The sequence below is a fragment of the Chiloscyllium plagiosum genome, unplaced genomic scaffold (genome assembly GCF_037043375.1).
Source record: "Chiloscyllium plagiosum isolate Xiang-an unplaced genomic scaffold, Cpla_swu_hap1 HiC_scaffold_10, whole genome shotgun sequence".
NCBI lineage: Eukaryota > Metazoa > Chordata > Chondrichthyes > Orectolobiformes > Hemiscylliidae > Chiloscyllium > Chiloscyllium plagiosum.
In genome coordinates, this window is record NW_028270148.1 from 872,418 (window position 1) to 978,750 (window position 106,333).

At 46.1% G+C, this 106,333-nt stretch overlaps 2 protein-coding genes across 2 annotated transcripts; one reads left to right on the forward strand and one right to left on the reverse strand.

Annotated features, from left to right (window-relative positions):
- Nucleotides 1–29,787: 29,787 nt before the first annotated feature.
- Nucleotides 29,788–78,133, reverse strand: gpn1 (GPN-loop GTPase 1). The gene is made up of 14 exons (XM_043695201.2): nucleotides 77,979–78,133; nucleotides 75,359–75,452; nucleotides 75,124–75,163; nucleotides 69,027–69,093; nucleotides 68,759–68,796; nucleotides 61,248–61,326; nucleotides 56,314–56,408; nucleotides 51,500–51,545; nucleotides 45,075–45,221; nucleotides 40,956–41,038; nucleotides 40,549–40,588; nucleotides 40,355–40,451; nucleotides 30,443–30,556; nucleotides 29,788–30,237 (listed from the first exon to the last, which is right to left on the reverse strand). Exons 1-14 carry the CDS (start codon nucleotides 78,108–78,110, stop codon nucleotides 30,143–30,145), a joined length of 1,167 nt encoding a protein of 388 aa, XP_043551136.2. The 5' UTR covers nucleotides 78,111–78,133; the 3' UTR covers nucleotides 29,788–30,142.
- Nucleotides 78,134–80,270: 2,137 nt separating this feature from the next.
- LOC122553188 (endonuclease 8-like 2) lies at nucleotides 80,271–92,726 on the forward strand. The gene is made up of 4 exons (XM_043696784.2): nucleotides 80,271–80,579; nucleotides 85,486–85,835; nucleotides 87,397–87,593; nucleotides 92,315–92,726. The coding sequence occupies exons 1-4, from the start codon at nucleotides 80,442–80,444 to the stop codon at nucleotides 92,596–92,598; spliced, it is 969 nt and encodes a 322-aa protein (XP_043552719.1). The 5' UTR covers nucleotides 80,271–80,441; the 3' UTR covers nucleotides 92,599–92,726.
- Nucleotides 92,727–106,333: the final 13,607 nt, after the last annotated feature.

Here is a 106,333-nt window from a genome sequence, read left to right on the forward strand (position 1 = left end):
ACCTCGTGCTCCCGCGAGGAGGTTGAGCAATTCATCAACTTCACCAACACATTGCACCCTGACCTTAAATTTACCTGGACCATCTCTGACACCTCCCTCCACTTCCTGGACCTCTCCATCTCCATCAGTGACGACCGACTTGACACTGACATCTTCTACAAACCCACCGACTCCCACAGCTACCTGGATTACACCTCTTCCCACCCTACCTCTTGCAAAAATGCCATCCCGTATTCCCAATTCCTCCACCTCCGCCGTATCTGCTCCCAGGAGGAGCGGTTCCACCATAGAACACACCAGATGGCCTCCTTCTTTAGAGACCGCAATTTCCCTTCCCACGTGGTTAAAGATGCCCTCCAACGCATCTCATCCATATCCCGCACCTCCGCCCTCAGACCCCACCCCTCCAACCGCAACAAGGACAGAACGCCCTTGGTGCTCACCTTCCACCCTACCAACCTTCGCATAAACCAAATCATCCGACGACATTTCCGCCACCTCCAAACAGACCCCACCACCAGGGATATATTTCCCTCCCCACCCCTTTCCGCCTTCCGCAAAGACCGTTCCCTCCGTGACTACCTGGTCAGGTCCACGCCCCCCCTACAACCCACCCTCCCATCCTGGCACTTTCCCCTGCCACCGCAGGAACTGTAAAACCTGCGCCCACACCTCCTCCCTCACCCCTATCCAAGGCCCTAAAGGAGCCTTCCACATCCATCAAAGTTTTACCTGCACATCCACTAATATCATTTATTGTATCCGTTGCTCCCGATGCGGTCTCCTCTACATTGGGGAGACTGGGCGCCTCCTAGCAGAGCGCTTTAGGGAACATCTCCGAGACACCCGCACCAATCAATCAAATCGCCCAGTGGCTCAACATTTCAACTCCCCCTCCCACTCTGCCGAGGATATGGAGGTGCTGGGCCTCCTCCACCGCCGCTCCCTCACCACCAGACGCCTGGAGGAAGAATGCCTCATCTTCCGCCTCGGAACACTTCAACCCCAGGGCATCAATGTGGATTTCAACAGTTTCCTCATTTCCCCTTCCCCCACCTCATCCTAGCTTCTAACCTCCAGTAACTCGATCCCCTGACCTGTCCGGACTTGTCTGACCTGCCCAGCTCCTTTTCCACCTATCCACTCCACCCTCTCCTCCCTGACCTATCACCTTCATCTCCTCCCCCACTCACCCATTGTACTCTATGCTACTTTCTCCCCACCCCCACCCTCCTCTAGCTTATCTCTCCACGCTTCAGGCTCTCTGCCTTTATTCCTGATGAAGGGCTTTTGCCCGAAACGTCGATTTTGCCTGTCCTCGGATGCTGCCTGAATTGTTGTGCTCTTCCAGCACCACTAATCCAGATTCTGGTTTCCAGCATCTGCAGTCATTGTTTTTACCTGGGTAAACCATGGTGTCAGTTGCACTTTGACATTCATGGGCCCAATGTTCTTAGTCATTGTAGCTGCCCATTCAAAATGGTTGGATGTGCATAGGCTCCATTTGTCAAACTGAGATGATGATACAAAACCTGCACACTTTTATTTATCAAAACATGGGGTCCCGTAAATGTTGGTCACAGATAATGGGCCATTATTCACCTGCAGGGAGTTTGGGCATTTCTTAGAGTAGAAAGGGATTTGACATGTAAGGACAGCTCTGTACCACCTACCATCCAACGGCCTGGCAGAAGGGGCAACGCACATCTCGAAGACTGGCTCAAAGAAACACCCAAAGCCTCATGAGATACCAAGCTGTCACAGTTCCTGTTTGATTATAGGTTGAAACTTTATTGCTGGAACAGCACAGCAGGTCAGGCAGCATCTAGGGAACAGAAGATTCGACGTTTCGGGCACATGCCCTTCTTCAGGAATCATAGGACCACCCCACATGCAACTACATGGATAACACCAGCAGAGTTGCTAAAGGGGGGAAGTTATATCTGCTTTTCCTGAACCTGGGGATGGGTGGGGGAGCAGGGTTGGAGGAGTGAGGGATAGCATGGGGGAGGGTTGGTGGGGGGATGGTGGTGATGCTGTGGCAGACACAAGACTCCATCAAGAGAAGGATACAATTTGATACAAGAGATGACATTGGTGTAAGAATCATAGAAATGGCCCCACATGGGTAAGAGGCATGGTCGATGTGAGGTCAGGACAGTGACATATAAAGTTTGGGTCGGTGCAACAGACCTTTACCACTATGGGGACCATATGCAAGTCACAAACTCACACTTGGCATCAGGTTAAAGCATGTCTTACCCGTTGGAACATTCAGAAATGCTGCTGGAATCTACGATTTTCTAAACTAGATGCTATTTAAATGATTAATTTCTCTGGCTATTACCCAACTCAAAATCAGGAGAACGCGAGGTGATCTCATTGAGACATATAGGATTCCTAAGGGGTTTTGACACGGTAAATGCTCAGTAGATGTTCCCCCTCATGGGACAGTCCATGACTAGAGAGCACTGTCTCAGAGTAAAGGCCTATCAATTTAAGACTAAGATGAGAAGAAAGAATTTCTTCTGTCAGAGGGTTCTGAGTCTTTGGAACATCTTGCCACAGAGAGCTGTTGGAATAGAGTCCTTGTGTATATTTACAGTTGAGACAGATTCTTGATCAGTCAGGGAATCAAGGGTTATAGGTAAAACACAGGAACGTGTACGTGAGGAATGTTGGATCAGCAATGATCCTGTTGAATGGTGGACAAGGTTTGCGGGGCTGAATGGCCTATTTCTGTTTCCCTTTCTTGTAGTCTAACCTTGCACTCCAGCCTGAAGAAAACACAAGTTGTATCCTCCACCTCTTCAAGAAAACCCACCACTGATGCCCAAAAACAGATCTCTCCTTGCACAGTCAAGCAGAAAAGGAGGAACTGGGTAATGTGGCCCAGTTTAATGGGGCATCGATTGGTGTTTTCAGTCTCCTAAGTAGCTGATGTGCAGCATCAGGCCCAAGCAGAACAAACCTTCCATTCAATGTACATGAGAAATGAAGTAACACACTGAGGAACAGCAAGTCAAAAAATAATTTAAGTGACAGAAATTCATAATAGGAAATTTTGCATCTTTGGTCCCATGCCCAGAGCACATTCCCAAGCTAATAATTCCATCCCTCTGAAATTAATCCAATCTGTCCGCAACATTAATATCACTTTTAATGCTGAGACAAGCTCCAGACATCAAATACATACAACCACCAAGATTCCTCTTTCATTCATCCATTTATGAGATGTAGGTGTCATTCACTGGGTCAGCATTTACTGACCACCATTAAGTTGCCTTCGAGAAGTTAGTGAGCTTCCTTCTTGAACCATTACAGTTCATGGGCTGTAAGTATACACACAATGCTGTTAGAAAGTTTCAGGATTTTAGAACATAGAGTATAGGACTCTACAGCGCAGGAACGGACCCTATGGCCCAGGATGTTGTGCTGAACTTGACACCAAATGAAATTTTTTCCTGCCATTGGTCCGTATCCCTCCATTCCTTGCATATTCATATGCTTATCTAAAAGTCCCTTAAATGCCCCTATTGTATCTGCCTCCAGTACTACCCTGGCAGTGCATTTCAGACTCCTACCACACTCTGTGTATAAACCTTGCCCCTGACGTCACCTTTGAACTTTCCCACTCTAACCCTCAATGCATGCTCCCTAGTATTAGACATTTCAAATCTGGGAGGAAGATTCTGACCACCTACCAATGCTATAGACTTCTATCAAGTCTCCTCTTAGTCTCTGCCACTCCAGAGAAAACATCCTGCATTTTTCTAGCCTCTCCTTATCGCTCATTCTCTCTAGTCCAAGCAGCATCCTGGTAAACCTCTTCTGCACCCTCTCCAATGCCTCCAAATTCTTCCTGTAATGTGGCGATCAGAACTGAACACAATATTCTAATTGTGGCCTAACCAAAGTCTTTTGAAGGTGAAACATGACATTCTGACTCTTATAGTCAGTTCCCAGACCAATGAAGGCAAGCCTGCCATTCGCCTTCTTTACCACCCTATCTACTCGTGTGGATACTTTCGGGGAACTATGGACTTGAACCCAAAATCTTTCTGTACATCAGTGCTGTTCAGAGTCCTGCCATTAACTGACACTAATTTTAATCCAGCAACTGAAAAGGAAAAGCGATATATTTGCAAACCAAGATGGTGACCATCTTCCAAAATTCTATCTAGATTCTGGAACTATTCCTGCAGATTGGAAGCTAGCAAATGTCACCCCAGTATTTACAAAAGAAGCAACAAGTAGAACATCAGCAGTAAGAAAATGCTGGAATATTTTAGAAAAGACGCAATAAATGGGCACTTGGCTAATAATGAATTGATTAACTTGGGAGTTTTTTGAAGATGTTACAAAATTAATAAAGGGGAGCTGACAAACGTAGTATGTTTGTATTTTCAGTAGGCTTTTGTTAAAGGAGGGAATTGATTAATGATAAACTAACAAACTAAATAAAAAGGAGCAGAAATAAATGGGCCATTCTCATGTTGGTAACCTGAGACCAGTGAGGTCGCACAAGAATAGAATAGTGTTTATTGTCATTTGCACTTGAATGAGCGCTGTGAAAATTTTGTAATGTTGCCTCTGGGTCCATAAAGTACTCAAGGTGTAGTCCTTCTCCAACATGGGTCTGCACCCGCTGGGCTTCAGGATACAAGGCCGTACGGTCTCCATGCATTGGCCTCTGTCTAGGACTCCCACTAAAACTCATCTCCCTTCATCTCACCTCCATTCTCCAGGTAGGGTGGGGCAGTTTAAGAAATTGGGAGTGAAGAGAAAAGAAAGGAAATGGAAAAGGAACTGTCAAACAGAGAACCTCCGGCTGAAGAGCTTACTTGGCCACCATCTTGATGTGGACACTAACATTTCTAAACTTACCGATTATACAAAGCTAAGTGGGAAGATGGCAGATGGAATAATTATGGAAAAACGCGATGTTATCCAGTTTGGCATCTCAACAGTCAGAGGAAGATAGAGGTGCGGATATGTCGGCAAATCATAGAAAGGTATGAGAGAAACAGAGTTAGGGTTGTAGCTGCTGAGAACTTCAACTTTGCTAACATTAACTGGGATTGCTCAGTGTGAAAGATCAGAGATGTGGAATTTTTAAACCCAGCCCTACCACATTCAGGAGAGCTTTTAGTGGCAGTACATAGTTAGTCCTACTAAAGATGGGGCAGTGTTAGACCTAATCCTAGGGAGCGGATTATGTCAAGTGGTTGAAGTGTCAGCGGGCGAATATTTTAGGTTGAGTGATTATAACTCTAAGTTTCCGTGTCATTATGGAAAGGGATAAGGATAGTGCAGAAGTTAAGTATCTAAATTAGAGCAATGTCAATTTCACTGTTTAGACAGGATCGGGCTAACATAGACTGGGTTGGGAAGCAGCTCAAGCAGTATCGGAGGAGCAAGAGAGTCAATGTTTTGGGCTGGACCATGTCAGATGCTGCCTGACTTGCTGTGCTTTCTCCAACTTTGACTTCTCCAGCATCTGCAGTCCTCACTATCTCCTAACACAGATTTGGAGCAATTATTTGCAAATCAGTTTACATTTGGAAACTGGGAGTCTTTTCGAAGCAGTATAGTGAGAATTTAGGGCCAGTGAGCTTCTCAAAGACTGAAGGGCAAGAACAACTAGTCCCGAGAACCCTTGATGACAAGAAATATCAAGAGTTTCACAAAGAGAAAGGAGGAAACAGATATCAGGTACAGTGCAATTAAAAACAAGACAGGCTCTTCAAAAGTAAAGCACGTAAGAAGTTGCTTAAAAAGGAAATCAGAAGAGCAAAGAGGGCCCTAAGTGTCTTTGGCAGATCAAATCAAGGAAAACTGCAAAGCTTTTTAAATACATGGGGAGTATTGCCAAGGAAAGAGTGGGCCCTAATAGAGACCAAAGCAGTAACCTTTGAGTGAAGCCAGTGGATATGGATGAGGTCTTAGAGTCATAGAGATGCACAGCGTGGAAACAGACCCTTCGGTCCAACCCGTCCATGCCGACCAGATATCCCAACCCAATCTAGTCCCACCTGCCAGCACCCGGCCCATATCCCTCCAAACCCTTCCTATTCATATATCCATCCAGATGCCTCTTAAATGTTATAATTGTACCAGCCTCCACCACATCCTCTGGTAGCTCATTCCATACACGTGCCACCCTCTGTGTGAAAAAGTTGCCCCGTAGGTCTCTTTTATGTCTTTCCCCTCTCACCCTAAACCTATGCCCTCTAGTTCTGGACTTCGCAACCCCAGGGAAAAGACTTTGCCTATTTACCCTATCCATGCACCTCATAATTTTGTAAACCTCTATAAGGTCACCCTCAGCCTCCGACACTACAGGGAAAACAGCCCCAGCCTGTTCAGCCTCTCCCTATAGCTCAAATCCTCCAACCCTGGCAACATCCTTGGAAATCTTTTCTGAACCCTTTCAGGTTTCACAACATCTTTCCAATAGGAAGGAGACCAGAATTGCACGCAGTATTCCAACAGTGGCCTAACCTGCACAGCCGCAACATGACCTCCCAACTCCTGTACTCAATATTCTGACCAATAAAGGAAAGCATACCAAACGCCTTCTTCACTATCCTATCTACCTGCGACTCCACTTTCAAGGAGCTATGAACCTGCACTCCAAGCTCTCTTTGTTCAGCAACACTCCCTAGGACCTACCATTAAGTGTGTAAGTCCTGCTAAGATTTGCTTTCCCAAAATGCAGCACCTCACATTTATCTGAATTAAACTCCATCTGCCACTTCTCAGCCCATTGGCCCATCTGGTCCAGAGCCTGTTGTAATCTGAGGTCACTCTTTTCGCTGTCCACTACATCTCCAATTTTGGTGTCATCTGCAAACTTACTAACTGTACCTCTTATGCTCACATCCATATCTTTTATGTAAATGACAAAAAGTAGAGGACCCAGCACCGATCCTTGTGGCACTCCACTGGTCACAGGCCTCCAGTCTGAAAAACAACCCTCCACCACCACCCTCTGTCTTCTACCTTTGAGCCAGTTCTGTACCCAAATGGCTAGTTCTCCCTGTATTCCATGAGATCTAACCTTGCTAATCAGTCTCCCAATACTTTTTTTTTTAGATTAGATTAGATTACAGTGTGGAAACAGGCCCTTCGGCCCAACAAGTCCACACCGACCCGCCGAAGCGAAACCCACCCATACCCCTACATTTACCCCTTACCTAACACTACGGACAATTTAGTATGGCCAATTCACCTGACCCTGCACATCTTTGGATGGTGGGAGGAAACCGGAGCACCCGGAGGAAACCCACGCAGACACGGGGAGAACGTGCAAACTCCACACAGTCAGTCGCCTGAGGCGGGAATTGAACCCGGGTCTCTGGCGCTGTGAGGCAGCAGTGCTAACCACTGGGCCACCGTGCCGCCCACTTCTCATCTGTATTTACAGAGGAGAGAGACACTGTCGCTGGAGACTTCAGTTAGAAACAGCAAGGTTCCAGAACATGTTAAGATTAGGAAGGAGGAAGGATTAGATGTTTTCACAGGTATACAGTTGCATAAATCCTCAGAGCATGATGAGATGTATCCCAGGCTGCTAGAGGAGCTGAGAGACGAGATATTTAATAACTCCCTGGCCACAGGTGAAGTGCCAGATGTCTGGAGAATAGCTAAAATGGTTTATTCAATAAGGCCAGGTAATTCCAAACCAGTCAGTCATCAGTGGCAGGAAAATTATTGGAAAGAAATCTGAAGGACTGGATTAATCAACTTTGGAAAGGCAGTGTTTTGCTAAAGAGAGATCCTGTTTGACAATTCAATTGAGTTTTTGGAAAGGAGACTAAACATATTGATGAGGGTAGTACAGTTGATGTGGTTTACACGGAGTTCAATAAAGCTTTTGACAAAGTCCCAAATGGAAAATTGGTCCAAAAGGCAAGAGCCTGGAAAAGTGGATCCAAAATTGGTTTACAAATGAAAGACAAGGTTGAAGGTGGAGGGATGGTTTTGTGATTGGAAACCTGTGATATTCGGTGCTAGGATCCTTGCCGTTTGTCATGTACATTAATGACATGGATATGAATGGAGAAGGTACAATGAGTAAGTTTGCAGACGACACGAAAATTGGTGGTAATGCTGATGGTGAGGAGGATGGTCTCAGGCTCCAGTCTGATATTGAACAGCTGGCAAGTTGAGAAGAGCAATGACAGATGGAATTTAATCCTGATAGCTGTGAGGTCATGCATTTTAGGAGGTTTAGTAAGGAAAGGAATAGAGGGACTTTGTGTAAAAGTCTATAGATCCCTGAAGGTATCAGCTCAGGTAGGCAGGGTGGGGAAGAAAGCATACAGGATACTTGTCTTCTTTAGCTGGATCATAGGATGGAAGAGCAAGGAAGTCGAGTTATAACTTTGTAAAATATTAGTTAGGATACAGATGGAACACAGTGTGCAGTTCTGGTCACCACATCTTCAGGAGAGTGCAGAGATATATATAAAAAAACAAGAGAACATTGCAGCACAGGAACAGGCCCTTCGGCCCTCCAAGCCTGCACCGATCCAGATCCTCTATCTACACCTGTCTCCTATTTTCTAAGGATCTGTGCCCCTCTGCTCCCTGCTCATTCATGTACCTATCTGGATACATCTTAAATGATACTCTCGCTACCACCTCCACTGGCAATGTGTTCCAGGCCCCCACCACCCTCTGTGTAAAGAACTTTCCACACACAGAACACAGAACATTACAGCGCAGTACATTACCTTTTGACCCTCAATGTTACACCGACCTGTGGAAACAATCTGAAGCTCATCTAACCGACACTATTTCCTTCCTGCCCTTTTATCTATCCAATGGCCATTTAAATCTGATAAAGTTGGCTAATCTATTGCTGTTGCAGGCAGGCTGTTCCATGCCCCTACTACTGTCTGAGTACAGAATATTTGCCTTAAACGTCTCCCCTCTCACCTTGAACTCGTGACCCCTAGTAACTGAGGCCCACACTCTGGGGAAAAAGCTTCTTGCTATCCACCCTGTCTATACCTCTCATGATTTTGTAGACCTCACCCCAATGTTGTCTGGGATAAAATGTCTCAGTTACGTGTAGAGGTTGGATTGGCAAGGCTTGTTTTCCTTGGGACAGAGGCGACTGAGGGGGATCTAATTGAGGTGACAAAATTATGAGAAAGGACAATGGATCGTGAGAATCTCTTCCCCCATGGCAGATGTGTCAAACATCAAAAGAGTTCAGTTTAAGGTGAGGAGGAAGTGGCTTAGAGGAGATCTGAGAAATGTTCACCCAGAGGATGGTAGAAATATGGAACGTGCTGCCTGAGTGGGTGGTGGAAGCTGGTTCTCTTGCGACATTGTAATAGTATCTGGATGAGCACTTAAAACATCAGGGTATTGCAGGCTACAGACTAACTGCAGACCAATGGGATGGGTGTAGTTTGGTGTCTGTGTGTTGGCATTGACACAGTGTGCCAAAGGGCCTGTTTCTATGCTGTATAACTAAATGGTCAGAGTTTATAAAGTGTAAATGTGCAAAAGGTGACGTAGGTATCCTTGCCTATAAGTCACTGAAGGCCAACACACAGTTGCAGCAAGCTACTCAGATTAATCATAGAATTTAGCTGTTATTGCAAATAAAATAATCATAGAATCTCTACAGTGTAGATAAAGGCCATTTGGCCCATTGAGTCAGCACTGACCTTTCAAAGAGCATCGTACCCTATCACTGCAACCCCACATTTACCATGGTTAATCCACCCAGCTTGCACACCTTTGGGTCATGGGAGGAAGCCTGAGCACCCAGCCGAAATGCAGGCAGACACAGATCTAGATTTTGATTTTATTGTCACACATACTGGAGTACAAGAATATAGTACTACAGTGAAAAGTCATTCTCCAGCACCATCTCAGGATACAAAAGACAGGATTAAAAACTGAAGCAGAAATAAAAGAAACAGCCAAAACCCACACAGAAATGGGGAAAATGTGAAAACTCCACACAGCCGTCACTCAAGACTGGAATCAAACCCAGGTCCCTGGGGCTGAGAGGTAACAGTGCTAACCACTGCACACCATGAAGAGGGAGCAGGATATTGGTTCCATTGGATAGGAGCTTGGTTAGACCACAACTTGAGTATTGACATCCTTATCTCAGGAAAGATATCATCACAGAGGGAATAAAACAAAGGCTCATCGGATTGTTACTGGGAGGGCAGGACGGTCCGCTAGAGAGAGATTGTGGAAACTGGCTGTGTATTCTCCAGAGTTTCAAATCATAAGAGGCTATCTCATTGAAACCAGAAAACACTCAAAGGGATATATAAGGTTAGATGGTCTAGAACAAGGGGGCATAATTTAAAAGTGAGGGATGCCATTTAGGACTGAGATGAGCAGCAATGTTTATTACTCAGAATGGAATGATTCATTGCAACTCAAGCAGACTTAATATCATAGCCAAACATAGATCAGACAAAAAAGCTGCCTGCCTTGCTGTGTCCCTCTCCCTCCTGATACTGCCTGCCTTGCTGTGTCCCTCTCCCTCCTGATACTGCCTGCCTTGCTGTGTCCCTCTCCCTCCTGATACTGCCTGCCTTGCTGTGTCCCCTCTCCCTCCTGATGCTGCCTGCCTTGCTGTGTTCCCTCTCCCTCCTGATGCTGCCTGCCTTGCTGTGTTCCTCTCCCTCCTGATGCCACCTGCCTTGCTGTGTTCCCCCCTCCCTCCTGATGCTGCCTCCCTTGCTGTGTCCCCCTCCCTCCTGATGCTGCCTGCCTTGCTGTGTCCCCCTCCCTCCTGATACTGCCTGCCTTGCTGTGTTCCCCCTCCCTCCTGATGCTGCCTGCCTTGCTGTGTCCCTCTCTCTCCTGATGCTGCCTGCCTTGCTGTGTCCCTCTCTCTCCTGATGCTGCCTGCCTTGCTGTGTCCCTCTCCCTCCTGATACTGCCTGCCTTGCTGTGTCCCTCTCTCTCCTGATGCTGCCTGCCTTGCTGTGTCCCCCTCCCTCCTGATGCTGCCTGCCTTGCTGTGTCCCTCTCCCTCCTGATACTGCCTGCCTTGCTGTGTTCCCCCTCCCTCCTGATGCTTCCTCCCTTGCTGTGTCCCTCTCTCTCCTGATGCTGCCTGCCTTGCTGTGTTCCCCTCCCTCCTGATGCTGCCTGCCTTGCTGTGTCCCTCTCTCCTGATACTGCCTGCCTTGCTGTGTCCCTCTCCCTCCTGATGCTGCCTGCCTTGCTGTGTTCCCCTCCCTCCTGATGCTGCCTGCCTTGCTGTGTCCCTCTCTCCTGATACTGCCTGCCTTGCTGTGTCCCTCTCCCTCCTGATGCTGCCTGCCTTGCTGTGTTCCCCCTCCCTCCTGATGCTGCCTGCCTTGCTGTGTCCCTGTCCCTCCTGATGCTGCCTGCCTTGCTGTGTTCCCTCTCCCTCCTGATGCTGCCTGCCTTGCTGTGTCCCTCTCTCCTGATACTGCCTGCCTTGCTGTGTTCCCCTCCCTCCTGATGCTGCCTGCCTTGCTGTGTCCCTCTCTCCTGATACTGCCTGCCTTGCTGTGTCCCTCTCCCTCCTGATGCTGCCTGCCTTGCTGTGTTCCCCCTCCCTCCTGATGCTGCCTGCCTTGCTGTGTCCCTGTCCCTCCTGATGCTGCCTGCCTTGCTGTGTCCCTCTCTCCTGATACTGCCTGCCTTGCTGTGTTCCCTCTCCCTCCTGATGCTGCCTGCCTTGCTGTGTTCCCCTCCATCCTGATGCTGCCTGCCTTGCTGTGTTCCCTCTCCCTCCTGATACTGCCTGCCTTGCTGTGTTCCCTCTCCCTCCTGATGCTGCCTGCCTTGCTGTGTCCCTCTCCCTGCTGATGCTGCCTGCCTTGCTGTGTCCCTCTCCCTCCTGATGCTGCCTGCCTTGCTGTGTCCCTCTCCCTGCTGATGCTGCCTGCCTTGCTGTGTCCCTCTCTCTCCTGATGCTGCCTGCCTTGCTGTGTCCCTCTCCCTGCTGATGCTGCCTGCCTTGCTGTGTCCCTCTCTCTCCTGATGCTGCCTGCCTTGCTGTGTCCCCCTCCCTCCTGATACTGCCTGCCTTGCTGTGTCCCTCTCCCTCCTCATGCTGCCTGCCTTGCTGTGTTCCTCTCCCTCCTGATGCTGCCTGCCTTGCTGTGTTCCTCTCCCTCCTGATACTACCTGCCTTGCTGTGTTCCTCCATGCTCCTGCTTGTCAAATGTATGCGATAAGCAGAAGTAGACCATGCAGCCCACAGTGTGCTGCCATTCAATGAGATCATAGTTGCCTGTTCTGATGCATCGGGTGTAATTTTATAGATTTGAACAGTGCAGAGTGAATAGATCTGTTAATTTATAATTAGTTAGTGCAATGAGACTGGACTCTATCCGGAACAAAATAAGAGGTAAAGTTGCCGTTGTCTTATCAGACGACAGGGCTGCTTTCTCATTAGGGAGACAACTGGTGGTGGTTTCACCTGAGGGTCACCACGTTGAGGGGACAGTTTGAGAAAGAGAATCCTCTCTGGTAACCTCAGCCCGTGTAGGAATTGAACCCATGCTTTTGGTGCTATTCTGCATTGGAAACCAGCTGTCCAGCCAACTGAGCTAACTAACCCCCAGATAGAACAGAATGACTGAGCATTAGGCAAGCATTCTGTCAAAAACGTGATTAATTGCATTGACAGCTAATTCTCAACCCTCTTTTACGCTGGCGATCTCTCCTGGTGAGGTAAGGTCATTAGCGAGGTAAGGTCATGAGGGCACCGTGAGTGTTGATAACAGCTTGATGAGGACTCCTCCACAGGTCTGGGGTAAGGCAGGGAAGCAGCCCATCATGAAGGGCCACAGCTGATCCAGGGATCAAGCTCTACTGTCATTATTGTTCTGCAACATTCTCTCGCCACTGAACCAGCTGGGCTAACTTACACACATTATTCCCTCAAAGTACACAGTATAGGAGGATTAATTCTGCAAATCCCTGATTCCAAACGGTTAATCCCTAGAGTGACCATTGCTGCAATAGAGTTAGGCCAGGCTACTGCTATCAGACACTGAGTCAGACATTGTTGTGTGGAGCAGAGGTGACATTGTTTTTGGCTGCAATTCATCGTGGATTGAGACACTGTGATGGGGAAGGGGAAAGTATGAAAAATAAATTGCTTTCTTTCTTCGCATTGCTTTGAGACAGCAAGAGGAAGGGAAAGGTTCAAGCAGGACCCGTTCGCAGCTTCAAAATAAGAATTACTAATGCACAAAGTATTGGAAATGTAGTCACCCAGTACTGGCCAGAAGCCAGATGGTCAAAGATTGCATGATCCTATCTCAATTATTAACAACAAAACCAGAAATTATTGGAAAGGCTCAGCATCTGCAGAGAGAAACCAGAGTTAACGTTTTGAGTTTGATGTCCCCTCCTCAGAACTCCAATGCAAATCACACCTGTGACCTGATTAATTTCTCAAAGGGATTATTCCACCAAGCCCAGAGAAGTTATTTCCTTCAACCTAGAATACCCTCTCTGGGGGGTAATTCCCAGAGTAAAGGAGGGGTAATCTCACAGACCACAAAATACAAGGGGATTTTGTTTTTCTTGGGTGAGGGGGCAATAAAGCCTTCTCTCGATTTTCAGCTTTCCAGTTCCAGAGCCTCCATCGAGCAGGGATTACAGCAACACCTAGTGCTCTCAGACCGTCATCACAATACCCAGACTGCTCCTGCTCAACAAGTCACGAGTGAAACATTCATCCCAATCTCCTCCTGAGATCCCCTGACGTGCCCAACCAATACATTTCACTCATGTGACATAAAGAAACAGGTGAGTGCAACAGATAGCAACATCCAACTGCAGGATAAAGGCATGCTCCAGAACTCCTAGTAAGCCATTCCAGGACAGCTACAGCACTGTCACCTACTTGACATCAATGTCCCAGTGCTGTGCTGTCCATAAAAAGCAAGAAAAATCCAACCTGGCCAGTATATTCTCAATCAGAGTAATGGAAGGGGTCATCAACAGTGAAGTGCTGCCAACTCCAGAGAATGAGCAAGGTTAATTACCCTGGCAATCACGGCAGCTACAGGAAATATTGAGCAGCTCTGGCTGCAATCATGGAGAAAGAGGAACAGTTAATATTCCGACAGAGAAAAAATTAAATTAAACTTTGAATGGGACTGGGGAAGGTGGCAGAAGGTAGGAAGCAAAAAAAGAGGAACATTGTCATAATGTGGAAGGCAGGAGATGAAATGACAAGATTCCTGATGAAGGGCTTTTGCCCGAAATGTCGATTTTCCTGCTCCTCGGATGCTGCCTGACCTGCTGTGCTTTTCCAGCAACACTCTAATCAAAACTCTGGTTTCCAACATCTGCATACTCACTTTTGCCTAAAAGATTTTAAGGTGCAAGGTCAATGGGATGTTAACAGCACAATAAGCAAAAGGTTGGACAAAATAAATTGGAGAAACTCAACAGATCTGGCAGCATCTGTGGAGAGAAAGCAGAATTAATGTTGCGAGTCCAGTGACCTACCAGTGTTCTAAAGAGGGGTCGCTGGATTTGAAATGTCAACTCTGCTTTCTTCCTACAGACGCTGCTAGACTTGCTGAGTTTCTCCAGCAAATTCTGATTTTTGTTCCAGATTTCCAGCACCTGTAGTTGTTTGTGTTAACTTGAGGAAATGATGAGCCTAAATGATGTGTAGACGCAACAATCAGTTGAACTCAAACACAGAAAATTAAGAAAGGAAGGAAAAAACATTTGTAACTAACTGGACGCAGCGGTTGTCTGAAATTGTTGAACTCAGGATCAAGTGCAGAAGGCTGCAATGTGCCAGATTTAAAGATGAGGTGGTGTCCATCATGCTCACAATACGTTTCAGTGGAGTACAGAACTGGGTTAAGGGTAATATTACAAACAATTCAAAGCTCAGGGTCATGCTGACAGATGAATTCAGCATTCCACAAAGTCGTCATTGTGTTGGATTTCCCACCCACCCCAAACATAGATCAGTCACGTTGTGACGAGTAAACATATACTAAATTGAAAGTAATAAACATAGAGAGGCGATTGCTGGGCCTCTTGCTGAGATATTTGTATCATCGATGGTCACAGGTGAGGTGCCGGACGACTGGAGTTTGGCAAACGTGGTGCCACTGTTTAAGAAGGGTGGTAAAGACAAGCCTGGGAACTATAGACCGGTGAACCTGACCTCGGTGGTGGGCAAGTTGTTGGAGGGAATCCTCAGGGACAGGATGTACATGTATTTGGAAAGGCAAGGACTGATTAGGGAAAGTCAACATGGCTTTGTGCATGGGAAATCATGTCTCACAAACTTGATTGAGCTTTTTGAAGTAACAGAGGATTGATGAGGGCAGAGCTGTAGATGTGATCTACATGGACTTCAGTAAGGCGTTCAACAAGGTTCCCCATGGGAGACTGATTAGCAAGGTTAGATCTCACGGAATACAGGGAGAACTAGCCATTTGGATACAGAACTGGCTCAAAGGTAGAAGACAGAGGGTAGTGGTGGAGGGTTGTTTTTCAGACTGGAGGCCTGTGACCAATGGAGTGCCACAAGGATCGGTGCTGGGTCCTCTACTTTTTGTCATTTACATAAATGATTTGGATGCGAGCATAAGAGGTACAGTTAGTAAGTTAGCCGATGACACCAAAATTGGAGGTGTAGTGGAGAGCGTGGAGGGTTACCTCAGATTACAACAGGATCGTGACCAGATGGGCCAATGGGCTGAGAAGTGGCAAATGGAGTTTAATTCAGATAAATGCGAGGTGCTGCATTTTGGGAAAGCAAATCTTAGCAGGACTTATACACTTAATGCTAAGATCCTAGGGAGTGTTGCTGAACAAAGAGAGCTTGGAATGCAGGTTCAAAGCTCCTTGAAAGTGGAGGTAGATAGGATAGTGAAGAAGGTGTTTGGTATGCTTTCCTTTATTGGTCAGAGAATTGAGTACAGGAGTTGGGAGGTCATGTTGCGGCTGTACAGGACATTGGTTAGGCCACTGTTGGAATACTGCGTGCAATTCTGGTCTCCTTCCTATCGGAAAGATATTGTGAAACTTGAAAGGGTTCAGAAAGGATTTACAAGGATGTTGCCAGGGTTGGAGGATTTGAGCTATAGGGAGAGGCTGAACAGGCTGGGGCTGTTTTCCCTGGAGCGTCGGAGGCTGAGGGGTTACTCAGAAGGGAAGGGTGAAGAAGAGCAGAGCAGTAGTAATTGGGGACTCGATAGTTCGTGGCACAGATAGGCGGTTTTGTGGGAACGAGAGAGACTCACGTTTGGTATGTTGCCTCCCAGGTGCAAGGGTACGTGATGTCTCTGATCGTGTTTTCCGGGTCCTGGAGGGGGAGGGGGAGCAACCCGAAGTCGTGGTCCACATTGGCACCAACGACATAGGTAGGAGGAGTGCTGAGGATGTTAGACAGGCTTTCAGGGAGCTAGGTTGGAAGCTTGGAGTTAGAACAAACAGAGTTGTTGTCTCTGGTTTGTTACCCGTGCCACGTGATAGAGATTCGAGGAATAGGGAGAGAGAACAATTAAATGCGTGGCTTCAGGGATGGTGCAGGAGGGAGGGGTTCCAGTTTTTGGATAACTGGGGTTCTTTCTGGGGACGGTGGGACCTCTATAAACAGGATGGTCTACACCTGAACCTGAGGGGAACCAGTATCCTTGGGGGGAGGTTTGCTAGTGCTCTTGGGGGGGGTTTAAACTAACTCGGCAGGGGCATGGGAACCCAGATTGTAGCTTCAGGGTGCAGGGCCTGGAGTGTAGGGAGGTGAGGAACATGGCATCAATTTCCAAGGAGGGTGCCTGTAAACAGGGAAGTGGCTTGAAGTGTGTATACTTCAATGCAAGAAGTATACGAAATAAGGTAGGTGAACTTGCAGCGTTGGTTGGTACCTGGGACTTCGATGTTGTGGCTATTACGGAGACATGGCTAGAACAGGGACAGGATTGGCTGTTGCAGGTTCCGGGATTTAAATGTTTTAGTAGGTTTAGAGGTGGGGGTAAAAGAGGGGGAGGTGTGGCATTGCTTGTCAAAGATAGTATTACAGCGGTGGAAAGGACGATGGATGAGGACTTGCCATCTGAGGTAGTTTGGGCTGAGGTTAGGAATAGGAAAGGTGAGGTCACCCTGTTAGGAGTCTTTTACAGGCCTCCTAATAGTCCTAGAATCATTGAAGAAAGGATTGGGAAGGTGATTCAGGAGATGAGTGACAGTAATAGGGTGGTTGTTATGGGGGACTTTAACTTTCCTGATATTGATTGGGAAAGCTATAGCTCAAGTTCGTTAGATGGGTCAGTGTTTGTTCAATGTGTGCAGGAGAGTTTCCTGACACAATATGTAGACAGGCCAACAAGAGGTGAGGCCATACTGGATTTGGTTCTGGGTAACGAACCAGGCCAGGTGTTAGAATTAGAGGTAGGTGAGCACTTTGGGGATAGTGACCATAATTCGGTGATTTTTACACTTGTGATGGAGAGGGATAAGTGTGTACTACAGGGCAAGAATTATAGCTGGGGTAAGGGAAATTATGATGCGGTGAGGCATGACTTAGGATGTGTGGCTTGGAAAAGTAGACTCCAAGGCAAGAGTGTAAATGATATGTGGAACTTGTTCAAGGGGCAACTATTGAGTGTCCTTGATAATTATGTACCTGTCAGGCAGGTAGGAAAGGGTCGTGCGAGGGAGCCGTGGTTTAATAAGGAATTGGAATCCCTTGTTAAATGGAAGAGGGCGGCCTATCTCAAGATGAGACGTGAAGGTTCAATTGGGGCGATTGAGAGTTATAGGGTAGCCAGGAAGGACCTGAAGAGAGAGCTAAAAGCAGCAAGGAGGGGACATGAAAGGTCCTTAGTAGATAGGATTAGGGAAAACCCTAAGGCTTTCTATAGGTATGTTAGGAATAAAAGAATGACTAGGGTAGGAATAGGTCCAGTCAAGGATAGTAGGGGGAAGTTGCGTGTGGAGGCGGAAGAGATTGGGGAGACACTGAATGAATACTTTTCTTCAGTATTCACTCAGGAACAGGGCATTGTTGTCGATGAGAATACTGAGGCACAAATAAGTAGAATGGATGGCTTTGAGGTATGTAGAGAAGAGGTGTTGGAAATCCTGGAAAAGGTGAAAATAGATAAGTCCCCTGGGCCTGATGGCATTTATCCTAGGATTCTCTGGGAAGCAAGGGAGGAGATTGCAGAGCCATTGGCCTTGATTTTTATGTCCTCTTTGTCTACAGGAGTAGTCCCAGAAGACTGGAGGATAGCAAATGTGGTTCCCTTGTTCAAAAAGGGGAGTAGGGATAGCCCTAGTAACTATAGGCCGGTGAGTCTCACTTCTGTTGTGGGCAAAGTCTTAGAGAGAATTGTAAGGGATAGGATTTATGCACATCTAGATAGGAATAATGTGATCAAGGATAGTCAGCATGGTTTTGTGAAGGGCAAGTCGTGCCTCACAAACCTTATTGAATTCTTTGAAAAGGTGACGAAGGAGGTTGATGAGGGGAAAGCGGTAGATGTGGTATATATGGATTTTAGTAAGGCGTTTGATAAGGTTCCCCATGGTAGGCTACTGCAGAAAATACGGAGATATGGCATTGAGGGTGAGTTGGAGATTTGGATTAGGAATTGGCTGGATGGAAGAAGACAGAGGGTAGTAGTTGATGGCAAAGTTTCTTCATGGAGTGCCGTCACTAGCGGTGTTCCGCAAGGATCTGTTTTGGGACCATTGCTGTTTGTCATTTTTATAAATGACCTGGAAGAGGGGTTAGAAGGTTGGGTGAGCAAGTTTGCGGATGACACGAAAGTCGGAGGAGTTGTTGACAGTGAGGAAGGATGTGGCAGGTTACAGCAGGATATAGAGAAGCTGCAGAGCTGGGCAGAAAGGTGGCAGATGGAATTCAATGTAGCTAAGTGCGAGGTGATTCACTTTGGGAAGAATAACAAAAAGATGGGGTACTGGGCTAATGGTCGGATACTTGGTAGTGTGGATGAGCAGAGGGATCTTGGTGTCCATGTACACAGATCTCTGAAAGTTGCCACCCAGGTAAATAGTGCGGTGAGGAAGGCATATGGCGTACTGGCTTTTATTGGTAGAGGAATTGAGTTCCGGAGTCCTGAGGTCATGATGCAGTTGTATAAGACTCTGGTACGGCCGCATCTGGAATATTGTGTGCAGTTTTGGTCGCCATACTATAGGAAGGATGTGGAGGCATTGGAACGTGTGCAGAGGAGGTTTACCAGGATGTTGCCTGGTATGGAAGGAAAATCGTATGAGGAAAGACTGAGGCACTTGGGGCTGTTTTCACTAGAGAAAAGAAGGTTTAGGGGTGACTTGATTGAGGTGTACAAGATGATTAGGGGGTTAGATAGGGTCGACAGTATGAACCTTTTCCCGCGTATTGAGTCGGGTATTACAAGGGGGCATAGCTTTAAATTAAGGGGGGGTAGATATAGGACTGATGTTAGGGGTAGGTTCTTCACTCAGCGAGTCGTTAGTTCATGGAATGCCCTGCCAGTAACAGTGGTGGACTCTCCCTCTTTATGGGCATTTAAGAGGGCATTGGATAGGTATATGGAGGATAGTGGGTTAGTGTAGTTTAGGTGGGCTTGGATCGGCGCAACATCGAGGGCCCAAGGGCCTGTACTGCGCTGTATTCTTCTATGTTCTATGTTCTATGTTCTTATAGAGGTTTACAAAATTATGAGGGGCATGGATAGGATAAATAGACAAAGTCTTTTCCCTGGGTTGGGGAGTTCAGAACTAGAGGGCATGGGTTTAAGATGAGAGGGGAAAGATATAAAAGAGACCTAAGGGGCAACTTTTTCACGCAGAGGGTGGTACGTGTATGGAATGAGCTGCCAGAGGATGTGGTGGAGGCTGGTACAATTGCAACATTTAAGAGGCATTTGGATGGGTATATGAATAGGAAGGGATTGGAGGGATATGGGCCGGGTGCTGGCAGGTGGGACTAGATTGAGTTGGCATATCTGGTTGGCGTGAACGGGTTGGATCGAAGGGTCTGTTTCCATGCTGCACATCTCTATGACTCTATAAATCACAGCTTCATTTCTGAGGAGTGTTTGGAAACTTAAATTGAGGAGAAAAAAAAGGAAATAAAAGGGTTCAGCCATCAGGCGTCAGATCCATTCAGTATTGCGAGATTACTAATATCTCCCAGACATTCCTTAAGCTGGTGTTCTTGAGGTCACGTACAGGTTACATGTCACCACATGAACCCTCTCGAATTCCACCATTAAGCAGCATCAACTCCACCTCAAAACTACCCCAGTCTGCAGGTATACACACACTGCCTCCAGTTCCCAGGTATACATACTGCCTCCAGTCTGCAGGTATACACACTGCCTCCAGTCTGCAGGTATACACACTGCACCCAGTCTGCAGGGACACTCATTGCCCCCAGTCTGCAGGGACACACACCGCCCCAGTTCGCAGGTATACACACTGCCCCCAGTTCCCAGGTATACACACTGCCTCCTGTCTGCAGGTATACACACTGCCTCCAGTCTGCAGGTATACACACTGCCTCCAGTCTGCAGGTATACACACTGCACCCAGTCTGCAGGGACACTCATTGCCCCCAGTCTGCAGGGACACACACCGCCCCAGTTCGCAGGTATACACACTGCCCCAGTTCGCAGGTATACACACTGCCCCCAGTTCGCAGGTATACACACTGCCCCAGTTCGCAGGTATACACACTGCCCCCAGTCTGCAGGTATACACACTGCCCCCAGTTCGCAGGTATACACACTGCCCCCAGTCCGCCGGTATACACACACTGCTCCGAGTCCGCAGCTATACACACCGCCCCAGTATGCAGGTATACAGACACCGGCCCCAGCCTGCAGGTATACACAAACCACCCCCAGTCCACGGGTATTTATACACTGCCCCCAGTCCGCGGGTATACACACACCGCCCCCAGTCCGCGGGTATACACGCACCGCCCCCAGTAAACAGGTATACACGCACCGCCCCCAGTCTGCAGGTATACACGCACCGCCCCCAGTCTGCATGTATACACGCACCGCCCCCAGTCTGCAGGTATACACAAGCCGCTCCCAGTCTGCAGGTATACACGCACCGCCCACAGTCTGCATGTATACACGCACCGCCCCCAGTCTGCATGTATACACACACCGCCCCCAGTCTGCAGGTATACACACACCGCCCCCAGTCTGCAGGTATACACGCACCGCCCCCAGTCTGCAGGTATACACGCACCGCCCCCAGTCTGCAGGTATACACGCACCGCCCCCAGTCTGCAGGTATACACGCACCGCACCCAGTCTGCAGGTATACACGCACCGCCCCCAGTCTGCAGGTATACACGCACCGCCCCCAGTCTGCAGGTATACACACACCGCCCCAGTCTGCAGGTATACACGCACTGCCCCCAGTCTGCAGGTATACACGCACTGCCCCCAGTCTGTAGGTATACACACACCGCTCCCAATCTGCAGGTATACACACACTGCCCCCAGTCTGCAGGTATACACACACCGCCCCAGTCTGCAGGTATACACACACCGCCCCAGTCTGCAGGTATACACGCACCGCCCCCAGTCTGCAGGTATACACGCACTGCCCCAGTCTGCAGGTATACACACACCGCCCCAGTCTGCAGGTATACACACACCGCCCCCAGTCTGCAGGTATACACGCACCGCCCCCAGTCTGCAGGTATACACGCACCGCCCCCAGTCTGCAGGTATACACGCACCGCCCCCAGTCTGCAGGTATATACACACTGCCCCCAGTCTGCAGGTATACACACACTGCCCCCAGTCTGCAGGTATACACACACCGCCCCAGTCTGCAGGTATACACACACCGCCCCAGTCTGCAGGTATACACACACCGCCCCAGTCTGCAGGTATATACACACCGCCCCCAGTCTGCAGGTATACACACACCGCCCCCGTCTGCAGGTATACACACACTGCCCCCAGTCTGCAGGTATATACACACCGCCCCCAGTCTGCAGGTATACACGCACCGCCCCCAGTCTGCAGGTATACACACACTGCCCCCAGTCTGCAGGTATATACACACCGCCCCCAGTCTGCAGGTATACACGCACTGCCCCCAGTCTGCAGGTATATACACACCGCCCCCAGTCTGCAGGTATACACACACCGCCCCCAGTCTGCAGGTATACACACACTGCCCCCAGTCTGCAGGTATACACGCACCGCCCCCAGTCTGCATGTATACACACACCGCCCCAGTCTGCAGGTATACAGACACCGCCCCAGTCTGCAGGTATACACACACTGCCCCCAGTCTGCAGGTATATACACACCGCCCCCAGTCTGCAGGTATACACACACTGCCCCCAGTCTGCAGGTATACACGCACCGCCCCCAGTCTGCACGTATACACACACCGCCCCCAGTCTGCAGGTATACACACACTGCCCCCAGTCTGCAGGTATACACACACTGCCCCCAGTCTGCAGGTATACACACACTGCCCCCAGTCTGCAGGTATACACACACTGCCCCCAGTCTGCAGGTATACACACACCGCCCCCAGTCTGCAGGTATATACACACCGCCCCCAGTCTGCAGGTATACACGCACTGCCCCCAGTCTGCAGGTATACACACACCGCTCCCAATCTGCAGGTATACACACACTGCCCCCAGTCTGCAGGTATACACACACCGCCCCAGTCTGCAGGTATACACACACCGCCCCAGTCTGCAGGTATACACACACCGCCCCAGTCTGCAGGTATACACACACTGCCCCAGTCTGCAGGTATACACACACCGCCCCCAGTCTGCAGGTATACACACACTGCCCCCAGTCTGCAGGTATACACACACCGCCCCCAGTCTGCAGGTATACACACACTGCCCCCAGTCTGCAGGTATACACACACTGCCCCCAGTCTGCAGGTATATACACACCGCCCCCAGTCTGCAGGTATACACGCACCGCCCCCAGTCTGCATGTATACACACACCGCCCCAGTCTGCAGGTATACACACACCGCCCCAGTCTGCAGGTATACACACACTGCCCCCAGTCTGCAGGTATATACACACCGCCCCCAGTCTGCAGGTAAACACACACTGCCCCCAGTCTGCAGGTATACACACACCGCCCCAGTCTGCAGGTATACACGCACCGCCCCCAGTCTGCATGTATACACACACCGCCCCCAGTCTGCAGGTATACACACACTGCCCCCAGTCTGCAGGTATACACACACTGCCCCCAGTCTGCAGGTATACACACACTGCCCCCAGTCTGCAGGTATACACGCACCGCTCCAAGTCTGCAGGTATACACACACTGCCCCCAGTCTGCAGGTATACACGCACTGCCCCCAGTCTGCAGGTATACACGCACTGCCCCCAGTCTGCAGGTATACACGCACCGCTCCCAGTCTGCAGGTATACACGCACCGCCCCCAGTCTGCAGGTATACACGCACTGCCCCCAGTCTGCAGGTATACACACACCGCCCCCAGTCTGCAGGTATACACACACCGCCCCAGTCTGCAGGTATATACACCCCGCCCCCAGTCTGCAGGTATACACACACCGCCCCAGTCTGCAGGTATACACACACCGCCCCAGTCTGCAGGTATACACACACTGCCCCCAGTCTGCAGGTATACACACACCGCCCCCAGTCTGCAGGTATACACGCACTGCCCCCAGTCTGCAGGTATACACGCACCGCCCCCAGTCTGCAGGTATACACACACTGCCCCCAGTCTGCAGGTATACACACACTGCCCCCAGTCTGCAGGTATACACACACCGCCCCCAGTCTGCAGGTATACACGCACTGCCCCCAGTCTGCAGGTATACACACACCGCCCCCAGTCTGCAGGTATATACACACCGCCCCCAGTCTGCAGGTATACACACACCGCCCCAGTCTGCAGGTATATACACACCGCCCCCAGTCTGCAGGTATACAAACCTAGAAATTACGAACAGTAAGTCTTTTGCCCATACAGACCTGCTCCATTATTAAAATTTCTGCTGATCAGTTTGTGTTTCAAATCCCACATTGCTATCCATTAGAACATAGAACATGACAGCGCAGTACAGGCCCTTCGGCCCTCGATGTTGTGCCGACCTGTGGAACCAGTCTGAAGCCCATCTAACCTACACTATCACATTATCATCCATGTGTCTACCCAGTGACCAATTAAATGCCCTTCAAGTTGGCGAGTCTACTCCAATTGCAGGTAGGCCATTCCACGCCCCTACTACTGTCTGACATCTGTCATATATATGTCACCCCTCAATTTAAAGCCACGTCCCCTTGCATTGGCCATCACCATCCACCCTCTCACTGTCCACCCTATCTAACCCTCTGATTATCTTATATGTCTCAGTTGTCACCTCTCAATCTTCTTCTCTCTAACGAAGACAGCCTCAAGTCCCTCAGCCTTTCCTCCTTCTGGTAACCATTTGCTTGCCTAACAAGAATATTAAACCTTTAAACTAAGGAATGATCCTATTTACACTGGCTTCCAAGGCAGAGTGTAACAAAGTTGCATAACCTCAAACAGAAAAAAGTCTTGTCATCTCTGTCCTGAAAAGGTGACTAGTTTTTAAACAGTGCCCCCTAATTCAGCAAGAGTAAACATATGTCTGCACTCAATCAAGTCACTACCACGCTGGTAAACCCCAGTGGAAACAAAAGCAGAAATTGCTGGAAAAGCTCAGCAGGTCTGCCAATACCTGTGGAGAGAAATCAGAGTTAACATTTCGAGTCAAGTGCCCTTTCCTCAGTTCTGATGTTGCCAGACCTGCTGAGCTTTTCCAGCAGTTTTTGTTTTTGCTCCTGATTTACAGCTTCCACAGTTCTTTCGGTATTTATCCAATGGAAGCACACCCACCTTGTGCAATCTATCATAAGAATACCCACTTCTTCCAAGCATCAATCTGGTACACATTGCCTGGTACACATTGCCTGGTACACATTGCCTGGTACACATTGCCTGGTACACATTGCCTGGTACACATTGCCTGGTACACATTGCCTGGTACACATTGCCTGGTACACATTGCCTGGTACACATTGCCTAATCAGCTTCCAGACATTTATATCCTTCCTTAGATAAGGAGAACCAAAACTGCACAGTTTTTGAGCAGTGGTCTCACCAATGCCCTCTATAACTGAATCATAACATCTTCATTTTTATGTTCAATTCCTCTCATCGTAAAGGAGAACATAACAATAGCCTTCTTACTTCCTTGCGGTATTTGGATATGGCTTACAGAGCTGTGGTGGCTCCCACCCTTCCCTCTGGCTCTGAGACACGGACTGTGTACTGCAGCAGTCCCGCCATCGCGTGTTACTGCAAGATCATATCAATCCATTGCAAAGACAGACCCAGCAACCCCAGTGTCCTTGACCAGGCAAACAGCCCCAGCATCGAGGCACTGATCCCTCTTCTTTGGACATGAGATAGCTTTGGCAAATAGAATTAAAGAGAATCCAAAGGGTTTTTACAAATATATTAAGGACAAAAGGGTAACTAGGGAGAGAATAGGGCCCCTCAAAGATCAGCAAGGTGGCCTTTGTGTGGAGCTGCAGAAAATGGGGGAGATACTAAATGAATATTTTGCATCAGTATTTACTGTGGAAAAGGATATGGAAGATATAGACTGTAGGGAAATAGATGGTGACATCTTGCAAAATGTCCAGATTACAGAGGAGGAAGTGCTGGACGTCTTGAAACGGTTAAAGGTGGATAAATCCTCAGGACCTGATCAGGTGTACCCTAGAACTCTGTGGGAAGCTAGAGAAGTGATTGCTGGGCCTCTTGCTGAGATATTTGCATCATCGATAGTCACAGGTGAGGTGCCGGAAGACTGGACGTTGGCAAACGTGGTGCCACTGTTTAAGAAGGGTGATAAAGACAAGCCAGGGAACTGTAGACCGGTGAGACTGACCCCAGCGGTGGGCAAGTTGTTGGAGGCAATCCTGAGGGACAGGATGTACATGTATTTGGAAAGGCAAGGACTGATTAGGGATAGTCAACATGGCTTTGTGTGTGGGAAATCATGTCTCACAAACTTGATTGAGTTTTTTGATGAAGTAACAAAGAAGATTGATGAGGGCAGAGCGGTGGGTGTGATCTATATGGACTTGAGTAAGGCGTTCGACAAGGTTCCCCATTGGAGACTGTTTGCAAGGTTAGATCTCATGGAATACAGGGAGAACTAGCCATTTGGATACAGAACTGGCTCAAAGGTAGAAGACAGAGGGTGGTGGTGGAGGGTTGTTTTTCAGACTGGAGGCCTGTGACTAGTGGAGTGCCACAAGGATCGGTGCTGGGTCCTCTACTTTTTGTCATTTACATAAATGATTTGGATGTGAGCATAAGAGGTACAAGTTAGTAAGTTTGCAGATGACACCAAAATTGGAGGTGTAGTGGAGAGCGTGGAGGGTTACTTCAGATTACAACAGGATCTTGACCAGATGGACCAATGGGCTGAGAAGTGGCAGATGGAGTTTAATTCAGATAAATGTGAGGTGCTGCATTTTGGGAAAGCAAATCTTAGCTGGACTTACACACTTAATGGTAAGGTCCTAGGGAGTGTTGCTGAACAGAGAGCTTGGAGTGCAGGTTCATAGCTCCTTGAAAGTGGAGTTGCAGGTAGATAGGATTGTGAAGGCAGCGTTTGGTATGCTTTCCTTTATTGGTCAGAGTATTGAGTACAGGAGTTGGGAGGTCATGTTGCAGCTGTACAGGACATTGGTTAGGCCACTGTTGGAATATTGTGTGCAATTCTGGTCTTCCTATCAGAAAGATGTTGTGAAACTTCGAAAGGGTTCAGAAAAGATTTACAAGGATGTTGCCAAGGTTGGAGTATCTGAGCTACAGGGAGAGGCTGAACAGGCTGGGGCTGTTTTCCCTGGAGTGTCGGAGGCTGAGGGATGACCTTATACAGGTTTACAAAATTATGAGGGGCGTGGATAGGATAAATAGGCAAAGTCTTTTCCCTGGGGTCAGGGAGTCCAGAACTAGAGGGCATAGGTTTAGGGTGAGGGGGGAAAGATATAAAAGGGAGCTAAGGGGCAACCTTTTCACGCAGAGGGTGGTACGTGTATGGAATCAGCTGCCAGAGGATGCAGTGGAGGCTGGTACAATTGCAACATTTAAGAGGCATTTGGATGGGTATATGAATACACCTGCCCCAAGTGTAATCGAGCCTGCGGAAGCCCCATCGCTCTGTACTGCCTCATATAGACTCACCCTGAGAGTGCAAAAAGGTCATCCTTGTCAGTGAGGGAACATCGATGATGACGAATGCTAACTCTTTGGGACTTATGCAGTAGAACACCCAGATTCCTCTGCAGATGCAGATTCTGCAGCTATTCTGTTTAAGTAATGCTTTTCTTTTTAAAAGTCTTTCTGCTAAAGTAAACAGTTCACATTTGCCCATATTATACACCATCTTCCAGACGTTGGTCTACTCACTCAATATATCTACATCCATTTTCAATGTGTATGTGCTCAACATATTTGCTTGCCTGTCTTTGGGCCATCTCCAAATTTATCATTCCTTATCTAAGTCATTAAACTGAAAAAAGCTTAGGACCCTCCCCAGGCCCACCTCATCTGGTACTTTAACAAAAGCCATCAGGTAGAAACGTTTACACACTTCGACAATGCGCAGTACTCTCATTCCATCTTCTACACCTTCACTCCTCTCTAAGCCTAGTCCTTGCTCTTCACGATGTATTCACATTTCCGCCAACTCAGAATATGTTAAAAACAAAGTCTTCAGCTTCATCCCCTGAACCCCCTCCACCCTTAAGGATCTAAACTTGGCACATTGCCTAACTCCTCCTCTTACCTTTGTGCACAGTTCACCCCCTTTGTCAAAAGGGCACTTTCACCATCTCAATATTTCCCTCTCGTCCCTCACTTCCTCCTGAACTTTCCATTAGGAATTCCAGCACGTCAGTGACTGTCTCAATTTGCCCGCTTCCCTCTATCTGTCGCCTTTAAATCTTGCTGCTTTCTGTTCTCTAAAGTCCAAACTTTCCATCATCTTTCTGGACATTACCAATGACCACAAACTGAACCAAATTGTCCATGTAGATGTTCACCAGTATTCCTCTGACAGCACTTTCAAAACCCTCGAGAAGGACAAGGACAGCAGATACATGGAGTTTGATTAGACCTCAGCAGGAGTACTGTATACAGTTTTGGTCTTTTTATTTCAGGAAAGATATTGTTGCCATCAAGGGAAAGCAGAGGTTCCTCAGACCTGTTCCTGGGATGGACTGTCCTTTGAAGAGAGATGGGAACCTCCTGAGTTTTGAAGAATCAAAGGGGAGCTCATTGAAACCTACAAATTACTTAAAGGGACAGACAGGATAAATGCAGGTTGATGATTCCTCTGACTGGGGAGTCTCTAACCAGAGAGTACAAAAATGAAGATAATGTTACTTGGGCTGCAATGAGAAGAAATTGTTTTTCAGATGGCAAACCTTTGGAATTCTCTGCCCCAGCTGTCTATGGACAGTCAGCTTTTGAGCATATCTAAAAGCAGAAATTGATAGATTTTTGAATCCCAGTGTCATACTGGGTTATAAGGATAGGATGGGTAAAAGGCATTACGTGTTCAATTATGCACGGTGAGGAAGACTCAGTGGGCTGAATAACCTACTCCTGTTCCTATGTAGACAGACAGACAGACAGATAGGTGGTTGAGACATCAGGTGGGACACTTGTATTCAATGCTTGATTAATAAAGGCAAGAGCAAGGAGGTCATGATGGAGCTGTATGTAATGTTAGCCCCCAGCTGGAGTACTGTGTGCAGTTCTGGTTGCCACCCTATAGGATTGCACTGGAAGGGATGCTTTAGAGTTTCACCAAGATGTTACATAGTCTGGAGCAATTCAGCTAATAAAGGGAGGCTAGAAAGGCTGGGGTTGTTTCCCTGAAAGCAGAGAGGCCTGAGGGGAATTTGGCTGAGAAGTTTTGAGGGGCATGGATAAGGTAGACAGTAACAGCCTTTCCCATTTGTAGAGGAATCAATAACTAGGGGTGCAGTTTTAAGGTAAGGGGCAGAAGACTTGAGAGAGGGCTTCAGAGGATTACACAGGAATACATGAAGGCCATTCAGCTCCTTCAGCCTGTTGCACCATTCAATGAGATCATCGCTGATCTGTGGCCTACCTCCATATACCTTCCTTTGGCCCATATCCCTTAATACCTTTGCTTAACAAAAATTTATTAAAATTTACGATTGCGGGTGTCTGGAAGCCACTGCCTGAAGGGTTGGTACAGCAGGAATTAAAAGGCATTTTTATATTAAGGCATTTTAGTATTATGCAAATGAGCATTTGAAAGGCTGCAGCAATGGGACAAGTGCTAGAAAATGGGATGATAATACTTGTTTAATGGCCAGCACACACACAAAGAGCTGAAAGGCCTCTTTCTATGCTGCAAATATTCTGACACTATGACACCACAACCTGCACGTTTCCCTTGAAGCTGCACACATTCCTGACTTGGAAATATATTGTTACTCCTTCAGTGTTGCTGGATCAAAGTCCTGAAATGTCCTCCCTAACATCATGATGAGTAGATCCACTCCCTCACCCAGCGTTTAACACAGCGCAGCCTGAAAGTATTGAAATGAAGTATCTCTCTCTTACCGTCCTTTCCATTCCTGCTGATTCCAGTCGTAACACACGACACTGCGCTAGCTATCTCACCACTGAGAAACAGGTCTCTGCTGACCCTCCAGCCATGGACAGAGAATGGAAATTCCTGTGTCATTACTGAAATAAAACTTTATTTCTTAAATAAATATTCCAAAATCCATGATTTGACTTCTCTCTTGTCTAAAATTCACAAATGTCAGTGGAAATTGGTGATAGCACCCAGTTTGAGGGAGGGGGCAGGAAACAGATTGATTAAATCAATATCTGCACTGGGTCTAGAGACAGCTCGACATATACAGCTCAAGGAACAGAGTGCTGTTCAGAGTGAGCAGTTCCAACAGGATTCAGAGCTAGAAACGGCAGGACCCCACTGGTGAGCACAAGGGTAACATCAGAGGCACAGGTGGGTGGTCGTATTCAGTCAGAGTGACTTCCTGGCCTGGCATCCGTTCCAATCGTTTGCCTCCTCTCATTCATTGGCGGCAGTGGTGGTGGTGGAACTCTTGCGCTTTCTCTGCTCCAGGTATCTTTGGAAGGCAGGTTCTTCACTTTGTTCCTCTGCTTCTGTTCACCAAAAGAAGACAGTCACTGACCTCATAACGAAACAGGACGATACCTAGACAGGTTCTGAACCCAAATCAGACGACAACTCTCTGGTAATGCCTGTCCATTACAGACTGTCCAACAGCTCACATTTCCCCCCTTCCTCCCCATCATGCCACCACATCAACCACATGTTAGATAACTCCTCTTGGGTTTTGCATCTTACTTTGATGATCCAAGTCATCAGTGTCTGAATCCACTTCCTCGTCCTCCTCATCAAGGATGCCCCGGGTCAGGATGAGGGCTGACGGTCCTGCCTCCACATCATGCTGGTCATCCACTAGGAACAAAGGAATAAAGAGCACAATCAGTAATTGGTCCACACCTCAATGAAACAGCTGCTTGAACACCTCAGCATGATACGAATACCAACTCACACTGAAGAAACATTCAGAGACAAAGACAACAGCTGAAAAAGCAACAGGTGGGAAGTGTATGTGAAAGAGACACACAGAGAGAGATCCAGAGAGGGGGAATAGGGGCTAAAGGGAGAACAAGAGCAAGAGGGAGTGGGTGGGGAGGGTTGAAATGAAACCAAAGTAACATGGCAAGAAGGGAGAATGAGTGGCAGAGAAAGGGTGAGAGATGTAGGGCTGACTGGTGAGAGACAGGGGCATATACAGCATTGACAGAGACATATGCTGCTTTTCAACACCTCGTGGTTTTCTTGGAGTTCACTGCCCGCTCGGTGAGCTCCCCAATTTATACCCGGCCCATCACTTTGTCATGGCACCTCATGGCCTTGCCCCTCCCCTTCACTGATGTGACCATGAGATCATTTCATTATATCATTTGCACTCCACACCAGCCATCCTCCTTCCAAATCTACTTTGTTCCTGTTTGACCCTGAAGGAAAATAAGCTGCCTTATGTGTGAAGGGCTTTTCAGGCAGTGTTAGGGTCCCTACCTGTGAGGTAGAAGGTCAGGTTTCAAGTCCCACCTGCACGAGAGGTGCCACGTCTGAACAGGCTGATCAGAAAACATCTCCTTTCTGCTCATAACTGCTGCTGTCTTTGCCTTAATCCCTTTGCTACTGCTCCCGTCTTGCTAAACCATACTTTATTCTCCATTTTTAATGCCCTCAATCTCAGCCAAAGCACAGTTCTGTTATCTAGTCCTTTTCAAATTCCAATCCGTTACATCAAAAGGATGCAGACTTGAATGTACACAGGTATGGTTGCCATAGTCCCAGAAGACCCACAGGGCTGTTCTCTCATTAGGACAAGACAACAGAATCTGAGACTCATGTACATATGTGGCAGATAACCAGGTTAACAATTCATCAGAAGATCGGTCTGAATCATAAAGCATATCTGGATTGTGATCTTTGCTGTTAAAACAACTCTCTATTCCAGAATATGCCAGCTACCTTCCAAAATATAAGCCCACCTTTCCCAAAACTCCAATATTGATTGCCTCCAGCCGGGATTATAACCAACTAGCACAGGAACAGGCCCCTCAGCCCACATGCCAGCACTGACACATTACACCGTTCTAAACAAATACTTTGGCCTCCACGCAGTCTGTCTCCCTTTAACCCTGTACGCAGTCAGTATCCCTTTATCCCTCCACACAGTGACTCCCTTTACCCCTGTTCGCAGTCTGACTCCCTTTATCCCTGAATGCAGTCTGTCTCCCTTTACCCCTGGACGCAGTCTGTCTCCCTATACCCCTGGACGCAGTCTGTCTCCCTGTAGGCAGTCTGCCTCGCTTTATCCCTGTACGCAGTCTGTCTCCCTTGACCCCTGAACGGAGTCTGTCTCCCTTTACCCCTGTACGGAGTCTGTCTCCCTTTATCCCTGTACGGAGTCTGACGCCCTTGACCCCTGTACGCAGTCTGTCTCCCTTTATCCCTGAACGCAGTCTGTCTCCCTTTACTCCTGTACGGAGTCTGTCTCCCTTGACCCCTGTACGGAGTCTGTCTTCCTGTACGGAGTCTGTCTCCCTTTACCCCTGTACGGAGTCTGTCTTCCTGTACGGAGTCTGTCGCCCTTGACCCCTGTACGCAGTCTGTCTCCCTTGACCCTTGTACGCAGTCTGTCTCCCTTTATCCCTGTATGCAGTCTGTATCCCTTTATCCCTGTACGCAGTCTGTATCCCTTTATCCCTGTACGCAGTCTGTATCCCTTTATCCCTGTACGCAGTCTGTATCCCTTTATCCCTGTACGCAGTCTGTATCCCTGTAGGCAGTTTGCCTCGCTTTATCCCTGTACGCAGTCTGTCTCCCTTTACCCCTGAACGGAGTCTGTCTCCCTTTATCCCTGTACGCAGTCTGTATCCCTTTACCCCTGAACGGAGTCTGTCTCCCTTTATCCCTGTACGCAGTCTGTATCCCTTTACCCCTGAACGGAGTCTGTCTCCCTTTATCCCTCCACACAGTCTGTCTCCCTTTATCCCTGTACGCAGTCTGTCTCCCTTTACCCCTGTACGCAGTCTGTCTCCCTTTACCCCTGTACGCAGTCTATCTCCCTTGACCCCTATACGGAGTCTGTCTTCCTGTACGGAGTCTGTCTCCCTTTACCCCTGTACGGAGTCTGTCTTCCTGTACGGAGTCTGTCTCCCTTTACCCCTGTACGGAGTCTGTCTCCCTGTAGGCAGTCTGCCTCGCTTTATCCCTGTACGCAGTCTGCCTCGCTTTATCCCTGTACGCAGTCTGTCTCCCTTTACCCCTGTACGCAGTCTGTCTCCCTTTACCCCTGTACGCAGTCTGTCTCCCTTTACCCCTGTACGCAGTCTGTATCCCTTTACCCCTGTACGCAGTCTGTCTCCCTTTACCCCTGTACGCAGTCTGTCTCCCTTTACCCCTGTACGCAGTCTGTCTCCCTTTACTCCTGTACGGAGTCTGTCTTCCTGTACGGAGTCTGTCGCCCTTGACCCCTGTACGGAGTCTGTCTTCCTGTATGGAGTCTGTCGCCCTTGACCCCTGTACGCAGTCTGTCTCCCTTGACCCTTGTACGCAGTCTGTCTCCCTTTATCCCTGAATGCAGTCTGTCTCCCTTGACCCCTGTACGCAGTCTGTCTCCCTTGACCCCTGTACGCAGTCTGTCTCCCTTGACCCCTGTACGCAGTCTGTCTCCCTTGACCCCTGTACGGAGGCTGTCTCCCTTGACCCCTGTACGGAGGCTGTCTCCCTTGACCCCTGTACGGAGGCTGTCTCCCTTGACCCCTGTACGGAGGCTGTCTCCCTTGACCCCTGTACGGAGGCTGTCTCCCTTGAGCCCTGTACGGAGTCTGTCTCCCTTTACCCCTGTACGGAGTCTGACGCCCTTGACCCCTGTACGCAGGCTGTCTCCCTTGACCCCTGTACGCAGTCTGTCTCCCTTTATCCCTGTACGGAGTCTGTCTCCCTTTACCCCTGTACGGAGTCTGTCTCCCTTTATCCCTGTACGGAGTCTGTCTCCCTTTACCCCTGTACGGAGTCTGTCTCCCTTTATCCCTGTACGGAGTCTGTCTCCCTTTACCCCTGTACGGAGTCTGTCTCCCTTTACCCCTGTACGGAGTCTGTCTCCCTTTATCCCTGTACGGAGTCTGTCTCCCTTTACGCAGGCTGTCTCCCTTTACCCCTGTACGCAGTCTGTCTCCCTTTATCCCTGTACGGAGTCTGTCTCCCTTTATCCCTGTACGGAGTCTGTCTCCCTTTACCCCTGTACGGAGTCTGTCTCCCTTTACCCCTGTACGGAGTCTGTCTCCCTTTATCCCTGTACGGAGTCTGTCTCCCTTTACCCCTGTACGGAGTCTGTCTCCCTTTATCCCTGTACGGAGTCTGTCTCCCTTTACCCCTGTACGGAGTCTGTCTCCCTTTACCCCTGTACGGAGTCTGTCTCCCTTTATCCCTGTACGGAGTCTGTCTCCCTTTACGCAGGCTGTCTCCCTTTACCCCTGTACGCAGTCTGTCTCCCTTTATCCCTGTACGGAGTCTGTCTCCCTTTACCCCTGTACGGAGTCTGTCTCCCTTTACCCCTGTACGGAGTCTGTCTCCCTTTACCCCTGTACGGAGTCTGTCTCCCTTTACCCCTGTACGGAGTCTGTCTCCCTTTATTCCCTGCCTTTTCATGTATCCGTCAAAATGCCTCTTAAATGTATCGCTCATACCTACTTCCACCACCTCCTCTGGCAGTGCATTCGAGGCACTTACCACCTTCTGTGTAAAAATCTTACCTCTCACATCTCCGTTAAATCTACTCCCTTTTATCTAAACCTACATCCTTAGATTAGATTTTCGATTAGATTACTTACAGTGTGAAAACAGACCCTTCGGCCCAACAAGTCCACACCGACCCGCCGAAGCGCAACCTACCCATTCCCCTACATTTACCCCTTTACCTAACACTGCGGGCGATTTAGCATGGCTAATTCACCTGATCTGCACATCTTTGGACTGTGGGAGGAAACTGGAGCACCCGGAGGAAACCCACGCAGACACGGGGAGAATGTGCAAACTCCACACAGTCAATCGCCTGAGTCGTGAATTGAACCCGGGTCTCTGGCGCTGTGAGGCAGCAGTGCTAACCACTGTGCCACCGTGCCCCCATTTGGAACTGTTATTTCTACCCTGGGGAAAAAAACTCCCACTGTCCATTTTATCCATCCTCTCATTATTTTGTTAACTTCTATCAGATCCCTCCTCAGCCTCTAACGTACACGTGAAAACAAACCAAGTTTGCCCAATCTCCCTTCATAGCTAATACCCACCAAACCAGGCAACATCCTGGCCATACAAGTAGCTAGGGTGGTAAAAAGGCATACTTGCCTTTATTGGTGGGGGATGGAGTACAAGAGTCAGGATGTTGTGTTGCAGCTTTGTAAGACTGGTTAAGCCACACTGAGTATTACGCTCAAATTTGATCTCCACTTTACAGGAAGGATGTGGAGGCTTTGGAGAGGATGCAGAAGGGAATGCTGCCTGGATTAGCGGGTTTCAGATGTAAGGAGAGGATAGAAAAACTCGGGTTGTTTTTTCTGGAGCAGTGGAAACTGAGAGGAGATTGGATGGAAGTCGATAATATTATGAGATGCATAGATAGGGTTGCCGGTCAGAATCGTTCTCCCGGAGTTGAAATATCTAAAACTAAGGGGCATGTATTTAAGGTGAGATGGGAAAGTTGAAAGGAGATGTGAAGGGCAAGTTTTTTTTTTAAATGCAGAGTGTGATACAGCCAGGGATGTTGGTGGAGGCAGAAACAACCAGGGCATTTATAAAACCTTTAGTTAAGTGCGTGAAATTGCAAGGCCTGAAGGGATATGCACCAAGGGCAGGCAGAAGGGATTTGTTTCATTTGGCATCATGTTCGGCACAACATTGTGGGCTGAGGGGCCCGTTCCTGTGCTGTATTTTTCTATGTTCTATGTTCTCAACCGTTTCTGTACCCTGTAGCCCCCACATCCTTCTTGAAGGCTATACATTATCTTGACCACCTTATCCACTTGTGCTACCACTTTCAGGGAACTGTGGATCCCTATACCCAGGTCCCTCTGTATATTAATGCCTTTACTGCATTACAGCCATTTGCTGTATACTTCCCTCTGCATTAGATCTTCCAAAACACACCACCTCCCATTTGTCCAGATTAAATTCAATCTGTCATTTCTCTGCCCAAGTTACCAGCCTCTCTGTTTCCTGCTAAATCCTTTGGCAATCCTCCTCACTACCTGCAGCTCCCTCAATCTTTGTCTACTAATCAGACCAACTAGATTCTCCTCCAAATCATTCATATATATCACAAACAACAGGGTTCCCAGCACTGACCTCTGCAGGGCACCACTGGTTACAGACCTCCAGTCAGTAAAACTCTTCCAGCATTCCTCTTTATCTTCCATGGCCAAGGCAGTTCCGGAACCATCTTACCAGCTCACTGCTAACCCCACGTGACTTCCCCTTTTGTATTAGCCTGCCGTGAGGGATCTTGTCAAAGGCCTTGCTAAAGTCTATGTAGACAACATCCAGCACCCTGCCCTCAATCATCTTTGTCACTTCCTCAAAAGACTCAGTCAAGTTTGTGAGGCACAGCCTTCCCCACATAAAGGCATGCTGCCTATTGCTATTAAAGATTTCCAAATGTGAGGAAATCCTATCGCTAAGAATCTTCTCCAATAATTTCCCTCTTCCTGACATAAGGCTCACAGGCCTGTAGTTTCCCTTAATCCTGCTTGCCAAGGATGTTTCGTGGCCCCCTTCAGCCTTCCTAGCAAGTTTCCAGCCCTCCTAACTTTTTTTTAAGTCTTTCCTGCTTTCTTTGTATTCTTTGAGGGCTCTATCTCTCTTCAGTTTCCAAAAGCTTACAAATGCTTCCTTTTCCTTTTCGACTAAGCTGAGAATTGTCATCCAAGGTTCCTGAATCTGGCCATCCTTATCCTTCATCTTCACAGGAACATGCTGGTCCTGAACGCTAATCAACTAGCCTTTACAAACTTCCCACATGCCAGAAGGGGATACACTCTCAAGCAGGTGCGCCCATCCACATTCCCCAGTTCCTGTTTGGCACAGTTAGCCTTCTCCCTGGTTTAGTATTTTCACCCGAGGGCTCCTCTTATCCTTCTCCATAAGTAATTTTAAACTGACGGAATCATGGTCATTGTTCCCAAAATACTCCCCCAATAGCACTTCAATCATGTGACCGGGCTCATTCCCCAATACCAGGCCTAGAATGGCCCCTTCTCTAATTGGACTATTTATGTATTGTTTCAAAACATCATCCTGGAACAATTACACCCCCACCCAAGCCCCAAGCACTAAGCATGTTCAAAGTTTGTGAAAAGATTTGTAGCTCGGGTGCTCGTTGTTGTGGTTCTGTTCGCCGAGCTGGGAATTTGTGTTGCAGACGTTTCGTCCCCTGTCTAGGTGACATCCTCAGTGCTTGGGAGCCTCCTGTGAAGCGCTTCTGTGATCTTTCCTCCAGCATTTATAGTGGCCTGTCTCTGCCGCTTCTAGTTGTCAGTTTCAGCTGTCCGCTGCAGTGTCCGGTATATTGGGTCCAGGTCGATGGAGTTTGTGGATGAGTGCCATGCTTCTAGGAATTCCCTGGCTGTTCTCTGTTTGGCTTGTCCTATAATAGTAGTATTGTCCCAGTCGAATTCATGTTGCTTGTCATCTGCGTGTGTGGCTACGAAGGATAGCTGGTCGTGTCGTTTCGTGGCTAGTTGGTGTTCATGGATGCAGATCGTTAGCTGTCTTCCTGTTTGTCCTATGTAGTGTTTTGTACAGTCCTTGCATGGGACTTTGTACACTACGTTGGTTTTGCTCATGCTGGGTATCGGGTCCTTTGTCCTGGTGAGTTGTTGTCTGAGAGTGGCTGTTGGTTTGTGTGCTGTTATGAGTCCTAGTGGTCGCAGTAGTCTGGCTGTCAGTTCGGAAATGCTCCTGATGTATGGTAGTGTGGCTAGTCCTTTGGGTTGTGGCATGTCCTCGTTCCGTTGTCTTTCCCTTAGGCATCTGTTGATGAAATTGCGGGGTATCCGTTTTTGGTGAATACATTGTACAGGTGTTCTTCTTCCTCTTTTTGCAGTTCTGGTATGCTGCAGTGTGTTGTGGCCCTTTTGAACAGTGTCTTGATTCAACTTCTTTTGTGTATTGGGGTGGTTGCTTTCGTAGTTCAGGACTTGGTCTGTGTGTGTGGCTTTCCTGTATACCTTTGTGGTGAATTCTCCGTTCGGTGTTCTCTGTACCATCACGTCTAGGAATGGGAGTTGGTTGTCCTTTTCTTCCTCTCTCGTGAATCGGATTCCTGTGAGTGTGGCGTTGATGATCCGGGGTGTGTTTTCTATTTCTGTGTTTTTAATGATTACAAAGGTGTCATCCACATATCTGACCCAGAGTTTGGGTTGAATTTGCGGGAAGACTGTTTGTTCTAATCTTTGCATTACCGCTTCTGCTATGAGTCCAGAGATGGGTGAGCCCATGGGTGTGCCGTTGATTTGTTCATATATTTGGTTGTTGAATGTGAAGTGTGTTGTGAGGCACAAGTCCAGTAGTTTGAGTATGCCGTCTTTGTTGATAGGTTCCCCGTCTTGTTGTCTGTTCTGTATGTCCAGCGGGTTGGCTATTGTTTCTCTGGCTAGAGTTTTGTCGTTAGAGGTGAACAGTGCCGTTACATCGAATGAGACCACGGTTTCTTCCTTGTCTATGTGTATATTTCTGATGATGTCCAAGAATTCCTGTGTTGATTGTATAGAGTGTCTGGATCCGCTGATCAGGTGTTTCAGTTTCTGCTGTAGTTCTTTAGCCAGTTTGTGTGATGGTGTCCCTGGTAGTGATACTATGGGTCTGAGTGGGATGTCTGGTTTGTGCACTTTAGGTAGTCCATAGAATCTGGGGGTGTTGTTGCTTTCAGGTTTCAGTCTCTGTAGGTCAGACCTGGTTATCTGTCCGTTTTTTTTGTAGGTTCCTCAGTGTGTTGTTTATCCTATTGGTGAGCTGTGGGGTGGGGTCAAACTCCCTCTTTTGGTAGGTGTTGGTATCTGCAAGTAGTTGTTGCACTTTCTGGATGTACTCTGCTTTGTCCAGGATGACCGTCATTCTGCCTTTGTCTGCTGATAGTATGATTATGTTCTTATCGTTTCTTAGTGCTTTTAGTGCTTCCCTCTCCTTGGTGTTGAGGTTATGTGTTTGTCTTTTCCTTGTTATCAGGGGTACAATACTTTGCCTCACTGTTTGTTGTGTCTCTTCTGTCTTTCTATTGTTCCTGAGTGTGCATTCTAGTACTGCTAGGAAGTCTGCTGTCTTGGCATCCCTGTGATTGTAGTTGAGTCCCTTGGGCAGTATTGTTCTTTCCGTGTCTGTGAGCTGTCTGTGGGAGAGGTTTTTAACCCAGGTGTGTGTTGTGGTGTCCTCTTCGTTGTGTGTTAGTTTGGCCATTTTTTCTTTTAGTGCCGTTTTTTTGCGGTGTGTGGTCCTGTTCTGTCCTATGGTGACGGCCTGTTCTATGGTCCGAGTCCATTCCTGATTAGTGGTTTTTGAAATTAACGACTTTTGGCGCGCAATTTCATGTCTGTATCTGTGAAGTCTGTTGTGAGCGTCTGTAATCATTACCTGGATCATCCTGAATCCGTTCTGTTTGGCTGTGTCCCTGGCTTGTGGATTGTTGACTGGTGGTCTGTATCTGACACATGGTGGAAGGATTCGATTCTTTCGGCATTCATGCAGGAACCGGAGTTGTTTGTATGTGGCGCTTAGGCGGTTAGTGCAGGATTCCCATTTCCTGGCTTGTCTTAGCGTCTCTCGCCCATAGGTGTTCAAAGTTTGTGAGAAGATTTGTAGCTCGGGTGCTCGTTGTTGTGGTTCTGTTCGCCGAGCTGGGAATTTGTGTTGCAGATGTTTCATCCCCTGTCTAGGTGACATCCTCAGTGCTTGGGAGCCAGACTATTGCGACCACTAGCACACAAACCAACAGCCACTCGCAGAAAACAACTCACCAGAACGAAGGACCCGATACCCAGCATGAGCAAAACCAACGTAGTGTACAAAATCCCATGCAAGGACTGCACAAAACACTACATAGGACAAACAGGAAGACAGCTAACGATCCGCATCCATGAACACCAACTAGCCACGAAACGACACGACCAGCTATCCTTAGTAGCCACACATGCAGATGACAAGCAACATGAATTCGACTGGGACAACATTACTATTATAGGACAAGCCAAACAGAGAACAGCCAGGGAATTCCTAGAGGCACAGCACTCATCCACAGATTCAATCAATAAGCACATTGACCTGGACCCAATATACCGGCCACTGCAGCGGACAGCTGGAACTGACAACTGGAAGCGGCAGGTACAAATCACTATAAATACCGGAGGAAAGATCACAGAACGCTTCACAGGAGGCTCCCAAGCACTGAGGATGTCACGTAGACAGGGGGCGAAATGTCTGCAGCACAAATTCCCAGCTCGGCGAACAGAACCACCACAACTAAGCATGTCCCAGTCAATATAAGGGAACCTGTTTTTATGTTCCTACTGTGCTATCAAATGACTCTTAAAATCACCAGTGTGTTTCCTTTGATGTACAATCCCTCCATGAGCATTCATATTATCATGACTGACCACAACATCCTCTTTCTTTCCTAGTCCCACCTACCATTAGCATGAACATGGCTGGAATCCACAGCAACATCCCCCATGTCCCTCCGTAACTGCTCCAGCTGCTCCTCTTTCTTCTTCACCTCTGCCTCAGCCTGGAACACAGCAGAACAACATGGATGAAGCAGGCTGAGCAAGGGGGCCAGAGTGAAGGTACTGGGTCCTGTTCTCTCTGTCGAACAATGCACTCACCAGATCCTGTCGCAGTCTCTCATAATGTGGTCGATATTCACTGTGGGGAGATGAACAGAGTTTAAATAACTAGTATCACAATCTGTCACCTAACAGCATTAAACCAGAGTCTCCCCTCAGTGCGTACACACACAAACAACCCCCTGTACATCTCTCATGCACAGACACCCTCTTGATCTTAAGTCATAACATCATTTCCCCATTAACCATCACATAAAGACAGTCCTTGTAACCCAGGTCAGTGGCAGCTCCGGGGATACACCCTCAGCTGAAGGTTTTCCAGGCTGAGACACCCAGATACCCAGGCCCAACTTTGCACTGGGTTTAGGACCCCCATCCCTGTGAGTAAGGTTACTGCTTCTTCTCAATCACATCAACACCCAACCAAATATCATCTCTGTGCTCACGTTTCATACTCAGCCGCAGCATCAGCGACCTGCTGGAGAAAGCCATCCATCCCAGTGCCATCCACTGCGGAAACGCCAACCACCTGACAGAAACAACAAGAGTTAGAGAACAGCCAAGAGGACAAATGTCAGTCCACCCTTGTCTTCCTGTACCTCCACCGACACCCCATTTTCTGGTGTAACCACATACCAACACAATATTCAACAAAGAGGGGAGAGAGGGGTTTAATGCAGAGTCTGATCCCACCCCAATGAAATTGTCAGCAAAGCAGATTGGACAGCAGAGAATTGTATCATGTCTCCTCTCTTTACTTCAGTACTGCTCATTATCAATGGAATGTAACAGACTACATGGTGGCCATTTGGCCCACCATGACTATTCCAGCTCCTTGAGTGTGCTTTGCAATTAGTGCAACTCTCAAGTACGAGAGGTGGGAAGAGTAGGCTATACACAGCCCGACAGGCCTAACCTGCCATTCACCATAATCACGACTGACCTCAGGCTTCAACTCCACATTACTGCCCACTCCCTAAGTCATCTCATTTCCAAGACCCAACAATCTGTCTAAAACCTCACCTAGGAACATAATCAATTATACAGCATCCACTGCGATCCCTATACCTCACCTCACGGGGTGCAGCCACAAAATCTGCTTCAGCTGGCACATTCACAATTGTAACTAACCCAGTTTCTTGCTCCAGTAATTAACAGAAGATTGGAAAACTGCTAATGTAATATCTTTATTTAAAAAGAGACAAAAAACAGGTAATTATAGGCTAGTTAGTTTAGCACAAAGAACAGTACAGCATAGATCCGGCCCTTGGGCCCACCAAAACTGCAGAGAGATATGATGCTTTTCTCAACTAAAAAACATTTTCCCTCTCCACACTCCATTTTCCCTGTCGACTCATGTATCTGTCAAGATGCCTTAGATGTTCTGGATCTGCCTCCATCTCTCCTATCAGCACATTCCAGGCACTGAACACCCTCTGTGTAAAACCTATTCCCTTTTACCCCAAACCGATGTCTCCTGGGTTGATATTTCTACCCTGGAGAAAAGACTTTGACTATCCACTCTATCCATGCTTCTCTCAGTTGTGTAAGCTTTTATCAGATTGTTTCTCATCCTTCAACGTTCAAGTGAAAACAAACCAAGTTTGTCCAATCTCTCCTTATCGTTAATACCCTTCAAACCTGGTAACATCCTGGTAAACTGTTCCTGTATTCTCTACAAAACCTCCACATCTGTTGCGGGGAAACGTAAATGTTAATTGCAAAGGAAGCAAAAGCACAACATTTGGAAACCCATAATAAATTCAAGCAGCGTCAGCAAAGGTTTAAGAAAGGCAATAATGCCTGACAAATGTATTACAGATTTCTGAGGTATCAAGGAGAGATAAAGGGTTTCAGTCAATGTAATATATTTAGTTTCTCAAAGATGTTTTATATGATACTGCAAATAAGGTGACTTAATGAGATAAGAACCCATGGTGTTGGCATAGTGCATTAGAATAGATTGAGGAACAAAAACAGAAATTGCTGGAAAAGCTCAGCAGGTCAGGAGAGAAATCAGAGTTAACCTTTCAGGTTGACTGACCCTTCCTCAGAACACAATAGATTACATCAAAAAGGTGCAATGCTGGAAAAGCCCATCCAGTCAGGCAGCATCCGAGGAGGAGGGTCAACATTTCAAGCATAAGCTCTTCATCAGGAATGTGAAGACTCTCCTGCTCCTCGGATGCAGCCTGACCAGCTGTGCTTTTCCAGCACCACACTTTTTGACTCTGATCTCCAGCATCTGCAGTCCTCACTTTCTCCTATACAACAGATTGAGGATTGGTTAACTAATAGAAGTCAAAGAATTGGAAATGGGGTGGGGGGGGGGGGGGGGGCATTTTCAAAAGGCAGCCTGTAACTATTAGTCATGAAAGGACACTTTGCTTGGAGCAGCAGTGGGACCCGGGCAGCAGCAGGTCTGTTTCACTATAATCTGTAACTTTATGGTTTGACATATTCCTCACATTACCATGATCAAGTCAGGGTCAGTCCTTTTCTTCAACAAGTGCACAAGGTGGGGCATAGACTCTAAACATGCAAGGCCGACATAGTGAAGCTACAAAACAAACCACTACACAGGCTAAACAGCAAAGGCAGGAAGTTACAGAAATAGGGAAATAATCCCAGAACAATGGATCAGATCAAAGACCTGTCACATCTAGTTATGACGGTTGCATTTCATGGAGGAGCATGCTCAAGGTGTTGAACTGCCTTTTCCTGCTCCTAGTCCTTACCTACCTACCTAACCCTGATTGATGGTCAATAATTCAGTGACCTACTGGAAGAGTAAACTCCATGATCATCCCATCCTTAATAATGGTGTAGGCCCTGCACAATACAGAAGGTAAAACTAAAGCATTTCCATCCAGCTTTAACCAGAAATATAAAGTGAGTGACCTATTTTGGCTTCCCAGTATCACAGACACCAGTTTCCAGCCAACGCGATATGCACTGCATGATATATAAAAAAAAGACAGTTGAAGGCACAGGGTACTGAAAAGCCTGTGGATCCCAAAAATATTCAGGTAATAATACAAACAATTTGAGCTTCAGAACTAGCCACATCCCTAGAAAAGCTGCTTCACTGTATCTTTAGGAACGGCATTTACCTGGCAATATGAAAAACTGCCCATTTATGTTCTGTACAAAAAGCTGAACAAATTCAATCTATCTAATTCGCATCCTATTAGTCAAAGTTTGAACATCAGTAAGTGATGGACGGTGTGGATGGTGGGCATTGCTGGCTGGCCAGCATTTATTACTCCTCTCTCGTTGTCCTTGAGAATTTGGGGGTGAGCTGCCTTCTTGAACCACTGCAGTCCACCTACTGTGGGGTTGACCCACAATGCCATTAGGGAGGGAACTCCAAGAGTTTGGCCCAGAGACAGTAAAGGCAAATTATTTCCAAGTCAGGATAGTGAGTGGCTTGGAGGGGAGCTTGCATGTGGTGGTGTCCCCATGTATCTGCTCTCCTGTCCTTCCAGATCAAAGCAGTTGTGGGTTTGGAAGGTGCTAAAGATGTTTGGTGAGTTTCTGCAGTGCGTCTTGTAGACAGTACACACTGTTGCCGTTACTGTGCGTCAGTGAGGGAGAGAGTGGGTGTGTGTGGATTTGGTGCAGGCTGCTTCATCCTGGACGGTGCCAAGCTTCTTGAGTGTTGTTGGAGCTACCCCCATTCAGGTAAGTTTGGGAGTATCCCAACACACTCCTGACTTGCGCCTTGTAGCTGGTGGACAGGCTTTGGCGAGTCAGGAGGTGAGTTACTCCCTGCAATATCCCTAGTGTCTGACCTGTTCTTGGAGCCACTGTGTTTATGTGGTGAGTCCAGTTGAGTTTCTGACCAAGGAGTTACTATTGTTTTGGATTCTCTTGGCTCTTATGCTGTTTAGCACAGACAGTCCTGTTTGGTGGCTTCGCCATGTTGACACCATATCTTCAGGTACACCTGGTGTTGCTCCTCCTGCACCCTCCATTGCACCAGGGTCAATCTCCCGGCCTGATAGTAATGGTTGACTAGGGGATATTCTGAGTTATAAAGTTATAGATTAACTAGTGTACAATTCTGCTGCTTTTAATGGCCCATAGCACAAATGGATGCCCAGATTTGAGTTGCTAGATCTGTTTGTAATCTGTCCCATTTAGCACAGTGACAGTGCCACATAATACAACAGATGGTATCCTCAATGTGAACAGAGGAGTGACATTATGGAGGCCTGAACTCACGGGGAAACTTTGTGAAACTCTCCACCGGCTTGAATGATGCCAACCACCCTCTTAATTACCAATTTATATTTAGGGACATAGACTTTGGGTTTCCTTTTGTTGGCTGATGTTCTCATATTCTCTCTGCCCTTCAGCTCTCTGTTCTTTTCTGTATGCATCGCGGCTCATGACTATCATGAACCCAACAGTTATGATAAGTTAGTTCTAGAGAATGACGAGAAAACAGAGAGTCTGAACATAACTTCCAATTGACATGAAGTGAGACAGAATAAAATTGGAGATAAGGAGGGTATAACGGAGAAGGATTCAGGGTGTGCTCGAATTTGCAGGCAATTTACCCGGAGCTGACTGTAGAACTCATCCAGGACAAGACTCATGGAACGGGTCAGATTACTGGCAAAAGTCGTCTCCTGGTTCAGTGCATCCTGAAAAGTTTCAAAATCTTTCATCCACTCCACGGCAAAGGAATGATCAACAATATCAATCTAAAGTCACAGGAACAAGGTAATGATCAGTGTACAGTCAAAGCAACTGGGTAATGTCCGTGTAAAATCACAGCAACAAGGTAACGATCAGAGTATAGAAACAAGGTAATGATCAGCGTCCAGTCACAGGAACAGGATAATGATCACAGGACAGTCACAGGAACAGGATAATGAGCAGTATCCAGTCACAGGAGCAGGGTAATGATCACAGGAACAGGGTAATGAGCAGCATCCAGTCACAGGAACACGGTAACGATCACAGGACAGTCACAGGAATACGGTAATGATCACAGGACAGTCACAGGAACAGGATAACGAACAGCGTCCAGACACAGGAACAGGGTAATGATCACAGGAACAGGGTAATGAACAGCGTCCAGTCACAGGAACATGGTAACAATCACAGGACAGTCACAGGAACATGGTATCGATCATAGGACAGTCACAGGAATACGGTAATGACCACAGGACAGTCACAGGAACTGGGTAATGATCAGTGTCCAGTCACAGGAACAGGGGAATGATCACAGGACAGTCACAGGAACAGGGTAATGATCAGCGTCCAGTCACAGGAACAGGGTAATGATCACAGGACAGTCACAGGAACAGGGGAATGATCAGCGTCCAGACACAGGAATAGGATAATGATCACAGGACAGTCACAGGAACAGGATAATGAGCAGTATCCAGTCACAGGAGCAGGGTAATGATCACAGGAACAGGGTAATGAGCAGCGTTCAGTCACAGGAACACGGTAACGATCACAGGACAGTCACAGGAACAGGATAATGATCACAGGACAGTCACAGGAACAGGTTAACGAACAGCGTCCAGACACAGGAACAGGATAATGGTCACAGGAACAGGATAATGAGCAGTATTCAGTCACAGGAGCAGGGTAATGATCACAGGAACAGGGTAATGAGCAGTGTTCAGTCACAGGAACACGGTAACGATCACAGGACAGTCACAGGAATACGGTAATGATCAGTGCACAGTCACAGGAACATGGTAATGATCACAGGACAGTCACAGGAACTGGGTAATGATCAGTGTCCAGTCACAGGAACCGGGTAATGATCAGTGTCCAGTCACAGGAACCGGGGAATGAGCAGTGTCCAGTCACAGGAACTGGGTAATGATCAGTGTCCAGTCACAGGAACCGGGGAATGAGCAGTGTCCAGTCACAGGAACAGGTTAATGATCAGTGTACAGTCACAGGAACAGGGTAATGATCAGTGTCCAGTCACAGGAACAGGGTAATGATCAGTGCACAGTCACAGGAACCGGGTAATGATCAGTGTCCAGTCACAGGAACCGGGGAATGAGCAGTGTCCAGTCACAGGAACTGGGTAATGATCAGTGTCCAGTCACAGGAACCGAGGAATGAGCAGTGTCCAGTCACAGGAACAGGGTAATGAACAGTGTCCAGTCACAGGAACAGGGGAATGATCAGTATACAGTCACAGGAACAGGGTAATGATCAGTGTCCAGTCACAGGAACCGGGGAATGAGCAGTGTCCAGTCACAGGAACTGGGTAATGATCAGTGTCCAGTCACAGGAACCGGGGAATGAGCAGTGTCCAGTCACAGGAACAGGGTAATGAACAGTGTCCAGTCACAGGAACAGGGGAATGATCAGTATACAGTCACAGGAACAGGGTAGTGAACAGTGTGCAGTCACAGGAACAGGGGAATGAGCAGTGTCCAGTCACAGGAACCGGGAAATGAGCAGTGTCCAGTCACAGGAACAGGGGAATGATCAGTGTCCAGTCACAGGAACAGGTTAATGATCAGTGTACAGTCACAGGAACAGGGTAATGATCAGTGTCCAGTCACAGGAACAGGGTAATGATCAGTGCACAGTCACGGGAACAGGGTAAAGAAGTGTCCAGTCACAGGAACTGGGTAATGATCAGTGTCCAGTCACAGTAACAGAGGAATGATCAGTGTACAGTCACAGGAACAGTGGAATGATCAGTGTCCAGTCACAGGAACAGGGGAATGATCAGTGTCCAGTCACAGGAACAGGGTAATGATCAGTGTACAGTCACAGGAACCGGGTAATGATCAGTGCACAGTCACAGGAACCGGGTAATGATCAGTGCACAGTCACAGGAACAGGGTAAAGAACAGTGTTCAGTCACAGGAACAGGGGATTGATCAGTGTCCAGTCACAGTAACTGGGTAATGATCAGTGTCCAGTCACAGTAACTGGGTAATGAGCAGGGTCCAGCCACAGAAACAGGGTAATGATCAGTGTACAGTCACAGTTACAGGGTAATGAACAGTGTCCAGTCACAGGAACAGGGTAATGATCAGTGCACAGTCACAGGAACAGGGTAATGATCAGTGTCCAGTCACAGTAACAGGGTAATGAACAGTGTCCAGTCACAGGAACAGGGGAATGATCAGTATACAGTCACAGGAACAGGGTAGTGAACAGTGTCCAGTCACAGGAACAGGGGAATGAGCAGTGTCCAGTCACAGGAACCGGGAAATGAGCAGTGTCCAGTCACAGGAACAGGGGAATGATCAGTGTCAAGTCACAGGAACAGGTTAATGATCAGTGTACAGTCACAGGAACAGGGTAATGATCAGTGTCCAGTCACAGGAACAGGGTAATGATCAGTGCACAGTCACAGGAACCGGGTAATGATCAGTGTCCAGTCACAGGAACCGGGGAATGAGCAGTGTCCAGTCACAGGAACTGGGTAATGATCAGTGTCCAGTCACAGGAACCGGGGAATGAGCAGTGTCCAGTCACAGGAACAGGGTAATGAACAGTGTCCAGTCACAGGAACAGGGGAATGATCAGTATACAGTCACAGGAACAGGGTAATGATCAGTGTCCAGTCACAGGAACCGGGGAATGAGCAGTGTCCAGTCACAGGAACTGGGTAATGATCAGTGTCCAGTCACAGGAACCGGGGAATGAGCAGTGTCCAGTCACAGGAACAGGGTAATGAACAGTGTCCAGTCACAGGAACAGGGGAATGATCAGTATACAGTCACAGGAACAGGGTAGTGAACAGTGTCCAGTCACAGGAACAGGGGAATGAGCAGTGTCCAGTCACAGGAACCGGGAAATGAGCAGTGTCCAGTCACAGGAACAGGGGAATGATCAGTGTCCAGTCACAGGAACAGGGGAATGATCAGTGTACAGTCACAGGAACAGGGTAATGATCAGTGCACAGTCACGGGAACAGGGTAAAGAAGTGTCCAGTCACAGGAACTGGGTAATGATCAGTGTCCAGTCACAGTAACAGAGGAATGATCAGTGTACAGTCACAGGAACAGTGGAATGATCAGTGTCCAGTCACAGGAACAGGGGAATGATCAGTGTCCAGTCACAGGAACAGGGTAATGATCAGTGTACAGTCACAGGAACCGGGTAATGATCAGTGCACAGTCACAGGAACCGGGTAATGATCAGTGCACAGTCACAGGAACAGGGTAAAGAACAGTGTTCAGTCACAGGAACAGGGGATTGATCAGTGTCCAGTCACAGTAACTGGGTAATGATCAGTGTCCAGTCACAGTAACTGGGTAATGAGCAGGGTCCAGCCACAGAAACAGGGTAATGATCAGTGTACAGTCACAGTTACAGGGTAATGAACAGTGTCCAGTCACAGGAACAGGGTAATGATCAGTGCACAGTCACAGGAACTGGGTAATGATCAGTGTCCAGTCACAGTAACAGGGTAATGATCAGTGTCCAGTCACAGGAACCGGGTAATGATCAGTGCACAGTCACAGGAACAGGGTAATGATCAGTGCACAGTCACAGGAACAGGGTAATGATCAGTGCACAGTCACAGGAACCGGGTAATGATCAGTGCACAGTCACAGGAACCGGGTAATGATCAGTGCACAGTCACAGGAACAGGGTAAAGAACAGTGTTCAGTCACAGGAACAGGGGATTGATCAGTGTCCAGTCACAGTAACTGGGTAATGATCAGTGTCCAGTCACAGTAACTGGGTAATGAGCAGGGTCCAGCCACAGAAACAGGGTAATGATCAGTGTACAGTCACAGTTACAGGGTAATGAACAGTGTCCAGTCACAGGAACAGGGTAATGATCAGTGCACAGTCACAGGAACAGGGTAATGATCAGTGTCCAGTCACAGGAACCGGGTAATGATCAGTGTCCAGTCACAGGAACCGGGGAATGATCAGTGTCCAGTCACAGGAACCGGGTAATGATCAGTGTCCAGTCACAGGAACAGGGTAATGATCAGTGCACAGTCACAGGAACAGGGTAATGATCAGTGCACAGTCACAGGAACAGGGTAATGATCAGTGCACAGTCACAGGAACAGGGTAATGATCAGTGCACAGTCACAGGAACCGGGTAATGATCAGTGCACAGTCACAGGAACAGGGTAATGATCAGTGCACAGTCACAGGAACAGGGTAATGATCAGTGCACAGTCACAGGAACAGGGTAATGATCAGTGCACAGTCACAGGAACAGGGTAATGATCAGTGCACAGTCACAGGAACAGGGTAATGATCAGTGCACAGTCACAGGAACAGGGTAATGATCAGTGCACAGTCACAGGAACAGGGTAATGATCAGTGCACAGTCACAGGAACAGGGTAATGATCAGTGTAAATGTCACAGGTGCAAGGTCATGATCAGTGTACAGTCACAGCAACTGGATATCTCCTGCATTAAAAAAGACCAGGAGGCTCCAGGCATAACAAACCGCTTGTTCAGATGTTAATTTTCCCACTCATCACATTTCCAACAACTGCATGCAGTGGCTACACAGCTCCCTCCCCTTACATCACTCCCGAATCCAATCTCCACATGACGATCACTGCTTAACCTGTCCTCACCCATACCCTGAACTTTTCTCCATATCCTTTCAGCTCATTTTTTTCAAAAACCACTCATATCCTCAACCCCAATTAACATTTTGCATGTCTGTCAAGTATTTCTCTGCACTGTCCCATACGTTTCTACTTACCGGAAAGGTTAGATGCACAGTGAAACTCAACTTGTGTTATCCCAACAAATATTCCCAGGACAAGAACAGAACTGTTCAGGTATACCTGTAAAGCTCCCTCAACACTGTAACTATCCCCGCGCAGTACTGTTTGATAGGCAAAGAGTAAAGTTCTGTCTACTCTTTTAAAGTCAAAGTAAAACTACCTTGACACTGGCCCCATTCCCAGGGACAGCACGTGGTTAGACAGATAAGAACCAGGAGCAGGAGTTCACAATTCAGCCCCTCGAGCCACAGATTCACAACCCTTTGGAAGTCATTCTTCCTCATCTCTGTTTTAAATCTGCCACCCTTTCTCCTCAAACTATGACCTCACATTCTAGGTTACCCCATGCATCCTCTCAATGTCTACTTTGTCAATCTCCTTCAGATATAGGTCTCAGTTAGATTTTGTTTCATTATTCTAAACTCCAGCAAGAATAGTCCTAAAATGCTGACTTTCTGCCCAAAGCAAACCCCTCCTCTCTGGAATTAATCGAGTGAACTCCTCTGACTTGTCTCCAACGCAATTACATCCCTCCCCAAGAAAGGTGACCAGAGTTGTAAGCAATACTCCAGCCGGCTGGATAATTGAAGGGACATTTCCCCAGTTTTATTCTTTAAGCAATAAATAACAAACCCCCTGCTGCCTTCCTTATTACCAGCTGTATCTGCATAATAGTTCTCTCTGATTAACATATGAGGACACCCAGATCCCTCTGCACCAAAGCACTCTGATGTTTCTCTACACTTAGATAATAAGCTGCCTTTCTATTCTCCAATTCAAATGAATAACTTTGCATTTATCCACATTAAACTCAAGAATATAGAATAAAGCTCCCTCTATATTGTTTATGCCCGAAACGTCGATTCTCCTGTTCCCTGGATGCTGCCTGACCTGCTGCGCTGTTCCAGCAACACATTTTCAGCTCTGATCTCCAGCATCTGCAGACCTCACTTTCTCTTCCCTCTATATTGTCCCCACCAAACACTTCCAGCCTGGGTACAACATTCAGCTAGATACCCAATAAAGTTCCCCATACACTCTGACTAAATGTGGCCAAGATCCACCTTTGAAAGATCAGTACAAATACAAGTCAGTATTTCCTGCAACCAAGCCCAGCCATTGCACATCCTGAGTAACTGGACTGGGACTACCTTGGACCTAATTACTTTACAGCCCCTAGGTGATTTTTATTCAGTTGGACACATCTGAACATAGATCATTGGAGTGCAACGTCACTGTGTGATCCTTATATTGTCCCAACCTAAGTGATTCTTACCTTATTCATGATGACAATGAATGGCAGTCTGGTCTTGTACAGAATACTGAAAGAGGAACGATTGACATTTTAATTTAGCACACAGGCCCTTGTAAAGCCTGAAAATGTACAACCAACAGACTTTTGTAAAAGATTTACAGAAACAAACAGAGATGAAATACAAAGGGACTGCACTACTAGCAGAGTTGTTTCAGAGTCTACTCCCCCCTCCATTATGGGAGGAAAATCAAATAAATTATTAGGAATAACAATAAGACTGCTGTCAAAGATTTGAATTAATTGCTGAGGTAGGAAGGAATCTCAAGTGGGAATCCAATTCTTAAATTGTACAAAGTTAAAATAGTAAAGGAAAATAATTTATATAGAGACCAGAGCATCAGATTACACCAGAGGAAGATGTCAGAAAGGTGAGGAAAGGATCAACATGACTGTGACAGAGGTACAAAATATTGTCATAGGGGGTGACTGAAATGTTGCTGATCTTTAATTAATGACACTACTTCAAGCTTCAGACAATAAAGAGGTTGCAGCAAACTGAAATTAAGGAGCATATATGGCTCATATAGATGCATAAGAGATTAAGAAAAAAATAAAGAAAGAATAAGCGTGACAAGAGAGAAATATGACGAGGAGGAGTCAGGACTGTTTAAACCTATCAGTATGAATGAGTTGTGAAATGAGGCATGGGACAAGAGGAAAGGAAACAAGATTTTGAAAATAAGGAGAGATAAACACTGAGTCAGAGGCACACAGAATAGAAACAGGCCCTTTGGTCCATCACATCTGTGCTGACTAACAAACACCAAACAACAGTAATTCCATTTACCTGCACTTGGTCTGTAGCCTATCATGTCCTGCAATTTTAAGTCAGTGGTGCTGGAAGAGCACAGCAATTCAGGCAGCATCCGAGGACAGGCAAAATCGACGTTTCGGGCAAAAGCCCTTCATCAGGAAACTGAGGCTTTTGCCCGAAACGTCGATTTTGCCTGTCCTCAGATGCTGCCTGAATTGCTGTGCTCTTCCAGCACCACTGATCCAGAATCTGGTTTCCAGCATCTGCAGTCATTGTTTTTACCTCTGCAATTTTAAGTGCTCATCCAGATGTTTCTGAAATGTTGGGACAGTACTAGCTGGGTTAGCTATGGGGAATACAGGGTTGCAGGAATTGCGTAGAGTGGAGTGTCTGGGTGAGGTACTCTTCAGGAGAGTTGGTGGGGACTCGATAGGCCAAATGGCCTGTTTTCACACTGTAGGGATTCTATGATTCTACCACCCTCTCATGCAGCACATTCGTTATTTCTATCACCGTCTGGGTGAATTTTCTCTCTCTTCATATCTCCTCAAAGCCAGTTGCTCCTCACCATAAACCTCTGCCGTCTGAAACATCTGCCATGAGGAAGAGACTCTCATGACTTAGTCTGTCTCATAACTTTGAATACCTCAATCAGAACTCCCTCAGCCTCCCGTCATAACTGAGACTTTTCATCCAAAGCAACATCCTGGTTAATCTCCTCTGCACCACCTCCAGTGCAATCGCATCTTTCCAACAATGCAGCGAGCGTAACTGTACTCAATATTCCATCTGTGCCCTAACCAAGGTTTTATCAAGTTGTAATAGGACTTCCCTGTTCCTATAGTCTATGCCCTGGTTAATGAAGGCAAATATCTCATATGCCATCTCCCTGTGCTGACATTTTCAGGGATCTAAGGACCTGTACACCAAGGTCCCTTTGCTCCTCAGTACTCTCTAGGAACCTACCATTCATTGTGGATATCCTTCCCTTATTACACCTCCCAAAATACAGGTTTAAACTCTATCATTGCTCTGCCCAAATTACCAGCTGATCAATATCAGACTGGAGCCTGAGACCATCCTCCTCACTATCAACACCACCACCAATTTTCATATCATCTGCAAACTTACTAATTATACCTGTGACATCCATATCCAAGTTGTTATTGTACATAACAAACAGCAAGGGTCAAGGGTCCCAGCACTGATCCCTGTGGTACATCTTGATGGTCACAGACTTCCAATTACAATGACAACCCTCTACCATCACTCTTTACTTCTTATTTATAAGCTAGTTTTGGATCCAGTTAGCCAACATGCCTTGCATCCCATGGGCTCTTGTCGTTTGCACCAGCTTTCCATGTGAGACCTTGTCAAAAGCCAACATGAAGTCCATATAAACCACATCAACTGTGCTACCCTCATCAACATAGTTAGTCACCTCTTCAAAAAACTCAATTCAATTAATCAGACAGGATCCCCTTTGAACAAACCATGCTGACTATCCCTGATCAATCTCTGCATTTCAAAATACTGATTTATCTTGTCCTTCAGAATTTTTTTCCAACAATATCCTTACCACTGATGCCAGATTAACTGCTCTGTAATTACCTGGTCTATCCTTGCTGCCCTTCTTCAGCAAAGCTACCCTCCAGTCAGCTGGCACTTCACCCACGGCCAACGAGGTATTAAGTATCTCTGCCAGGTCAGCAGGAATCTCTTCTCTTGCCTTCCTGGGATATACTTCATCAGGCCCTGGGTATTTGTGCACCTGTATGCCTACTAACATATCTAATACCTCCTCCTTATTAACCGTAACATGTTCCAGAATCTCACCGTCCCAAATGACATTTCCACTGACAATACGTCTCTCTCCTCTGTGAATTCAGATGAGAAGTTCAGTTAAGACCTCACCTATCTCCACTGGCTCCATGCACAGATTGCCCTTTTGGTTTCTAATCGGTTCCACCATTTTCCTGGTAATCCTCTTACTCTTAATCTACCTTTAAAAAGCCTTGAGGTTTTTCTTGATCTCATTTCTAAAATACATTTTGCCCTCTAAATTTATTTTTTAAACAACGCCCTGCCTGGTATGTTTGCTCATTTCCCTTTCGCAAACTCGCGATCTCCCTTGACATTCAGGGTTCCCTGCACTTCATGTCCTTGCCCTTCACTCTTACAGAAACACACTGACTCATCTCTTGGGGGAACTACCTACATTGGCACAAAAAGGCTTCCTTGGATGCATTTAAAAAATTGCATCTGATTCTTTCACACTAAGGCAATCCTAATTAATGTTAGCAAAGTTGAAGTCCCCTCAAACTGGAACCCTGTTTCTCTCACACCTTTCCGCTTACATATCTGCTACCTTACCTCCCTCTGATTATTGGGAGGCCTGTATTATAATCCCAGCAAGGTAACTGACCCTTTGCTTATGTCTAAGCTTTACCTCGATGGCCTCATTTGATGACTCTTCTGCAACATCCGCCCTCATTACTGCAGTAGTGGTTTCCTTTATCAATACCTCACTCACTTACTTGCTCACTACTCCACGTGAAACTACTGTCCCCTGGAATGTTAAGCTGTCAGTCCTGTCCTTTCTTCAACCATAACTCAGCGATTGCAACAATATCATATTCCAACATGCTGATTAACACTAAGTTCATCTGCCTTGCTAATCAAGTTCCTTGCATTCAGATAGATAAGATTTAGTTTTCTACACTTATCAAATAGCTTACCCTGCCTATGATTTCTCTGCTTGCTGAACTGTACTGGCATTTCTTCACAACCGAGTGAGTCTGAATTTATATTTCCTCTATGCTCCATTCCCCATCAAATCAGCTTAAAACTTCCCCATCAGCATGAGCAAATTCCCAGCAAGGAAACTGGACTCATTCCAGTTTAGGTGCAACCCATTCAACTCCCAGAAGTTGTCCCAATGATCTAAAAGGCACCCTCCTACACCATCTCTGCAGCCATGTCTTCACCTGACTCATCTTCCATTTCCTGTACTCACTAGCATGTGGCAGGGATTACTATCTCGAGCCTGCCTCTTTAATCTTCCCAACTCCCTATACTCATGCTGCAGGAGCTCATTTCTTTTCAACCCTCAACATTGATTAGATTAGATTAGATTAATTAGATTAGATTACTTACAGTGTGGAAACAGGCCCTTCGGCCCAACAAGTCCACACCGACCCGCCGAAGCACAACCCACCCATACCCCTACATTTACCCCTTACCTAACACTATGGGCAATTTAGTATGGCCAATTCACCTGACCTGCACATCTTTGGACTGTGGGAGGAAACCGGAGCACCTGGAGGAAACCCACACAGACACGGGGAGAATGTGCAAACTCCACACAGTCAGTCGCCTGAGGCGGGAATTGAACCCGGGTCTCTGGTGCCGTGAGGCAGCAGTGCTAACCACTGTGCCACCCGTGATTGCTGGCTGTTCACCCTCCCCCTTCTAGATGTTCTGCAGTTGCTACTGAACTGGCCAGAAGTGAGATAACAGAGATTGAAATAAATTGAAAGGAAGTATTTAAGATAAAAAGATGGACAGTGTTGAGATCTGACAGAATACACACACGGATCCTATGGAAAATGGAAGAAAGACCCAGAAGTTGTACCTTGTTTTGTTGATAAATATGAGCTCTGTCACATGCAGATCAGAAAGGACAATTCAACTTGTGCAATTCTCACTTAATTACCACTCTGCCATGGTAGGATTTGAACTCAGGTTCCCAGGACATTACCTGGATCTGGATGAACAGACCAGTGATCACTTGGCCATCACCTGCCCTAATATACAATATCAAATCCTAACTGTAAGATTTTGTCCAATTTACAATTGTTACCAAATCCCATTAGAGCTTTCTTTGGTTCTCAATTATTCATTATCACTTCTATTTCACAACGATATGAAAACATGGACACAGGTGCCTCTCCAGCGACACCCACATCACTGGAGAGCATGGGGACCAGCTCCTTCCCCGGTACACAGCTTGGGAACATACCTGCATGCATACAGCATGTTAGACATGAAGGTGACTGGGTTCGTGCTGCGTGAGGTGTCCATCACATAGACAACAACTGTGGAGAAGGTGGAAGCCTGTGAAGAAAATCACTGTTAATATAACAGACAGAAACAATCAGGATTAGGTTCCAACATTAATACCCCGTGGCAGACAGGGGACCTGGAAGGCTGCTAGATTTCAAGCTCGCATTAAAAAGGTGGGAAAACGTGGGTACAGTTGCAGATATAGCAGAGCCTGGGAACATTAGGAGGAAGATGTATTGACAGATTTACAGGAAAAAAGCTGCGCTGAATTGCTGGGGCATTGGATGAGCTACATAAGTAAGTCTGTGAGATTGACAGGAGAGGCATTGTTATGGACCAGACCAAACCCCTTCAAATATATTAGGCAGATAGCCTAGACCCTAACGTTTTCTTATTTTTAAAAGCTAAGTGTATGGTGTGGTGTTCTGGATGCAATTCCATTGGTCAAACTATCCAGCTTAAAGCAAGAAAGAAGAATTGGAATAATTTAACTCTACTGGAAAACTTAACAGAATAATAGATGATTTAATTACTCAACAGCAACTGTTCCAATATGGTAACATCCTATAAACACGCGTTTGGCAAAGGCAAATTCAGTAAAATAGATTGTCTGACATGCAATTCTAGCAGCAAGAAGAGAAGCCAAAATTCTAGCTGCTGCAGAGAGAGAGGAATAACATCTTCCACATCCAGCTTCAAGACCCCAGCAACTACTGAAAGCTGAAACTAAAATCCTGGGTCAGTGGGAACGTGACCTCACCCACTCATGCCACTTCTATTTTTTCCAACTTTTAAAAATAAAACCTCAAGGTCTCACAGGCTGTTTATTTGGTTGGCTTGGAACAGAGTGTTCAGCATGTCTGTCTCAGCCTTTCTACACAAAAAAACCATGACAAAATATACCTCACTGTATTGTCACAGCATGTAGGTGCGAATGGATTTGAGGTGGGAAGAGGATTAGGGCATCAAGCTAACCCACAGCTCATTTCCCATACTCTACCACTTACGTACAACTCTCACATCTGTCACAATGTTGCTCCCTTTTTTATAAAAGTTGTTCCTTTTCTCAAGGAGACTGTGTCCTTGGTTTTGTTCAGAGGGGTCATAAAATGCTCCTGGCTCCAATTAGACTGGTTTGGTACAGAGATTAAAGGGTATTGAGGGACCTTTTTGTTTATAAGTAAACAGATGAGACTTCAGGCCAAAGTGGTCATGTTTTAGAAGTGACCTGTATAATGACAGGGGAGTGGTCAGCTCTCAAGTCCAGAACTAGTTGGAAGTTCAGCAGTGGACTGTGTGAATAGGCTCTCTCTCTCCTTCTGCCCTTCTAACTTCAACCTGTAAGCATTTGTTCCATTTTTTAAACTGTGTTTTAAGGGGGTTTGCTTATTGGGGCTGTTGTGTATATTCGGAACAGCATAATTAAGTCTAGTTTGGATAGGCTGAGTTCTGTCGGGGTTCTTTATTCTGTTCTTGGTGTTTCATTGTGTAATTTTGTGAATAAATTTCTGTCTGTTTTAAAACCTAGTAGTCAACCTAGCTAAGCTACTCTGGGTAATTCTCACTGTACACTTACCAAAACAAATTGCAAAGTTATGGTCTGGGTTGCCTGCTCAAGAACGTTTTGAGTGGTCTGGCCTAGTCCATATCACACTGTCTTGGAGGACCTTCTAGATTATGAACCTAACCTAGGAGGAGGCTTCACGTACACCAATTCACCTCGCAACTTTCTCCGTATCCCAATATTCCCAGCCACCAACAACTCGACCTTCCTGACATAAATGCATCACCACTGACCTACATGGGCATTCCCAATTAATCAATTGTGTTACAGCGAATTTGTGTTGACGAAACGCATGTTATAATACAATGTCCTGTACATCCAGCTCGGTTTTGAAACCTCCTCCACCATTCTCTCAGACAGTGCATTCCAAATCCTAACAACTCCCTGAGTAAAGAAGTTTCTCCTCATCTCACTCCTAGTTCTCTTGCTGACAATCTCGAAGGTGTGACCCCTAGTTACTGATGTACTAACTAGTGTAAATAGCATATCCTTCTTTACCCTGTCACATGGTAGGAAAGTTAGTGGAAGCATCACTAAAGGAGAGAACAGAAGAATCTCCAGAAATGCAATAATGCAATAATAAATAATGTGCATTTCAAAAGGGAAAATAGACAATGGTAATACATGGATGTAATTTATCTGAGTTTGTGAAAGGCCTTCAGTAAGATGTCCCATAACAAATAAAGGAATAAGACCTGAGATCATAGAGTTAGGGAACTCACAGCAGACAGAACTCTGCCTGGCTTCAGAACAGAAAGCAGCTAATGGGAACAAAGGACTGTTGTCAAAGAGTTCAGGGTAGGAGGTAAGGCTCTGTAAGATCAGTGCTGGGACCATGGCTGCTCATGATTTACATTAACGATTTGAAGACTGGGATTAAGAATGCAATTTCTACATTTGTGAATGATATCAGCTTAGAACACAGAGGGGTGGTGGAGATAGTGAACACAAACGTCATAGACTCAGATGTACAGCACGGAAACAGACCCTTTGGTCCAACCCGTCCATGCCGACCAGATATCCCAACCCAATCTGGTCCCATCTGCCAGCACCCGGCCCATATCCCTCCAAACCATTCCTATTCATGTACACATCCAAATGCCTCTTAAATGTTGCAATTGTACCAGCCTCCACCACATCCTCTGGCAGCTCATTCCATACCCGTACCTCCCTCTATGTGAAAAAGTTGCCCCTTAGGTCTCTTTTACATCTTTCCCCTCTCACCCTAAACCTATGCTCTCTAGTTCTGGACTCCCCGACCCCAGGGAAAAGGCTTTGCCTATTTATCCTATCCATACCCCTCATAATTTTATGAACCTCTATAAGGTCACCCCTCAGCCTCCAACGCTCCAGGAAAAACAGCTCCAGCCTGTTCAGCCTCTCCCTATAGCTCAAATTTCCAACCCTGGCAACTTCCTTGTAAATCTTTTCTGAACCCTTTCAAGTTTCACAACATCTTTCCGATAGGAAGGAGACCAGAATTGCACGCAATATTCCAACAGTGGCCTAACCAATGTCCTGTACAGCTGCAACATGACCTCCCATCTCCTGTACTCAATACTCTGACCAATAAAGGAAAATATACCAAACGCCTTCTTCACTATCCTATCTACCTGTGACTCCACTTTCAAGGAGCTATGAACCTGCACTCCAAGGTCTCTTTGTTCAGCAACACTCCCTAGGGCCTTACCATTAAGTGTATAACACCTGCTAAGATTTGCTTTCCCAAACTGCAGCACTTCGCATTTATCTGAATTAAACTCCATCTGCCACTTCTCAGCCCATTGGCCCATCTGGTCCAGATCCTGTTGTAATCTGAGGTAACCCCCTTCGCTGTCAACTACAAAAGCATCATATCAAATTACAGGAGGACATTAATAAACTTCAAGAATGGAAAAATAATTGGTAAATACTTTCCAACACATAAATGTGTGGTATACATCTTAGGGAATTGATGCATTATTTAGATGTTGCAAGTCCAGCTGGAGTACAGGAACGGAGGCATTGCAGATCCAAATTATACCAAATCACTGGATGGTGCAGCACAGATTAGCAAAGCCATTAAGAAAGCAAACAAAGCCTTCGGCTTTATTTCTAAAGGTATGGAATTTAAAAGTAGGAAGGTTATGCATCGAATCTTGTTTAGACCATAATGTTCTGGTTACAAAATCATTAAAAGATTAATTAAAAGGACAATATCAAAAATGCAAAGTTATACATCTCAGAAATAGATGGTTAGGTAGGGTCTCTTCTTGAACAAACAGCTAAGGGCAAGCTAGAAACATTATTCATGTTTTTGGGAGAGTGGACACAGAGGAAAGAGTGTTCACAGAAACACAGAAATTATGACAAGTAGGTCATTCAGTCCTTCGATCCTGCTTCTCCATTCATTTTGAGGATGGCTGCTCATCTAACTCAATAAGGTAAAAACAATGACTGCAGATGCTGGAAACCAGATTCTGGATCAGTGGTGCTGGAAGAGCACAGCAATTCAGGCAGCATCCGACGAGCAGCAAAATCGACGTTTCGGGCAAAAGCCCTTCATCAGGAATATATTCCTGATGAAGGGCTTTTGCCCGAAACGTCGATTTCAAAGCTTTTCAGATGCTGCCTGAATTGCTGTGCTCTTCCAGCACCACTGATCCAGAATCCATCTAACTCAATAGCCTGTTCCTGCTTTCTCTCTATCCTCTTTGGATTCCTTTATCCCAAGTGCTTATATCAAATTCCTTTTTGAAATTGGTGTGGCCTTGACAGCTGTCTGTGGCAGAGAATTCCACAAGATCACGCTCTCTGGGTGAAGAAATCTCTCCACCTTTCAGCCCTAAATGGTCAAACCCATTTCCATAAACTGTGACCCACCCCAGTTCTGGACTCCCCTATCACATTTACCTTCAGTAACTGATGCATAAGGATACACAGGTCCATGAAACCATAAGGAATAGGAACAGGAGTAGGCTGATTGGCTCCATGACCCTGACTCCACCATTCAATAGGATCATGCTTGATCTAACACTCCTCACGTCTTTCCTGCTCATGACCTTGATTCCCCTATTGATCAAGAAATTATCTCAGCCTTAAGAATACAAGGACTCTGTCCCCACAGTTCTCTGTGGCAAGGAGTTCCAAAGACCCACAACCCTCAGAGAAGAAATCCCTCCTCACAGCACAGGGGAATGGCAAAACTCATCGATACTGTCTCCATCAAACACTCCCAGGATAGGGGTACAGCACATTTATATGTATTGGGCTGTGGACAAATGGTACCACTGGTTGGACAAGAGCGGACGTGATCCACAAATTCCACGCCATGTTTTAATACTTACCAAAGCTTCTGTGATGATGGTTCCAGAAGCTGACCAGGTAAATACTTCAATCTGTCCAGGAGTATCTATCAGAACAAACCTGAAAGAAATGAGGGGACAACACCCCCTAATTAATCAAAGGAGAGCAATCCCAGGTCTAGTCCCTGACATCACACATGTCCCTCAGTCATGTCCCTCTCCTCAGTTGAAGGGCAGCTGGGGGTGGACAACAAACACTGGCCTTGCCAGAATATCCACATGGCACAAAAGAACAAAATAATGCACCTTTGAATAAAAGTTTAACAATGTATGAAGATGAGGTTTCAGTTCAATCCTTCACTGCCCAGAACAATACCCCAGCTGGAGATAAATCCTCATCTTTCATACTTCTGGTCTATTTATAAAGGCAAGGATTTCTGTTACATCTTTGTTTGGAGCTACTGTCAGGAAATGTTAATCAAATAAAGTTGGGAATTGACTTCTGAAATAAAAGCAGAAAATGCTGGAAACATCAGAACATAAGAACAAGGAGAGGTGGGCAATTCAAGCCCTCAAGGCTGCTCAGCCATTTAATACAATCATGTCTGATCTCATCTCAGCCTCAACCTTCCTGCCTACTCACTTAAATTATTTAACCTGTTATCAACAAATAATCTGTCCATCTCCTCCAATTTACTCTGGGATAGTGAATTCCACAGATTTATGACCTTTTAAGAGAAATAATTCCTCTTCATCTCCATTTTAAATCTGCCACCTCTTCATCTAAATCTGTTCCAGATTGTCCAACAAGGGGAAACACCCTCTCTACATCCACTATGTCAACGTCCTTTAACAGTTATACACCTCAATTAAATCTCTTCTCATCATTCTGAACTCTAACAAGTACAGGCCTAAATGTTCAATGTCTCTTCATAAAACAAACCCTTTCATCTCTGGAATTAATCTCATGAACTTTCGCTGAACTGTCTCCAATGAAGTTACATTCTTCCTCAATTAAAGGGACTAGAACAATACACAGTATCCTGACGCAATTTCACCAACAGCTTGTACAGTTGCAACAACACTTCACTGCTTTGATACTTCTTCCTTGAGCAATACATGCCAAAATTATAGCTGCCTTCCTTATTATTTGCTGGACCTGCATAGTTTGCTGTGATGCATCCACAAGAACACCCTGACCCCTCTGCACCAAAGCATTTTGAAGTTTCTCTCCATTTAGATAATAAGTTCCTTCTTTATTCTTCCAATCAAATTTGATAACCTCACACTTATCCATGTCATTACTCTATCTGCCAAATTTTGGCCAATATCCTTCAATTTCACCCCCCCCACCTCACCCTTCTAAACTCCGCTGTGTATAAACCCAGAGTCTTCAAACATTGCTGATATGTTAAGCCTTTCATTCCTGGGACCATTCTCGCGAACCTCCTCTGAACACGCTCCAAGGCCAGGACATCGTTCCTGAGATAAGGGACCCAAAACTGCACACAATACTCCAAATGTGGTCTGACCGGAGTCTTACAGAGTCTCAGAAGTACATCCCCGCTTTTTTTCTCTAGTCCTTTCAAAATAAATGCCTTCATTCCATTTGCCTTCCTAACCACTGACTCAAACTCCAAGTTTACCTTGAGAGAATCCTGGACTAGAACTCCCAAGTCTCTTTGCACTTCAGACTTCTGAATTTTCTCCCCATTTAGAAAATAGCCCATTCCTCTACTCCTCCTACCAAAGTGCATCACCTCACACTTTCCCACGTTGTACTCCATCTGCCACTTCTTTGCCCACTCTCCTAACCTGTCCAAATCCTCCTGCAGCCTCCCCACCCTCTCAACGCTATCTGTCCCCTTTACCTATCTTTGTATCATCTGCAAACCTAGCCAGAATGCCCTCAGTTCCTTCATCTAGATCATAAATATATACATGAAAAGATGTGGTTGTGGTGTAAAATTATGTCCCAATACATGTGTGAATCATAATGTAACACATGTATTGGGCCAAGCAGTGGAATGTGGTGTAAAATTCCAAGCAGTGGAATGTGGTGAAACGGTTAAAAATTATGTCCCAATACATGTGTGAATCTAACCGGAATGGAGGTGTTGCTTAGTCCCGTGTGAATCTTCTTATCTGTATGTAACCAGAATGGAATGTGTTTTTTAGCCTTGCTCTGCTGTTCACATGAATGTTTATATCTGGAAAAGAGTATATCAGCTGAAAAAGTCTCCAGTTCGGTGAGTCTGCTCCGGGGTTACGTTTAACCGCCGAGCGTGGGTTGTTGGCAACCGCTCTACGAGAACTGACGGCTCCCAGTTTTGGTAACATGTAGAGTGAGTATAAGCCAGACCCGTTGTAAGTACGAGACTGGTTGTGGTGACACTGCGGGGAATAAAACACTTATATTCTAGCAGACTCGCCTCTTGGCTGTTTGTTCTGTGTCAGACTACTTTCCTGCGAGCCTGGTCCTTGACCTTGAGAATTTTTTAAAACAGTGGTCCCAACACTCAGCCTTGTGGAACACCAGTTGACCCCAGCTACCATCCTGAAAAGGACCCTTTTACCCCACTCTCTGCTTTCATCAAAGCTAATCCCACTCTTTATATCCCTCTATCAATCTAAAACCCAGCTGACTGTTGAGACTGAATTAGCGAAGGTCAGTGATCGCTCCACTGGAGGCCATACAGCCTTTGATGCTCTTTTTGGCCTTACACCCTCAGGTCCCAAATTAATGCCATGGCCTCACTGTCACCACAGCTCGATATGAGTTCCAAACACTTTCTCACAGTCCAGTATCCATCTAAATGTCCTCACTATATCCTCTGAAAGTGTCTGTGAGCCGTTCGACATATTCCCCATGACACTTTGAGAGTGTCCTTATAAACATACAATAGCAGAATAATAAGGATACAGGTATTCTGAAACAAGAGCTGGTCCACAGCACATCATGATGCACAGAGGGGGCACGGTGGCTCAGTGGTTTGCACTGCTGCCTCACAGCATCAGAGGCCCCAGTTTCGATTCCAGCCTCGGGTGACTGTTTGTGTGGAGTTTGCATATTCTGTGGGTTTCCTCTGGGTGGTCCATTTCCTCCATAGTCCAAAGTAGTGCAGATTAGGTTGATTGGCCATCCTGAATTGCCCATAGTGTCCAGGGATGAGTAGACTAGGTGGGTTAATTATGAGAACTATAAGGTTAGAGGGATATAGTGGAGGTGCTGGGTGTGGGTGGGATGCTTTTCAGGGGGTCAGTGTGGACTCGGTGGGCCTAATGGCCTGATTTCGCACTGTAGGAATTCAATGATCATGAATAGAAAATAAAACACAGTTTCCCAGGGAGCAGGTTTTAAGAAATTGGTATCTGTATATCACTCCACTTGGAATCTGTTTGTAGTAGGTTTTCATCTGCTGCGTCTGACCATTGCAAGAATTATGTCTGTAAGCTAACTCCACCATCTACTTCCCCTTCATTATTAGGGGAAATCTCTTGATCCCCAATTTCTGTCTCTAAAGATGTTCTCTTCTTGTTGAATGAAGCTGTGGTGGGTGTAGCACACTACAATGGTGTGATTATTTCTTCTGGTACAGGATATTTTCTAACCAACTGGTCCAGAGATTCTGTTACACACCTTTGGAGCAGATGGGACTTGAATAAGATTTCCTGGTTTAGAAGTTAGGGCATTACTACTGTACCACAAAAGCCTCTTTTGTTTCTGGTGTTTACTGGAGTGCACCACCTAAGAGGGCTAATCACCTGAAGCTCAGTTTGAGCAGTTCTATCACCATTTCAATGCTGACCTTTGTGGAAGCATGTACAATGTTCTCCCTCTCTTCAGCAGCAGTCTGATGACACCATTTGTGTCAGGGCTTCATGGTGTAGTCTTCACCTTCCAGTAACCAGCTAGAAGTGAGATTACAGCCACTTGAGCACTCCGGAATGTAGGAGCCTTGAGAATTCCCTGGATATTGTGAGAAGCTGGAGTATTTGGAATGGCGTGGTCACACATTAGTTGTATGTTACAGAAATTCTATTGAAGAAGACAGTTGCAATTCCCAAGGCATTCTAATGGTAGTGAGAGCTACCTACTGTATTTTGCGCCTGTGGGAAACAACACTGCCGTGGTCTCTGCATCCATGGGAACCCTTACAAACCCCTGGGCTCTTCAGAGGAGAATATCAGTGACCTCCTGTATGCACTTGAATAGCTGGCAGTGAGTCCACAGAGGTTCTCAGCGGAGCCTGTGACAAGCCTTAAGTTCAGGACTGTGGATAATGTCAAGGCACCAGGCACCGGATTGTCTCAGAATTCCTGCAGTTGCATGCCCTCATCCAGCAGTTGCCATTGGTAGAACACAACCCACTGAAATATCTTAGTGCACCTTCTGCATTGTATTGGCTAGTAGAGTTGGCTGTAGCATCATTTAGACTCTGTTTCTGACCAATGCGCAATGTGATTCTGGCTCCTGCTTACTTCGATCCTGAGCCTCTGCAGGCTCAATCTGCGTCTGCTCTGGCTGCTCCCTTATCCTTCTGCCCTTTTCCCTTTTCATCTGCAGTATAACCAGGAGTGTGGAGTTGTTCTCTTTTATAGTATTATCAGTTTCAGTAGATCTGCAAATACAGTTGATTGATCCATACAGGTGTAATTGTCTTTCAGTTGTGTCCTCCATACCTGCTCCATGATGCCACACTAAGCCCTTCATTTAGGCGGCCTCTCCTGGCCACCTCCTCATCCAACAGGTATATCATGCCGAGGTCTATCCCTGTCATCTCACAGGACAACTATTTCAGCAAAACAATCACAGCACGGAGACAATGGGAAATGCTGGGATACGTGAAGCATGTCCATGCATCTTCCTGGACACAACAGTGAGGATCTCTACAGCGAGGATGAAAAACAACCCCGATGGTATTTACAGATCTGCTGCCAAGCTGACCCCATCACTTACAAGCTTTCAGCTGGGAAACCTTTGCCACATGAGGTCCTTCACACTTATATAAAATGGGTCTTTTTCAGGCTGGCATGATCTCATGAGTGGTTTGCCACAGGGCCCAGTACTGGGCCATGAAATGCAATTCCTGATGAAGAGCTTATGCTCAAAACACCAATTTTCCTGATCCTCGGATGCTGCCTGACCTGCTGTGCTTTTCCAGCACCACACTCTTTCACTCTGATCTCCAGCATCTGCAGTCCTTGTGTTCTGAAGCAATGCTGATTCATTAGCCGTACAAGACTCTTTATCCATTGGACTCAATAAAATATCTCTTCAGACAGATAAAGATTCTAAACATTAGCTTGGCTCACCAAAAAAAACTGTTCTCCTCCTTTCTGTATTGCTTATTTGCCAGCACCTCGGCTTTCTCAGGAGAATATCGAAAGCTCAGATGTATCACTTTCCCACTTCTCTCTCCTTCTACCCTAAATCAGCATTCACCCACACCACCTTGTGATCCATGTTACCATTTCTCTGGAACCTTCCTCCATTTTCACTGATCCCATTCTTTGTGCCCAAGCACTAAGCAAGAGGTCCCAGTCCCCTCCTGACCTAGAATTCTCCCACTCTCTAGGTGACCTGCTCGGAGGTTATATAAGCCCTGACCATGACCATACAATTCCCACTGTACCTCCAACTCTTCCCCATGCCTGATGATTGTAGTTTTTGTCACTCAGAACCACTATTCACATCATCAGGAGTTAATGTCCGACAGTGCCATAACACTCAGCTCTTTGTGATGCACCCTGCCTGTACGACCCAGGGCAGATATGGAATGTGCAGGAATGTCTACTCTTCTAGCCTTGGACAGACAGCGCTCCATCCTTGCTCCTCCTCATCCTACTGACCCTCCTTCAGACTGTTTTTGCTCTGCCCCGCCCCAGAGTCACAGAGACAAAGACGTACAGCATGAAAACAGACCCTTCCATCTAACTCTGGATTAGTTTCTAGCATCTGCAGTCATTGTTTTTACCCTTCCGTCTAACACGTCCATACTGACCAGATATCCCAAATTAATCTAGCCCCATTTGCCAGCACTTTGCCTGTATCCCTCCAAACCCTTCCTATTCATATACCCATCCAAATGCCTCTTAACTGCTGCAATTGTACCAGCCTCCACTACATCCTCTGGCAGCTCATTCCATACACGCACCACCCTCTGTGTGAAAAAGTTGCCCCTTGGGTTCCTTTTAAATTTTCCCCTCTCACCCTAACCCTATGCCCTCTAGTTCTGGACACCCCCCACCCCAGGGAAAAGACCTTGTCTATTTATCCATGCCCCTCATGATTTTATAAACTTCTATAAGGTGATCTTGGGGTGTATCATTTTCGCTCCACTTGCACAGCCTACACTACAATTCAAAATTAACCTTGACTTAAAGCTACACCACAATAAAAGCAAAGCAACAGGTATTCACTCTGAAGACCAGGGAGAAGTGGAGCTCGGCAGGCGGAGGCTATTTAGAAACAGATAGTCAGGTTTGTGAAGGCACGTAATTCACAATTGAGTGAACTTAATTAGCAGAGTAACTTATTACCAGCAAGTTGCAACAGCAGTAGACTTGGTAACTTTAAGGCGAAAGTGAGGACTGCAGATGCTAGAGATTAGAGTCGAAAATGTGGTGCTGGAAAAGCACAGCAGGTCAGGCAGCATCTGAGGAGCAGGAGAATCGACATTTCGGGCAAAAGCCCTTCATCAGCTGTTTTCTGAAATGTCGATGCTCCTGCTCCTCGGCTGCTGCCTGACCTGTTGTGCTTTTCCAGCACCACACTCCCGCCAACTTTAAGGGCATTTAAATGGTCATTGGACAAACATATGGATGAGAATGGAATTGTGCAAGTGAGATGGGCTTCTGACTGGTTCCACAGGTCGGCGCAACATCGACGGCCGAAGGACCTGCACCACGCTGTAATGTTCGATGTTCTAAGTTGTGTTTTTAATGAGATGCAAATACATGCAGATGGGCTTCCCAATATCTGCAGTCGGAAGGTCAGTATGCTTTCTAAAGGTTAGAGAACATCATTGCAAAGGTTTACCCTGCACTGAGCTACTGAATTTTCAACTCTCACCTAATTAAATACTCCTACCCATTCCTCATTTCTTTTTCAGGACTAGAGAATTCGGCCTAACCTCATGGATTTGACGTTTACACATTAGTGTACACACACATTGACTTATTTAACTTTTCAACACAATGAATTTGTCCCAAATCACCTGTGTCTTTGATTTTGCCTGTTTGTAGCCTACAACCTTGTCATGGGCCCTAATCTCACTGCATTGCAGTCGTGATATTGCTCCATTATTTATTTGTTCGATTTAGTTCTCTGTCTAAATTTCTGTTACATTCCAGTGTGGCAACAAACACTTTACCGACATCCCCACACAACAATCTAAAGAATGTGAGGCATTATAATTGAGAATATTTGAAGTTTAGGATGGATAAGGCAGAGATTGTAACATCATTTCAAAGAGAGAAACTGAAAAGCTAATGTGGAGTTCCAGGTAATGGCTCAAATGGCCTCCCAGTTTACGACAAAATTCACTCACCGACAGTCCTGTTGTCTCTTCTCAATAAATTTCATAACCTGTACCAGAGAGTGAAGAGGGATAGCATCAACAACAAAACACACAAAACCCTTCAGGAAATTTCAACACCACAGTTTAGTAAATTCAACAACTAGAACATCATCTAGCCGGGTGATAGGAAGGCTCGGACAGGGGTCAGGGCCCCAATGATCAGGCAGAAGCAGCGGAGTTGTAGATCCTAAAATGAACACTCTCCCTCCATCCCTCCCCACAACCAATAGGCTCTCACCTGATCAAAACGTGTAGCGAACAGGTTTAAAGCGGTTACGATGCCACCATTGGGTCCAAGGCCATACCTGGAGCTGCAGTTCAGGGAAACAAATCAGCTGCTTGATCAAGAACAGACAGGCGGAGAACGCACACGGATATAAACGTAGAAACATCAAAACTTACAGCAGGAGTTGGCCTTTGGCCCTTCAAACCTACTCCATCATATTTTGTCCCCATACCCTTTGATCCATTTAACCCTAAGAACTATATCAATTTCCTTCTTGAAAATATTCCATATCTTGGGCTGAACTGTGGCAGAGAATTCTACAGGCTCAGTCTGGGTGCTCACCTCAGTGATAAACATCTGCCCATTATCCTTAGAGCCTGGTTCTGGACTTCCCAGTCATTGCAAACATCCTTTCTGCATCTGCCCTATTTAATCCTTTAACAGGTTTATACCTTTCAATGAGATCCCTCGTCATTCTACTAAACTTCAGTGAACATAGAAGATTACAGCGCAGTACAGGCCTTTGACCCTTGTTGTTGCGTCGACCTGTGGAACCAATGTGAAGTCCATCTAACCTATACTATTCTCATCATACGTCTATCCAATGACCATTTAAATGCCCTTAAAGTTAGCGAGTCTACTACTGTTGCAGGCAGTGCGTTCCACGCCCTACTACTGCTCTCTGCAACATAGTCCTAATAGATCCAATCTCTCTTCAGACATAACCCCAGGAACCAATCTGGTGTACCTCTGCTTATAGCAGAACATCCTTCCTGAGGACGGGAGACCAAACCTGCACATAATACTCCAGGTGTGGTCTCACCAAGACATGCCTGCGCCTGTACTCGAATCCTCTTGCTATGAAGGTCAACACACCATCTGCTTTCTTCACTGCATGTTACACATTTACTTTCAGTGACTAGTGTCCAGGAACACCTAGGTCTCATTGCACCTCCTCCTTTCCCAACCTATCATCACTCAAATAATCTGCCTTCCTGTTTTTGCTACCTTCACATTTACCCACATAATAGTTCATCAGTTATACACTTGCCCACTCACATAAAAGAGGATAACTAAAGCACTGAAGTTGATTTCCTGAGGGATAAAACCAGAAAGTGGGAGCAGTTAATAATGTATACAGTGTTCTAGGTTTTATTCACAACTGTATATAACAAAGTGATGTTGCTCTTGCCTCAGACCTCAGTCCTGAACACTTCAGAGGAAGGATATCAACACATTGGAGAAAGTGCAGCAGAGACTGGTTTCAGGAATAACAGACTTTAGTTATGAGCTGAGATCAGAAAGGATGGGATTGTTTTTGCCAAGAGAAGATTTAATAAAAGTTTGCAAAACGATGTGAAGGCTGGAGAGAATGGATGGGGAGAAATTGCTCTCACTTGTCAAGGATCAAGAATAAGTGGACACAGAATAAAACTGATTTGCAAAAGAACTAAGCACAATATAGGAAAGAACATATTCATTCAGTGAGTTGTTAGGGTCTGGAGAGCACTGTTTGGAAGTGTGGTGCAGGTCAGAGAGATGTCCAGCATAGTACAAACTCTTTGGTGGAACTTGGCCATGCTGACCATGCTAAATTAATCGAGACCCATTTGCCAGCACTTGGCCCATATCCCTCTAAACCCTTCCGATTCATATTCCCATCCAGATGCCTTTTAAACATTGTAACTCTGCCAGCCTCCACCAGATGCTCTGGCAACTCATTCCATACACACCACCCTCTGCAAGAAAACCTGCCTCTGAGGTCCCTTTTAAATTATTCCCCCCCACCAGCATCTAAAAACCTAGGCCCTTTAACTTTGGACTCCTCTCCACTGGGGAAATGACCCTGACTATTCAACGTACCCATGCTCCTCATAGAACAGAGCATTACAGCGCAGTACAGGCCCTTCGGCCCTCCACGTTACGTCATCCTATGAAACCAATCTGAAGCTCACCTAACCTAGATTATTCCATTTTCATCCATATGTCTATCCAATGTCCATTTAAATGCCCTGAAACCTGGTGACTCTACGACTGTTGCAGGCAGGGTGTTCCATGCCCCTACTACACTCTGAATAAAGAAACTACCTCTGATATCTTTCTTACATCTATCACCCCTCAATTTAAAGCTATGTCCCTTGTGCTAGTCATCGCCATCCAAAGAAAAAGGCTCTCACTGTCCACCCTACCTAATCCTCTGATTATATGTCTCAATTAACTCCCCTCTCAACCTTCTTCTCTCTAACGATAACAGCCTCAGGTCTCTCAGCCTTTCCTCATAAGACTGCCCCTCCATACCAGTCAACATCTTAGTAAATCTCCTCTGTACCCTTTCCATAGTTTCCACATCTTTCCTATAATGCTGTGACCCAAACTGTACGCAATACTCCAAGTGTGGCCGCACCAGTGTTTTGTACAGCTGTAGCATGACCTCAAGGCTCCGAATGTCAATCTCTCTACCAATAAAAGCTAACATACCGTATGCCTTCTTAACAACCCTATCAATCTGGGTGGCAACTTTCAGGGATCTATGTACCTGGACACCAAGAACTCTCGCTCATCTACACTACCAAGAATCTTACCATCAGCCCAGTACTCTTTATTCCTGTTTATCCTTCCAGAGTGAATCACTTCACACGTGTCTGCATTAAACTCCATTTGCCACCTCTCAGCCCAGCTCTGCAGCTTATCGATGTCCCTGTGTAACCTACAACATCCTTCGTCACTATCCACAACTCCACCGACCTTATTCCGCAAATTTACTAACCCATCCTCCTGTGCCCTCATCCAGGTCATTTTTATAAATGACAAACTGCAGTGGCCCCAGAACAGATCCTTGCAGTACCCCACTAGTAACTGAACTCCAGGATGAACATTTCCCATCAACCACCACCCTCTGTTTTCTTTGAACTAGCCAATTTCTGATCCAAACTGCTAATCACCCTCAATCCCATGCGTCTATATTTTGTGCAATAGCCTACTGTGGGGAACCTTATCAAATGCCTTACTGAAACCCATATACACCACATCAACCCCTTTACCCTCATCCACCTGTCAGGTCACCATCTCAAAGAACTCAATAAGGGTTTGTGATGCACGACCTACCCTTCACAAAACCGTGTTGACTATCCCAAATTGACTTATTCCTTTCTAGATGATTACAAATCCTGTCTCTTATGATCCTTCGCAACACTTGACCCACAACCAAAGTAAAGCTCACTGATCTATAATTACCAGGGTTGTCTCTAATCCCCTGCTTGAACAAGGGAACATTTGCTATCCTCCAGTCTCCTGGCACTATTCCTGTAGACAGTGATGACATAAAGATCAAAGCCAAAGGCTCAGCAAACTCCTCCCTGGCTTCCCAGAGAGTCCTAGGATAAATCCCATCCGGCCCAAGGGACTTATCTATTTTTACACTTTCCAGAATTGCTAACTCTTCCTTGTGAACCTCAATCCCATCTAGTCTAGTAGCCTGTATCTCTGTATTCTCCTCGACCACATTGTTCTTTTCCAGTGTGAATACTGACAAAAAGCATTTATTTAGTACTTCCCCATCTCCTCGAACACCATACACAATTTCCCACTGCTGTCCTTTGATTGGCCCTAATCTTTCTCTAGTCACGCTTTTATTCCTGATATAACTATACAAAACCTTAGGGTTTTGCTTGATCTTATCGCCAACAACTTCTCATATCCCCTCCTGGCTCTTCTTAGTTCTCTCTTTAGGTCTTTCCTGCTTAACTTGTAACTCTGAAGCGCCCGAACTGAGCCATCACGTCTCATCCTAGAATAAGCCTCCTTCTTCCTCTTGACAAGAGATTCAACTTCCTAAGTAAATCATAGCTCCCGCGTTGACAGCTTCCTCCCTGCCTGACTGGTACATACTTTTCAAGGGCATCCAGTAGTTGGTCCTTGAATGAGCTCCACATTTCAGTTGTGCCGATCCCCTGCAGTTTCCTTCCCCATCCTATGCATCCTAAATCATACCTAAACGCATCATAATTGCTTTTACTCCAGCTATAAGTCTTGCCCCGCTGTAGATACCTATCTCTTTCCATCACTAAAGTAAACATAACCGAATTGTGGTCACTATCACCAAAGTGCTCACCTACTTCCAAATCTAACACCTGGCCAGGTTCCTTCCCCAGTACCAACTCCAATATGGCATGGCCCCTTGTAGACCTGTCTACATACTGTGCCAGAAAACCCTCCTGCACACATTGGACAAAAACCGACCCATCTCAAATACTCAAACTATAGTATTTCCAGTCAATATCTAGAAGGATAAAGGCCCCCATAACAACTACCCTGTTACTCTCGCTCCTATTCAGAATTATCTTTGCTACCCTTTCCTCTACATCCCTGGAATGATTTGGAGGCCTATAGAAAACTCCCAACAGGGTGACCTCTCCTTTTCTGTTTCTAACCTCAGTCCATACTACCTCAGTTGACAAGTCCACAAACATCCTTTCTGCCACCATAATATTGTCCTTGACTAACAATACTACACCCCCCGTTCTTTTACCATCTTCTCTGTTCTTACTGAAACCTCTAAATCCCGGAATCTGCAATAACCATTCCTGTCCCTGCTCTATCCCTGTCTCCGCAATGAAAACGGCCAATGGCTACAACATCGATGCCTCAGGTACCAACCCACGCTGCAAGTTTACTCACTTTATTCCGGATGCCCCTGGAGTTGAAGTAGACACACTTCAAACTAATTCTTACTTGCCGGTGCCTTCTTGCGATCTTGAAATCTTAGTTCTGACTTCACTACTCTCAACCTCCCCTTTTCTTGAACTACAATTTCGGTCCCCATTCCCCTGCTAAATTAGTTAAACCAACTGGAAGAACATCAGCAAATCTCCCCCCGTCAAGATATTGGTACCCCTCTGGTTCAGGTGAAGACTATCCTGTTTGTAGAGGTCCCACCTATACAAGAAGGAGACCCAATTATCCAGGAATATAAAACCCTCCCTCCTGCACCATCCCTGCATCCACATGTTCAACTCCTCTCTCTCCCTCGGAGACTAGGAGTGTTTTCTCCAGACGGGAAAAGACTGATGGATGACCTGATGCAGACTTTTGATATTATTACATAATTCAGAAGAGTAGGTGGGAAAATAATGCTTTCGACGTGGGAGAGATGAACAATTCACTTATAAATTCAACAGAGAATTCTGTAAGACCTCTTCGTTTTGAGGTAAAAATGTAGAAGACACTTCCACAGAGCAGATGAGGCATGAAAGATAGAAGCATTGAAAGGGAAGGTGGATAAGCATAAGGTGCAAAGAAATACAGGAATATATTGAGGAGGAGTTGGGAGCTCATGTTGCAGCTGTAGAGGACATTGGTTAGGCCACTTTTGGAATATTGTGTGCAATTCTGGTCTCCCTGCTATAGGAAGGATGTTGTAAAACTTGAGAAGGTTCAGAAAAGATTTACAAGGACGCTGGCAGGGTTGGAGGGTTTGAGTCATATGGAGAGGCTGAATAGCTGGGATTATTTTCCCTGGAACATCAGAGGCTGAGGGGTGACCTTACAGACATTTATGAAATCATGAGGGGCATAGATAGGGTAAACAGTCAATGTCTTTTTCCCAGTGTAGCGGAGGCCAAACTAGAGGATATAGATTTAAGGTGAGGGGGGAAAGATTTAAAAGGGACTTAAGGGGCAACCTTTTCATGCAGAGTGTGGTGTTTGCATGGAATGAGATGCCAGAGGAAGTGATGAAGATTGGTACAGTTACAACATTTAAAAGACATCTGGATGGGTATGTGAATAGGAAGGGTTTACAGAGATATGATCCAAATGCTGGCAAATGGGACTAAGTTTAATTCAGGATATCTGGTCAGCACGGTCGAGTTGGATTGAAGGGTCTGTTTCATGCTGTACAGCTCGAAGAGTCTAAGACTATATGACATAAGACTTAGATTAGACAAAGAGGGGTGGGAGGAGACTCTTACAAAATCTAAACATCACTATGGGCCTGTTCAGCTGAATGGCATGTTTCTGTACTTAAGTAATACACTCGCCTTTTTCACACACCATCAGTCCCTAATTGCTTATATGGATATCACCCACCACCCCCCCACGAGAAGGATACTGCTTCATCACTTCCTTGTAGTTCACAGTGTCCCGAATATCTGCAAAATAAAGAACTCTATCAGGTCACAGTACATAGCTCCTGAACCCCATAAGACTTGGCCCCATGAAAAATGAATACATAGGCCAGTCCTCACCCAAGAACCTTGCACCAGCCTAATTCTGCAACCCCTCCCATCCCCAGACTTCCACATGCCAGCACAATTGGAAACCTGTTCTTGATTCAGGGCCCTCACCTATATTGGCTGGGAAAGGAATCTCATGTACCGCTGGATCCAGGTTTATCAGATAAGGTGGAGTTCCCTTACTGTGGAGATGGCTGGTCAGTCTCTGTAGGACAGAAAAAAGGAGGAAAAAGAATCACATGGTGTCCATCAGCTGATGCACAAACTGCAGCCACACATGCACCAAGCCTCCACATCTCAGTACCCTTATCCTCTTTCTCATTCTGTCCTCATTAATCACTGATCTCTTTACGTCAATCCTCATTTCTCTCTGTTCATATATACCTCTTACCCCTCATTCACTCTCACTCACCACTTTCCCTCATGCCCTAATTGTAACAGACCAATTAATAAAGACTTTGTGAGACTACACCAAGAAAACTATATACAGTCTGTGTCCTTAACTTGTGGATGCATATTGTTATATGTTTCATTTCTAATAGGTCTGAGAGGAGTTAGATTTTGAAGGACTGTGGAAAAACTGATATATTTCACGTTTTCTGGAAAGATCTGGAGTAGTTTCTTGAATTTTAAAAGTGGAGACCGATGGAGAACGCTCTGGTACTGGGAATTAGTGGGGACAAGAAGTCTGAGGAAGAGCTTCCCCAGTGATCTCTCCAATTGCTGAAAAGGAAACTCGTGTTCCGTTCAGGATGAAACCTATTTATTTTTCTCAATATCATATTTCCAGAGCAAGTTGCGTCTGAAATATTGCAGAGACAGTTGTGTGGAATTAGTGATGACCACAATCCCCAAAACATGAGAGCAATAGACTCCAGAACATTCTATTCTTTATCTTTTGACATTAAAGAATAACCAATTCCAAATGTTTCTCTAGATAGACAAGCTCTGCAGAATTATCAGTTCTTCTTCCACTAATTCAGAAGACTGCGTGCTTTGGGGATAGTCTTCTAATTTATGGAATTCCTTGCCCAGTGAAGTAGTTAACGTTACTTCGGTAAATGTTTTTAAAGCCAAGACAGATTATTTTTGAACAATAAAGGAATAAGGGTTATGGTGAGATGGCGGGTAAGTGGAGCTGAGGCCACAAAAAGCTCAGCCATGATCTTATTGAACGGCAGAGCAGGCTCAAAGGGCCAGACGGCCTACTCCTGCTCCTCATTCTTATGTTACGATTGAGTTTCATTCTGGATTCATTGTAAAAGTACTTCAGACACAGCAGACACAAACATACAAACTGGAAGTTGGCCATTCAGTCCATCTAGGAGCAAGTGTGATCAGAGTCAAAAAGTGTGGTGCTGGAAAAGCACAGCAGGTCAGGCAGCATCTAAGGAGCAAGAGAATCGATGTTTCGGGCATGAGCCCTTCATCAGGAATGTGTCAAGTCATTCCTGAAGAAGGGATCATGCCCAAAACATTGACTCTCCTGCTCCTCAGATGCTGCCTGACCTGCTGTGCTTTTCCAGCACCACACTTTTAGGCTCATTCAGTCTATCTAGTCCGCACCACTATTCACTATGATCATAGCTGATTGGTTTATATCCACATTCCAATCGCTCTCCGCCATCTTGCCAGCCAGTGACCCAAAATCACACTAGCTCCAAAAAAGCTTTCATTCAAAGGGGTTACCCTAACTTTAAAACAATGACCTTAGATCTGGACGGACTCAAAAGAGGCATCAGTATTTCCATATCCACTGGGTCAAGTCATTCAGGATCGGTTACATTCTGATCATGTTACTACTGCTTACCACCGCTTCACCCCCCCTCACCACCACATGTTTTAAAATCCACTGGAATGAAACCCAGTCTGTCCAATCTTACCTCATTAGAAAATCCAACCATTCCAGCCATCAACCTAGTACATCTCCACTGAATCGCTTTCAACACATTTATACACCTAACCCCACCATCCCCTACACTCTCCCAACACCCCTCCCTGTACACCCACAGTAATCCCACCATCTGCTACAAATACGAAGGCTGGAAAACATACCAGACCTGGCAATCTTTGTGGAAACAGAAACAGAATTAATGATATAACTCTTCTTCAGAACTAATACTATGGTTGCTGCCAGACCTGCTGAGTTGATCCAGCATCAGGCTTCCACTATCCACAGCAGTTTGCTTTCCTTGCACTATCAGGTGTCTGGTATATGAGAACCAAGACTTACTGCCTCTCTACTGAGTATTGTGTGCAGTTTTGGTTCCCCAGCCTGAGGAAGGACGTTCTTGTATTGAGGGAGTCCATAGACCGATCACTGAGATAGTGGGATGATCTATGAGGAAAGACCGAATTGACTGGACTTGTATCTGAATTTAGAAAAACGGGGGGGGGGGGGGGCAATGTCATAGAAATATCCAAAATCCTAAGGGCCCCGACAGGCTGGATGCAGGAAGAATGTCCCTGGAGTTTGGGAAATCTAGAACGAGGGCCATTCATAGACTGAGATGAGGAAGAATTTCTTCACCAGCGAGTTATAAACCTGCGGAATTATCTCCCACAATAATTTGTTGGGGCCTGTCCATTGGATACATTAAAGAGGGAGCTGGACGTGGTCCTTGTGACTGAGGGGATCGAGGGGGATGGGCAGAGGGCGGGAATGGTACAGGCCCGAGGGGCTGAATGGCCTACTCCTGCTCTAATTTGTACCTTTCGCAGTCAGCAGTACCTGAACAAACGTGGTTTTTCCCGAGCCCGCCATGCCCAGTACGATCAGGCAGACAGTGCTGGCTTGGTGCTGCTGCACACACCCGGCCACAGGCCCCAGGCCCCGCTCTCCATCCATCGCCGCCATCGCCATTCCAGTCCTGACATCATCAACACGCGACAAACGGACTGGGCGGGAAACGTCATCGAGACGGGACACCGCCAGGAGGCGGGGCTCTGGAGATACCGCACCCACCTGAAGGCGGAGCCATGGCGTGACCACACCCACATGGAGGCGGGTACAGGACGAGCCCACGGCCAAGGTGGGGGGAAGGGAGACCACACCCATAAATGGGCGTGCCCTATAGAGGACACGCCCACAGGGGGGGGGCCGTGGCCAAACGGAGTAAAGAATAAAGCGCACGCGGGTAGGCGGGGTCATAAATAAACCCCACCCACGGGGAGGTGGGTCCGGGGAGTCCACGCCCCATACGAAGGCGGGTCCGGTGATAGAACGCACCCAAAGGTGGGCGTGGCCAGGGAGAGACCACACCCATGGAGACCTCGCCCACTATGGGGGCGGGGCCAGATGAAGGGCACAACCACATGGAGAACACGCCCACGGGTAGGCGGGGCCATGGGGATCACTGCAGGAGGAGGCCATTCAGCCCATTGAGTCTGGTCTAGCATTCGATCAAAGCTGATATAACCGTAAAGCCAGGTCACACCTGCTATATCTTTGTAACCCTTGGTCCCAGAACCGATCAAGAACCTCTATCTCTGTCAAGAGAATAAATTGTTAAGAAATCCCTCTGCATCTCAGTTCTAAAGAGTCTCCCCTTCACCCCGAGGTGGTGCCCCTGGATCCCAGTCTCTCCTCCGAGTGGAAACATCTTCTCCACATCCACTCTATCCACGCCTCTCATATCTCGTAAATGTCAATCATATACCCCCAACCCTTCTAAACTCCGAATATAGACTCAAAGACATCAACCACTCCTCATATGGCACGCACTTCATCCCTAGGATCACTCGTGTAAACCTCTTGTGGACCCCCTCTAATGCCTGCTCATCTTTCCTCAGATACAGGGCCCAAATCTGCTCACAATATTCCAAATGTAATCTGACCAGAGTCTAATGCAGCCTCAGCAGTACAAATCTGCTCTTGTATTCCAGCCCTCTTGAATGAAAACTTTGCATTTGCCTTCCTGTCAACTGAACCTCCATGTTAACCTCAAGAGAATCCTGAACAAGGTCTTCCAAGTCGCTTGTTGCTTCAGATTTCCAGATTTCCTCATTTCTAAAATAGTCTACACCTCAATGCTTCTTGCCAAAATGTAAAACCTTGCATATTACCACACTATATTCAATCTGCCGCTTCTTTGCCAACTCTCCTGTCCAAGTCCTTCTGCCTCCTCACTCCCTCAACACTACCTGTCCCTCCATCTATCTTTGTGTAATCTACAAATCGAGCAACAATGCCCTCAGTTCCTTCATCAGGTTGTTAACACATAACATGAACAGTTGTGGTCCCAACACTGACCCTTGTGGAACTCTATCAGTCACTGGTTGCCATCATGAAAATGACCCCTTTATCCCCACTCTGTTTTCTGTCAGTCAGCCAATTATCTATCCCAATACCTTGCCCTTAAAATCATGGGCTCTGATTTATCGAGCAGCCTCCTGTGTAGTACTTTGTCAAAGACCTACTAGAAATCCAATTAGATCACTTTCACTGGCTTCTCTTTGTCTAACTTGCACATTACCTCCTCAAAGAATTCTAACAGATTTGTCAGGCATGATCTTCCCTTGATGAAGCCTTTTTTTTAGTGTGTGCTGTTCTAAGTACTCCATTGGACTCTCAGGAAGAAGGAACTACAAGGAAAAATACTCTGATGAAGAATCATCGAGACTTGAAATGATAGTTTGCTTTCTCTCCATTAATGCTGCCTGACTTGCTATGATCGTTGTTATCAAAACAAGGTCAGCACACCTCCTGCATCTGGGAGGAGGGGGCCATAGGCCACCACCCCCTTAGAGGCAGAGCCACCTGGTGACCACACCCCCTGGGAGGATGGGCCATGTGGTGACCACACCCCCTGGGAGGATGGGCCATGTGGTGACCACACCCCCTGGGAGGATGGGCCACCTGGTGACCACACCCCCTGGGAGGATGGGCCATGTGGTGACCACACCCCTAGGGGGGCACATGCTGAGACCACACCCTCTGGGAGGAGGAGCCACAAGAGAACCAGGAGACCACACACCTTCAGAAGTGACTCTCTGATGGTGCTGCACTTTTATGGCAGTTCCCATTGGCCCTCCTTTGTCCCGCCCCCTGAACCAAGTCAATGTATTGGATTCTGGTGCCTAGTCAATTGTTTGCAGGTTTTCTCTTTGAAGTGTGGGATAGAGTCACTGTTGTCCAGACCTTGTTCCAGGTTGTAGACAATACACAGGAGTGATAGCTGCCAGTATCAGGGAGATGCCGGAGGGCCCTTCAGTGAGAGTGTTTCACTCTGTTACATCCCCGTTTGTTGGTAAAGTTGTGCAGAGAACCTCAGGTAGCACCAAACAAGTGTGCCTGCAACAATTTGTGAGTCTGAAACTGCAGCACAGTGAAGTGAGTATGATTTATTTCTTTTTGAACTTTGAGCTCACCTCTGTTTTAATCTTTTAAATTATTTGCTCAGGGATTGTGAGTCTTGCTGGCTGGGCAGCATTTATTGCCTGGTCCTAGATGCACTTGAGAAGGTGTTGGTGAGCTGCCCTTCTTGAACCGCTGCAATGATGTAGTTCCCCACCACCCCCTGCCCAAAGTGCTGCTAGTGAGAGTTTCATGATTTTGACCCAGTGAAAGTGAACATGTTTCCAAGTCAGGATGCTAAGTGGCTTGGAGGGGAACTTGTAAGTGTTAGTGACCCATTTACTTGCTACCCTTGTCCTTCTAGATTTAAGTAGTTGTGGATTTGGAAGTTGCTACTGAAGGAGCCTCACTGAATTGCTGCAGTGCACCTTGTAGATGATGTACACTGCTCCTACTGAGTGTCATTGGTGTGACAAGGATTCTGGATAATCCAAGATGGAGGACTGGAAAAATTGTGGCTGTAAGAGCTGCTCCTTTTTAATTGAGGTATTTTAGGTGCTGGAGGTGATTTCATCGAATTCCACGAGCAGCAATTACTGTTTTATATGCATTGTTTTGGAACTTTGGGGGAAAAAATGTCAAAACAATGGTACTTTTAAAAGAGAGAAAGACAGACAAAAGGCAATGACCACATGGTCAGTGAGGGAGAGAGAAAGAAACCTACACTACTGTCTGACACAGCAGTGAATCTGCACAGTTACTGCCTTTGCTGTTTGAGTCCATTTATATCTGGCCATCGGATTGCATCTAGGAAAAATTAACAAACAGCGAAATTCACAGCTGACCTTGGAGGAGCCCGAGTGGGAGAGCTCACAGCACAGGGACAGATAAATGCATAGCTTTTATGTGAAACTTTGCTGTAAGTCTGCAGTAGTGGGTAGAGTTGATTCTTTCTTGATTTTATGTTTATTGAAATCTGTCTCTTGATTACATTTTAAAAATATAAACCATAGATACTAAGTTAGCTCGGAACGCTATTTTTATAGCAAAACGATGGTGCTGTGTTCTGGGTCTGTAGATTGTGAAGGAGCAAAGATGGCCTTTAGTAGAGCGACGTGCTCTTCCTGTCCATTGTGAGAGTTTAGGAAGAGTTTCCATATTACTGATAATTATGAATGCAGGAAGTGTCTTTGATTCCGAATATTATCAAATCGCATGGATCGATTGGAGCAGCAGTTAGAGACAATGAAGAATTTACAAGAGGAAGGGGGTGTGATGAATGGCAGTTATAGGAAGGGAGATAAATCACAGATACAGTTAGGTAAGAGAGGGAGGTAGGTTGTGCAGAAGCCTCATGTGTCTATCCCCATCTCAAATGAGTATGCTATTTTGGAAAATGTAGGAGATGATGGACTCTCAGGGGAATATAGCACGAGCAGCCAAATATCTGGTATGGGGTGCGTTGGGTTCCAAGAGATCGATTGCGAGAGGGGACTCTGTAGTCAAAGGCACAGACATTTCCGCAGCCAACAGCGAAAAATCAGAATGGTGTACTGCGTCCCTGGGGTCAGGGTCAGGGATGTCTCACAGAGGATGCAGAATGTTCTGAAAGGGAAGAGAGACCACCAGGAGGTCATTGTACACATTGGAACCAATGACATAGGAAAGGAAAAGGATAAGATTCTGAAGGGAGAGTATAGAAAGTTAGGCAATAATTTAAAAAGGAGGTCGTAATATCTGGGTCAGTCACAAGCTAGTGAGGGCAGGAATAGGAGGATAGAGCAGATAAATGCATGGCTGAGGAGCTGGTGTATGGGAGAAGGATTCACATTTTTAAATCATTGGAATCCTTTCTGGGGTAGAAGTGACCTGTACAAGAAGGATGGATTGCACCTGCTTTGGAAGGAGACTAATATACTGGCAGGGAGATTTGCTCGAGCTGCTTAGGAGGATTTAAGCTAATAAAGTGAGGGACTGGGATGTGGGGGGGCGCCCAGGGAAATAGTGAGGAAAGAATCAATCTGAGACTGGTACAGTTGCGAAAGGGAGCGAGACAAACAGTCAGGGCAGGGACAAAGCAGAGAACAAGGTAGGACTGAAAAATTAAACTGCATTTATATCAATGCAAGGGGCCTAACAGGGAAGGCAGATGAACTCAGGGCATGGTTAGGAACATGGGACTGGGATATCATAGCAATTATGGAAACATGGCTCAGGGATGGGCAGGACTGGCAGCTTAATGTTCCCGGATACAAATGGGACTGCACAGTGGCTCGGTAGTTAGCACTGCTGCCTCACCGCACCAGGGTCCTGCATTCGATTCCAGCCTTAAGCGAATGTCTGTGTGGAGTTTTCATATTCTTCCCGTGTCTTGTGTGGGTTTCCTCCAACAATCCAAAGATGTGCAGGTCAGGTGAATTGGCCATACTAAATTGCCCATAGTGTTAGCTGCATTAGTCAGGGGTAAATGCAGGGGAATGGGTCTGGGTGGGTTACACTTCAGAGGATCTGTTTAGACTTGTTCGGCTGAAGGGCCTGTTTTCACACTGTAGGGAATCTATTCTAATCTGATAGAAAGGGGAGCAAGAGAGGAGGGGGAGTGGTGTTTTTAATAAAGGATAGCATTGTGGCTGGACTTGGGGAAGATATTCCTAGGGAATACATCCAGGGAAGTTATTTGGGTGGAATTGAAAAATAAGAAAAGGATGATCATCTTATAGGGATTGTACTATAAACCCCTGAATAGTCAGAGGGAAATTGAGAAACAAATTTGTAAGGAGATCTCAGCTATCTGTAAGAATAATAAGGTGGTTATGGTAGGGGATTTTAACTTTCCAAACATGGACTGGGACTGCCATGTTGTTGAAGGTTTAGATGGAGAGGAATTTGTTAAGTGTGTACAAGAAAATTTTCTGATTCAGTATGTGGATGTACCGACTAGAGAAGGTGCCAAACTTGACCTACTCTTGGGAAATAAGGCAGGGCAGGTGACAGAGGTGTCAGTGGGGGAGCACTTTGGGACCAGCGACCATAATTCTATTAGATTTAAAATAATGATGGAAAAGGATAGACCAGATCTATAAGTTGAAGTTCTAAATTGGAGAAAGGCAAATTTTGACGGTATTAGGCAAGAACTTTCAAAAGCTGATTGGAGGCAGATGTTTGCAGGTAAAGGGATGGCTGGAAAATGGGAAGCCTTCAGAAATGAGATAATGAGAATCCAGAGAAAGTATGTTCCTGTTAGGGTGAAAGGGAAGGCTGGTAGGTATAGGGAATGCTGGATGACTAAAGAAATTGAGGGTTTGGTTAAGAAAAAGAAGGAAGCATATGTCAGGTATAGATAGGATAGATCGAGTGAATCCTTAGAAGAGTATAAAGGAAGTAGGAGTATACTTAAGAGGGAAATCAGGAGGGCAAAGCGGGGACATGAGATAGCTTTGGCAAACAGAATTAAGGAGAATCCAAATGGTTTTTACAAATATATTAAGGACAAAAAAGTAACTAGGGAGAGAATAGGGCCCCTCAAAGATCAGCAAGGCGGCCTTTGTGTGGAGCAGCAGAAAATGGGGGAGATACTAAATGAGTATTTTGCATCAGTATTTACTGTGGAAAAGGATATGGAAGATATAGACTGTAGGGAAATAGATGGTGACATCTTGCAAAATGTCCAGATTACAGAGGAGGAAGTGCTGGATGTGTTGAAACGGGTAAAGGTGGATAAATCCCCAGGACCTGATCAGGTGTACCCTAGAACTCTGTGGGAAGCTAGGGAAGTGATTGCTGGACCTCTTGCTGAGATATTTGTATCATCGATAGTCACAGGTGAGGTGCCGGAAGACTGGAGGTTGGCAAACGTGGTGCCACTGTTTAAGAAGGGTGGTAAAGGCAAGCCAGGGGACTATAGACCAGTGAGCCTGACGTTGGTGGTGGACAATTTGTTGAATGGAATCCCGAGGGACAGGATGTACATGTATTTGGAAAGGCAAGGACTGATTAGGGATAGTCAACGTGGCTTTGTGTGAGAAATCATGTCTCTCAAACTTGATTTGAGTTTTTTTGAAGAAGTAACAAAGAGGATTGATGAGGGCAGAGCAGTGATCTATATGGACTTCAGTAAGGCATTTGACAGGTCTTTTCCCTGGGGTGGGGGGGTCCAGGCCTAGAGGGCATAGGTTTAGGGTGAGAGGAGAAATATTTAAAAGGGACCTAAGTGGAAACTTTTTCCTGCAGGGTGTGGTGTGTGTAAGGAATGAGTTGCCAGAGGAAGTGGTAGAGGCTGGTACAATTACAGTATTTAAAAGGCATCTGGACAAGTAAATGAATAGAAAGGCTTTATTGGGATATGGGCCAAGTGTTGGCAAATGGGACTACATTAGGTTAGGTTAGCTGGTTGGCATGGATGAGTTGGACCAATGGGTCTGTTTCCGTGCTGTACAGCTCTTTGACTCTATGAATGTTTGTGGGTGTGATGTCAGTCAAGAGGGCTACTCTGTCCTGTATAGTGTTGAGTTTCTTGAGTGTTGTTGGAGCTGCACCCATCCAGGCAAGTGGCAAAAGTTCCATCACACGCCTGACTTGTGTCTTGTAGATGGTGGACAGACTTGGGGGAGTCAGGAGGTGAGTTACTTGCTGCAGTATTCGAGCCTCTGACCAGGTCTTGTAGCCACATTTATATGGCTTGTCCAGTTACGTTTCTGGTCCATGGTATAACCTGGAGAGTATAACCTGGATCTCTCTCCTTCTTTGTTCCACTCTCCCTTCATCTGTTGTTTGCTCTATCTGGTGCTTGCTCTCTTGTTGTTTGGAATGTCTCTGATTTTGCTGGATTTGTGGTCACTCTGTCTAACTCCATGTTGAAACCTCTGTCTGTCTGATGCACTCGGCTCTCCATGCTCCCTCACAATGCTGTCTCTGATTAGATCAACGCTTTCTCCTTGTCCAGGTGCATGGCAAAAACCTCTTCCTGGGTTTCACATCTGCTGGTCATGGACTGGGATCTGATTGTCCGAAACTAGTGAGAACACATGGCCAGAAGATACCGGATCCAGCCTGGAGGCCAGCACTGGGCTCTCCCAGCAAGCAACAAGTGATGGAAGATGGCCGCTTGAGAGAAGAGCAGGAGGAGGCTAGGGAAAGCTGTGCTCTGTCCTTGGGGCAAGGCCAGTTGACCCCTCAGCACAAAAGGCTATGGCTGCGATTTCACTTTGGGATGTTCGGAAGTGTCAGAGCCAATGAGTTTTCGCGGGCAAAACGTGCCAATAAGAAGGGAGACTGGAAGGATCCATCACCAAGGTATGGGCAAAGAGGAAAATGGGTTATCATCCAGGCTGTCTGTCCTGGGTTTAAAGTTGGTGGAGTTGTGACATCCATTGCCTGGGGAGCAGGAGGTTTTGGAGGGTAACTGGTTCCAGCCTTTGTGAGGTAGCAGCAGAGAGCAGAAGGCCGAATTTGAGGTGAAGGGGAGGATACAACGGACTCTAGGAAGCCTCTAACTTTATGGGAGAGATGAGGAGGATGCAGGAAAGCCCAGCGTAAAAGGGAGAATGGTTCTTGGGGCTTGGTCCTTAACCCGGAGAGGGGGCACAGTGGGATATGCCTGGATAGTTGTTGGAGGTTCCAGACAGAAGGGGAGTACCCATAGATAAGGAATATTTTCTTCTGGAATGTTTGTGTGTCTTTTACTGAGAAAGCAGACCAGTACATTTGTTCATGGCCTCTGTCATTTTTAATTTGCGATGATCATTTCTCCTGCCTTTGTCCGTGAAGTGAATCTATGTCCTTTAGCTGCTTGGTGGGGCGGCACAGTGGCCCAGTGGTTAGCACTGCTGCCTCACAGCGCCAGGGACCCAGGTTCGATTCCAGCCTCGGGGGACTGTCTGTCTGGAGTTTGCACATTCTCCCCGTGTCTGCATGGGTTTCCTCCGGGTGCTCCGGTTTCCTCCCACAGTCCAAAGATGTGCGAGTGAGGTGAACTGGCCATGCTAAATTGACCGTAGCGTTCAGGGTTGTGAAGGTTAGGTGTATTAGTCAGGGATAAATACAGGATCATAGTGTAGGGGAATGGCTCTGGTTGGGTTACTCTGTGGAGGTTGAAACTTTATTGCTGGAACAGCACAGCAGGTCAGGCAGCATCCAGGGAACAGGAGATTCGACGTTTCGGGCACAGGCCCTTCCTCAGGAATCTGTGGAGGGTCAGTGTGGACTTGTTGGGCTGAAGGGCCTGTTTCCACACTGTAGGGATTCTATGATACTCTCCTGCTTTTTATGTATTTTTAGCAATTCTTAAAAGCTGTTTCTAGATATTTCTACCTAGTTTTCTGTCATTATGTTTCTCCCTCTTAACCATATTTTAATCATCCTTTTGGCTGATATTTATTTAAAACTTTCTCAGTCTACAAGTTTACAACCTTTGGCTCTTTTTAAATAAATACTAGTCTTAGGCCCGCTGATGAACTTAATGTCTCTTCAAGGTAGGTTGATTTCGAAACTCCTTGGATGCTGCCTGAACTACTGTGCTCTTCCAGCACCACTAATCCAGAATTAATGTCTCTTCACCCCAGAGGGATACGAGGAAAGAGAGTGGGAGTTTGGGGCTGTGGATCAGGATCAGAGTGTATTGTATTTTAATGTGAATGACCCTTTCTCATAGGGGAAAGACATGCTGACTGTGTACACACTGATCGGGAGAATTTGTTCTCACTCTGAGCACCCAGAGGGGCAACAGATCATAGAATACTGTCAGGTTTGGGGAAGGCACAGAGCAGAAAATGGTGTGAATGAGGAGATTGATATTCTAAGTGGAGTTCTGTGAGGAGATGTAAAAATCTCTCTCTCTCTCTCTCTCTCTCTACAGATTGGTGCTGTACTTCCCGGGACGACAGTTTCTTGTGTTCTATAATTGCCGGATTTGTCTCTGTAACAGCCCTCCCTCTGGACATACCTGCGATATCCTACACCCAAATTTCAACAGAAATCTGGCACTACAGGCTCTACGACAAGCTCAGCCTGTCTGCTACACCCTGCTCAACCAGCAGCTGTTCTCTGGCCTTGGTCAGTAACACATTCCAGATCTCGTAATAAATGGCTGGTGGCGAGGTGGATTGTGAAGGGAGAAGCTGGGCATGTTTGATACTTGTTGTTTTGCCTGGGTCAGGAGTTGACTGTTCCCACATTCTCGTGTCTTTGCCTGACGGCCAATGGTAACCCAGTTATTGTCTCAGACACTCTGGTCCCAGCGATGAAAGTCTATTATTTGCTGTGAACTCCCCCCCCCCCCCCCCCCCCCCACCTTACTGTGCACCAATCATTGTGAACCCTGCCTTTTACAAATTGTCTCCAAGACCTGGTTATAGCACGCATCATCTAAGTAGGAAATGGGAGAGAAATGAGCTAACTACACATTGGCCAGCTTCACATAAAGTTTCAGCAAGTGATTGGAATTTATTCTGAGAGATAATGGTGACTCAGCACTTTGTCCAATGTTTTGTTGAATCATTTGTGGGACTTGCTCATCACTGGCTGGCCAGCATTGATACCAGGGATATATTTCCCTCCCCACCCCTTTCCGCCTTCCCCAAAGACTGTTCCCTCCGTGACTACCTGGTCAGGTCCACGCCCCCCCCTACAACCCACCCTCCCATCCTGGCACCTTCCCCTGCCACTGCAGGCACTCTAAAACCCGCGCCCACACCTCCTCCCTCACCTCCTCCAAGGCCCCAAAGGAGCCTTCCACATCCATCAAAGTTTTACCTGCACATCCACTAATATCATTTATTGTATCCGTTGCTCCCGATGCGGTCTCCTCTACATTGGGGAGACTGGACACCTCCTAGCAGAGTGCTTTAGGGAACATCTCCGGGACACCCGCACCAATCAATCACACCGCCCTGTGGCCGAACATTTCAACTCCCCCTCCCACTCTGCCGAGGACATGGAGGTCCTGGGTCTCCTTCACCGCCGCTCCCTCACCACCAGACACCTGGAGGAAGAACGCCTCATCTTCTGACTCGGAACACTTCAACCCCAGGCATCAATGTGGACTTCACCAGTTTCCTCATTTTCCCCTCTCCCCACCTTTCCCCAGCTCCAGCCTTCCAGCTCAGCACTGTCCCCATGACCTGTCCTACCTGCCTATCTCCCTTCCCACCGATCCGCTTGTGAGAAATGGGGAAGGGTGTTGTTTTTACAGATATAGCAAAAAGGGTAGTGATCATAAGGTTAAGCATAGCGCTGACAAACAGGTATAGAGGGCAGCTGCAGGCAAAGATCAGATTAGCAAAGTTCTGGGACAAACAAGTTTGTGCAGGCAGCAAAGCAGAACAATAGAAAACACTAGCACAGCAAGTGTTAATATAGTTACAAAACGGTTGCAGCTAACGGCCCATGGAGATAGAAGTAGAATCTAATCAAGATAAGGAGAAGTCACGTAGGGGCAGTCAGGTCACAAGTTAGGCAGAGAACTAGGGTGATTGGGTAATGTAGGAGAAGGGAGAGGTGACCTCACACAGCTCAAAGGTATAACTGTGTACTTGTTTCAATGCTCATTGCTCATTTGCTTTAGCATTTGATGCCTTTTCTTGCAAGATCATAAAATAAATTGTCTGTTTCCAGTTTTGGTGGTCTTGGCTAATTTTTGTTAAGTTTATTTCTAACATGATCCACCCTCCCCTCTGACCTATCACCTCCATCCCCACCCCCATTCACCTATTGTACTCTATGATACTTTCTCCCCACCCCCACCCTCCTCTCATTTATCTTTCCACTCTGCAGGCACTCTGCCTCTATTCCTGATGAAGGGCATTTGCCTGAAACATCGATTTTCCTGCTCCTCGGATGCTGCTTGACCTGCTGTGCTTTTCCAGCACCACTCTACTCCAGCATTGATAGCCAATCCCTTGAAAAGGTGGGGGTGAGCTGCCTCCTTGAATCACACACTGCTGTAGAATCACAGATTTTCTGGGGATGGAGACAACATCTTGGGTTGAGAGTTGATTTGATAATTGGTGTTCCCCAAGGCTCTGTATTGGAGCCTCAACTTTACACTCCATTGACAGCGACATAGGTGAAGGACCAGGAAGCTCTGTCTCTAGGGTTTTTGACTGCATGAGTTGATGTGGCACCATAAATATGGTGAGAGGAGGAAGCTGCAATGGGGATACATTAAGGCAAATGGATAGCTGGGACTTGATATACAAATAAAGATCAACATTATTTCAAAATGGGGAGGAGCTAGAGATTGTGGGGAGCAGACTATAAGGCCAGCCTTAGTCAAGGACCCATAGGAGACTAATAGAGAAGGTTAAAAACTCATGGGACCCACGCTAACTTCACAAATCCTAAATTGGCCTAGTAGCAGGAGACAGAGGGTAAAAGTGGACAACTTATGTGACTGAAGGCTGGTGTGCAGCGGTGTATCACAGATGATCAGTGCTGGGCCCTTTATTGTTTGTGATATTCACAAATGATATAGATGGGAATGTTGGGGGAATGTTAAGTTTGTGGATAACACAAAGATTGACTGGGCAATCAACATTGAGGATAAAGGTCTTGGGTTAAAGATAATATAAACTTCCCAGAGGTCTGTATCCTATCACTAAGTCGCCCTTTATTGAAATGTGGAAATACCTTGACTCTGGCACAACCATGTTAGACTCAGCACCCGAGTATGAAAATCTCTGGCACTCATCCTTTTTTTTCCTGTCAGCCAGGGCTCTCTAATTGGACCAGATTAACTGCCCCAGTTACAGAACTCATGTTCTGAGAGGTCCCAATGGGAAGCTCAGTCACAGATGGAATTTAACCCTGAGAAATGAGAGGGTCAGGCATTTCAGAAGAAGTAACAAAGGAGATTACAATTCATGTCAGGACACTAGGATGCTCAGAGGAAACAGGGTAATACTTATCCACACATCCCTGAGGGTGGTTCAACAGGTTAGCAGAGTAGTTAAGAAGGTTACCTTTACTAGTCAAGACATAGACTATAAGAGCAGGGAGATGATGTTGGGGCAGGACAGGACATTGGTCAGGCCCCAGCTGGAGGACTGTGTGCAGTTCTGGTTCCCACACTACAGGAAGGATGGGATTGTACTGGAGGGGGTGTAGAGGAACTTCAGGATGGTCACTGGGATGGAACATTTCAGCGATGAAGAGAGGCTGGATAACTCGGGTTTTCTTTAGATCAGAGGAGGTTGAGGGGGGACCTGATTATGAGGGGTATGGAATGTAGTGAATAGAAAGCAGCTGTTCCCCTGGGTTAAAGGTGAAAAGTGTAGCACTGGAAAAGCACAGCAGGTCAGGCAGCATCCAAGGAACAGCAGAGTCAGCGGATCAACATTCCTGATGAAGAGCTTATGCCTGAAATGTCGATTCTCCTGCTCCTCAGATGTTGCCTTACCTGCTGTGCTTTTCCAGCACCACACTCTCGATACTGATCTCTAGCATCTGCAGTCTGCACTTTCTCCCTTTAGTTAAAGGGTCAACGACCAGGGAGCATAATTTTAAAGTGAAAGGCAAGTGGTTTAGATGGGATTTGGGAAAGCATTTTTATCACCAGAGGGTGGTGAGGGTCTGGCATAGTGATTGTAATGAGGCTAGCCAACTGGATTTCATAGAATACGAGTTCCCTGATTGGGCCAGTTAATTTGGCCCAATCAGGGAGCCTTGACTGACAGAGAAAAAGGCTGAGTGCACTTTGTATAAACAACAAAGAGCTAAACAGAATTGGAAGCAACCAAAATTGGAAGCAACCTAAACAGAATTGGAAGCAACGACTCATTGACTCCTGTGGTTCAGGCTGGCGCTATTGAACTGTGTCTACTTGTTTTAATCTCTTTCTGCCCTTTCATATTCAGGACTTGTCTGTCATAGAGTCGTAGAAAAAAGAAAAAGGCTGAGTGTCAGAGATTCTGAGACTCTGGGTGTGAGTCTGATGACACTATGCCAAAGCCAATGACTTTCCATGTGTATATGAAGGGTGACTTATTAATGGGATACTAGCCCTTTTGGTGCTATTTTGGTGGTGATGAGAGTAAAGCATGTTCCTGAAGAAACTCACTGGCAGCAACTATCTTTGTGCTGGGCTAAGCATTTCTGGCATCATGCCATTAGTTGGGAAGCAAACTCATTAGATCCTGCTGTCAAAGACTATGCCCCACGTGTGGAAAGAATGTGGTTTTTTTTCTGGGCTAATGACATTGAGCAGATGAAAAGCATCGAGTAATTCTCCTAACAGCCTGTGGACCCAGAGCTTTTTTGGTTATGAGGAGGCTAACTTTTCTTGAGGTACCAGTATTTTTTGCCTATCTCTAATTGCCCTTGAGAATGTGGTGAGCTGCCTTCATGAATCACTGCTGGCCATCTGCTGTAGGTTTACCCATAATAGCCATGAGGGACGGAATCCCAGGATTCTGAACCAGCCACAGTGAAGGAACGACAAAATATCTCCAAGTCAGGATGGGGAGTGGCTTGGAGGGGAACTTGCAGAGAGTGGTGTTTCCATGTATCTGCTGCCCTTTTCCTTCTAGATTGAAGTGGTCATGGATTTAGAAGTTGCTGTCTGAGGAACTTTGATGAATTTCTGCAGTGCCTCTCCCCTGTAACCCTTGGTGTTGCCTTACTAATTAAGTAAGTTCAGGCTGAACATGCCCACTCTCCCCCACATACGCTGTCCCCTACCGCTGTGCACTGAGACTTCCTTTTCAAATAATGTTCATTTTCAGTTCAGTTCAGTTTTTTTAATTGTTGATCTCTCACTGTACCCACTCTGTTTTTAGGGAATATCATTAAGAATGAGGTGCTGTACCTGTCTGCGATTCACCCCATGTCTCTGGGCTGCCTGCTCCATGTTGAGCAACTACAGACGCTGCTGGACAACGTGATCCAGTTCAGCCACGAATGGCTGGACAAGAAGGTGAAAGGCAAAGGCTTAAAGTACCACATCTATCAGAGAGAGCAGTGCCCTCAGGGTCATGCTGTGGAGAGGGCAGACCTGGGAGCACCTCGTTGTCTTCAGCGGCCTACATGGTGGTGTCCTGTGTGCCAACCTGCAGTGCATTGAGAGCTGATATATTGTCAAACAGTTCACTAGGTCCCAGAGCATGAGCGACCCTTGGCTGGATGGCAGGATCTCTTCAGGGATTTTGTTTGTTGTTATTTTGTTTATTGTTGTTGTTTTTTCTGCATAAATAAAAATATACCTTCTGCAATCAGCCTAATCTTTTGTGGGGAGAAAGTGGAGAAAGTGAGGTCTGCAGATGCTGGACATCAGAGCTGAAAATGTGTTGCTAGAACAGCGCAGCAGGTCTTGTGGGGACATCTTTTAGCAAGGAGAGAGCGCATTTTGTGTCCAATTCTCTGTACAGTTGATGAGTTAAATATTGTGTTGTATCTGTTAGTATTTGAAGCAATTATTCAACTGGATTATTCACAATTTGACATTAGGAGAAATAGGTAGGGACTCTGAAACAGCAATTTTTTTTATACTTACACTTATCATTATCCCCTTGATGAGGCATGACCAGGCAGCAGAGGTTTAAGGCCACAGCAGAGGGAATGGGAGGAAAATGTTCACCCAGATTCCAGGTGGGAATCTGGAGCTCTCTGCAGAATGCCGGCCCCCAACATTTACAAAGTATTTAGATGTGCACTTGTGGTGCCAAAGCACAAACGTCTATGGACCACGTGCTAGAAAATGGGTTTACAATAGTTAGGGAGGTGTTTTAGACTGTCACGGCTGTGATGGGCCTTTTTCTGTGCTGTCACTCAAATGAAAGGCAAACTCAATTTGAATGTGCGATTTCAACTCCACAAGGGCTGTGTGGTGACGCATACATCTGTGTCAGGCAGGTAGAGAAGGATGACTATGTCTCTCCCCCTCGTTGGTTCCTTCACCATCTGCCGCAGACCCAGTCCAGCAGTTATGTCCTTTAGCGCCCGACCTGCTCGATCAGGTGGTAGATGTTGAAAGCCCCTGCCCAGAATCTATTCTGTGCCCTTGCCACCTAAGTGCTTCCTCCAAGTGTTATTCTGCATGTAGTTGTACTGATTGATCCGTTAAGGAGACGGTACATGGGTAAGGAAACTTCCTGCTGATTACCATGTTTGACATGATACTGTGAGACTTCATGGATTCCAGAGTCAATGTTGTGGACTCTCAGAAAATCTCCCTCTTGACTGTATCTCACTGTGCCACCACCTTTGCTCTGTCTGTCCTGCAGCTGGTGACACTGCTGTTGTCTGGATCATTGTAGAGTATGACTCTGCTTGCATTGCCTTTCAGGGAGGAATGTGTGAGGGTAAGAATGTGGACATAGAGTATTGAAATGAGAACAAAAAATGACAGCTCCTTATGTAGATAAAAATAGCCCTGGGATTGCAGGAACATTGGGGCAAGTCCACTGGAAGGTTTGCCATTTTTCAACTTGCAAGTGAAAGTAAATGTCATGCACTAACAGAATGTGTCATTGTTAATTCAAGACATCCTTATTATTAATTCAGGTTGTTTCCAGAGATGGTCAAATTTAAGTCTTTTGGGTGTTGCAGTTAAAATAATGCACCCTGGTTAGATCCAAAGAAGAGATATATCTGCACAATATTACAAAACGGGTTTAGGAGAATCCCAAAGCATTTTACACACATATTAGGAGTAGGAGGGTAGCTAGGGAGAGTTGGCTCATCAAGGATAAAAAGAGGGAGGTTATGTGTAGAGCCAGAGGAAGTAGGTGAGACCTTATTGAGTGCTTTACATCAATATTCACCCAAGAGAGGGACATGAGGGATGCTGAGGTTAGGGAAACGTGTATGAATACTCTTGGGCAGGTCAACATAATGAAGGAGGAAGTGTTGGGTGTCTTGAAATGCATTAAGGTAGTCATGTCCCCAGATCCAGATGGGATCTATTCCATGATAGTGTGGGAGGCAAGGGAGGAAATAGCTGGGGCTGTTAACAGGTATCTTTGCATCGTCTTTAGCCTCAGGCAAGGTTTTAGGGGACTGAACAGTGGCCAGTATTATTCCTTTGTCCAAGAAGGGAAACAGAAATAATTCAGGTAATTACAGGCCAGTAAGACTGGAGTCAGTGGTGGGGAAGCTATTGGAGGAGATATTGACAGACAGGATTTCATTAACTTGATTTTTGAGGAAGTGGTAAGAATGATTGATGAAGGAAGGACGGTGGATGTTGTCTACATGAACTTTAGTAAGGCATTCAATAAGGAACCTCATGGCAGTCTAATACAAAAGACAGAATGCCATGGGAACCACAGTGTGCTGGATAGATAGATATTGAACTGGCTTAGTCTTTGAAGTGAGAGGAGCAGTGGAAGGGTGCTTTTCGAAATAGATCAGTAACTAGGGTTCCCAGGGAACAGTGTTGGGACCTTTGAAGGGAAATCTAGGTGGTTTGATTAGTAAGTTTGTGGACAATACCAAAATTGGCAGAGTTGCAGGTAGCAAGAAGATTGTCAAAGGATACTGCAGGATCTAGATAGATGACAGAGTTGGGCAGAAAAATGGCAGATGGAGTTTAATCCAGACAAATGTGCATTAATGCATTTTGGAAGATCAGATTCAGGTGCAAATTATACAATACATGGCAGAACCCTTAGAAACATTGACATACAAAGGGATCTGGATGTACAGTTCCACAAATTCCTGGAATTTGGAACACAGGTGGAAAAGGTGGCTAAGAAGGCACACAGTATGCAATCTCATCTGCCAGGGCATCGAATATAAACGTTGGCAAGTTATGTTACAGCTGTATAAAACTTCAGTTAGGCCACATTTGGAATATTGTGTGCAGTTCTGGTCGCCACACCAGCAAATGGATATGGATGCTTTGGAGACAGTGTAAAGAAGGTTTTCTGGGATATTACTCGGACTAGAGGGTTTTAGGTATGAGGAGAGGTTGGATAAACGTAGATTGTTTTCACTGGGAAAACAGAGGCTGAATGTCAACTTGATAGAGAAGACTCAGAAGCTTGGATAGGGTGGATAGTCAGATGTTTTTCCCACCAGGATGGAAAGGTCAACTACAAGAGGGCACAGGTTCAAGGTGAGCGAGGGAAAGTTTTTCACTTAGAGAGTATGGGAGCCTGGTACACACTGCCAGTGGAGGTGGTAGAAGCAAGCATGTTAGCAATGTTGAAGGTGTAACTTGTTAGACACGTGAACAGGAGGTGAACACAGGGATAGAAACCACATATGGGCAATAAGTGTAGAGTCTAAATAAGGACTAGGAATTGGTGCAGGCTTGGTTGGCCGAAGGGCCTGTTCCTGTGCTGCGTTGTGTTATATAGGTGATCTAATTATCTGGCAAAGATGTGGTTATGAAGGTGTTAAACTGAAATGTGATCTTTCAATGAGCTTTTTCTTGTTTCTTGGTCTGCCTTGAGGGATATGAGACATGGCCAGATGACAATAAAGTTCTAAAGTCATCCTAAATTTCTCGAATTTCTCTACATTAACGGCCGAGGAGTGAGGTTGAGATGCTGTTATGAAGGTGTAGGTGTACTGTACCTTTAAGAGAGTCGAAAGACTGGCAAGCATACAGAGTACTGGAAAATTGAAAATGTAACATTTGGTCGAATAGCTGGGTTTCTATGAGACAAAAAAAATTCAAATTCAGCCAATCTGTTTAAATTATGCCCCGAGATACCAAACTCCAATTAAGTTTGAATTTAGTATTTTGATAATATTAGAACCAATGAAAGGATACGATGTTTTGGGGTATAAATATCAGACATTTTGAACAGTTAGCCTGAGCAGGAGAACTGCCAAGTCACCATCAAGTACAGACTGCCAATAGAACAGCTCTCAGAGAGGTACAGCAGAACATCGAGGCCGATCTGAAGAGAGAATCGACAGAGGAAACTCAGCAAAGCTGACTGGGTTCAAGCCGTTTTGTAAATCGTAATCGGGATTTTTTTTCAGATTGGTGTTGTCGTGGAGGAGGTAAAAGATAGCTTTAAGGGAAAGGGGTTGTAAATAGTTGTTAGTTCATATTCTCTGTTAGCCTTAAAGAATAAAGTTGTTAATCTTTACTTCAAATAGTGACTTTTGGGACAGTTCTTTGTCTCTTGAAGTGTAACAGATTACAGCGTGGGGTGAATCTTTCCTGTGTTGCTGGTTTAAATTAGTTGAGGGGTTTACCCCATGTCAAAACGATGGTGGGACCTTCGTGGTGATCTCAGCCAATGTGGGAAATGAGCCCATGCTGTTGGTGTCACTCTACAACATAAGCCAGTTGTCTAGCCACCTGAGCTAACCAAAATACTTCAGCCATGACACCATTCCAGTAAAAGAAGCCCTTAAACTAGCCTGACCACTTTCTATGACTTTTCCATTATAAGTTGAAGTATACTGCAGTCAGAATGCTAAAGAAATGTAGAAACATTGGAACAGGAGTAAGCCACTGAGTCCCTTGAGCCTGGTTTGCCCATGAGTAATCTCACTGCACACACAGCTACTTCATTTCCCTTTGTTGGAAAGTATCAGAATCAGGGCATTCAGGCCATCTATTGAGCCTCCTCATAACCCTCTTTATCTGAGCTCATCCATCTGCCATTCATGTTTAACTGGTTGTCCCTTGCATGCATCTTTGTCAATATTTCAACACCCTGTGTGATCTCCAGTTCCATTTACTCACCCTCACATTCTCAAAGACAATGGGATGAGTCAGGGAATAAAAGCTTGTCGGGGTAGATGATTCAGATCAACCATGATCTTATTAAATGGCAGAGTGGTGTCTTGAACAGAAGAGTTTTATTTGCAACTTTCCCTCTGATGGAACCTTTCCAAAAACAAGTGGAACTTGGAAATTAACACAAATGCACCTGCTCCCTTATTAGCCACCTCTTTTATAACACCAGGGTGAAGGCCATCTGCTCCCAGTGGCTTGTCCTCATGTATTTCCATCCGTTTGCTCAGTGCTGTTTCCCTGCTGATGCCTAATTTCAACAAGTTCCTCTCTCTTCCCACCTGACTGCAATTATTACCAGAATGGGTTTTGTATCCTCCATCATGAAGACAGAAGCAGAATATTTGTTTATGTCACCCACATTTCTTTATCATCTGCTATTAACTTCCTGTTATCACTCTCTGGAGGACCAATAATCAGTTTCCTTCCTCCTGTCCTTGTTAGATTCCTGTAGACATTCTCATGATCTATTTTTGCATTTTTAACTTGCTTCCTCCCCCATTCTAATTTCTTCGTCCTGTTTAACCTTTGTTATTTTCTATCGTTCTTTACATTCTGACCAATCATCTGATTTACCACTCACCATTACACAATTAGGAGCTTTTTCCTTAAGTTTGATGTCTTCCTTCAATAGTTAACCTCAGATGGTGGGTCTTCCCTTTAGAATCTTTCTTTATGGTTGAAATGTGCTAATGCTGCATTTTCTGAATGCCTGCCTTGTGTCTACATGACCTATACCTGAACTCAGGAGTCCAGTGCACTTCAGCTAGTTCAGCTTTCATGCCCACATAAACATTCTTATTTAGTTTAAAAACTAGTCTTCACCCAGATCTTCTCCCTTTCAAACTAGATGTATCATGTTGTGGTCATTTCTACCCTGAAGTCATTAATGAATCCTGTCACATTAAACAATGGCAGATTGATTATAACAAGCTCCTGGGAGTGGTCATCCACAACAAGCTTTCTTGGACTCTTCATGTGGACGCACTGGTTACAAAGGCCCAGCAACGTCTCTTCTTCCTCAGGCAGCTGAGGGAATTTGGCATGATGGCAAATACCCTTGCCAACTTTTATAAGTGCGCCATCGAGAGCATTCTGTCTGGATGTATCACTACCTGGTATGGCAACTGTACCATTCAAGATCGGAGATGGTTACAGAGAGTGGTGAACTTGGCCCAGACAATCACAAAGGCCAACCTCCCATCTATAGAATCCATCTACCAGGCCCGCTGTCAAGGAAAGGCCTCCAGCATTCTCAAAAATCCATCCCACCCTGGCAATGTTTTTCTACAACCTCTACCATCGGGGAGAAGGTACAGAAGCCTAAACGCAGCCGGTTTCATAACAGTTTCTGCCCGACTGTTATTGGAGTACTGAATGGACTCACAAACTCTGTACCTGTGTTTTTGTTTTTGCTGCTGTTTACCTATTATTTACTTATCTATGCTACTTAACTCAGTGATCTGCCTGTATTGCTCGCAAGACAAAGCTTTTCACTGTGCCTCGGTACACGGGACAATAAATTCAATTCAACTCAATTCATGCTCTTTTGTTGGTTCCAAAATGTGCTGCTTTCTGAGATGACGTTGAAAGCATGCTATATAACTCTTCATCCTCATCCAGATTGGCTGTTGCTAATGTGATTTCTTTCAGATAAATTAGTTGTCATCCTTTGTCTGAACACCCAATATGTATTTTTACAAATAGCAGCCTTCATTGTGTCTTGGGGTTGGCTGTTGGTATTATTCCTCGATTTATTCTATCTGTCCCTTCCTGCCATTCTCTGACCGTTTCATTCCCCACATTAGTATATTGTTCTCATGCCTTGATCCTACCCTTTGTTTTGCTACATTTACCCTTGATTCCTCACCCCTATTGTGTAGCTTCAAGCCTTTCCTACTTCCCTGGCTACACCGTTTGCTAAAAACTAGTCCCAGAATGGGGCAGGTGTTTGCCGTCCCAACAGTACAGATCCGATTTTCCAAGCACAGGTGTCTGTGGACTATGGACTAAAACCCACTTCTCCCACATTGGCTTTCAAACCACGTTTTCATCCCACTATGTGCACTCTGCCAGTTGGCAAGTGACTTGGGTAATAACCAGGAGATTATTTTCCTTGAGGTCTGCTCTTTAATTTAGTGCCTAGCCTGATCAGCCTGAAAACTTCGGAGCTAAATGTTCACAACTACCCAGGAGGAGGGGAGCTGAAGACATCAAAACCACATCACCCTACATCCTGAAATGTAGACAATGTTTCTGTTTGCAGCCAGAAAAACTCAATATCCACCTCCTGCTAAAGGTAAAGAGGGAAACTGAAGCTATGTAAAACTGTGAGAGAACTAAGCAGCAGGCTGTTGGGGATAGTCCCAGTAACTAAACCAATGGATCTGGCAGAATCTGTGTCGATCCTTATACAATTCAACACAGCAAGTGAATGCAAAGTTCATCCAATGATATCTGTGGATGAAATATCAGCAAAATTGAGAAAAGTTTAACCTTCATGAAGCTCAATTAAAATAGAACTGCTTGGAACGGTCCCTTGGTGAAAAGTTTCAGTTCCTCCTGACCTTTGTTAACTGATGATTGAAGGTTTTGTTTCAACAGAATGCTCTTTGGCATTACATCAGTGGCAGAGGTCTACATGAGCATAACGTTAAGCATCTGAAGAGGACTTGATGGAGATTTATCTCACATGGATAATGTCCTGATCCATGGATCTGCTCAGACAGAACAAGACACTAGAGTGTGAGCTATGCTGTGATGTCTACAGGACATGGGACATACACTTCACTGATGCATAACATTCAATTTTTAGCTGTGTGTGTTGGGGAATTTTAGAAGTGGGTTAGAGTTTTAATTAGTAAAGTTATGTATTGAATAATTATTTAACTGTAATTACAATCTTTTTAGCTTTCTTGATTATTGTTCATTATAGACAATGGAAAGCTGTCCCTTGAATCTCAAATATAGGATGCAGACTTGGAGTACTGTGAGCAGATCCCACATTTGGAAAGACATATAGTATGCAAATTAGGCCTGTTTGCTCTTGAATTTAGGAGGTTAAGGAATGATATGATTGAAATCTTCAAGCAAGAGACTTTTTTCAGTTGGACTTTAATGAAGAAACAGATCCCAGAGTAATACAACATGAATAAACCCCCTGGGCAGCAGAAACAGAAGCAGGAGGTGATGTACGATTAACATCACTGCAAGTACAACATTTACACTGAGGCAAGACTGCTCTCAAGGAGAAAGTGAGGACTGCAGATGCTGGAGATCAGAGCTGGAAATGTGTTGCTGGAAAAGCGCAGCAGGTCAGGCAGCATCCAGGGAACAGGAGAATCCAGCTGCCACTGGAAGAGTCCACAATGGTTTAAAATTTTCTGCACGCACTTCCAGGCTCAGCTGACAATATCAGACTCTGGACACAGAAAGATCCCACCCTGGCGAAACTGAAACAGCTGGTGGTGATGGGGGAAACCAAAGGGTCATCACAACCATAACGGAAACCTTTCTGGACCAGGAGAGACTGGATCAGAGTAGAGAACGGTGTATTATTATGAGAGTGATTGTCCCAAGAAAAGGTCATCAGCTGATATTGGCCAAACTCCACATGAAAATGAAAATGTTGGCAAGAAGTTATGTCTGGTGGCCAGGATTTGATGCCAACATAGCTGTGTTGATGAGACAGTGCCCAAAGTGCCAACAAAACTTTCAAATTTAGAAAATTTAAAATCAAAAGTGTGATCCTTTCTTCTCTAATGTCCAGATCCAAATTACTGCAGAAGCAGAGAAGTGTAGTCCTTGCTTTGGTTGAGAGCAGTCTTGAAAATGTGTTGCTGGAAAAGCGCAGCAGGTCAGGCAGCATTTCGGGCATAAGCCCTTCTTCAGGAGGGTCAGTGCTGTGGGAGGGTCAGTGCTGAGGGAGTGGGTGCTGAGGGAGGGTCAGTGTTGAGGGAGTGGGTGCTGTGGGAGGGTCAGCGCTGTGGGAGTGGGCGCTGAGGGACGGTCAGTGTTGAGGGAGTGGGCGCTGTGGGAGGGTCAGTGCTGAGGGAGCAGGTGCTGAGGGAGGGTCAGTGTTGAGGGATGGTGTAGGAGGGAGGGTTTCAGATACCTGGATAATTGGGGCTCTTTCTGGGCTAGGTGGGACCTCTACAAACAGGGTGGTCTTCACCTGAACCAGAGGGGTACCAATATCCTGGGGGACAAATTTGCTAATGCTCTTCGGGTGGGTTTAACCCATTCAGCAGGGATGGGAACCTGAATTGTAGAACATAGAACAATACAGCACAGAACAGGCCCTTCGGCCCACGATGTTGTGCCGAATATTTGTCCTAGCTTAAGCACCCATCCATGTACTATCCAATTGCCGCTTAAAGGTCACCAATGATTCTGACTCTGCCACTCCCACAGGCAGCGCATTCCATGCCCCCACCACTCTCTCGGTAAAGAACCTACCCCTGACATCCCCTCTATACCTTCCACCCTTCACCTTAAATTTATGTCCCCTTGTAACACTCTGTTGTACCCGGGGGAAAAGTTTCTGACTGTCTACTCTATCTATTCCTCTGATCATCTTATAAACCTCTATCAAGTCACCCCTCATCCTTCGCCGTTCCAATGAGAAAAGGCCTAGCACTCTCAACCTATCCTCGTACGACCTATTCTCCATTCCAGGCAACATCCTGGTAAATCTTCTCTGCACCCTCTCCAAAGCTTCCACATCTTTCCTAAAGTGAGGCGACCAGAACTGCACACAGTACTCCAAATGTGGCCTTACCATGGTCCTGTACAGCTGCAACATCACTTCACGACTCTTGAATTCAATCCCTCTGCTAATGAACGCTAATACACCATAGGCCTTCTTACAAGCTCTATCCACCTGAGTGGCAACTTTCAAAGACCTATGAACATAGACCCCAAGATCCCTCTGTTTCTCCACCTTACTAAGAACCCTACCGTTAACCCTGTATTCCGCATTCTTATTTGCCCTTCCAAAATGGACAACCTCACACTTGACAGGGTTGAACTCCATCTGCCACTCCTCAGCCCAGCTCTGCATCATATCTAAGTCCCTTTGCAGCCGACAACAGCCCTCCTCACTATCCACAACTCCACCAATCTTCGTATCATCTGCAAATTTACTGACCCACCCTTCGACTCCCTCTTCCAAGTCATTAATAAAAATTACAAACAGCAGAGGACCCAGAACTGATCCCTGCGGAACTCCACTTGTAACTGGGCTCCAGGCTGAATATTTACCATCTACCACCACTCTCTGACTTCGACCGGTTAGCCACTTTTCTATCCAACTGGCCAAATTTCCCTCTATCCCATGCCTCCTGTAGTTCCGTATAGAGGAGGTTGAGAGTAGTGAAGTCAGAAATATGGTTTCAAGGTCACAAGAAGGCACCAGCAGGCAAGAAGTTAGTTTGAAGTGTCTCTACTTCAACACCAGGAGCATCCAGAATAAGTTGGGTGAACTTGCAGCTTGGGTTGGTACCTGGGACTTCGATGTTGTGGCCATTTCAAGGGCATGGATAGAGCAGGGACAGGAATGGTTGTTGCAGGTGCCAAGATTTAGATGTTTCAGTAAGAACAGAGAAGATGGTAAAAGAGGGGGAGGTGTGGCATTGTTAGTCAAGGACAGTATTACAGTTGCAGAAAGGACTTTTGACGACATGTCTACTGAGGTAGTATGGGCTGAGATTAGAAACAGGAAAGGAGAGGTCACCCTGTTAGGAGTTTTCTATAGGCCTCTGAATAGTTCCAGAGATACAGAGGAAAGGATAGTAAAGATGATTCTTGATAGGAATGAGAGTAACAGGGTAGTTGTTATAGGAATATTGACTGGGAACACTATAGTTTGAGTACTTGAGATGGATCAGTTTTTGTCCAATGTGTGCAGGAGGGTTTTCTGACACAGTATGTAGACAGGTCTACAAGGGGCCATGCCATATTGGAGTTGGTACTGGGGAAGGAACCTGGCCAGGTGTTAGATTTGGAAGTAGGTGAGCACTTTGGTGATAGTGACCACAACTGGGTTATGTTTTGGAGATGCCTGTGTTGGACTGGGGTGTACAAAGTTAAAAATCACACAACACCAGGTTATAGTCCAACAGGTTTAATTGGAAGCACTAGCTTTCGGAGCGACGCTCCTTCACCTGATGAAGGAGCGTCGCTCCGAAAGCTAGTGCTTCCAATTAAACCTGTTGGACTATAACCTGGTGTTGTGTGATTTTTAACTATGTTCGGATGGGATGTGAAGGCTCAGTTAGGGCAATTGAGATTTACAAGTTAGCCAGGAAAGACCTAAAGAGAGAGCTAAGAAGAGCCAGGAGGGGAGATGAGAAGTTGTTGGCAGATAGGATCAAGGAAAACCCTAAGGCTTTCTATCGGTATATCAGGAATAAAAGAATGACCAGAGAAAGATTAGGGCCAATCAAGGACAGCAGTGGGAAGTTGTGCATGGACTTCGAGGCAATGGGGAAGCGTTAAATAAATACTTTTTGTCAGTGTTCACACTGGAATAAGACAATGTTGTCGAGGAGAATACTGAGATACAGGTTACTGGATTAGGTGGGATTGAGGTTCACAAGGAGGGGGTGCTAGCAATTCTGGAAAGTGTAAAAATAGGTAAGTCCCTTGGTCCAGATGGGATTTATCCTCGGATTCTCTGGGAAACCAGGGAGGAGATTGCCAAGCCTTTGGCGTTGATTTTTATATCATCATTGTCTACAGGAATAGTGCCAGAAGACTGGAGGATAGCAAATGTGGTTCCCCTGTTCAAGAAGGGGAGTAGAGACAACCCTGGAAATTATAGACCAGTGAGCCTTACTCCAGTTGTTGGTAAAGTGTTGGAAAAGGTGATAAGAGATAGGATTTATAATCATCTAGAGAGGAATAATTAAGGACAGTCAACATTGTTTTGTGAAAGGTAGGTCGTGCCTCACAAACCTTATTGGGTTCTTTGAGAAGGTGACCAAACAGGTGGATGAGGGTAAAGTGGTTGATGTGGTGTATATGGATTTCAGTAAGGCGTTTGATAAGGTTCCCCATGGTAGGCTATTGCACAAAATAAGGAGAAAAGGATTTGGGTTTGATTTAATGGTTTGGATATAATTTGGTTTGCTGAAAGAAGACAGAGGTGGTGGTTGATGGGAAATATTCATCCTGGAGTTCAGGTACTAGTGGGGTACTGCAAGGATCTGTTTTGCGTCCACTGTTTGTCATTTTTATGAATGAGGGCTTGGAAGGATGGGTTAGTAAATTTGCATTTTATACTAAGGTCTGTGGAGTTGTGGATAGTGATGAAGGATGTTGTAGGTTACAGAGGGACATAGATAAGCTGCAGAGCTGGGTTGAGAGGTAGCAAATGGCGTTTAATGTGGAAAAGTGTGAGGTGATTCAGTTTGGAAGAAGCAACAGGAATGCAGAGTCCTGGGCTAATGGTAAGATTCTTGGGAGTGTAGATGAGCAGAGAGATCTCGGTGTCCAGGTACACAGATCCCTGAAAGTTGCCACCCAGTTTGATAGAGTTGTTAAGAAGGCATATGGTGTGTGAGCTTTTATTGGTAGAGGGATTGAGTCCGGAACCATGAGGTCATGCTGCAGCTGTACAAAACTCTGGTGTAGCCACATTTGGAGTATTGTGCACAGTTCTGGTTATAGGAAGGATTAGATTAGATTACATTACATTACAGTGTGGAAACAGGCCCTTCGGCCCAACAAGTCCACACCTACCCGCCGAAGCGCAACCCACCCATACCCCTACATTTGCCCCTTACCTAACACTACGGGCAATTTAGTATGGCCAATTCACCTGACCTGCACACCTTTGGACTGTGGGAGGAAACCGGAGCACCCGGAGGAAACCCAAGCAGACACGGGGAGAACGTGCAAACTCCACACAGACAGTCGTCTGAGGTGGGAATTGAACCCAGGTCTCTGGCGCTGTGAGGCAGCAGTGCTAACCACTGTGCCACCGTGCGCTTTGGAAATGGTTCAGAGGAGATTTACCAGGATGTTGCCTGGTATGGAGGGAAGGTCTTACGAGGAAAGGCTGAGGGACTTGAGGCTGTTTTCATTAGAGGGAAGAAGGTTGAGAGGTGACTTAATTGAGACATATAAGATACTTAGAGGGTTTGATAGGGTGGACAGTGAGAACCATTTTCATCGGATGGTGATGGCTCACTTGAGGGGACATAGCTTTAAATTGAGGGGTGATAGATATAGGACAGATGTCAGAGGTAGTTTCTTATTCAGAGCGTAGTCGGAGTGTGGAATACACTGCCTGCAACAGTCGTAGACTCGCTATCTATAGGGCATTGAAATGGTCATTGGATAAACATATGGAAGACAGAGGATGGTGGTGGAGGGTTGTTTTTCAGACTGGAGGCCTGTGATCAGTGGAGTGCCACAAGGATCGGTGCTGGGTCCTCTACTTTTTGTCATTTACATAAATGATTTGGATGTGAGCATAAGAGGTACAGTTAGTAAGTTTGCAGATGACACCAAAATTGGAGGTGTAGTGGACAGTGAAGAGGGTTACCTCAGATTACAACAGGATCTTGATCAGATGGGCCAATGAGCTGAGAAGTGGCAGATGGAGTTTAATTCAGATAAATGCGAGGTGCTGCATTTTGGGAAAGCAAATCTTAGCAGGACTTATACACTTAATGGTAAGGTCCTAGGAAGTGTTGCTGAACAAAGAGACCTTGGAGTGCAAGTTCATAGCTCCTTGAAAGTGGAGTCACAGGTAGATAGGATAGTGAAAAAAAATTTGGTATGCTTTCCTTTATTGGTCAGAGTATTGAGTACAGGAGTTGGGAGGTCCTGTTGCGGCTGTACAGGACATTGGTTAGGCCACTGTTGGAATATTGTGTGCAATTCTGGTCTCCTTCCTATTGGAAAGATGTTGTGAAACTTGAAAGGGTTCAGAAAAGATTTACAAGGATGTTGCCAGGGTTGGAGGATTTGAGCTACAGGGAGAGGCTGAATAGGCTGGGGCTGCTTTCCCTGGAGCGTCGGAGGCTGAGGAGTGACCTTAGAGAGGTTTACAAAATTATGAGGGGCCTGGATAGGATAAATAGGCAAA

Excerpts from the sequence above, each read along its gene's own strand:
- LOC122553188 (XM_043696784.2), top strand. The coding sequence starts at position 80,442 with ATGCCGGAGGGCCCTTCAGTGAGAGTGTTTCACTCTGTTACATCCCCG. Across the intron at positions 80,580-85,485 it reads TGAAACTGCAGCACAGTGAA|GTGCATGGCAAAAACCTCTT; the intron begins GTGAGTATGATT and ends CTCCTTGTCCAG. Across the intron at positions 85,836-87,396 it reads TGGAAGGATCCATCACCAAG|ATTGGTGCTGTACTTCCCGG; the intron begins GTATGGGCAAAG and ends CTCTCTCTACAG.
- gpn1 (XM_043695201.2), bottom strand. The coding sequence starts at position 78,110 with ATGGCGATGGCGGCGATGGATGGAGAGCGGGGCCTGGGGCCTGTGGCC. Across the intron at positions 69,094-75,123 it reads TACAAGGAAGTGATGAAGCA|GTATGGCCTTGGACCCAATG; the intron begins GTATCCTTCTCG and ends CTGCAGCTCCAG. Across the intron at positions 51,546-56,313 it reads AACATGCTGTATGCATGCAG|TATTCTGTACAAGACCAGAC; the intron begins GTATGTTCCCAA and ends TTCCTCTTTCAG.